This window comes from Leucoraja erinacea, chromosome 15, assembly GCF_028641065.1.
Source record: "Leucoraja erinacea ecotype New England chromosome 15, Leri_hhj_1, whole genome shotgun sequence".
In the NCBI taxonomy this organism is placed as follows: Eukaryota; Metazoa; Chordata; class Chondrichthyes; order Rajiformes; family Rajidae; genus Leucoraja; species Leucoraja erinaceus.
The window spans coordinates 41,837,701-41,955,320 of NC_073391.1; the positions used below are offsets into that span (position 1 = coordinate 41,837,701).

Genomic DNA, 117,620 nt, shown 5'->3' on the forward strand with positions numbered 1-117,620 from the left:
GTGCAGGAGGAGGCCATTCAGCCCTTCGAGCCAGCACCGCCATTCAATGTGATCATTTCAAGATCATGAAGGCTTCTGCGGACAGTGGTCATTGACAAATCCACATCTGACTTCTGAAGAGTGTTCCTGATCTGTCGGACAGATGTTTGGGGATTTTTCTTTATTATAGAGAGAATTCTTCTGTCATCAGCTGTGGAGGTCTTCCTTGGCCTGCCAGTCCCTTTGCGATTAGTAAGCTCACCAGTGCTCTCTTTCTTCATAATGATGGTCCAAACGGTTGATTTTGGTAAGCTTAAGGTTTGGCTGATGTCTCTAACAGTTTTATTCTTGGTTCTCAGTCTCATAATGGCTTCTTTGACTTTCATTGGCACAACTTTGGTCCTCATGTTGATAAACAGCAATAAAAGTTTCCAAAGGTGATGGAAAGACTGGCGGAAAGACTAGATGCTGAGAGCTCTCTTATACCTGCATTAAGAAGGCAATTAAACACACCTGAGCAATTACAAACACCTGTGAAGGCATGTGTCCCAAACATTATGGTGCCCTGAAATGGGGGGGTGGGGAACTATGTATAAACACAGCTGTAAAACCAAAACGTATAACAATGGCAGGTACACAAAAAAGCTGGAGAAACTCAGCGGGTGCAGCAGCATCTATGGAGCAAAGGAAATAGGCAACGTTTCGGGCCGAAACTTACAAAATTCTTAAGGGGTTGGACAGGCTAGATGCAGGAAGATTATTCCCGATGTTGGGGAAGTCCAGAACTAGGGGTCACAGTTTAAGGATAAGAGGGTAATCTTTTAGGACCGAGATGAGAAAATCATTTTTTACACAGAGAGTGGTGAATCTGTGGAATTCTCTGCCACAGAAGGTAGTTGAGGCCAGTTCATTGGCTATATTTAAGAGGGTTAGATGTGGCCCTTGTGGCTAAATGGATCAGGGGGTATGGAGAGAAGGCAGGGATGGGATACTGAGTTGGATGATCAGCCTTGATCATATCGAATGACGGTGCAGGATCGAAGGACCGAATGGCCTACTCCTGCACCAATTTTCTATGTTCTATGTTTCTAAACCCTTCTTCAGACGGGTTATACTTTGTTGTATAACAATGGCCTTTATTAAAATCTGACAAAGTGCACTTTAACCACATGTGATGTTTTCTATTACAAATCTCAAATTGTGGAGTACAGAGGCAAATAAATACATGGTGGGTCTTTGTCCTAAACATTATGGCGGGCACTGAAACTCAACGGGTCAGGCAGCATCTCTGGAGGAAAGGAATAGGTGACATTTCGGGTCGAGACCCTTCATCAGATTGGTGGGCTGAAGGGCCTGTTTCCACGCTGTATCTCTAAACTAGACCAATCTAACCTAATCTAGTCCCGAAACATCACCTATTCCTTTTCTCCAGAGATGCTGCCTGACCCTGCTGAGTTACTCCAGCCTTTTTTGTCCATCTTGGAAAGAAATTCAGGATGTTGATTAGCACAGGTAAGAACACTCGTTCTGTGCCAAATGGAACGGGAACCAGGAGATCAAGGTTAAGACAACCCCACCATGTATTTTTGAAAGGGACTGCCGGGCTCCCTCTGCAATAATTTGTGTCTAATCTTCGGTGTAAACCTTCTTCTGCGGTTCATTCCTTGCACACATACACCTAGCAGGCAGCTTGCCTTGCCGAGCAAAGGCTGCGGTGTGGGGAGATAGAGCGAGTTAAACTTTAACTCGACTGGATTGTTAAACAGTCGCCCAGTCGAACCTTTGGATTTGAGATACGGTGATTACAAAATAACATTGGTGACACGTCGCAAACTCACCATAATCAAGGAGGACTTTTCCGGGCACTGATCTCTGAAATCGCTCAGGAGGTAAAAAAAAAAAAATATTGCCACTTGCTCCCCTCGGCGAATTTGTTTATCGGTGATTTTTACTGTTTTGGCTGTTGCTGTTATGTTTTGTTGACGTTAAAATGTAAAGAAGGAACGCAGGTAAATTTTTGGCTGTGTGTGTGTGTGTGTGTAGTTTTGTTTGAAAGAACTACCTTGCGCCTAAAGCTGAGACTCAAAGCTCAGGTAAGCTGAGCTAAGGAGCAGAAGGGGATGGCGATGATAATTAAATATATTTAACTGGGACACCGAATAAAATTGGAGGTGCCAAGCCAGCAGAAACAGAAGTAGCGTTGATTTATTTGAAGAGGGGTAAAGACGATTTACATGTAGCCAGAACATATATAAGAGTTAAATATTTGAGTGCACCTCCACCCCAATTACCAAGGAAGTATATTTGAACCAACGCCTTAGAGGCCAATTGTGTGTTTTTTTTCCTCTCTCCCCGGCTGTTCAAATCCACAAGTGTATGGGCGATTGTGAAATCTCCTTGTCAGCTACCGTCCTTTACCGGTGTTGCATAATGGTCCACGCCACCATATGTTTTCTCAAGCCAGAGTCAACATGCCTGAACTCAGCCACCAGTGATCAGCACGACAAACAGATCTGGATATCTGGTGGGTTCAGGCAGTGGACAGTGGCTTCCCTACAGAGAGAGAGAGGGAGGAGGGGGAGAAGGAGAAAGAGAGGGGAGGAGAGGGGAGGAGAGGGGAGGAGAGGGGAGGAGAGGCGACCCTTCACAGCAGGTCTCGGAGAGAGTGCAAGGTTAGCAAGAACTAGGGGTCCTGCAAGTGAACCTGGCTGATGGTTGATCGTGGGGGACAGTGAACCTTCCTCTCCCACCTCTCTCTCCTTCCCTTTCCCAACCACCCTCTCATCTCTCTGCCCACCCTCTCTCTCACCCTCTCTCTCTCTCACTTCTCCGCTCCACTCCTCACCCTTTCCTCCTCCCCATGCTCCTTCCCCACCCTCTCCTCATATGATCATAGGTAATTGGAGCAGAATTAGGCCATTCGGCCCATCAAGTCTACTCCGCCATTCAATCATGGCTGATCTATTTCTCCCTCCCTAACCCCATTCTCCCCATAACCTCTGACACCCGTGCTTCCACTTCTTTCCCCCACCCTCTCTCACTCCCCATCCTCTCCTACTCGCTCCCCTCCTTCCCCCTTCCCTCCCAGCCCCTCTCCCACTTCTTTCCCTTCCTACCCTCTTTTCCCTCCCTCTTCATCCTCTTCTCTCTCACTCGCCACATTATTCTCCCCTCCCATTCCTCCCCTTTCCCTCCCCTTCCATACCTTCTCTTTTTCCCTCCCGTCACTCCCTTTCCCTCCCCTCCCTTCCCTCTCTTCATCTCCCTCCCCACCTTCTCCTTCTGTGTTCACTCCCTTTACCCTTCCCTCCCTCACACCCTCCCTCTCCTCTTCCCTCTCTCCTCAATCCCCACCCTCCCCTTTTCCTTCCCTCCCCACCTTCAACCCATCTCTTCCTTCACTCCCTTTCCTTCTGAATGTTGTAGTCGGCAGGGCAGTATTCTGCATATCGCCAACTTGGACAATTTTACATTTATGCCAAGCCAATTAACCTACAAACCTGTACGCCTTTGGAGTTTTGTTGAAAACCGAAGATCCCAGAGAAAACCCACGCAGGTCCCAGGGAGAACGTACAAACTCCGTACAGACAGCGCCCGTAGTCGGGATTGAACCCGGGTCTCTGGCGCTGCATTGTGCTGTAAGGCAGCAACTCTACCGCTGCACCACCGTGGCTGCCCGTCCTCTCCTCTCTCACTCCCCTCCACTCCCCTCCACAGCCTCTCCCTCCCCTCAGTCCTCACTCCTTCCCCCCCCTCCTCCCCTTTCCCTTCCTTCACCCTCCCCTCACTCCCTTTCCCTCACCTGCCTCCCCCTCCCCTTTACCTCCCCTCCACTCCTTGCCCTCGCCCTCCCCTCCCCCTCCCTCTCCCTCTCCCCCCTCCCCTCCCTCCCCCCCTCCCTCCTCCCTCCTCCCCCTCCTCCCCCTCCTCCCCCTCCCCCCCTCCTCCCCCCCCCCCCTACTCCCCCTCCCCCTCCCCCCCCCCCCTCCCCCCCTCTCCCCCTCCCCCCCCCCTCTCCCTCCCCCTCCCCCTCCTCCTCCCCCTTTTTTTTTTTCCTTTTTTCCTTTTTTTTTTTTTTTCTCTTTTTTTTTAATTTTTTTTTTTCCCCCCCCCCCCCCCCCTCCCCCACTGCACCCCTCCCCCTCCCCCTGCGACCCTCCATCTCTCTCTCCCGCCCCCCTCCAAGCGCAAGGGATGTCTGCCAGGCCCCTTCAGCCATCCTGTGCTCCTGTGATTTTAACCTGCTCCACAGGGCATTGCTGAGAGTGAAGGGGGAGGACTGAACCCTGGGCAATGGGTCAAGGTCCGGGGGGGGGGGGGCAGGGGTTGGCCCTGGTGGCAATCCCCGGCGGAGAGGTTAGCAAGGGTGGAGACATGTTAACGGGTGCTGACCGCTTCTCTGCACTCCATCTACCTTTACAGCTGCCTGCGTGCGACGTGTTTCACATAAATCCCTCCCGCCCCACTGACAGCAGGTAATTGCCACCTTCGACAAGAGTCCAGGAACAAAGGTGGCTGCTCAGTGCGGGGATTGGATTTTGATTTTAACCTGCTCTTTATTAGTACCACGGAGACATAAAACACAGCAACAGTTCCGCATGGGTAAAGGCCCCTTCAGCCAACACACAAAGTCTGTATCAAATACAATAGACAATAGGTGCAGGAGTAGGCCATTCGGCCCTTCGAGCCAGCATTGCCATTCAATATGATCATGGCAGATCATCCCCAATCAGTGCCCCGTTCATCCCCCGAATCACCTGACCGCTTTTTTTAAGAGCCCTATCTGGCTCTCTCTTGAAAGCATCCAGAGAACCCGCCTCCACTGCCCTCCGAGGCAGAGAATTCCACGCCAAATGAGTGCTGCCTGACCCGCTGAGCTACTCCAGCACTTGGTCATAGAGATACAGTGTGGAAACAGGCCCTTCAGCCAACAATGTCACAGCTACACTGGTCCCACTTGCTTGCACTTGGTCCACATCCCTCCAAACCTGCCTCATCCATGTACCTGCCTAACTGCTTCTTAAACGTTGGGATAGTCCCAGCCTCAACTACCTTCTCTGGCAGCTTCACCCCCACCACCCTTTGTGTGAATAAGTTACCCCTCGGATTCCTATTAAATCTTTTCCCTTCACCTTGAACCTATGTCCTCTGGTCCTCGAGTCCCTGACTCTGGGCAAGAGACTCTGTGCTTCTACCCGGTCTATTCATCTCATGATTTTATACACTCATGTACAATCATGACCTCATGATTGGTGACTTCTAAATGAATCCCTTCTGCCTGCATGTGATTCATCCCCCTCCACCTCCTTCCCTTCCCACCCGCTCCTCTCTCCCCTCCCTCCCCATCTCCCTTTGCCTCTCCCCCTTCCTCCTCCTTTCCCTCCCACTTCTTCCTCCCTCTCGCCCTCACACCTCCGTCTCTCCCTACCTCGTTCTCTTCCTCCTTCCCTCGCATCCCTCCTTCCCCGTCCCCCCCCCCCCCCCCCCTCCCATCCCTCACTCCCAGCCTCTGCCCCTCGCCTCCTCCCCTTCCCACCACGTCCTTACCCTTGCCCCTCCCCTTGCTCCGTGTGCCTGTTTGAAAGCCTCTCAAAAGACATTCATCTGCCTTCATCACCACTCGTGGCCGCATGTTCCAGGCACGCACCGCCCTCTGTGTGAAAAAACTTGAACTGTTCTTAGTGCAATGCTGTCACACTACAGCACAGGGACAGACCCCCGAGCCCACAATGTCCATGCCGAACATGATGCCTGGACAAACTAATCTTGTGTCATCCCAGTGATCACGTGGGTTTCCTCCGGGTGCTCCGGTTTCCGCCCACATTCGAACGACGTGCAGGCTGGTAGTTTAATTGTCTTCTGTACAATTGGCCCTAGTGTGTAGGGTGGGAACTAGAGTAGGGGCATCGCTGGTCGGCGTGGACTCGGTAGGCCTGTTCCCACGCTGTATCTCTACTCTTAACTAAACCGCGCACCACAACTTGGTTCTGCCTGACCGCGGGAGAAGAGATAAGACTTTTGCCTTCCATCACAGTGAGGAGGTGTTTGGAGATTCACTGTGATGGATGTTTGTGTGGAATTGTGTTAATTGTGTGTTTTGGGTTTTTTTTGTTGCTGTTATGACTGCAGGGAACAAAATTTTGTTCCAACCTTTGTTTGTTTGAATGACAATAAAGGCATTCTAACTGTCAGACCTCCAGCCGGAATGACAACCACCCCCAACTGCCCTCTATACTCTATGCGTAAGCTAGCTCTGAATCCAAACTATGAAATCACCGTGGTTCCTAAGCACCTTCATCTTGATCATCGACCATGTGGGACATTGTCAAATGCTTTACTAAAGTCCACATACACAACATCCACCACCCTACCTTCATCAATCACCTTCGTCACCTCCTCAAAAAAATCAAACAAGCTTGTAGGATGTGGCTTGCCCTGGACAAAGCCATGCCGACTGTTTCTAACTTGTTCAATCCCCTCCAAATTGAGAATTAATCCTATCCCTATCAATTTTCTCCAGTACCTTCACTGCCACTGACACGAGTCTCACTGGCCGATAGTTTCCTGAGTCGTCATTATTTTCCTTCTTGAAGAAAGACTGGCTACTCTCCCGATCTTCATGCACCTCCTGTGTATCAAATCACGAGGGGAATAGATCATGTTGTCGCACAGAGTCTCTTCACCAGAGTAGGGGAATCGAGGACCAGAGGACGTAGGTTTCAGGTGAGGGGGAGAAAAAGATTTAATAGGAACCTGAGGGTTAACTTGTTCACACACAAAGGGTGGTGGATGTAGGGAACAAGCCAGGGGAGGTATTTGAGGCAGGGACAATCCCAACATTTGAGAAACATTTAGAAAGACACATGGATAGGACAGGTTTAGAGGGATATGAGCCAAAAATAAGTGCAGTTGGGACATATTGGCTGGTGTGGGCAAGTTGTGTCGATGGACCTGTATCCATGCTGTGAGACTCTATGAATCTATGACCTCCGGGACCTCTACAGAGGATTCAAAGATTTATTTCAAAGCCCCTGCAATCTCCTGTCTTACTTCTCAATATCCTGGGATAAGAAATCTTCAGGCCCTGGGGACTTACCCACTCTTTAATAAATCTATCAAATGACTGTAACTTAATAGAATCACGACTAGAGTCTTATCATTGATAAGCAACTCTATTTTAAGCTAAATGTTGATAAGCTTGGAACTCCGCAGTATGGATGGAGATCTTTTGTGTCCTTTAAGTTGGAACAGTTACATCGGCGAGACCAGGCGCAGACTGGGCGATCGTTTCGCTGAACATCTTTGCTCAGTGAGTTTTGGCGTACGTGATATCCCGGTTGTCAAAAACATTATCTCCCCCTCCCATTCCCACACTGACCTTTCTTTCCTGGGCCCCCTCCATTGTCCGAGTGAGGCCCAGCACAAATTGGAGGAACAGCACCTCATATTTCACTTGGGCAGCTTCCAACCCAGTGATATGAATTTAAATGTCTCTAATAGTCTCTAACATCAAGTAACCCTTGCATCCTCTCTCTCTCTCTCTGTCCCTCCCCATCCTAGTTGTCGAACTAGTTTCACTGTTGTCCAGTTGAGTTTCACTGTCTGTATAACTCGTTATCACCTATCCCACAGCCAACAATGGACCATTGTGGGCTCCACCTTTTCTCGATCATCATTGCTTTTTGCATATCTTTCATTTGTTTGGTCTGTTTACCTTCTATATCTCTCGTTTCCCTTTGCCTGGTCTCTCAGTCTGAAGAAAGGCCTCGACCTGAAACGTCACCTATCCATGTTCTCCAGAGATGCTGCCTGACCCGCTGAGTTACTCCAGCGTTCTATCTTCAGGGTAAACCAGCATCCCACACAGTTATAACCTGGTTGCATTTCTCATAGAATATTTGGGATATTTATGCTGGATTGAGACAGGACATTCTCCACCGAATTCTCCTCCTCAAAATTGTAGAATCACTCCATTCGCCAGGTCAAAGCAAAGCACCAACTAAACTTGATGTGTCGATGGAGGCATTGGGCAGGGAATTGAGACTCGAGGCGGAAATCAATATTACACGCTGATTGGTACATTATCTGTCATAAATCTAGCAATCGGCTTCATGTCCATAAGTTGTAGGGGCAGAATTAGGCCATTCGGCCCATTTGGTCTACTCCGCCATTCAATCATGGATGAACTATCTTTCCCTCTCAACCCCATTCTCCTGTCTTCTTCCCATAACCTCTGACACCCATACTAATTAAGAATCTGGCAATCTTCACCTTAAAAATTCCCATTGACTTGCACTCCACAGCCTTCTGAGGCAATGAATTCCACAGATTCACCGCCCCCCGACTCAAGAAATTCCTCCTTGCCTCCTTTCTAAAGTTATGTCCTTTTTATTCTGAGGCTATGGACTCTGGTCCAGGACTCTCAAACTAGTGGAAACATCCTCCCCACATCCACTTTATCCAGGCCTTTCACTAGTCAGCAATTTGGGTCCTTTATCACCATCATCAACGCACCACACCTCCAGATTCGGGGACAGTTTCTTCCCAGCTGTTATCAGGCAACTGAACCATCCTATCAACAAACTGGGGAGCAGTCCTGAGCTACTATCTACCTCACTGGAGATCCTCGGACTATCTTTAATTGGACTTTACTGGACTTTATCATGAACTAAACATTATTCCCTTCATCATGCATCTTTACACCATGCATGGCTCGATTGTCATCATGTATTGTCTTTCCCCTGGCTGGTTAGCATGCAACAAAAAGTCTTTCACTGCACCTCAGCACACATGACAGTAAACTAAACTGGACTGGGTAACTGTGTCGGAAGGAACTGCAGATGCTGGTTTGTACCGAAGACAACCCCCACATCAGCCTGAAGAAGGGTCTCGACCCGAAACGTCCTTCACTCCATAGATGCTGCCTCACCCGCTGAGTCTCTCCAGCATTTTTGTCCACCTAAAACTGGAGTAACTCAGCTGGGTCAGGCAGCATCTCTGGAGAAAAAGAATTGGTGATGTTGAAGGGGGATCTCCACCCGAAACGTCAACTAATCCTTTTATCCAGAGATGCTGCCTGACCGGCTGAGTCACTCCAGATTTGTGTGTCAATCTCCAGAAGAAAGTATCTAAGAAAAGACCAAACCAGACCATGATCAAGGAAATGTAAAACGGTTCATTGTTGGCTGAGGGGAAGGTGACAACGAGGCATCTTTGTGTCTATGGGCTGGTTAACTGTCTGTTTCTGTGTGTTGTGCATCCTAAGCTGCTTGACGTTACTCAAAGGTACACAAAAATGCTGGAGAAACTCAGCGGGTGCAGCAGCATCTATGGAGCGAAGGAAATAGGCGACGTTTCGGGCCGAAACCCTTCTTCAGACTGATGGGGGGGTGGGGGGGAGAAGGAAGGAAAAAGGGAAGAGGTGGAGCCCGAGGGAGGGGAGATGGGAGGAGACAGCTCGAGGGTTAAGGAAGGGGAGGAGACAGCAAGGGCTAGCAAAACTGGGAGAATTCAACGTTCATGCCATCCGGACGCAAGCAACCCAGGCGGAATTTGAGGTGCTGTTCCTCCAATTTCCGGTGTTGCTCACTCTGGCAATGGAGGAGACCCAGGACAGAGAGGTCGGATTGGGAATGGGAGGGGGAGAAAGGGGACGTTACTCAATGTTTTAGCGACTACCTGTTCCTTACAGGTACCATTGCAGTTTAATAACAGCGAAATTGCAGAAACTTCGTAGAATTGTAACAAGACGTACTGAAACTTATATGTGTCATTTTAATTAAATACCTGTTGAATTTGGATTTGATTTCAGTGAGCACCTCTAATTATCCTGATTTATTGTGTTGATAATCACACAAAATGGAATCAAATCAAAAAAACGGGGACGGATTAACCGGAACTTTAAAAGAAGCAAGTTTACGTACTCTGATTCAGCAAACGGGATATAGTTTGGTCCAGGTGAGAGCTCAAAGACACGAGATCACAACCACTCACATTGATTTTAATCTTCATTAAATCAGATGGAAAATAGGAGATCATATCTGTTCTTGTTTGGTATTTTAATTATGGGAATTATTTGCTGCGATACAACTTTATGGAAGTAAAATAGTTTGAAAACTATGATTTAAGCTTTGTTTATCATTGATTATGATAATAGTTAACTGTTTCAATTATCATGTGTCATTTCTTGACCGTGGTGTGTGTCAAACCGCGAATTGAATTACTAATAATGCAAAGGATTAAAACCCAGCGCATATTTTCATAGTTATATGTTTGGCTATTTTTCTTTCCTTCACCCGTTAGTTAGTTCGTATGAGTGTGGAAACTTGCAAAGAACTTGCAGATGCTGGTTAATGCACAAAAGGCCACAAAGTGCTGGAGTAACTCAGCAGGTCAGGCAGCATCTCTGGCGAAGAAGGGTCTTGAGATGATACGATAGAACTTTATTTATCCCAAGGGGGGAAATTGGCCCGCCAACAGCCATAAAATAACACATGATACATGAAACGTGCAACGAGTGGAAAGGATTGGGGATGTGCAAAGATTGGGGAGTCAGTGTACCACATAACATAATGGAGAGGAGATAGGCTCGATCTCCTGTGGAAACTGTGCGCCTGGAACCATCCTGAAGGTGCTCCTCAGGTTGGCCCACGGAGGGGGTGAGCTGTATTGTCCTGACTCCGCAGTTTGAGGAGCATCCTCCCTTCCAAGACCACGTCCCATGAATCCAATTCCGCCCCCAGGACGGGAGCCAGCTTTCCTGATGAGTTTGTTGACTGTGCTCAGAAGATGTCTGGTAGAAGGAATGACTTCAAACGTTGTCCCAAACCTAAATCGACCTGAAACGTCGCCTATCCATGTTGTCTGACATGCTGAGTTACTCCAGCACTTCATGTCCTTTTAGCTTGTGTGACTGTGCATGTCGGGAATGATGTCCCTACCTAAATTATGTGTCTACCAAAAATAAATATATATTTATAAATCTCTCCGTAAATATCCTTACAATATATTGGCAGCTGTTGATGTAGTTCCCTTGTTTAGACCAAACTGAAGACTCAGCAAAAAAAACACAAGGTTCTTCGAATGTAGCTGCTAAAAATATATATACTAATGTATAAACTCCATCAATGAATGAGAAACAGCTACAAGGTGAAAGGATGTCCCTTGCATCAGATGGAATCTGGTCAGAGATCAGTATCTACCTGCTGCAAGATAAAACGGGGAGATCTTTGTTGTACTAGGTAGAGATCGGATATAGGGCAGCACGGTGGCGCAGCGGGAGAATTCCTGCCTTACAGCGCTTGCAGCGCCGGAGTCCTGGGTTCGATCCCGACTACGGGTACTGTCTGTACAGAGTTTGTACGATCTCCCTCGTGACTGCTTGGGTTTTCTCCGAGATTTTAGGTTTCATCCCACACTCCAAAGACGTACAAGTATATAGGCAAATTGGCTTGTTAAATGTGAAAACATTGTCCCTAGTGTGTATAAGATAGTGTTAATAATATCCGCTGGTCGGTGTGGACCCGGTGGGCTGAAGGGCCTGTTTCCACGCTGTATCTCTAAACTAACCTAAACTAAACTAAATGATCAAGACCAAAGTCCAGTTAAAAATTCATTTTTTTAGAATGCGAGTCAAAGGTCGTTCCTTTAGAAAGGAGATGAGGAGGAATTTCATTAGTCGGGGTGGGATGAATCTGTGGAATTCATTGCCACAGATGTCTGTGGAGGCCAAGTCATTGGGTATTTTTAAAGTATTGGGTATTGACAGATTCATGATTAGTAAGGGTGTCAGGGATTATGGGGAGAAGGCAGGAGAAAGGGGTGGAGAGTGTAAAATGGATCAGCCGTTATAGACACAATGGGCCGAATGATAAAATTGGAATTTGTCCCTCGACTGTGTAGGATAGTGTTAATGTGCGGGGATAGTTGGTCAGTCCGCACCAGCGATCTCCGCACACTAACACTAGTCCTACACACACTAAGGACAATTTGGTTCAGTTTAGTTTAGAGATACAGCACGGAAACAGGCCCTTTGACCCACCGTGTCCGCGCCGACCAGCGATCCCGCACATTAACACTATCCTACACCCACAAGGGACAATTTTTACATTTATCAAGCCATTTAACCTACAAACCTGTACGTCTTTGGAGTGTGGGAGGAAACCGAAGATATCGGAAAAAAACCCACGCAGGTCACGGGGAGAACGTACAAACCCCGTACAGACAATAACCTGTAATTAGGACCGAACCCGGGTCCGTGGCGCTGTAAGGCAGTAACTCTGCGTAAGGCAAAGCCCCAATTTCAAAATAGTCGGCCAGGACTTGAAGGTCTGGGCTATAGGGAGAGGTTGAGCAGGCTGGGACTCTATTCCTTGGAGCGCTGGAGGATGAGAGGAGATCTTATAGAGGTGTATAAAATCATGAGAGGAATAGATCGGGTAGAGTCTCTTCCCCAGTGTAGGTGAATCGAGGATCAAAGGACATAGGTTTAAGGTGAAGGGGAAAAGGTTTAATAGGAATCTTAGAGGTAACTTTTTCACACAAAGGCTGGTGGGTGTATGGAACAAGCTGCCAGAGGAGGTAGTTGAGGCTGGGTATATCCCAACGTTCAAGAAATAGTTAGACAGGTACATGGATAGGACAGGGTTTGGAGGGATATGGACAAAACGCAGGCAGGTGGGACTGGTGTAGCTGGGACATGTTGGGACGGTGTGGGTAAGTTGGGCCGAAGGGCCTGTTTCCACACTATATGACTATCACTATGACGATCCAGGTGAGCCCCAGGCTGCTGCAAGGCCTCCAGCCGTCACTGTTAGTATATACTATGCTATTATGTATAGCAAGTGTGGGACCAGTGTGGCTTCACAAAGCATTGAAGCAATGATCATAAAGGCCCAGCTTCAGTGACCAGGCCGTGTGATCCGGACAGATGAATCACGCATGTTCTATTCAAGAGAGAGTTAGATTTAGCCCTTAGGGCTAACGGAATCAAGGGATATGAGGAGAAAGCAGGAACGGGGTACTGATTTTGGATGATCAGCCATGATCATATCGAATGGCGGTGCTGGCACGAAGGGCCGAATGGCCTACTCCTGCACCTGTTTTCCATGTTTCTCTGCCTCGTCAACTCCTGTACGGGGTTCTGTCCCAGAGTCAAAGGAACACAGGGCGCCCACAGAGACGGCGGCCACAGCATCGAGGGGCAGCTTCAGCACACAGGCCGAGCCCCAAAAGAACCCGAAACGTCCGTGAGCATTGCCACTTTCATTTCACTGCACATCTCGTATGTGTATGTGACAAATAAACTTGACTTGACTTGACTTGACTTGAGTGATGGAGTCATACAGTGTGGAAACAGGCCCTTCGGCCCAACTTGCCCACACCCGCCAACATGTCCCAGCTACACCAGTCCCACCTTCCTGCACTTGGTCCATATCCCTGCAAACCCTGTCCTATCCATGTACCTGTCTAACTGTTTCTTGAACGTTGGGATAGACCGGGTCTCGACGACCTTGTTCCATACACCCGCCATTCTTTGTGTGAAAACCACTAGGAGGGCGACCAGCGGTTTCGAAGCGGACTCGTTAGCGCCGGAGACGGGAGGAAGGCGGTGGCCCTGATATCCCCCCCACAGTGCCCACCCCCTACAATGCCCATCCCACTGCTCCTGCATCGGACCCGAGAGCCACACTCGATCCCACAAGACACGAGAACGCACAACCATGCCATCGTCGGCTACGATCGGCCACCACCACCATTATGTACCGTATATCTGATCCGTTTGGATAGCGTGCAATGCCGCCTGACCCGTTGAGTTACTCCAGCCTTTTGTGTGTATCTTCGGTGTTTGCCAGCATCTGCCGTACCTGCCTATGCATAAATTAAGATTGTTCCGGGTAAGATCTGGCAGTATCAGTGGGAATAGGTTGCTAGAATAATTTAAAAAAGGATAAAAAGGTTCAGTATAGTTTAGTTCAGTTTAGAGATACAGCGCAGAAACAGGCCCTTCAGCCCACCGAGTCCGTGCCGACCAGCGATCGCCCGTTCACACACTAGTTTAGTTTAGAGATACAGCATGGAAACAGGCCCTTCGGCCCACTGAGTCCGCACTGACCAGCGATCTGCACACATTATCACTGTCCAGCACACATTAGGGATAATTTACCCTAAGAATCATGGAAACACAGAAACATAGAAAATAGGTACAGGAGTAAGCCATACAGCCTCTCGAGCCAGCACCGCCATGATCATGGCTGAAATCAGTTTCTCGTTCCTGCTCTCTCCGCATATCCTTTGATTCCGTTAGCCATAAGAGCTATACCTAACTCTCTCTTGAAAACGTCTTGAAAAACAAAGCTTTTCAGATATACAGGAAAGAACTGCAGGGAATGGGTGACGTTTCGGGTCGAGGCGCTTCTTCAGACTATTAGTGATGACTAGGGGCCCCGCAGCAGCCTGACCTGAAAACTTGACCTGCGTCCTATGAAATTTTCTCTCCACTAATCTAAATTGTCCATAATTCCCTAACTCATAATGAACTGCAAGAAGCAATGCCTTGTGTAACACTGTAATCCAATGGGATTAACGTACGGTCATCTTAGTTTGGAAAATGTAGTTTAAAATAAATCAAAGCCTGAAATAAATCAAAGATAGACACAAAAAGCTGGAGTAACTCAGCGACTCAAGCAGCATCTCCGGAGCGAAAGAATACGTTACATTTTGGGTTGAGACACTTCTTCAGACAGGATCTGGGTCAGGGTCTGACGAAGGGTCTCAAGCCGAAACGTCACCTATTCCTTTTGTGCAGGTCGGCACGGACTCGGTGGGCCGAAGGGCCTGTTTCCGCGCTGTATCTGCGCTAAACTAAGCTGAACAGGAGGCTGGGACTGGGATGTAGGCGACCAAGAGACACATGGGGGTGTATGAAGGAACTGCAGGTGCTGGTTTGCACCATAGACACAGAACGCTGGAGTAACTCAGCGGGTCAGGCAGCATCTCTGGAGAAAAGGAATAGGTGACGTTTTGGGTTGAGGCCCTTGTTCTGAAGAAGGGTCTCGACCTGAAACGTCGCCTATTCCTTTTCTCCAGAGATGCTGCCTGACCCGCTGAGTTACTCCAGCACTTTGTGTCTATCTTCAGAAACATATGGGGCTGGGAATGCAAGGCTAAATTGTAAAGAGGGGTAAGAACCAGTCAGGTGTGCATGCAATTTAGAATTTAGACTATAGAGATGCAGCGTGAAAGCAGGCCCTTCAGCCCGCTGAGGCAGCGCTGACCATCGATCACCCCGCACATTAATACTATCCTACACACTGGGGACAATTTGCAATTAACCTACAAACCTGCATGTCTTTGGAGTGTGGGACGAAAACAGAGCACCCGGAGAAAATCTTCATGGTCGCGGGGAGAATGTACAAACTCCGTACAGACAGCACCCGTAGTCAGGATCGAACCTGGGTCTCTGGCGCTGTAAGGCAGCGACTCTACCGCTGTGCTGCCATGCCACCCCTAGTGTACAGGAGTAAATCAAGGGTTAAAGCAGCATCCCTGGGGGACATGGACAGGCAATGTCACAGGTTGGGACCCTGACGATGGGTTCTGATCTGACACATAACCTATGCATGTCCCTCAGAGATGCTACACAATCCACAAAGTCACTCTTGCACCTTGTGTTTCAGTCATCTTAAGATAGTTAAGATAGCGGCACGGTGGCGCAGCGGTGAAGTTGCTGCCTTCCAACGCCAGAGACCCAGGTTCAATCCTGACTACGGATGCCGTCTGTATAGAGATTGTACATTCTCCCTGTGACTGTGTGGGTTTTCCCCGGGCACTCGGGATTCCTCCCACACTCCAAAGGCATACGGATTTGTAGGTTAATTGGCTTCAGTAAACTGTAACATGTCTCCAGTGTCTAGGATAGTGCTAATGTCGCTAGTCGGCATGGACTCGGAGGGGCCGAAGGGCCTATGTCCACACTGTATCTCTAAAGCCTAAATCTTATGAACTATCTTATTAACTTATTAAAGTAGTTAAGACAGTTACCTTTAATACGCAAACACCACGACATTATTCCTTTTTGGCACTAACAGTGAAAATAATCTACTCACAAATTATTTTAAATCAGCAGCAGTCAATATTATTCCCACCCTCCTGTTCAGAGCCCTGTACAAGGCAACAGATAAGGCAGTCTGCTTCCAACCATTTCAAATGCACACTGGAAATGGCACAGACCTTCTTTTCCTTGAAGGTCCTGACTACAGAATGAAACTGTGTGGGGTCAATGAGCACGATGGTGTTGATTCTGTTCCAAATATTATTCCATGTGCACACGTACACTTCTTGTGCAAGTCACATACCAGATGCCATATTGCCGAAGGCCGATGAGATTGGTTTAACTTGGCATCATGTTCGGCACGGATATTGTTGTTCCGAAGGGCCTGTTCGCGTGCTGTACTGCTCTATGTTGTATGTTGGTGCTGTGCATCAGAACTCGAGTGCAAAGGCGCTTACCGACAATTGTTATGTGAGGGATATTCTTGGAGGTGAATTAGCAACAGGTCTCAGTTTGCAATACACTAATATAGTGGGAGGGAGAGGGGGAGGGACTTTTAGGGGAGAACCAGAGGGGGGAAGGAAGATGCTTTACAGAGGGATTAAATTAGGGGGGAGGGAGTGAAGGAGAGGGGGTGCCATACAAAAGGGAGATTGAGGGGGGGGGGAGAAAAGGACACAGAACAGTGAGATAGTAGAAAGAAAGAATGGGGAGGGGTGGAGAGAGCAGAAAAACTGTGAGGGAAGGCAAAAAAGAAAAAAGGTTCTCCCCCTCATAGTCCACTCTGGTAAAGTCTATATGAATCTCTGGAACTCTCTGCCACAGCCGGTAAGAGGCAAATACACTAATATATTGGGGAGGATTTAAGAGGGAGTTAGATGTGGCACTTGTGGCTAAGGGGATCAGGGGGTATGGAGAGAGGGCAGGGATGGGATACTGAGTTGGATGATCAGCCATGATCATATTGAATGGCGGACGGTGCAGGCTCGAAGGGCTGAATGGCCTACTCCTGCACCTAATTTCTATGTTTCTATGTTTCTAAACCAAAGGGGTCGCAGGAAGAACATGCAAACTCCGCACAGACAGCACCTGAGATCAGGATGTGACGAGCTGAGAGGCAGCAGATATACCAGCTGTGCTGTGCCATCCTTTAGCACCATTGTTCGGGTTCGACCCTGGCTACGGGTGCTGTCTGTCCGGAGTCTGTACATTCTCCCCGAGACCTTGTGGGTTTTCCACGGGTTCTCTGGTTTCCTCCCACACTCCAAAGACAAACAGGTGTGTAGGTTAATTGACTTTGATAAATTGTACCTTTTTCCCAGTGTGTGTAGGATAGTTTTAGTGTACGGGGTGATCGTAATGAGTAGGTTAACCTATGATGAGTGTTTGTCGGCACTGGGCCTGTACTCGCTGGAGTTTAGAAGAATGAGGGGGGGGACCTCATTGAAACATACAGAATAGTGAAAGGCTTGGATAGTGTGGATGTGGAGAGGATCTTTCCACTTGTGGGAGAGTCTTGGACTGGAGGTCATAGCCTCAGAAATAAAGGATGTTTCTTTAGCAAAGAGATGGGGAGGAATTTATTTAGTCAGAGGGTGGTGAATCTGTGGAACTCATTGCCACTGAAGGCTGTGGAGGCCAAGTAAGTGGATATTTTTAAGGCAGAGATAGATAGATTCTTGATCAGAACGGATGTCAGGGGCCATGGGGAGAAGGCAGGAGAATGGGGTTGGGAGGGAGAGATAGATCAGCCACGATTGAATAGCAGAGTAGACAATGGGCCGAATGGCCTAATTCTACTCCTATCCCTTATGACCTTATGACGGTTGATCGGGCCAGAACCAGTGGGCCACAGGGCCTGTTTTCCCATTGTATCCCACAAAGTCTAAAGATCCCCCACTCCGAACATTCCTTGATTTCCCCTCTCCCGTCCGGAGATGGTGCAGAAGCTTGAAAGCACGCACCACTGATGCACGCATCAGGAACAGCTTTTTCCCTTTGTTTATCAGGCTTCTCAATGGTCCTCCCATAAGCCTAGGGTACTGTCGGATTCACCTCTCCCTCATTGCAGGCATTGTATTCTGTCTATGGAACTAGTGTACTACAATGTTGAAAACTATATTCTGCACTCTGTATCTTCTCCTTTGCTCTACCTATAACTTCTTCCCCTTGTGCATGAGTTTGACTTAATTGTATTACCCGAAGAGTGATCCCAACCCGAAACGTCTTGTATCTATATTCTCCAATGATGCTGCCTGACCTGCTGACTGAGTTACTCCAGTTATACTTCCTGAGAAGGCTTAGGAAATTTGGCATGTCCCCACCAACGCTCACCAACTTCTACAGATGCGCTGTAGAAAGCAATGTACCGGGATGCATCACAGCACGGTTTGGGCACAGCTCCATACATGACCCGCAAGATATTGCAGAGAGTTGCGGACGCAGGCCAGGCCATCGCATAAACTGACCTCCCTTGCATTGACTCAATTGCCACCTCACGCTGCCTCAGCAAGGCCAGCAGCATAATCGAGGACGAGTCGCAACCTGGCCTCTCCCTCTCCTCCCCTCTCCCAGCAAGCCGGACTGCTCGTGAATAAGATTTATTTTCATTTGTTATTCTATTTCTACCCCTGGCTGTCTTGTATGACTGACCTGGCCAGTGAATTTCACTACACCAATTGATGTATGTGACAATAAATGAACTTATACGTGAGGAGCAAGGGCTGGAGGGAAGGGTGCACCGGGGTCATTGCCACCAGCGCATTCAAGGTCGGCTGCAGGAGGAGGCCCCTGGGACACAAAGATGGCCGTGCGAGGAGAGGAGATGAGAGGAGAGGGACGTCAGTTAGCGGGAACTGCTCCAGTATATCGAGCGCGCGGACCGACCGGACTTTAGACTTTCAACAACGGCGCCAAAAACGGCAGAGCCGGCATGTGTAACGGATGCAAAGCGAATTTAACTGCGCAGCTTCACATGTGACAAATAGAGACCCATTGAACTGGATAGCGTGGATGTGGCGAGGATGTTTCCACTGGTGGGAGAGTCCAGGACCAGAGGCCACAGCCTCAGAATTAAAGGGCGCTCTTATAGAAAGGAGGTGAGGAGGAGCTTCTTTAGACAGAGGGTTGTTAATCCGTGGAACTCATTGCCACAGAGGGCTGTGGAGGCCAAGTCAGTGGATATTTTTAAGGCAGAGATAAATGGATTCTTGATCAGTATGGGTCTCGGGGGTTATGGGGAGAAGGCAGGAGAATGGGGTGAGGAGGGAAAGATAGATCAGCCATGATTGAATAGCGGAGTAGACTTGAAGGGCCGAATGGCCTGATTCTGCTCCTATCACTTATGAACCATGTTGCCGATGTTGTAGTTTGCTTTCCGACTGAAGCTGCCCATCAGGCTATTTTATTGCGATCAGGTTCGTCTTAATGTTTATTAAACTGTTTTATTTAATCGATTTATAGATGACCAACGTCTACCTTGTCTTTCCTTCATTGCAGGAAAATGGGCAAAGGAAATATGGAGGCCCCCCTCCTGACTGGGAGGGTCCATCGCCTGAGAGGGGCTGCGAGATTTTCATCGGGAAATTACCACGGGATCTTTATGAAGATGAACTTGTACCGGTTTTGGAAAAGGTAATGATTTCTACCTGTTTTTTTTTCATTTCAAGAAGTTAAATATACGTTAGGGCGGCACGGTGGCGCAGCGGTAGCGTTGCTGCCCACAGCACCAGAGACCCATCCTGGGTTCCATCCTAACTACGGGTGCTTGTCTGTACGTTCTCCCCGTGACCTGCGTGGGTTTTCCCCGAGATCTTCAGTTTCCTCCCACACTCCAAAGACGTGCATGTTTGTAGGTTGATTGGCTTGTTGTAAAATGTGAGAATTGTCCCATGGTGTTAATGTGTGGGGATCGCTGGACTGTGCCGACTCGGTGTGCCGAATGGCCTGTTCCCTCGCTGTATCTCTAATCTAAACAAGTAACCCAAGAAAAATGTATTTAGTTTAAGTTTAATAATGAATTAATTACAAACAGCACCTATCGTCAGGATCGAACCCAGGTCTCTGATTCAGATTCAGATTCAGATTCAATTTTAATTGTCATTGTCAGTGTACAGTACAGAGACAACAAAATGCATTTAGCAGATGACAGACTCAATGGAGGGGAGCGTGGAACCGGTGATGCGTTGGGCAATTTTCACCACCCTCTGCAATGCCTTCCGGTCGGAGACAGAGCAGTTGCCATACCATACTGTGATGCAGTTGGTAAGGATGCTCTCGATGGTGCAGCGGTAGAAGTTCACCAGGATCTGAGGAGACAGATGGACCTTCTTCAGTCTCCTCAGGAAGAAGAGATGCTGATGAGCCTTCTTGATCAGAGTAGAGGTATTGTGGGTCCAAGAGAGGTCATCGGAGATGTTGACTCCCAGGAACCTGAAGCTAGAAACACGTTCCACCTCCGTCCCGTTAATGTGGATGGGGGTGTGCGTGCCGCCTCTGGACTTCCTGAAGTCTACAATGAGCTCCTTGGTCTTCTTGGAGTTAAGGGCCAGGTTGTTGGTGCTGGTCTCAACCCGAAACGTCACCTATTACTTTTCTACAGCCTGTCCCGCTGGGTTGCTCCAGCATTTTGAGTCTATCTTTGATGTAAACCAGTAGTTCCTTCCCACACAAACTGAAAACCAGATCCTTTCAACATCCAGCCATCACAGTTTCACCTTGGCTTTGTAAATCTCAGTTAACTTTGTAATTAAGAACTTTGCTCATTGCTGCCCTGCATTGTTTGTCCACTGTGAGTGACTCCTCAAATAAATCTCTGTGCACATGTTCTCTATTTACACTCCCGGTACACAGTATTATGCAATTGTTCTTATCTTATTTGCCTTTGATGTGCCCCAGAGGTAAACTCCTCGCTAAGATTTCTCGATCCAAAATCTTTGTTGCTCTCCCTGTGGTAGAGGCCTGAATGCAACGCTTTTAAATTGCTAATGAGTCGTAGAAGCAGAATTAGGCCATTCGGCCCATTGAGTCCACTCCGCCATTCAATCATGGCTGACCTATCTTTCCTTCTCAACCCCATTCTCCCCATAACCCTTGACACCCTTACACCCCACCTTAAAAATATCCAATGACTTGGTCTCCACAGCCGTCTGTGGCAATGAATTCCACAGATTCACCACCCGCTGATTAAAGAAATTCCTCTTCGTCTCTTTTCTAAAGGTGGGTCCTTTAATTCTGAGGCTGTGCCCTTTGGCTCTCTAGCCTCTCCCACTAGTGGAAACATCCTCACTACATCCACTCTATCCAGGCCTTTCATTATACAGTAAGTTTCAATGAGGTGTCCCCTCATCCTTCTAAACCCCAGCGAGTACAGGCCCAGCCATCAAACGTGACTCGCGTATTAACCCAATCATCCCCAGGATCTTTCTCATGAACCTCCCCTGGACCCTCTCCACCGCCAGCACATCCCTCCTCAGGAATGAGTCCCAATGGATAATATACAAGGCTCTAATGGATGAATGGAAAAATCCTAGTGGCAACATGCGGGAAACCACATTCAGTGCCTCTCCTCACTGAACCACACCCATGACAATTAGCCTCTACTCACTTGAGCAAATGCTAATTCTTGACAGCAAGTGCCCTTAAGTTCATAATAGTCATCATCATCATCGTTGAAAACATTAGCGACGCAGTGGTGCTGGTTTCCAAAACGGTGACGGACGCACCACACATCTCTGTCCTCCAGTTCCTGCGGACTTCCGCCGCTGGAAGTATAGGATTTTGCTGTGTGTGTGTGTGCTTTATCATCATTCCTTACAATGCTATGTACGACAGTGATCGCAACTTCTACTGAAGTGTGGATGGCCGTTGGCTCGCTAGAAGCTCATCCGCCCTTTGACAGGTCTTGTTTTTGGTCCTGCTGGGGGTCCACACCTGGCAAACCAGGTGGGGGAGACGGTTTAGTCGCCGACTATCCGACCATGGAGCAGGTAGCACGGGATTACATGGTACCCGTGGCGGGGGGGAACTCCCCCCCCCCCGACCTGACCTGAATAATAGCGAGCCTTATGCAATGATTTTATCAAAGGCAGAGCTGCAGTGTTGGACTAAACTAAATTTACTCACCAAACCTTCACATCGAACGTAACCCAACAGCCGACTTAAACAGAGGAATATCGTTACAGGGTTACGTTGAATCGGAAATCTAGGCCCACCGAATCTCCCTGTTGCTGACTATTTTAACTCCCCCTCCCATTCCCACACTGACCTTTCTGTCCTGGGCCTCCTCCACTGTCAGAGTGAGTTCACATGCAAACTGGAGGAGCAGCACCTCGTATTCCATAACCCATCAGTATGAACGTTGAATGAACTCCAATTTAAGGTCATTTTCCCCCTCCCTCTCCGCTCCACCCCACTGTATTAGTTGGTGAGGATCTGTGCAAGACGTCGAACTTTCCAGTTAATTGTATCTCATTTTGTTTATCTTGCCTCCGTGAACTAGAAAACACATGCTTTTTATTCCCTGAAGATAGACACAGAATGCTGGAGTAACTCAGCGGGCCAGGCAGCATCTCTGATGAGAAGGAATGGGTGACATTTCGGCTAAGACCCTTCGTCAAGATATGTCTCGACCCGAAACGTCACCCATTCCTTCTCCCCAGAGAGGCTGCCTGGCCCGCTGAGTTACTCCAGCATTTTGTGTTTATCTTCGGTTCAAACCAGCGTCTGCAGTTCCTTCCGACTGCATTTTGTTCCTCATTGTTTACTTGTCTCTTCACCCAGATTGGAAAAATATACGAATTACGCATGATGATGGACTTTAATGGCAACAATAGAGGATATGCTTTCGTCCTGTTTACCAATCGGCAGGAAGCCAGGAATGCAATTAAACAACTCAATAATTATGAAATAAGGTTAGTTAACGGCACGGTGGAGAAACACACGTGTGGTTTCAGAATGTACCTTGCATGCGCCACCAGACTCAGGAACAGCTTTGTCCCCTCTGTTATCAGGCTTCTGTCCTATCCATGTACCTGTCCAAACGTTTCTTAAACGTTGCGATACTCCCTGCCTCAACTACCTCCTCCGGCAGCTCGTTCCATACACCCACCACCCTTTAGTGTGAAAATGTTACCCCTCCGGTTCCTATTAAATCTTTCCACCCCCTCACCTTACACCTATGTCCCCTCCACCTTGATTTCCCCCGCTCTGGGCAAGAGACCCTGTGTATTTACTCAATCTATTCCTCAACTCCAGAGTCTGAAGAAGGGTCCCGAACTGAAATGTTACAAATCCATGCCCTCTACAGATACTGCCTGGCCTGCTGAGTTCCTCCAGCGCTTTTCTTTTTGTGTTTTCCCCCAGGTTACAGCACCTGCAGTTCCTTGTTTGTTCACAAGTTATGGGAGTAGAATTGGGCCATTCGGCCCATCGAGTCTACGCCGCTGTTCAATCATGGCTGATCTCTGCCTCCTAATCCCATCTCCCACACCGACCAGCGATCCCCGCACGCTAACACTAGTCCTACGCACACTAGGGGCAGCTGTACATTTTATAGCAAGCCAATTAACCTACGAACCCGTATGTCTACACACCGACAGGAACGGCCGCCTCTTGGGCGTTTGCGCGAGCGTGGACAACTGCCGCCTGTTTGTCGGGGGCATCCCCAAAACCAAGCGGCGGGATGAAATCCTGGCTGAAATGAAGAAGGTGACAGAGGGGGTGATGGACGTCATCGTCTACCCCAGCGCGGCGGACAAGGCCAAGAACAGGGGCTTCGCCTTCGTGGAGTACGACAGTCATCGAGCTGCGGCGATGGCCAGGAGAAAACTACTGCCAGGTTTGGAAACATTTCGTTCAGTTTCTCGTTTTGGACACACAAGGGACATTTTTTACATTTACGCCAAAGCCAATTAACCTACAAACCTGTACGTCTTTGGGGTGCGGGAGGAAGCCGAAGATCTCGGAGGAAACCCACGCGGGTCACGGGGAGAACGTGCAAACTCCGTACAGACAGCACCCATAGTCGGAATTGAACCCGGGTCTCCGGCGCTGCAAAGCAGCAACTCTACCGTTGCGCCACCGTGCCGCCCTTGCATGTTTTTGCCCGTTGCCCAATGCATGCTTTTGAATAGGACAGCAGGAGGCTCCTCCATTGTCAGAGTTGGGGCTAAACGCAAATTGGAGGAACAGCATCTCATATTTCACTTGGGCAGCTTATCTGTGGAGAATGGAGGCAGATTAGATTAATTTATCTAGGCATCACGTTCGGCCCAGTCATGGTAGGCCAAAGGGCCTGTTCCTGTTTGATGGGCCGAATGGCCTAATTCGACTCCTACACCTAATGACCTTAATTGCACACGGCCCAGTATTTCAACGCAATGTCTTCTTTTTCATGTTTAGCAAATTGACAAATGTTCTTTTTTTGTTAATTTAGGAAGGATTCAGTTGTGGGGACATCCAATAGCTGTGGATTGGGCTGAGCCCGAGGTGGAGGTGGATGAAGAAACAATGTCATCAGTCAAAATTTTATACGTACGTAATCTTATGCTTCCAACCAGCGAAGAAACTATTGAGACAGAATTTAATCGCGTCAAACCAGGTAAGACCTGTAAAAGTCAACACATTTTGTCTGAACTCTGGCTGATTGTAGGGTTAAAGGTTGTACGGCACCAACTAGACAGGATTGTGAAGACCGCCAGCAGGATTATTGGTGCTCCACTCCCCTTCCTGCTGGACATATACAGGAAGAGATGTATCAGCAGAGCCATCTCCATCATCAAAGACCCCTACCACCCATCGCATGACATTTTCTCCATCCTGCCATCTGGGAAGAGGTACAGGAGCATTAGCTGCAAAACCAGCAGGATGCTCCTCAGCTTCTTCCCACAGGCTATAAGACTGCTAAATGGACTTTGCCCCCTGCCAAGTATCGCGCACAAACCCCCAACCTGGACACACTGCAGCAGAGCCACTGTTGTGCCGCTGCCGATCGGAACGCCTGTTGAATGTTTAGTAAAGTGTTAAATTTGTTCATGATACATGTATTTTTTATTTCTATTTATTTTTAATGCACACTGAATCGACACTGGTTGAGCAACGTTTTTTTGTTTCCTCTGGGTATGCGAATACTCAGGAAATGACAATAAAGATATACAATACAATACAATACAAGATGAGGGGTTACTAGTGATTTGTTTCAATGGGGCCATTCGAGCCTATGTGAACAGGGTGGCACGCTGGTACAGCGGTAGAGTTGCTGCCTTATAGCGCTTGCAGCGCCAGAGACCCGGGTTCAATCCCGACACCGGGTGCTGCCTGTACGGAGTTTGCACGTCATCCTCGTGATTGTTCCCCATGCAGGAAAAATATTCCCGATGTTGGGGGAAGTCCAGAACCAGGGGTCACAGTTTAAGTATAAGGGGTCAGTCCAATTAGGACTGAGATGAGGAAAAACGTTTTCACCCAGAGATTCAGATTCAGATTCAGATTCAATTTTAATTGTCATTGTCAGTGTACAGTACAGAGACAACGAAATGCATTGTTGTGAATCTGGAATTCTCTGCCACAGAAGGCAGTGGAGGCCAATTCGCTGGATGTTTTCAACAGAGAGTTTGATTTAGTTTAATGGGGCTAACGGAATCAATGGATATGGGGAGGGGTACTAATTCTGGTTGATCAGCTTTGATCATATTGAAAGGCGGTGCTGGTTTGAAGGGCCGAGTGGCCTACTCCTGCACCTATTTCCTATATTTCTAAGCAGATTCAATGTTTCAGGGGCAGCACGGTTGCGCAGCGGTAGAGTTGCTGCCTCACAGCGCCAGAGACCTCGGGTTCGATCCCGACTACGGGTGCTGTCTGTACGGAGTTTGTACGTTCTCCCCGTGGCCTGCGTGGGTTTTCTCCGAGATCTTCTGTTTCCTCCCACACTACAAAGACGGGCGGGTTCGTAGGTTAATTGGCCTGGTGCAAGTGTGAATTGCCCCGAGTGTGTGCAGGATAGTGTTAGTGTGCGGGGATCGCCGGTCGGCACGGGCTCGGTGGGCCGAAGGGCCTGTCTCTGCGCTGCGTCTCCAAACTAAATGGTGCTCTTAAATTTTGATTTCAGGCACAGTAGAAAGAGTGAAGAAAATCCGAGATTATGCGTTTGTTCACTTTGTAACTCGAGACGATGCAGTAAATGCCATGAACGTGATGAATGGAAAGGTATTGATGGAATTTCTATTAACTAAAACACACTCTCACAGAGTCATAGAGCCATATAGTGTGGAAAGAGGCCCTTCAGCCCAAATTGCCCATGCTGACCAAGTTGCCCCATCTGCTCTAGTCCCACCTCCCTGCATTTGGCCCATATCCCTCGAAACATTTCCTGTCCATGTATCTTCCACAAATGTATTTTAAATGTTGTTATTGCACTTGCCTCAGCTACCTCCACTGGCAGCTTGGTCCTGAAACCCTCCCTGTGAATAAGCCCCTCGAGTCCTGGCAACAACCTCGTCAATCTTCTCTGTACCCTTTCCAGCTTGACAACATCTTTCCCAAGATGGACACAAAAATGCTGCTGTAACTCTGCAGGTCAGGCAGCATCTCTGGAGAAAAGGAATAGGTGACGTTTCAGATCGAGACCCATCTTCATCAGACATTGTTCCCATAACATGCTGCCCAAAACTGGACACAATACTCTAAGTGTAGCCTCAGCAACGCCTGACCTAACTGCAATCTGACCTCCCAACTTTTAGAAGGGTCTCGACGTGAAAGGTCACCTGTTCCTTTTCTCCGGGGATGCTGCCTGTCCCGCTGAGTTACTCCAGCATTTTGGGCCCGTCTTCTACGCTCAACAGCGTAGGTAGGAACTGCAGGTGGTGGATTTAAACCGAAGATCGACGCAAAAAGCTGGGACATGCAGCATCTCTGGAGAGAAGGAATGGGTGACGTTTCGGGTCAAGACCCTTCGACTTCCCGTGACTCTCAGCCTGAAGGAGGGTCTCGACCGGAAACGTCACCCATTCCTACTCGCCGGAGATACTGGCTGTCTCTCCGAGTTACTCCGCCATTTTGTGTCCACCTTCCATGCTCAATACCCTGACTGATGAAGACCTAGGGGCCGAGAGGGTCACGGCTACCTAGGACGCCACTGTGGGGGAAATCCTTTAAAACATAGAAACATAGAAATTAGCAGGAGAACATTTTTTCAGCCTGCACAGATGATCATGGTGATCATCCAACTCAGTATCCCGTACCTGCCTTCTCTCCATACCCCCTGATAGTTGAGGCCAGTTCATCTAACTCCCTCTTAAATATAGCCAATGAACTGGCCTCAACTACCCTCTGTGGCAGAGAGTTCCAGAGATTCACCACTCTCTGCGTGAACAAAGTTCTTCTCATCTCGGTTTTAAAGGATTTCCCCTTTATCCTTAAGCTGTGACCCCTTGTCCTGGACTTCCCTAACATCGGGAACAATCTTCCTGCATTAAGCCTGTCCAACCCCTTAAGAATTTTGTAAGTTTCTATAAGATCCCCTCTCAATCTTCTAAATTCTAGAGAGTATAAACCAGTCTATCCAGTCTTTCTTCATAAGACAGTCCTGACATCCCAGGAATCAGTCTGGTGAACCGTCTCTGCACTCCCTCTATGGCAATAATGTCCTTCCTGTTAATACTGTTTGATAACGTGTGTTTTCTGTCTACTGTCTCCCACAAGGTGCTGGATGGTTCCCCGATCGAGGTGACACTGGCCAAGCCTGTGGACAAGGACAGCTATGTGCGTTACACCCGCGGAACCGGAGGTCGAGGGGCAATGCTGCAGGGAGAGTACACCTACGCTTTGGGTCACGTGTACGACCCAGCAGCGGCCTACCTTGGAGCCCCCGTTTTCTACGCACCCCAGGCTTACGCCACCATCCCCAACCTGCGGTTTGCCAATAAAGGACATCTTAGTGGGGGGGGGATGATGCGGGCCCCTTCCGTCAGAGGTAACTCTCTCCCCCTCTGCCCTCTCTCTCAGTGGTTGTATCCCCCCCCCTTCACCAGAGTGGGAATGGCAGGCACCATTACAGCACTCATTTTCGATATGGGTTCCCCGATAAACGGCCACCAGCTATAATCTGAATGGGCGGCAGAAATTCCCATTCGGGTTCTGAGGCCGGGTGACGGAGGAGGATAAAGAACTATTTGTTTAAGGAGGAACTGCAGATGCTGGAAAATCGAAGGTACATAAAAAAGCTGGAGAAACTCAGCGGGTGCAGCAGCATCTATGGAGCGAAGGAAAAAGGCAACGTTTCGTCCCGAAACGTTGCCTTTTTCCTTCGCTCCATAGATGCTGCTGCACCCACTGAGTTTCTCCAGCTTTTTTGTGTACCGAGGATAAAGAACTGTTCAGTTTAGTTTTAGGTTAGCGATACAGCGTGGAAACAGGCCCTTTGGCCCACCCAGTCCACGCCGACCAGCGATCCCCGCACATTAACACTATCCTACAGGCACTAGGGAACAATTTACACTTGTACCAAGTATACAAACCCAAGCCGATTTACCTACAAGCCTGTACGTTTTTTTGGAGTGTGGGAGGAAACCGAAGATCTCGGAGAAAACCCACGCAGGTCACGGGGAGAACGTACAAACTCCGTACAGACAAGCACCCGTAGTCAGGATCGAACCCGGCTCTCTGGCGCTGCAAGGCAGCAACACCACCGCTGCACCACCGTGCCGCTGTTGACGGAGTGAAAGGGTTGCGTGTTTCAGTTTGAAAGAGCTGTGAAGACAGCGCGGTGTCCCAGCGGGCACAGCTGCTGCCCCACAACGCCAGAGACACGGGTTCGATCCTGACCTCAGGTGCTGTCCGCGTGGGGTCTGCACGTTCTCCCTGTGACCTGCGTGGGTTTCCTCCGGGTGCTCCGGTTTCACCCCACATTCGTGCAGGTCTGTGTAGGGTGATTGTCCTCTGTACGTTGCCCCTAATGGATTGCGAGTGGGTGAGAAAGTGGGATAACATGGAACTGGTGTGAACAGTGATGGATGGTCGGTATGGAATCAGTGGGCCGAAGGGCCTGTTACCATGCTATATCTCTGAACTAAACTGAATTGGCTTGCAATCCTGAGGGAGTCATACAGTCAGCGTGGAACCAGGCCCTTCAGCCCACCTTGCCCACACCGACCAACATGCCCCTTATATACAAATCCCACCTACCTGCAGTTGGCCCATATCCTTATAAACCCACCCTATCCATGTCCCTGTTTAATTTGTTTTAAATATTATGATGGTATTTAAACATTGTGATATATTATTTCTACCTTTTGACAAATAATATTTTTTAAAAATCAGATTCTATATGAATATCTGTTATTATATTTTTGCAGAGAGTTTTCATTTTAGAAGAACGACAGACTAAATGGCAATAGACGTTCAGAAAAATATAACAGGCCTTGTCGACATATATGAACCCCTTCAGATTGTTATTCCACAGCAGTTGATAATATAGTGGTTGACCTACAAATATTGAATGCCCTTAAAAACAGGGAGTGATTGAACTGTGTGTGTGGGCGTGTACGCACCCACATATATCCGGCACGGTGGCGCAGCGGTAGAGTTGCTGTCTTACAGCACCGGAGACCCGGGTTCGATCCCGGCTACGGGTGCTGCCTTTACGGAGTTTGCAGGTTCACTCTGCGACCTGCGCGAGTTTCCTCCGAGATCTCCGGTTTCCTCCCACACTCCAAAGACGTGCAGGTTTGTCGGTTAATTGGCTTGTTGTGTGTGCAAATTGCCCCTAGTGTGTGTAGGATAGTGTTAGTGTGCGGGGATCGCTGGTCGGCGCAGCACTCGATGCATTTTTCCACGCTGTATCTCTAAATTAAGCTAAACTAAACTAAAAAGAGGATGGAAAAATGAAAAGTTCATATTTTGTGACTATTTGAATGTTTTAAGACCACTCAGTATAAGCTAGGGGACCACGTCCCTACACCCCACTCCCCCGTAATGGAGTGATGAGAAACCAGCGCAGTTCTGGGACAGTGAAGTCTTTGACTTATGCAATAGGCGAGAGACAAGACCGATTTAAAATAGCTCGCTTTCCACCTCCACAATCATGTTTTCTGTGGACGGGCTGCGATAGAGAACTTACTTACCATGTAGCTGGATGCCTTCTCCTCGTGGCACCGTTTATTGGTGTACTAAGACAATAGACAATAGGTACAGGAGTCGGCCATTCAAGCCAGCACTGCCATTCAATGTAATCATGGCTGATCATCCACAATCAGTACCCCGTTCCAGCCTTTTCCCCATATTCCCTGACTCCACTATCTTTAAAAGCTCTATCTAACTCTCTCTTGAAAGCATCCGGAGAACCGGCCTCCACCGCCTTCTGAGGCAGAGAATTCCACAGACTCACAACTCTCTGTGTGAAAATGTTTTTCCTCATCACCATTCTAAATGGCTCGCCCCTTATTCTTAAACTGTGGCTCCTGGTTCTGGACTCCCTCAACATCGGGAACCTGTTTCCTGCCTTTAGCGTGTCCAAACCCTGAATAATCTTATATGTCTCAATACGAATCCCTCTCATCCTTCTAAACTCCAGAATGTACAAGCCCAGCCACTCCATTCTATCAACATATGACAAACCCACCATCCCGGGAATTAACCTGGTGAACCTATGCTGCACTCCTTCAATAGCAAGAATTTGAGGAAGGGTATAGAAACATAGAAAATAGGTGCAGGAGTAGGCCATTCGGCCCTTCGAGCCTGCACCGCCATTCATTATGATCATGGCTGATCATCCAACTCAGTATCCTGTACCTGCGTTCTCTCCATACCCCCTGATCCCTTTAGCCACAAGGGCCACATCTAAAGGCAGGTACAGGATATTGAGTTGGATGAATAGCGTTGCAGGCTCGATGGGCCGAATGGCCTACTCCTGCACCTATTTTCTATGTTTCTATGTCCTTCCTCAAATTTGGAGACCAAAACTGCACACAATACTCCAGGTGTGGTCTCACTAGGGCCCTGTACAACTGCAGAAGGCAGTATATCAAACCAGGTCACTCAACACGATTGGCATGCAACAATTTTCCAGCTTTAGGATCAATTACAGTATAATTCTCCGAAGTATTTGTGCTGTCGTTAAAAATTCATCTTCTCGGGATGCATTTTGTATCCATTGGGATGCATTTTGTAAAATGAAGGAAACAAATCTGTGGGAAATGGAACGAGTTACAAATTTGCACATTTTCAGGGAAGGGAGGGATATGGATGATATGCAGGAAATCACAGTTTGTCTCGGCATCGTGAGCAGAGTAGACAATGTGGGCCGAAGGGCCTGTTCCTGTGCTGTACTGTTCTGCATAGTTTAGTTTAGGTTTGTGACACAGCGTGGAAACAGGTCCTTTGACCCACTGAGTCCACACCGACCAGCGATCACCCGTACACTAGTTCTATCCTACACACTAGGGACAATTTACAGAAGCCGATTAAACAACAAGCCTGCACGTCTTTATAGAGTGGGAGGAAACCAGAGCACCCGGACAAAACCCACACAGACACAGGGAAAAAGTACAAACTCTGCACAGACAGCACCCGTAGTCAGGATCGAACCCGGGTCTCTGGCGCCACAAGGCAGCAACTCTACTGCTGCACCACCGTGTCGGCCTACAGTTAGACAGCGTACACCCTTCCCCTCTCCCTCCCTGCTTCCCCCACCTGCTATGTGCCTGGGGAATGCCATGTTCTATGTTTTACACTCTATGGCAAGTCAATTAATGTAAAAGATCTCTCAATGAGTGGAATATCTTAAAGCTGCTTCAATGGTGCAGGAAACCACATGGAGAATTTTACATTTTCCCTTTAGTCTATGAATTTATCAAGTGTATGTGAAATAAAACATAAAACAAGACTTCCAATGAGGTAGAATTTCTGCAAGCCTGTTTATGCTTCAAAACCAAATAGTGAAAGGCTTGGATAGAGTGGATGTGGAGAGGATGTTTCCACTCGTGGGAGAGTCTTAGACTATAGGTCATATCCTCAGAATTAAAGGACGCTCCTTAAGGAAGGAGATGAGAAGGAATTCCGTTGGTCAGAGGGCGGTGAATCTGTGGAATTCATTGCCTCTGAAGGTTGTGGAGGGTGTCAATGGATATTTTTAAAGCAGAGATATAAAGATTCTTGATTAGTACGGGTGTCAGGGCTTATGGGGAGAAGGCAGGAGAATGGGGTTGGGAGGGAAAGATAGATCAGCCATGGTGGAGTAGATGATGGGCCGAATGGCCTAATTCTGCTCCTATCACTTATGACTTCCTGACAGGGAGCAAAATAATGTGTTGCTAAAATTGCTGATTTTAAAGAAAGGTGTTGATTTATAACTTAGTAAAATTCTATTGAAATATGTACGGTATTTTATTGGGGAACCGGCTAATACATGAGAGATACTGTAACAAACCAATCGTACTTTGGGATTATATGTTTAAAAGCATGTTACGGATACCAAGCCGGTTAATTCTTCTTCACAAATTCAACGTGAAAATCAGCGCCCAAGAAGAAATTGCAAATTTGGTCAAAATATTGGTCAGAATCGCGTTGTTCTGCTTTTGAATGTTTTCTGTGTTCAATAAGGAAATAACAAAGCAAAATCATATCTTAATCTATGCATGTTTTAAATAAATGTTTCACCGAGTACTTTGAAAGATGAGCTGATTGGGAGAAAAAAACATCTTAAATTCTTTGGCACATGGAGTTGATGTGCTGTTTACAAAAATATCACAAGCATTTGCCTCAAGGTCTCCTCCCTCGCCCACACACCTCTTTCCCAATGATTACTCTTCAGCTTGTGTGGAAACAGGCCCTTCGGCCCATCTTGCCCATACCGGACAACAAGTCCCAGCTACACTGGTCCCATCTGCCACAGTTTGGTCCATATCCCTCCAAACATGTCCTATCCATGTACCTAACTGTTTCTTAAACGTTGGGATAGTCCCAGCCTCAACTACCTCCTCTGGCAGCTTGTTCCATACACCCACCACCCTCTGTGCGGAAAACGTTACCGCTCAGATTCCTATTAAATCTTTTCCCCTTCACCTTCAACCATGTCCTCTGGTCCTCGATTCCCCTACTCTGGGCAAGAGGACTCGTGCATCTACCCGATCTATTCCTCTCATGATTTTTATACACCTCAATAAGATCACCCTTCATCCTCCTGCGCCCCAAGGAATAGAGACCCAGCTCAACCTCTCCCTATAGCTCAGACCTTCGAGCCCTGGCAACATCCTTGTAAATCTTCTCTGTACTCTTTCCAGCTTGACAACATATATTCCTATAACATGGTGCCTATAACACGGGTCCCAGCTCTGAATGCGGCCTCACCAGTGTCTTATACAACTGCAACATGACCTCCCAACTTAGTTTTAAAAGAAACTCCCTAATCTCCGCATTGTGCATGACCAAGAGAACTGTTTAACATGAGGCGGGCACAGTGGTGCAGCTGGTAGAGCCACTGACTCACAGCGCCAGAGACCTCGGGTGCTGCCCATGCAGAGTTTGCACGTCCTCCCCGTGTGGGTTATTACTCCAGGTGCTCCCGTTTCCTCCCACTAGCCAAAGACGTGCGTGTTTCTAGGTCAATTGGCTTCTGTAAAACTGCTCCTATTGTGTTGGGAGTGGATGAGAAAGTAGGGTAACATAGAACTAGTGTGAGTGGGTGACAGGTGGTTGGCGTGGACTATATGGGTCGAACGGCCTGTTTCCATGCTGTGTCTCTAAACCTCGGAGTCACAGTCACACAATGCGGAAACAGGCCCTTTGGCCCAACTTGCCCACAGCGACCAAGGTGCCCCATCTAGACTAGGCCCTCGTGCCCGTGTTCGGCCCATATCCCTCTCAACCGTTATCGTTCCTGCCTCACCTGCCTCCTCTGGCAGCACATTCCATTTACCCACTCCCCTCTGTGTGAAACAATTGCCCCTCAGATTCCCATTCATTCTTTCCCCTCGTGTTCATTTCCATTCTGCCAAGATGCACAACAAAATGGCGCCTCTTGCACACGGGCTCAGTAGACTATTTCTGTACACTTGCCAATTGGGGATATCCTTGTGTATGGGAATGCTGTACTGGACTGTGTGAAAGAAAAGGATCTCACTGTGCGTTTACACACTGTGAAAGCACGGTAGAACCATTGCACATATCAATGGGGCAGCATGGTAGAGTTGCTGCCTTTCCGACCCGGGTTCGATCCTGACGACGGGTGCTGCCTGCACTGGGTTAGTACGTTCTCCCTGTGACCTGCGTGGGGTTTCTCTGGTTTCTTCCCACACTCCAAAGACGTGCGGGTTTGCAGGTTAATTGGCTTCGGTAAAGTTGTAAATTGTCCCTCATGCGTGTAAGGATAGTGTTAATGTACGGGGTGATGTGCTGGTCGGCGCAGACTCAGTGGGCCGAAGGGCCTGTTTCCGTGCTGTATCTCTGTAAGTGTTGCAAATTAGATGTTGATAGGATAGTTCAGACTGACTAATGAAATTCCTCCTCATCTCCCTTCTAAAGGTACGTCCTTTTATTCTGAGGCTATGGCCTCTGGTCTTAGACACTCCCACTAGTGGAAACATCCTCTCCACATCCACTCTTTCTAGGCTTTTCACTATTCTGTAAGTTTCAATGAGGTCTCCCCTCATCTTTATAAACTCCAGTGAGTGCAGGCCCTGTGCCTTCAAACGCTCATCAGGTGTTTGTTTAGTTTAGTTCAGAGATACAGCGCAGAAACAGGCCCTTCGGCCTACCGAATCTGCACCGACCAGCGATCCCCACACATTAACACTAGCCCACACACACACACACACTGGGGACAATGTACAATTTTACCAGGCCAATTAACCTACAAATCCTGTACTCCTTTGGAGTGTGGGAGAAAACCGAAGATCTCGGAGAAAACCCACGCGGTCATGGGGAGAACGTACAAACTCCGTACAGACCGGCAGCCGTAGTCGGGATTGAACCTGGGTATCTGGGGCTGTAAGGCACCAACTCTACCGCTGCGCCACGGGTGTGCAGGAAAGTGCTAGTGTACGGGCTGATCGCTGGTCGGCACGGACACGTGGAAAAATAGGTGCAGGAGTTGGCCAGTTGGCCCTTCGAGCCAAGCACAACCATCCAATTTGACCATGGCTGATCATCTAAAATCAGTACCCCGTTCCTGTCTGCTCCCCATATTCCTTGATTCCTTTAGCCCAGAGAGCTAAATCTCTGTACGACACAGCGGGGCCGAAGGGCCTGTTTCCGATTCGCACCTCAAGGAGCGTACAGTCTGATCATGATTCGGTGCACGAACGCCATCTTTCAACCAGCTCGGTGACCAACATGAAACCTCCTCATTTTCACGGACGAGAATCAAGGTGATTTCTGGTGATTCAGTTTTGATGCCTTCTTGCATTCCTAGAAATTTACATGAATGTACCTGTAGGGGCTGCAGGAATTAGAGGGCTAGGAGGCCGTGGTTATTTGGCTTATACGGGTATTGGACGTGGTTATGCAGGTTACCACGTGAAAGTGGACAAGAGACAAGAGGACAAACTTTATGACCTCTTGCCCGGAATGGAGCTCACCCCAACCAACCCAGTCACACTAAAAACCCAAGGACTCAAGCACCCGTCTCAGGTAAGGAGATTTTCACCAGTTTCCGGGGCAAAACATATTTACGCACGTTCGTTCGATTGAGGGGGATAAAAAAAAAAAACTGACGGGTGGTCGAAACGAAACATTGTGTCTCACTGCAGGTCTTGGAAGATATTTGTCAAAAAAACAGCTGGGGGCAACCCATTTACCAGCTCCATTCTGCAATTGGACCTGATCAAAGGCAGCTTTTTGTGCACAAGATCACCATTCCTGCTCTCGCGAATCAGTACACAAACATGTAGGTTCTAGTTTTTAATGTTACCTTGTGCTATCTTTCGACAAGTTTTTTGTTTCTCTCCCTTGTGACCCCCCCAGCTTGTCGGAATTGCAGGCGCTGGTTTGGACCCGTCTGAAGAAGGGTCTCGACCCCCCGAAACGTCACCCATCCCTTCTCTCCAGAGATGCCGCCCGTCCCGCTGTGTTGCTCCAGCATTTTGTGCCCAGCTTGTTCGTAAGGTCACAAGGAGTAGGAGTAGAATTCAGCCATTCGGCCCATCAAGTCTACTCCGCCATTTAACCATGGTTGATCTATCTCTCCATCCTAACCCCATTCTCCTGCCTTCTCCCCACAACCCTGACACCCGTACTAATCAAGAATCTATCTATCTCTGCCTTAAAAATATCCACTCACTTGACCTCCACAGCCGTCTGTGGCAAAGAATTTCACAGATTCACCACCCTCCGACTAAAGAAATTCCTCCTCATCTCTTTCCGAAAGGAACGTCCTTTAATTCTGAGGCTGTGCCCTCTGGTCCTAGACTCTTCCTCTAGTGGAGACATCCTCCACAACCTTCTATGGGAAAGAATTCCACAGATTCACCACCCTCTGACTTAATGAGTTTGATGCAGTGTCTACCCGATCTGACGGGTTGCATTGGACTGCGTGTTTTGCAAGAGATGAAGGAGTGAAGATTCAGACGTGAACCTCATGTTGTTTCCTGCAGCCAACCCTTCACACCGCCCAAACTCTGCACGTCCGTGGACGAAGCCAAAAGCTACGCGGCAGAGCACGTTCTGCAGATCCTGGGTCTGCAGACAGAGGGCGCCGAGCCGCCAACTCCGGCTTTCACAGGTATGTATGTGGAGGTCGGTGTGGACAACAAAAGGGATGAGTAGATCGGGTAGATGCACGGGAGTCGGGTCGAGTCCCTTCTTCACACTGAGAGTCGGGGTTGACGGGGGGTGGGAGATGGCAACCTTCACGTGGTCCGCCCTGTTTCGATGAATGCAATCAACCTGGCGTGCACAATCAAATAAGATCCAATAGAACAAGTTGTCCTACAACTTTAGGCTGTGCACGCCACACGCAAGAAGAAGAAGAAGATGATGAAGGGTTGAGGGAAACCAGAGATATGGAAGGGTAAAATACTGGATAGACTCGGCTTGTACTCGCTAGAATTTAGAAGATTGAGGGGAGGATCTTATAGAAACTTTCAAAATTCTTAAGGGGTTGGACAGGCTAGATGCAGGAAGATTGTTCCCGATGTTGGGGAAGTCCAGAACAAGGGGTCACAGCTTAAGGATAAGGGGGAAAACCTTTAAAACCGAGATGAGGAGAGCAGTTTTCACACAGAGAGCGGTGAATCTGTGGAACTCTCTGCCACAGAGGGTAGTTAAGACCAGTTCATTGGCTATATTTAAGAGGGAGTTAGATGTGGCCCCTGTGGCTAAAGGGATCAGGGGGTTTGGAGAGAAGGCAGGTACAGGATACTGAGTTGGATGATCAGCCATGATCATATTGAATGGCGGTGCAGGCTCGAAGGGCCGAATGGCCTACTCCTGCACCTATTTTCTATGTAAGGTGTGAAAACGACAGATCAAAGCAGACGACGATCAAGAAAATGTACAATGATTCATTGTTGGCGGAGGGGAAGGTGACAACGAGGTGTACAAACAGTAAAATTAATCAGGAGGACAGCGACACTAGTCGGAGAACTAGGGTGGGGGGGTGCGAGAGAGAGGGAAAACAAGGGTGACGAAATTAGAGAAATCAATATAATCATTCCGCTGCAAACGGCGAGCTGATCAAGCGAAATATGAGGTGCTGTTCCTCCATTGTTCATGTTAATGTTGGGCAGAATCATGTAATCAAGGATGGACAGCGTGGGCCGAAGGGCCTGTTCCTCTGTTGTACTGTGTAGGGAGGAACTGCAGATGCTGGTTTAAACCGAAGATCGACACAAAAAAGGCGGAGTCACTCAGCAGGACAGGCAGCATCTCCAGAGAGAAGGAATGGGTGACGATTGGTCAATGAAGGCTTCGGGTGAAGAAAGGTCTCGACCACAAACGCCACCTGTTCTGTTCCTCCAGAGATGTTCATCATCATCATCATCATCATCCTTTATTGTCATCTTGCAAGGCAACAGTTGGACAGTGCAAAATGAGAAAACGTTTCCCAGGGAATACCGGAGCATCACACATAAAAACATTTCACGCATAAAATAAAAACGATAGAAAACAATCCAGTTCCTGATAAAACAGTACGAATAGTTTTAAACAAAGTGCAGGTAAAAACAGCAACATTAAAAATACGTTAAAAAGTCATAAAATGTCCAGTGCAGCTGATTTGAGTGGCCTGAGCCAGTGCCAGAGTTATTACTCGGTGCCAGTTATGAAATTGTCAGTGCAAAAGCAGCAGAATCAGATGGAGTGACTGTTTAGTAGCCTCTGACCCGCTGGGTTACTCCAGGTTCTTTGTGTCTAACTTCGGTTTACACCAGCATCTGCAGTCCCTACCGACACAAACTGAGCCATGTTCCATGTTCTGCGTTCGTACGGTCGATCTGGTGGGTGATGACCTCTTCCTCTGGGTGTGCCTGGCTCCTGCTTGGCTTATTCATCATCTGATCTTTCCCCCCCCCCGTCCCCCGTTCCCTTGTTACGCTGCAGGATACGCTCTGACCAGCACCACCGCTGCGCTGGCCGCCACGCAGCTGAAACAAGCCGTCGCCCTGGGGCAGGACCTTGCCACCTACGCCACGTACGATGCCTACCCAGCCTTCGCTGTGCCCACCCGCGGCGATACCTACGGAGCTTTCTGAGACGACGTGGACTCTGAGCAGCAACATGGCCGACACACGTTAATAGTGCCTGCGCCAACGCCGATTTTAAACTCGAAACATAGAAACATAGAAAATAGGTGCAGGAGTAGGCCATTCAGCCCATCCAGCCAGCACCGCCATTCAATATAATCATGGCTAATCATCCAGCATCTGTACCCTTTCTCCCCATATCCCTTGCTTCCATTAGCCCGAAGAGCTAAATCTAACTCTCTTGAATGCATCCAGTGGATTGGCCTCCACTGCCTTCTGTACCAGAGAATCCCACAGATTCACAACTCTCTGGGTGAAAAACCTTTTTTTCTCAGTCCTAAATGGCCTCCCCCTTATTCTTAAACTGTGGCCCCTGGTTCTGGACTCCCCCCCGGGGAACAATTTTCCCCGCATCAAGCCTGTCCAATCACTTAAGAATTTTGTATGTTTCTATGAGGTCGCCTCTCATCCTTCTAACAGCCAATTGCTTATAACTTATAGCCAAACATAGGAGTAGATGAACAGTGATTCTAATCATCGAGTGTGGGAGTGTGATTTCAATAATAGCTAGAATCTAATTTGATTGTGTATGCCTCGCCAGCTATTATTATATATGTATATACATATACATTAAGGATGTATCTTAAGTTAAGAGAACTTTTAAAATGAAGCAAAAAAAAAATAGCTATATAGCCCTTTAATATTTTTATATTTCTCAGGTATAATTTGGCCGTTATGTTTACAATGTACTTCATGCTTATGCCATACAGGATACTTGGATATTGGAAGAATATTTTTTTTAAAGCGTTTTGTGTAAGATGTGTGCAACTATTCAGTTAAAAGAATTATCCAATATTTAGTTTAGTTTACCGAGTCCACACACAAGATTAGTTGTTCAGCCAGAGCTCAGCACACTTCTCAGCATCTGCATACAACGGTGTCTTGTCTTGTCGCTTCTTGTGCGTGGTGGTGGTGGAAAGATTGGTGGAACCAGGGGCCGCGAGGTGAACGCTCTTTCCTTGACCCTCGTTTAGTTTAGTTTAAAGATACAGCACGAAAACAGGCCCTTCGGCCCACAGGAACGAACCCGAGTCTCTGGCGCTGTGAGGCAGCAACTCTACCGCTGCGCCACCATGCAAAAAAAATGTTGGATCCTGTATTTACTGATGGAGTTCATGTTTACTAAATTTCAACACATCTTTTAGGCTGCCTTGTGCCAAGAGGGAACCTCAGCCAAGGTTGAGTCTAACGACAGTGCCAAACAAAATACTACTGACATAAGTAGATAAGTAGATGCCACGCAAAACATTTCTATGTCCAAGTATAAAGTGAGTTATACCTTTCTGGCATAAATAACAGGGAGAAATAGTTCTTTTTAAAAAAAATAGCTTCAACATACAGCTGCTGTGTATTATTATCTAAATCAATTTGAGACTGAAGTCGAGTTTTGTTCAATATTGGCCGCCTTAGCATTTTAAAGATAGCTAGTTCCTTTCTTCTATGTAGGGTAGAACTGCAGATGCTGCTTTAAACTGAAGACAGACACAAAAGTCTGGAGTAACTCAACAGTTCAGGCATCATCACTGGAGAAAAGGAATAGGTGACGTTTCGGGTTGGGACCCTTCCTCGGACTGAGAGTCAGGGGAGAGGGGAACGAACCAGAGATTGTAGACAGTACTTAGGAGAAATTAATGGAAGGTGTAAAAAAAGCAACGATAATCAAGGAAATGTTGCTTTGGTCATTTTTTTTTCTTTTTCGTTTGGAACAAAACGATTGTGTTTAGAAGAGCATTAACAGTGTACTTGAGCTCGATAAGATATTCCACGGAAGGTGTCAAAGCGGAAAAACAGCTGTAACAGTATTAAAAGGCGCCCCTGTGCGCTCAAAAAACTATTTTTGTATCAGTTGTCAAAATATCAATGTTTGTACAGAACGTAATATTTTCTTTCAGATATTGAAATGGTCATTAAGAAAATTTACCGATCATTAAAGAGGCTGTTATCATTGGAAAATTGCTTCGTAATAAATATAGACAAAATCAGCACCACAGAAATATTGCTTAGTAATAAATATAGACAAAATCGGCACCACAGAATTATAACAATGCTACTTTATGTCAGTTTAAGTTATAAAAGGAATATTGTGAAGCCATAGAGTGTTTACTTGCATTTTAATTCCTCTTTGTCCAGTTGCCATCAAAGTGATATAAACCTGTGTCTCAAATGATACCACATTTTTGGGGGGATCTATCAGTGACTGTGACACATTTAATTAAAGGTATCTTCATTATTAACTGTGTTTTTGATCTTTTCTTTGCACAAATACACATGATTAGTTAGGTTCCAAATGAGAACAGTGGATGTTGATTGCATTCTCACCATAGTTCGTAAGTGAGGGGAGCAGAAATAGGCCATTCGGCCCATCAAGTCTACTCTTAACACACACTTAACACAATTTTTACACAAACATCCATCACAATGAATCTCCAACACCTTCGTTTGACAATAAAGGGCATTCTATTCTAATATAATATGCAACATATTCGGATTGCAGTAATAGTGAAATGTCAAGACGTACATTTTATAAAAACACACACAAAAGCACACACACACACAAAATGTTGCACGGTTAAGGCAAATAAATGTGTTCCCAGCTGAAGGGCAGCTAAGAGTCAGCCACATTACAAAGATTAGTTGCATGCAGGATGGAGCAGGTAACGACAGAATAAATCCTTCCCCAAAGAACAAGAGTCACAATGAACTGCAGATGCTGGTTAACAAAAAAATACACAGTGCTGGAGTGACTAAGCGGGCCGGGCAGCATCTCTGGAGCACATAGATAGGTGACTTTTCAGTCGGGACCCTTCTTCAGACTGACACTTCAGTTTGTTAAGTGTGGGAAGGAACTGCAGATGCCGGTTTAAATCGAAGGTAGACACAAAAAGCTGGAGTAACTCAGCGACACAGGCAGCATCTCTGGAGAGAAGGAATGGGTGACATTTCGTGTCGAGACCTTTCCTCAGGCCTGAAACGTCACCCATTCCTTCTCTCCAGTGATGCTGCTTGTCCGGCTAAGTTACTACAGCTTTTTGTGTCTGAATTCAGTTTATGATGCGATTTTCCTTTTCCCCTCTTACAAAGTACGAGGCAGTGTGGCTATGGTCTCTGGAAATGCTGCCTGACCCGTTGAGTTAGTTTGGTTTATTATTGTCACATGCACTGAGGTACGGGGGAAAAGCACGTTTTTGTTACGTGCTATCATGTCGGTGAATAGACTACACACGATTACAATCAAACCATCCACAGTGTACAGCCACAGGGTAAAGGGTATCATGTTTAGCTGGTGAAAGGACGCTTCAGTTGCCTGGGAAGAAACAGTCCCTGAATCTGGAACGTTACTCCTGCACTTTGCATTTTTGCCCCCGTCCCACTTAGGAAACCTGAACGGAAACCTCTGGAGACTTTGCGCTCCACCCATGGTTTCCGTGCGGTTCCCGGAGGTTTTTGTCAGTCTTCCTACATGCTTCCACTAGCTGCAACCTCCGGCAACCACCTGCAACCTCTGGGAGCCACACGGAAACCTTAGGGCGCAAAGTCTCCAGAGGTTTCCGCTCAGGTTTCCTAAGTGGGACAGGGGCATAATGAACCAGATTAGTTTTTAACATCGATGCAGTGACATCATAGTTATCATAGTTACCATATAAACATAGAAAATAGGTGCAGGAGTAGGCCATTCGGCCCTTCGAGCCTGCACCGCCATTCAATATGATCATGGCTGATCATCCAACTCAGTATCCCATCCCTGCCCATCTCCAATACCCCCTGATCCCTTTAGCCACAAGGGCCACAGCTAAGTCCCTCTTAAATATAGCCAATGAACTGGCCTCAACTACCTTCTGCGGCAGAGAATTCCACAGATTCACCGCTCTCTGTGTAAAAAATGATTTCCTCATCTCGGTCCTAAAATACTTCCCTGTTATCCTTAAACTGTGACCCCTAGTTCTGGACTTCCCCAACATCGGGAATAATCTTCCTGCATCTAGCCTGTCCAACCCCTTAAGAATTTTGTAAGTTTCTATAAGGTCTATCCTAACAGGTACTAGATTTTTATTACAAATTGATTTTATTACATTTTCAAAACCTTCCTCAGATGAGAGTCAAACATGTTCCTGGATCAATAGTCCAGAGGACGGAAAAACACAGTTAACCTTCCAAATCGCTGACCTTTCAATGTTTAAATACACTTTGACTCTACTTCTCTTCTTTGCTCCAGTTTTATTGATCCCTTGCTTGAGAAATACTTGGTTGTGCTATTATTGAGTAGATCAAAGTTATGGCTTCAGTCCGGGGAGCTGGAAAGGGTACAGAGAATGTGCAAGAAAGAACTGCAGATGCTGGTTTCAATCGGAGGTAGACGCAAATTGCTGGAGCAACCCAGGGTCGAGACCCTTCCTCAGACAGGAGGGCACAGAGAAGATATACAAGGACTTTGCCAGGACTAGAGGGTCTGAGCAATGGGAGGGGAGAGGTTGAGTAGGTAGGGACTATTCCCCAGAGGGCAGGAGAACGAGGGGTAATCTTACATAGCTGTATAAAATCACTACACAATAGATTGTGTTAATGCGCAGTCTCTTGCCCAGAGTAGATGAATCGAGGACCAGATGACATAGGTTTAAGGTGAAGGGAAATCATTTTAGTAGGAATTTGAGGGGTAACTTTTTTACACAATGGGTGATAGGTGCATGGAACAAACTGCCAGAGGAGGTAGTTGAGGCAGGGACTATCCCAACGTTTAAGATGCAGTTGGGCAGGTACATGGGTTGGACAGGTTTGGAGGGATGTGGACCAAATGCGGGCAGGTGGGACTAGTGCAGCTGGGACATGTTGGCTAGTGTAGGCAGGTTAGGCTGAAAGGCCTGTCCCCCCCCCCCCCCCCCCACCCCCCCCCCCCCCCCCCCCCCCCCCCCCCCCCCCCCCCCCCCCCCCGCTGTATCATTCTACAGTATCCCTCTCATCCTGAAACTGACTCTTCATTATAACCCGAAAATTGCCACAGGTTGAATTAGAATGTTTCCAATATTAATATCCTAAACTCAGGATTTGGCCCTGGACCTCATTCATCCTTATTTGAGGGCGGCACAGTGGCGTAACGGTAGAGTTGCTGCCTTCCCGCGCCAGAGAGCCGGGTTCGATTCTGACAACGGGTGCTGTGACCATGTGGGTTCTCTCCGGGTGCTCTGGTTTCCTCCTATTTTCCAAAGACGTACAGGTTTGTAGGATAATTGGCTTCTGTTAAAATTGTAAATTGTCTCTAGCGTGTAGGATTGTGCTAGTGTACGGGATGATTGTGGGTCGGAATGGAATCAGTGGGTCGAAGGGCCTGTTTCCGCGCTGTATCTTAAAAGTCTAAAGTCACTCACAATTCTGGGAAGATATATTTATTTATTGTGATTATTCGCAAGGATAATTTGAGACGATATCTTGTCTGTGTTATACAAAATTTCAAGCATTTTATAAATGCCACAGTTCTTCATCCAATCAGCATCTTTTCAATTAATCTAATTTGCAATGTTTTGTTAGCGTTATCACGTAATTTATTTTACATTTATCCGATCGAGGGGAGTGAGTTGATCTTCAGGAATCTCCCGTTCCTGTTCTGCTGCTCCTGTCACCGAAGATTATTTCTATCCCAGAAAATGGCAGCACGGTGACACAGCGGTAGAGTTGCTGCCTCACAGCGCCAGAGACCCGGGTTCGATCCCGACTATGGGTGCTGTCTGTACGGAGTTTGTAAATCTCCCCGTGATCCACGTAGGTTTTCTCCGCCTTCCTCCCACACTCCAAAGACGTACAGGTTTGTAAGTTAATTGGCTTGGTGTAATTGTAAACTGTATTGTACATTACTGCACCACAGAGAGCATATTAACGTATGGCATCTCTGTGTGGTATCTCAGCTGCACGGAGGCGGAGAGGAGAGCTCTTCAGCACGTCGTCCACAGAGTGCAGAAGATTAATGGGACACCGCTCCCAGCCTCGGAGGGCATCTACCACACACACACGGTGCCTCAGGAAGGCCGTCAGCATCCATAAAGACTCCTCACACCCTTGTAATAGTCTGTTCGAACTACTTCCCTCCGGCAGACGTTACAAGGCCTTCTACGCCCGCACCTCCAGACTCAGGAACAGCTTCTTTCCCAGAGCTATAGCGGCTCTGAACCGGCCTTGCTTAGTGCCCCCCACACCCCCTGGACTGTCTCCCTCAGATGGTCACGTCACACAGACACATCTGCACCATGCTCTTGCGGTATATAAATCTAAATTTTATTAGTTATTTAAGTTTTGACATCAGATGGAAGCTGCAAACCCAAATCTCGTTGCGCTTATGTGCAATGACAATAAAATATATTATTATTATTATTATTATTATTATTAATTTGTCTCCACTGTGCGTAGGGTAGCGTGAGTGTACGGGGATCGCTGGTCGGCGCGGACCCAGAGGGCTGAAGGGTGTGTTTCCGCTGCGGTATCTCTAAACTAAACTAAACTAAACTAAACTAAACGACATCCAAAAGCAAATAATCTAAATAGGCAGAATTATATATTAATTGACTGTCCTCCCACACTGTAATCAAGGGGCTTTGAAAAATCTTCTGCGATTTAAACGATTTTGTGATTCAGGAACTTCAACTTGTCACTTGGAAGGTTGTGGAGGAGCCGTTATAAGGATTGAAGATTGGCTTTAGAAATTGTAAGGTCTTAAAATGACCAAAATGGCGGATTCTGTATGTTCCAATCTCCACGGAATACGGGATGTGCCAGGACACCGTGACATTGCTGTGACCTCTTGGACCTTTGTTCCAGTACAACCTCAAAATAAAAACAAACAACAGTTAGAAATTGCAAATATGATCGATTCTTCCAAGTCCTGCCTTCACCTGCCGCCGTGAACCGTTCAACATGGGTTTGGTTTAGTTTAGTTTAGAGACACAGCGCGAAAAAGGCCCTTCGGCCCACCGGGTCCGCGCCGACCAGCGATCCCCGCACATTAACACCACCCTACACCCACTAGGAACAAAATATTTTGCATTTACCAAGCCAATTAACCTACAAACCTGTACGTCTTTGGTGTGTGGGAGGAAACCGAAGATCCCGGAGAAAGCCCACGCAGGTCACGGGGAGAACATGCAAACTCCGTACAGATAGAACTCGTAGTCGGGATTGAACCGGGGTCTCGGGTGCTGCATTCGCTGGAAGGCAGCAACTCTACCGCCGCGCCACTGTGATCGCCCCTCCCCCCCCCACCCCCACCCAGACCCCGTGGTCTCGAGATGGAAGATCAAACACTGAGGAGCTCAAGGAGCCATTCACTTGGTGGATTGGGAATCCTTGGACTTCCTTACCCTCTTTGGTGGTGAATCTGTGGAACTCATTGCCACAGAGGGCTGTGGAGGCCAAGTCAGTGGATATTTTTAATGCAGAGATAGACAAATTCTTGATTAAAACGGGTGTCAAGGGTTATGGGGAGAAGGCAGGAACATGGGATCAGGAGACAGAGATCAGCCATGATTGAATGGCGTAGACCCGATGGGCCGAATGGCCTAATTCTACCCCTATAACGTGTGAATGTGAACACAATAACAATGCACTTTCTATCATGGAGTAGAGCCTCTCCACCACTAGAGGCAGCACTGCTGCAAGACTGATTGATTGCGTATGGTAGTTGAATACTATAAATAAGTAATGCACTGTTTTAGAAGTTAATCAATAAGAAGATGCATTGACTTATTCTTGAGTCCTAATGGACTTAAAATACAAATGACTGGCACAGCAAATATTATTTCCATTTCGAACAAATACATTTTTGATCTATTTAAGGGAAAAAGCTGCTAATACCTGAGGTTGCAGTTAGAACAGACAGCACAGGAACAGGCCATTCAGCCCACAATATCTCTGCTGAACATGATACCGAATTATACTAATCTCAGCCTGCACCTGATCCATATCCCTCCATTCTCTGCATATCCTTTAACATCAAGGAGCTCGCTCTCAGGAGAGACCGAGTCGGGAGCTCCAAAACCGCACAACATTCGACTATTGAATGCAACATCTCCAAGTTTGCGGATGACACGAAGCTGGGGGGCAGTGTTAGCTGTGAGGAGGATGCTAGGAGGCTGCAAGGTGACTTGGATAGGCTGGGTGAGTGGGCAAATGCATGGCAGATGCAGTATAATGTGGATAAATGTGAGGTTATCCACTTTGGTGGCAAAAACAGGAAAGTAGGTTATTATCTGAATGGTGGCCGATTAGAAAAGGGGGAGATGCAACGAGACCTGGGTGTCATGGTACACCAGTCATTAAAAGTAGGCATGCAGGTGCAGCAGGCAGTGAAGAAGGCGAATTAGCATTCATAGCAAAAGGATTTGAGTATAGGAGCAGGGAGGTTCTACTGCAGTTGTACAGGGTCTTGGTGAGACCACACCTGTAGTATTGCGTACAGTTTTGGTCTCCTAATCTGAGGAAAGAAATTCTTGCCATAGAGGGAGTACAGAGAAGGTTCACCAGACTGATTCCTGGGATGTCAGGACTTTCATATGAAGAAAGACTGGATAGACTCGGTTTGTACGCGCTAGAATTTAGAAGATTGAGGGGGGATCTTATAGAAACTTACAAAATCCTTAAGGGGTTGGACAGGCTTGATGCAGGAAGATTGGTCCCGATGTTGGGGAAGTCCAGAACAAGGGGTCACAGTTTAAGGATAAGGGGGAAATCTTTTAGGACCGAGATGAGGAAAACCTTTTTCACACAGAGAGTGGTGAATCTCTGGAACTCTCTGCCGCAGAAGGTAGTTGAGGCCAGTTCATTGGCTATATTTAAGAGGGAGTTAGATGTGGCCCTTGTGGCTAAAGGGATCAGGGGGTATGGAGAAAAGGCAGGAACAGGATACTGAGTTGGATGATCAGCCATGATCATATTGAATGGCGGTGCAGGCTCGAAGGGCCGAATGGCCTACTCCTGCACCTAATTTTCTATGTTTCTATGTTTCTATTCCCGATCCCGGGGTAGATCGCCCGGCGCACGGGAGCTGAAATCCCCCCCACCAATGCAGGAGCTTGATCGCCCAGACGGGGTGGCCCGCCATGCCTACGTAAAAGTCTTAAATGATACACTATTGTATCGACCTCCACCACCTCCCCTGGCAGAGAGTTCCAGGCACCCACCGCCCTCGGTGTAAATATGATTGGTGTCGAGGCAACAACCTTTCTCTCAACATCAGCGGGACAAAGGAGATTGCGGTCGACTTCAGGAAGTGAAGCGGTGCACATACCCCGGTTTGCATTGATGGCACCAAAGTAGAAATTATTGAACGCTTCCTACGTTGATTGAAACTTCCTGGGAGTCAAAACCACCACCAACTTCTCCTGGACCATCCACGTTGAAGAACAGCCAGGAAAGCACACCCTCGCCTCTACTTCCTTAGAAGGCTTAGGAGGTTTGGCATGACCCCAATAAGATCATCTCTGACCCCTTTCACCATTCAGGAAGTCCAGAGGCGGCACGCACACCCCCATCCACATTAACGGGACGGAGGTGGAACGTGTTTCTAGCTTCAGGTTCCTGGGTGTTAACATCTCCGATGACCTCTCTTGGACCCACAATACCTCTACTCTGATCAAGAAGGCTCACCAGCGTCTCTTCTTCCTGAGGAGACTTATGAAGGTCCATCTGTCTCCTCAGATCCTGGTGAACTTCTACCGCTGCACCATCGAGAGCATCCTTACCAACTGCATCACAGTATGGTATGGCAACTGCTCTGTCTCCGATCAGAAGGCATTGCAGAGGGTGGTGAAAATTGCCCAACGCATCACCGATTCCTCGCTCCCCTCCATTGAGTCTGTCCAAAGCAAGCGCTGTCTGCGGAGGGCGCTCAGCATCGCCAAGGACTGCTCTCACCCCAACCATGGACTGTTTACCCTCCTACCATCCGGGAGGCGCTACAGGTCTCTCCGTTGCCGGACCAGCAGGTCCAGGAACAGCTTCTTCCCGGTGGCTGTCACTCTACTCAACAACGTACCTCAGCCTCCCTTTGATCTGGTATTCGGTTGGTTCACATGCTTGATCAATGGTGTTTTATCATTAATGTTTTATTATTATTATTAATGTTTAGTGTTTTCCCGAGTCATTCGTAACTGTTACTGTATGTCATGTTGTTACTTGTGGGCGGAGCACCAAGGCAAATTCCTTGTATGTGAATACTTGGCCAATAAACTTACTTACTTACTCTCACCATCTTCTACAGATGCGCTGTGGAAAAGCATTTTATCGGGATGCATCACAGCACAGTTTGGGAACGGCGCCATCCCAAGGCCGCAGGAAATTGAAGAGAATTGTGGACGTAGCCGGACCATCACACAAACCAACCTCCCTTCCATTGACCCCATTCACACCTCACGCTGCCTCGGCAAGGCCAGCAGCATCATCAAGGACAAGTCGCACATTGGCCACTCCCTCTTCTCCCCTCTCCCATCAGGCAAGAGGTACGGAAGTGTGAAAACGCACACCTTCAGATTCAGGGACAACCTCTTCCCTGCTGTTTTACTGGCAATTGAACAATTCTACCAACAACTAGTTTTCTCCGAGATCTTCGGTTTCCTCTTACACTCCAAAAGTACATGTCCAGGTGTGGTACGGTACAGTGGAGGGTTCTACCCGAGCCAGGCCTGGTGTGTGCCCGGGTGTTAAATACGCCCTGTCTGTCCCTAGTTTGTGTGTAGGGTAGTATCCTCAATAAGGATTTAATGTGCTGGGATCATGTTTGGACGATGGTGGTGCGCATCTCAGTGTACCGAAGGGCCTGAATTTATCTGTAAAAAAAAAAAAAAACTAAACTATAAAAATGGACTCTTAACATGTTTTAACAACTGCGCCTGTTTATCTCTAAACTTAACTATAAAAATGACTCTAACATTTTTAACAACTGTGAACTAGAAGGGTACGAGAACACACAGTGGCGTGGCGGAAGAACCGCTGTCTCACTGCGCCTGAGGCCCAGGTTCGATCCTGACCGCGGGTGCAGGGCATAATATGCCATTGAGTCATAGAGTGATACAGTGCGGAAACAGGCCTTTCGGCCCAACTCTCCCACACCGGCCAACAATGTCCCAGCTACCCTAGTCCCACTTGCCTGCGCTTGGTCTATAACCCTCCAATCTGTCCTATTCATGTACCTGTCCAACTGTTTCTTAAATGATGGGATAGTCCCAGACTCAACTGTATCCTCTGGCAGCTTGTTCCATACACCCACCACCCTCTGTGTGAAAAAGTTACCCCTCGGATTCCTATTCAATCTTTTCCCCTTCACCTTGAACCTCTGTCCTCTGCTCCTCGATTCACCTACTCTGGGCAAGAGACTCTGTGCATCTACGCGATCTATTCTTCTCATGATTTTATACACCTCGATAAAATCTCCCCTCATCCTCCTGCTCTCCAAGGAATAGAGACCCAGCCTACTCAACCCCTCGCTATAGCTCAGACCCTCTAGTCCTGGCAACATCCTCATAAGTCTTTCCCGAACCCCTTCAAGCTTGACAACATTTTTCCTATAACATGGTGCCACCGACAATAAAAGACTTACCGTGTGTCCCAGGAGGCATCATTGTACCGTACTGCCCATCTGCCAGCCACATGGTCAGATTTCTCGACTGTCAGAAATGTTCCACCAGCCTAAAGCGGACGTGGGATAACGCAAATGTATATCAAAATTAAGGAAACTTATCAGTAAACGTAGCAGCAAAGAACTTAGATTTAGCTCTTAAGGCTAACGGAATCAAGGGATATGGGGGGGAAAAGCAGGAACGGGGTACTGATTGTGGATGATCAGCCATGATCATATTGAATAGCAGTGCTGGCTCGAAGGGCTGAAGGGCCTACTCCTCCACCTATTTTCTATGTATCTACATTTCTATGAACTGCTGATGCTGGTTAATGCACAAAAGGACACAAAGTCTGTAGGAGGGAACCGCAGATGCTGGTTTAAACTGAAGATAGACACGAAAAGCTGGAGTAACTCGGCGGGACAGGCAGCATCTGTGGAAAGAAGGAATGGGTGACGTTTCCGGTCTGAAGAAAGGTCTCGACACGAAACGTCACCCATTCCCCTTCTCTCCAAAGGACACCAAGTGCTGGAGTAACTCAGCAAGACAGGCAGCATCTCTGGAGAACATCAGTCGGTGACGTTTTGGGGTCGAGACCCTCCGTCAGACTTCATAAACTTGTCTGAGCGAATAAATGTAATTGGGCAACAGTTTGACGGTTGTATCTAAATGACATTGGAATTCCAATCATTCATATTGCCGTTCCTCATCATCTCCAATGTCTTTCATACTCTGTCTGTCAACTGAAGGCTGATCCACTAATCTGTGTCCAAAATGTCGCCTGTCCATTACTCCAGCCACTGAGTTCCTCCAGCGCTTTGTGCTTTTCTGAAGATTCCAGCATCTGCAGTTCCTTGTGTCCCCGACAATCTGTCTCCGTATCCCACTTATACAGATGCGCGGTAGAAAGCATTTTTCTCGGGATGCATCACAGCGCGGTTTGGGAACGGCTCCATCCAGGACCGCAAGAAATTGCCACGAATTGCGGACGCAGCCCAGACCATCGCGCATACCAACGTCCCTTCCATTGACTACATTTATACCTCACGCTGCCTCGGCAAGGCCAGCAGCATAATCGCACCCTGGCCACTCCCTCTTCCCCCCTTCTCCCATCAGGCAAACGTGTGAAAACGCACACCTCCAGATTCAGGGACAGTTTCTTCCCAGCTGTTATCAGGCAACTGAACCATCCCACCACAACCAGAGAGCAGTGTTGAACTATTATCTACCTCTGTGATGACCATCGGACTATCCTTGATCAGACTTTGCTGACATTACGTTATTCCCTTATCATGTATCTTTACGCTGTAAATTGATTAATTATAATGACGTATTGTCTTTCTGCTGACTGGTTAGCACGCAACAAAAAGCTTTTCACTGTACCTCGGTACAGGTGACAATAAACTAAACTGAAAATGAAACTCTTCTCCACTGTCTAATATATTGGTCATAGTTGGTAATTTAATGCACTTTATCGCTAAACCTAATCAATGATTCACAAGCGGTTACCTGAATCAGAGGGATTCAGAGCTATACCATTGTTCACCAGACTGATTCCTGGGATGTCAGGACTGTCTTATGAAGAAAGACTGGATAGACTTGGTTTATACTCTCTAGAATTTAGGAGATTGAGAGGGGATCTTATAGAAACTTACAAAATTCTTAAGGGGTTGGACAGGCTAGATGCAGGAAGATTGTTCCTGATGTTAGGGAAGTCCAGGACAAGGGGTCACAGCTTAAGGATAAGGGGGAAATCCTTTAAAACCGAGATGAGGAGAAACTTTTTTCACACAGAGAGTGGTGAATCTCTGGAACTCTCTGCCACAGAGGGTAGTTGAGGCCAGTTCATTGGTTATATTTAAGAGGGAGTTAGATGTGGCCCTTGTGGCTAAAGGGATCAGAGGGTATGGAGAGAAGGCAGGTACGGGATACTGAGTTGGTTGATCAGCCATGATCATATTGAATGGCGGTGCAGGCTCGAAGGGCCGAATGGCCTACTCCTGCACCTAATTTCTATGTTTCTATGTTTCTATACGCTGTAAATGGATTAATTATAATGACGTATTGTCTTTCTGCTGACTGGTTAGCACGCAACAAAAAGCTTTTCACTGTACCTCGGTACAGGTGACAATAAACTAAACTGAAAATGAAACTCTTCTCCACTGTCTAATATATTGGTCATAGTTGGTAATTTAACGCACTTTATCGCTAAACCTAATCAATGATTCACAAGCGGTTACCTGAATCAGAGGGATTCAGAGCTATACCATAGTCTTTCTGTTGCCGATTTGTCCAAACAGGTCTGTAGGTGCTAAAGAGCTCTCTGGCCTAATCCATATCCCAAAGATGTGGGGGTTGGTACGTTAATTTCAGTTTAGACACACCGCGTGGAGACAGGCCCTTCAGCCCACCGGATCCATACTGGCCATTGATCACCCTTTTGCACCAGTTCCACGTTGTCCCAGTTTTGTCTTCACGCCCTACACATTGGGGGGAATTTACAGAGGGGCCATTTAACCCACACACCCGCACGCCTTTGGGATGTGGGAGGAAACCGGAGCACCTGGAGGAAACCCACGCGGTCAATGAGCACACGCAACACGGACAGCGCCCGAGGTCAGGATTGAAGCAGAGGACTTTAGAACAGCGAGGCAACAGTTTTACACTTTGGAGATAGAACGTGGAAACAGGCCCTTCGGCCCAAAGAGTCCGTGCCAACAAACAATTACCCCGTACACTAGCACTATCTACACACCGGGGACTATTTACACTTTACAGAAGCCAATTAACCTACAAACCTGTACGTCTTTGGGAGTGTGGGAGGAAACCGGATCACCCGGAGAAAATTCCCAAAGGGTCAAATTTCATGCTATACCTTTCAATCTATCAATTCAAACAATAACTTTTTTCCTTCACCATCACCACCTGGTTAAGTGACGTACCATGAAACCAACCGAGTTCCTGGGATTGCCGCTAATAAAAGTCACTTCTGCAATATCTCCCTACAACAAATAGAGAGGTGGAAAGATAGTTAAACATTGCATCGAGAGCACACGGGTTTTACAAGGCAATTCTTGCAATATTTCCCCCCAAAATTGTTGGCACTTTGGTCAGTAATTTCAAGACTGAGCCGCTTGTTAAAACCAGAAGCATGGATCAACATTGCTGGCTTACCGGCTTGTACGCAGCATGTGCATCTATAACTACATCACCAAACGTTGTGTTCTTCGGCTTCTTATCAACGGGGTTAGGAAGCAGCAAGGAGATCAGCTTCTTGTCCGGGAAATTGGGTGGTTCGGGGCCTTTGGGCAACTGATCAACAGAATTCTAGAGCATTGGAAAATGGATACATGTTACCTTGCTTTCTCCTCTCTCTGTCCCTCCCTTATCCAAGTTCTCCGACCAGTTTCACTGTCCTTCTGATTAATTTTCCTGATCGGATGCCACCTCATCTCCTTCCCCGCAGCTAGCAATGAGCCATTCCACATTCCCTTAACATCTTCTGCTTTGATCTGTCATTTTCACACCTTACCCCTCCACATGTCTGGACTCCCTCTCCCCTGACTCTCAGTCTGAAGAAGCTATTGTAACAGCTATTCTAACTGTATATATCAAAGAGTATATCAACTCTAAACTAAACTAAGACTTCTGTATGAAATAGTTTAGTTCAGAGATACAGCGCGGTAACGGGCCCTGCGACCCACCAGGTCCGCGCCGACCAGCGATGCCCGCACATTAACGCTATCCTACACACACCAAGGGACAATTTTTACATTTATTATGCCAATTGACCTACAAACCTGTGCGGCTTTGGAGTGTGGGAGGAAACCGAAGATTTCAGAGGAAAGCCACGAGATATAACCATATAACCATATAACAATTACAGCACGGAAACAGGCCATCTCGACCCTTCTAGTCCATGCCGAACACGTATTCTCCCCTAGTCCCATACACATGCGCTCAGACCATAACCCTCCATATCTTTCCCGTCCATATAACTATCCAATTTATTTTTAAATGATAAAAACGAACCTGCCTCCACCACCTTCACTGGAAGCTCATTCCACACAGCCACCACTCTCTGAGTAAAGAAGTTCCCCCTCATGTTACCCCTAAACTTCTGTCCCTTAATTCTCAAGTCATGTCCCCTTGTTTGAATCTTCCCTATTCAGTCAAAGGGAAAAGCTATGTCCACATCAACTCTGTCTATCCCTCTCATCATTTTAAAGACCCCCCTTAGCCTTCTGCGCTCCAAAGAATAAAACCCTAACTTGTTCAACCTTTCTCTGTAACTTAGTTGCTGAAACCCAGGCAACATCCTAGTAACGGGGAGAACGTGCAAACCCCGTACAGACAGCACCTGTCGTTGGGATGGAACCGGAGTTTCGGGAGCTGAATGCGCTGTAAGGCAGCAACACTACCGCTGCGCCACTCTGCCGCCATTAGAACCTATAGTGGAAACTAAAGCTCTTGAAAGAGACTGAAGCGAACTTATTTGAGTGACAGTTTTACCTCATTGCAGGTTTAGCCTGGAGAAATTAGCTCCTGAGAGGGAACGCAATAAGCTTCAATACTGACCTCAGCTATGGCCTTAGCCAAGCCTCTGAACGACTGTATGTAAGCGGAGAGAGTGTGGGGACCGTATATGGTTGATGCCGCTTCATAGCGTTGAACCTGGGGGAGAAACAAGCGTGATTGTGTAATGGTGACACTCAAATTACCAAAGAGCAGATCATCAAAACAAAAAATCATCACACAAACCAACCTCCCTTCCATTGACTCCATCTACACCTCACGCTGCCTCGGCAAGGCCAGCAGCATCATCAAGGATGAGTCGCACCCCGGCCACTCCCTCTTCCCCCCTCTCCCATCGGGCAAAAGGTACAGAAGTGTGAAGACGCACACCTCCAGATTCAGGGACAGTTTCTTCCCAGCTGTTATCAGGCAACTGAACCATCCTATCACAACCAGAGAGCAGTGTTGAACGACTATCTACCTCTTTGGTGACCCTCGGGACTATCCTTGATCGGACTTTACTGGTTTTACCTTGCGCTAAACGTTATTCCCTTATCATGTATTTATTCACTGTCAATGGCTCGAACTGCAGCTGCTTGTGAACACTGAAGATGGACGCAAAATGCTGGAGTAACTCATCAGGGCAGGCAGCATCTCTGGAGTGAAGGAATGGGTGGCGTTTCGGGTCAAGACCACTCCTCAGACTATACATACTGTAAATACAATCAAGTCAACCTCAAATACAAGACACAGTGCATAGGGGAAGGCTGTAGAGAGTTAATGGCAAATTGTAAGTTATCGGGTAAAGAGATTTAATAAAAGACTGTGTACGAAGGATCTTCAGATGCTGGTTTACACAGAAGATAACACACAAACTGCTGGAGTAACTCAGCAGGACTAGCAGCATCTCTGGAGAAGAAGGAATGGGTCACCCAATCCTCTCTGGTGAAGAGTGTAACAGCTATAAGGTAACGCCAGCGATTCATTTATCGAAGAGACTTGCGCAATCTAATTATAACATGGTTTAGTTTAGTGTAGATATACAGAGTGGAAACGGGCCCATTGGCCCACCCAGTCCATGCCGACCTAGATCAAACTAGTTCTATCTTATCCCACTGTCTCATCCACTCCCTACACATTAGGGGGTAATTTACAGAGGGCCAATTAACCTACAAACCCGCACGTCTGTGGGATGGGGAGGAAACGGAGCACCCGGAGGAAGCTCGTGCGATCGCACGGAGAACGTGCAAACTCCACACGGACAGCAGCCGAAGTCAGGGTCGAACCCGGGTCTCCGGCGCTGTGAGGCAGCAGCTCTACCAGCTGCACCACCGTGCTGCCCTCGTGACATGAGCTAAACAGTTCTCTTGATCATAGACAATGATTCAATTCAATGATTCATTCTCGTCACATTTCCATATAACAATTACAGCACAGAAACAGGCCATCTCGGCCCTACAAGTCCGTGCCGAACAACTTTTTACCCTTAGTCCCACCTGCCTGCACTCATACCATAACCCTCCATTCCCTTCTCATCCATATGCCTATCCAATTTATTTTTAAATGATACCAACGAACCTGCCGCCACCACTTCCACTGGAAGCTCATTCCACACCGCTACCACTCTCTGAGTAAAGAAGTTTCCCCTCATGTTACCCCTAAACATCTGTCCCTTAATTCTGAAGTCATGTCCTCTTGTTTGAATCTTCCCTATTCTCAAAGGGAAAAGCTTGTCCACATCAACTCTATCCCTCTCATCATTTTAAAGACCTCTATCAAATCCCCCCTTAACCTTCTGCACTCCAGAGAATAAAGACCTAACTTATTCAACCTATCTCTGTAACTTAGTTGTTGAAACCCAGGCAACATTCTAGTAAATCTCCTCTGTACTCTCTCTATTTTGTTCACATCCTTCCTATAATTGGGCGACCAAAATTGTACACCATACTCCAGATTTGGTCTCACCAATGCCTTGTACAATTTTAACATTACATCCCAGCTTCTATACTCAATGCTCTGATTTATAAAGGCTAGCATACCAAAAGCTTTCTTTACCACCCTATCTATATGAGATTCCACCTTCAAGGAACTATGCACGGTTATTCCCAGATCCCTCTGTTCAACTGTATTCTTCAATTCCCTACCATTTACCATGTACGTCCTATTTTGATTTGTCCTGCCAAGGTGTAGCACCTCACATTTATCAGCATTAAACTCCATCTGCCATCTTTCAGCCCATTTTTCCAAATGGCCTAAATCACTCTGTAGACTTTGGAAATCCTCTTCATGTACCTAGGTGGCGTCAAACAAAATCGCCATGTTTCTAGCGTCGATAAATTTACAAAATTACAGTCATGTTGGTCGTTCTTAGTTCTCGGGGGAGAACTCTTTAATGAGTTTCTTTAAAAGTTACTTATTAAGGCAGCACGGTGGCCCAGCGGTAAAGCTGCTGCCTTACGGTGCTTACAGCGCCGGAGACCCAGGTTCGATCCCGACTGCGGGTGCCGTCTGTACAGAGTTTGTACGTTCTCCCTGTGACCTGCGTGGGTTTTCTCTGACATCTTCGGTTTCCTCCCACACTCCAAAGACGTACATGGTTGTAGGTTAATTGGCTTGGTGGAATTGTAAATTGTCTCTAGTGTGTGTAGGATAGTGTTAGTGTGCGGGGATCGCTGGTCGGCGTAGACTCGGTGGGCCGAAGGGCCTGTTTACACACTCTATATCTCAACTAAACTAAAGTAATAAATAGTCATTCATAAAAAGGCACATTTCACATTTGAGAACAGTGCCAATCATTACATAGCAGGAGGAGTGAGATCAGATCACATCAAGGCATTAGCCTCAAGTCCTCTCCGCCAAGGCCTTGAAGTGTGAATTCACAGATATCCTGCCAGATATTCTTGGTGAAGTCTGTCAGTTTCTGGTGTGGCCACCAGGTGGAGCTCTGTGCTCACCAATCCCTCCTGTGATAGACACAATATCCTGGAGCAACTCAGCGAGTCAGGCAGCATCTCTGGAGAGAAGGAATAGGTGACATTTCAGGCCTAGACCCTTCTTCAGACTTCAGGGTCTGAACCAGGGTCTTGACCCGGAACTTCAACTATTCCTTCTCTCCAGCGATGTTGCCTGACCCGCTAAGCTACTCCAGCATATTGTGTCTATCTTCAGTGTAAACCAGAATCTAAAGATCCTTCTAATACATTTGAACTTCCACAGCAAATACTTTGCCAAGGGAAGCTTTATGAAACCACCTAAAGGCACAACATTAGCCAAAGCCAACTGATACAAAACAAATACAGCTGAAAGGAGCGCTGAGAAGATTTACAAAGATGTTTTAAGTTCCGGTGATAGGTGCAGAATTAAGCCATTCGGCCCATCAAGTCTACACTGCCATTCAATCATGGCTGATCTATCTCTACCTCTTAACCCCATTCTCCTGCCTTCTCCGCATAAACCTGACACCCGTGCTAATTAAGAATCTATCTCAGTCTTAAAAATATCCATTGACTTGGCCTCCCCTGCCTTCTGTGGCAATGAATTCCACAGATTCACCAGCCTCTGACTAAAGAAATTCCTTCTCATCTCCCTCCTAAAAGAACATCTTTTAATTCTGGGGCTACAGTATGTCCTCTAGTTCTTGACTCTCCCACATCCTCTCCACATCTACTCTATCCAGGCCTTTCACTATTCGGCAAGTTTCAATGAGGTTCCCCCCCCTCATCCTTCTAAACTCCAGCGAGTACAGGCCCAGTGTCATCAAACGCTCATCGACTGCTAACCCACTCATTCCTCAAAACCCACTGGTCCATATGCAGGCACAAGGCACCGTGCAAAGTGTGTCGAGGCCCCCTAGTCACTGCTCCCATAGTTACCATCAGTGTATGAACAGATTGTGCAAGTCTCTTCAGCAAATGAATCACTGAAAGTAACTCAAAAACTCACTGCTAACTAACTCCTAACAAAATCCCTTCACCCAATAACTTGCATCCACCCTTTGAAGTATGATTCACCACTTAAGATCCTCTAGCCTTCCCCTCTGTGCTATCTATTGTATTAGAGTTTGACTTTCCCCAAAAAGAACCCACATGATAATATGTTACATGCTTCAGCAGGTCTTGAACCAAGGTTGCTAGGTGACGATGCTGGGCTATGCTATCAGATAAGGGCAGGCAAAGATGTATCAAGGTCAAGGGCCGTGTAAAGTTCACTTCGTAGACTCAAGGAACCATAGTGGTCTTTTTAGTTTAGAGATACAGCACAAAAATAGGCCCTTCGACTCACCGAGTCCGCACCGACCAGTGACAATTTACAATTTCACCGAAGCCTATTAGCCTACAAAGCTGCACGTCTTTGGAGTGTGGGAGGGAACCGAAGATCCCGGAGAAAACCCACACGTCACTATGACAACGTACAACCTCCGTACAGACAACAGCCGTGGTCAGGAGAAAGAAGAGGGGCCATCGAGATCATATTGAATAGTTGTGTTACTTTGACGGGGAATTTCACCGGCACCAAGTACACGTGGCAGTAATAAACCTTAACCTAAAGGGTGGCGCGGTAACACAGCGATAGAGCTACTGCCTTACAGCGCCAGAGACCCGGGTTCCATCCTGATCGTGCTGTCTGTACGGAGTTTGTACGTTCTCCTTGTGACCTGCGTGGGTTTTCTCCGAGATCTTCGGTTTCCTCCCACACAAAAGATGTACAGGTTTGTAGGTTAATTGGCTTGGGTAAAATTGTAAATTGTCATTCGGGAGGTGTAAGGACATAAGGTCATAAGTGACAGGAGCAGAATTACGCCATTCGGCCCATCTAGTCCACTCCGACATTCATCATCTCTCTCCTAACCCCATTCTCCTGCCTTTTCCCCCATAAACCCTTGACACCTGTACTAATCAAGAATCTATCTATCTCCGCCTTAAAAATATTAACTGACGGCCTCCACATCCTTCTGTGGCAAAGAATTCCACAGGTTCACCACCCTCTGATTAAAGAAACTCCACCTCATCTCCATTCTAAAGGAACGTCCTTTCATTCTGGGGCAATGTCCTCCGGTCCTAGACCCTCCCACTAGTGGAAACATCCTCTCCATGTCCACTCCATCCAAGCCTTTCATTTGGATACACTACCTTTAACAGGGTGGTGTTAATGTGTGGGGATCGCTGGTCGGCACGGACTCGGTGGGCCGAAGGGCCTGTTTCCGCACTGTATCCATCCTTAAACTAAACTAAACTATACTAAACATAAAACTTCATCCTGGCATGAATGACTGGGTGGGATTGTGTGTAAAGCCTTGCCTTCAACAGTGCAATGAGGTTGGGTGGAACACGTCATAGCAGTGGATCCACTGTATCTGTGAACTCTTGAAAACTTGGCTCTTTAAAGTAAAAAAAATAATTTCTGGAATTAGTCATGGATCCAAATCCAGCTGGAAAATCCAGTGCATTAGCAGCTCCACCTTTAAGAAGACTGCTGACAACGGAATTTTGGCAGCTGGTGAACAGATTGCAGGGAGTATTTTGAGCCGCTATACCCTTAAGACTGTTTTGCAGAACATCATGTAACATTCCTTCAACAATTTCTACAAAAACACGAACAAAAAGGAAAAGTATTAGCAGAGGAGCAGAAATTGGTCCTGTGCCCTCTGACTTGCTCCATCAATTCTGGAGTTTTAGTTCATTGTCACAAGTATCGAGGCATAGTGAAAAGCTTTTGTTGTGTGCTAACCAGTCAGCGGAAAGACAACACACGGCCACATGGATGCCAGAGGAGGTAGTTGAGGCAGGTACTATAACTGCATTTAAAATACACTTGGACAGGCACATGGATAGGAAAAGATGAGAGGGAAATGTCCTAATTTGAGGACGGACATCCTTGTGATTGAGGCAGTGCAGAGTAGGTTCACGAGATGGATCCCTGGGATGGCGGGCCTGTCATATGAAGAAAGATTGAAAAAACTAGGCTTGTATTCACTGGAGTTTAGAAGGATGAGGGGATATCTTATAGAAACATATACAATTATAAAAGTGTTTAAGAAGGAACTGCAGATGCTGGAAAATTGAAGGTACACAAAAAAGCTGGAGAAACTCAGCGGGTGCAGCAGCATCTATGGAGCGAAGGAAATAGGCAACGTTTCGGGCCGAACCCCTTCTAGGGGTTCGGCCCGAAACGTTGCCTATTTCTTCGCTCCATAGATGCTGCTGCACCCGCTGAGTTTCTCCAGTTTTTTTGTGTACCTACAATTATAAAAGGACTGGACAAGCTAGATGCAGGAAAAATGTCCCCAATGTTGGGCGAGTCCAGAACCAGGGGCCACAGTCTTAGAATAAAGGGGAGGTCATTTAAGACAGAGGTGAGAAAAAACTTTTTCACCCAGAGAGTTGTGAATGTATGGAATTCCCAGCCACAGAGGGCAGTGGAGTCCAAATCACTGGATGGATTTAAGAGAGAGTTAGATAGAGCTCTAGGGGCTAGTGAAGTCAAGGGGTATGGGGAGAAGGCAGGCACAGGTTATTGATAGGGGACGATCAGCCATGACCACAATGAATGGCGGTGCTGGCTCGAAGAGCCGAATGGCCTCCTCCTGCACCTATTTTCTATGTTTCTATGAATTGAGCCAAATGTGATCGGATAGGTCTAGTGTAGATAGGAAGATCGACACAAAGAGCTGGAGTAAGTCCGTGGGTCAAGCAGCATCTCTGGATAGAAGGAATGGGATAAACTACAGATGGTTGGTTAGCTAAAAATTTGAAAATTCAATGTTCATACAATTGAATTTTAAGCTACCCATGTGAGGTGCTGTTCCTCCAGTTTGCATATGGGCCTCACTCTGGCAATGGAAGAGGCCCAGGACAGATAGGTCTGTACAGGAACGGGAAGGGGAGTCAAAATGATTTGCAATCGGGAGATCCAGTAGAATAATTCAGATCTGCCAACAAGTTAAAGAAGACTGAAAGGTAAATGAAAATTGACAAAATCGCAGAATTCCATTGATACCAATTGCATTATAAAGGGGCTGTCCCACTTGGGCAACCTAATTGGTGAGTTTAGAAGAGTTTACAAAAATGACATGTTGAAGACCTCCTTCGACTATGTAGAAGACCTCTTTCCACCTCCTTCGACTATGTTGAAGACTAGCTTCAACTAGCTATGACTAGCTATAACTGGCTACGACTAACTTCGGGAAAATTGGACACCGAATAGCGGAGAGTGAAGACAACCTCCTTCGATCTCCTTCACCCTCCCTTCGACTATGCTGAAGACTGTTTACGACTACCTTCGACTACCCTCGATTACGTACAACTAACATGCCGACCTACTGCAACCTACTACAAATAAACTTGCGAATAAAAAAAGTATCAATTTTTTTCCATGGCAACATTTTTTTACTCGCTGGCATTTTTTAACATTTTGAAAAAAACGCCGCGACCTAGCTGAGGCCGCGAGTACGCAGAGACCACTGTCGAGCATGACGGAGAGTTACAAAGACCTCCTACGATCTCGTGTCGACCATGCTGTGAGTACGAGTCGAGGGCAAACTCGCGGATTAGGTCGCCCAAGTGGTACAGGCACTTAATGTATCATCATATCTATTAATAATCTATCATGTGAGATATGAAGTCTTTAATTACCTGGTATTCTTCATAAGTGGTGATATAATGTGTGTACACGTTACATAGGCCAGCAACCACCACATCGAAGTCTTTCAAAGATCCACTGGATTCAAGCTCCTGGGATGGAAAAAGATCGGCATTTGAAATAAAAGTTATTAATGCAATATTTTCACACCCAAATACGGATATGAAAATCTACTAATCATTAGTGTTGTTGCAGGCAATATCAATGATAGGTAATATTGTCAGATAATGTTACATGTAAGTTTTAGTTTAGGTTTTGAGCAGCGTGACAAAACAGGCCCTTCGGCCCACCGAGCCCGTGGTGATCAGCATTTCCTGCACGCTAACATTATCCTATACACACACACACACGGGACGATTTACAATTATACCAAGCCAATTAGTTCCGTTTTAGTTTATTGTCATGTGTACCATGTGTACCGTGAACAGCTTTTGTGCTTCTTTGACGTATGGGAGGAAACCTGAGCTCCCAGAGAAAACCCACAAGCAGACAAGAGTCAGGAGAGTTTTATTGTCACGTGTCCCAGATAGGATAATGAAATTCTTGCTTGCTGCAGCACAACAGAATATGTAAACATATTACAAAACGGAAGAAAAAAGTTCAGTGTGTCTATAGACCGTATATACACAGTAAATAAACAGATATAGTGCAAATAATAATAATAGACTGTTATTGTTCAGAGCTTATTTGATATTGCAGCTTCGACGGCGGTGTAGATGCTGGGACACCTACAAGGAGCGGGCGATGCCTTGCCGGGTCGCCTTGCGGTAAGCTCTGGGGCACTGTTACCGCCGACAGCACCGCAGAGCCTGGGATCCGAGATCGCCAGAGTCGGAGGTTCGGCCGGCGCGGCCTGTGAACTTTGGTCGTTGCAGTCTTCGCGTCGGGAAGCGGCCGCTTCAGTCCAGGCCGCTGATGGATGTTCACCGACGCCGATGATCCAGCTTCACGGCAAGAGGGCCTGAAGACACCGCCGCTGGCTGAGGAGGCCAGATATAGGCCCCGACCTCGGGTGGACTATGAGGGGGAGAACTGGTTATTTTTGGTGCCTTCCCTCACAGTGAATTCTGCTGTGGGGGGACGTTTCATGTTGATTTCTATAGTGTACTGTTTCTGTGTCTTTTTTCTTATTCTCTTTTTTCTCTTTTTTTGATTTGTATGGATTTATTGCATTGATCTGTTCAATTAATTTAATCAATCTCTGTAAAGCACTTTGGTTCAAATACTGGTTTTGTTGAAAAGTGCTATATAAATAAATAAATATTATTATTATTATTATTATTGTGTTTAATAGTCTGATGGCTGTGGGGAAGTAGCTGTTCCTGAACCTGGATGTTACAGATTTCAGGCTCCTGTACCTTCTTCCTGATGGCAGTGTTGAAATGAGTATGTGACCAGGATGGTGTGGGTCTTTGATGATGTTGGTTGCCTTTTTGAGGCAGCGACTTCACTAGATCCCTTCGACGATGGGGAGGTCAGTGATGGACTGGGCAGTGTTTACTACTTTTTCCGCTCCTGGGCGCACAAGTTGCCGAACCAAGCCACGATGCAACCAGTCACATTGCTCTCTACTGTGCACCTGTAGAAGTTCGAGAGAATCCTCCTTGACATCCCGACTCTCCGTAATCTTCTCAGGAAGTAGAGGCGCTGATGTGCCTTCTTTATAATTGGAATCAGTGTGCTGGGACCAGGAAAGATCTTCGGAAATGCGCACGCCCAGGAATTTGAAGTCTTTGACCCTTTCCACCCACCATAAGAAGCAGCCGTGGTCAGGATCAAACCCGGGTGTCTGGCACTGCAAGGCAGCAACTCTACCGCTGCGCCACCGTGCCACCCCAAGAAGATTTTAAATTCATTTCAAGGGCATCTTTGGCAGGGCCAGCACCTATTGTCCATTGCTAATACAGGTGCACAACCTTTTATCCGAAGATCCAAATAACGAAAACCTCCGAATAGCGGAAGGATTTTTTCAGTCCTTGAAGAAAGGTCCTTGAAAACGTTCACCGAGGGCGGCCCGCAGAGGTGACAGCGGAACCTCCGGTCGGTCCTCGAAGAAAGGGGAACTAAATCCCCATTCATAAAAGAGAAGGTGAGGGTATATTGCGCGGGAGGGTTAATAATTGACAATATGCTGCTGTCTGCCCGCTGAGTTAAAAAGTTCCCACGGTAGACTCACGATACACAGTGTATCGTGAGTCTTGCGTGGGAACTTTTTAACTCAGCGGGCAGGGAGCAGCAGATTGTCGCTCCCTTCAGTTTCACCCCACCTACACCCCTCTGCTTCCCGGCCATGTGTGTGACCCCTTCCAGTCACCGGAGACGTCAGGACCAACGGGACACCGACCCCCAGGCCCACTGCAAGCACGGAGATCCCAGAGATCCACAGCCAGCAGCAGCCCAGCCCCGTTCCAACTCCAGGCTAGCGGGAGACATCAGGACCACCAGAAGCCGCTCCCCGATGGGCCGCTACGGTGACAAGTGGCAGTTGGCCCACAGCCCGAGCTGGGCCCCCTCATCGGGACACCGACCCCCAGGCCCACTGCAAGCACGGAGATCCCAGATCAGCAACTCCAGCCCAGCCCCGCTCCAACTCCAGAGGAACACGCTCCCCGTAGGGGCAGAAGCTGATGGTGTGCAAGGTACGTCTTGTTCTTGGGGTCGCGCAGCTCGGGCTGTGGGCGAACTGCCACTTGTCGCCGTAGCGGCCCATCGGGGAGCAGATTCCTCTGGAGTTGGAGGGGGAGGGGGGTATTGTGCTGTTTGATCGCCCCCTGCTATCCCAGGGACAGGGAGACAGGACGTTCACCGAGGGCGGCCCGCAGAGGTGACAGCGGAACCTCCGGTCGGTCCTCGACGAAAGGGGAACTAAATCCCCATTCATAAAAGAGAAGGTGAGGGTACATTGTGCGGGAGAGTAGGAATCCCAAGACAAAGTTGAGTGAGCGTTCACCGAGGGTGGCCCGCAGAGGTGACAGCGGAACCTCCGGTCGGTCCTGGAAGAAAGGGGAACTAAATCCCCTTCATAAAAGAGAAGTGGAGGGTATATTGCCCGGGAGGGTATATCGCCTACCTGGAAGAAACCGGACATTTTTTCCAGGATGTCGTCTGCACACCAAAGCTCACGTTTGGCGCCAAACGCATGTCGCCTCTGCTGCACACGGATATAAGAGTGTGAAAATGTCGCCTTAGGCCGCCTAAGGGCATGTAGCCCCGCTAGGGTGACATGAGTGCGGGAGGTGATTCAATGCTGCGGTCACATTTACAGGAATTCATTCAACACACTGCATTTCATACAGACATTTATTCTGCAAGAAAAAACTACATTGAAGACTCAAACACGCGACCGAGGAACTGCCGGGATCAAGGCGCAAACTCGCGACCTTGCGGATATGAGCCGAGCACTCTACCACTGAGCCAGCCATTAAAATCTACGCTAAAAAATTTCCATTCCGAAGGCCGACAAATTCCGAATTACGAAAAGTGTCTGGTCCCAAGGCTGTCGGATAAAAGGTTGTGCACCTGTACCCACAAGAGGATTTGTTTGTGCTGCCATCTCGAAGCACTTCAGTCCATTCAGTGAAGGGTCTGTGTTGGGATTTACATTGAAGGAACAGCAAAGGTTTTCTAAGACCAAATGGTGATCAAATCCACACTGGAACAAATTAATCCATGCAGTGAAATAGAGAACTGCAGATGCTGGCTTACACCAAAGATAGACACAAAGTGCTGGAGTAACTCAGCGGGTCACGCAGCATCTCTGGAGAACATGGAAAGGTGTGTTTCTGTTCGGGACCCTTCTTCAGACTTCAGACCTTCTCGAATCTGAAGAACGGTCCCGACCCGAAACGTCAGCCATCTTTTTTCTCCCGAAATGCTGCCTGACCCGCTGAGTTGCACCAGCGCTTTGTGTCTGCTGTGGTATTATGCAATAATAGTGTAAGGCTGAGCAGAGGGGCACTAGGACCCTGTGTGCCAGAAGCCAGGCTCCAGTAACCGGATGTGCCTGGAACCCAGGGTGTGGGCAGTTAGAGAGAGGCCTGGGCTTACACGAGGCTGTTGCAGTTGCTGCTGTTATTGTACAGATTAAAGGTATACTCTGTTTACGTCGTGGTACGAGCCTTATTACAAGCATAACTCGACATGGTGCCAGAACTGGGAGACTTGTAAGCAAGAAAATAAATAAAGAAGAAGAGGACGGTGTATCGTTTTGGCGGGAAATAGGAGACGAGCTGGCAGATATGGCGCAACCTACACCAACTGCTACGTTCACAATACAACCTCCAGAGCCATTCGATTTTACCAAGCCTCAAGAATGGGAGCGTTGGATCAGGAGATTCGACCGCTTCAGGCTTGCAAGCAATTTAAACGCGACGTCGGCAGAAAACCAGGTGAACACGTTAGTGTATTGCATGGGCGATGAAGCAGATGATGTGCTAAAGGGGCTAACGCTAACTGCAGATGAGAGGAGGGTGTACACGGATGTCAAGGCAGGCTTTGATGCATTTTTTGTGCCTAAAAAGAATGTTATCTATGAAAGAGCCAAGTTCAATCAGCGTGTGCAACTGCCAGGAGAAACGGTGGATTCCTTCATCACTGCTCTATACGATTAGCCGAACACTGCAAATATGGACAGTTACAGAACGAGCTGATCCGCGACAGGTTAGTGGTCGGGCTGAGAAACGTCTCATTGTCCGAAAAGCTACAGCTAGACAGAGACCTAACCCTTGAAACTGCTATAACAAAGACAAGGCAGTCTGAAGAAGTTAGACGACAGCGGTTTGACTTAAGAGGAGAAAATAGCGGTGCTAGCAAGTGCTCAAATGTTGATGCTGTGCATGCTAAAAGCTACAGAAAACCCAAATTTCCCTCAAAGCCTCAGCCACAAGCACAAACACCAGGCAAAAATAAATTTAATACACAGCCACAGCCAGGTTCAAAGGCCTGCTATAGATGTGGAAAAATGCCCTCGCATGGAAAATTGGAATGCCCTGCTAAAGATGCTGCGTGTCACAACTGTGGCAAAAAGGGACATTATGGCAAAGTGTGCAGAAACGGTGCTAAATCTCTCAATGCTGTCACTACAGAGGAAGAAGAGAGCTTTTTCCTGGGATCCGTGGATGCTGGAAAAGACCCATGGACGGTGCAGCTACAAGTGAGACAAAAAAAAGTGTGCTTTAAAATAGATACTGGTGCTGATGTCACCGCCATGCCAGTGGAGGTGTACCATGACATTACAGGGGGGCATGATGTGAAGTGCCTGGCAGTGTCGACACGCCCATTGTTGGGGCCAGGGGGCAATGCACTCTCTGTCCTGGGCGTAGCCAGAGAAACACTGCGCAGAGGCAACAAGACAGCCATAGAGGACATTTATGTAGTAAAAGACCTCCACACTGCACTGTTGGGAAGACCTGCCATAGAAAGGCTTCAGCTTGTGTGCAGGGTTGACGGCATCACCTTGGAATCTGTGAGACAACAATATCCGAAGCTGTGTAGCGGCTTGGGTCTTGTTCGGAGGCCATACTCAATTAAATTGAAGCCAGAGGCTGTGCCCTTCTCTCTCCACACGCCACGCAGAGTCCCTCTGCCGCTTATGGGAAAAGTGAAGGAGGAGATAGACCGTATGGAGAAGATGGGCGTAATCACCAAGATTGAGGAGCCGACTGATTGGTGTGCCGGGATGGTGGTGGTGCCGAAAAAAACAGGTGATGTTCGCATTTGTGTGGACTTCACAATGATGAATGGATCAGTATGCAGAGAAAAGTTTATCCTACCTTCTGTCGAGCACACTCTGGGCATGCTAGCTGGGGCAACAGTATTCAGCAAATTAGATGCCAACATGGGCTTTTGGCAAGTACCATTGACAAAAGAGTCTGCCAAATACACCACCTTCATCACGCCTTTTGGGCGCTACTATTTTAACCGTCTACCCTTTGGCATAGCATCAGCCCCCGAGCACTTTCAAAGGATGATGATGACAGAAGTGACCGGTGGCCTGGAGGGGGTACTGTGTCATATGGATGACATCCTGGTCTGGGGACAGACGCAGGAGGAGCATGATGTGCGGCTACATGCGGTGCTAGAGAAGGCACAAAAGGCCGGCATTACGCTCAACATGGACAAATGTGAGCTCACACGCCACACAGTCAGATTCCTGGGTCATGTAATTTCAGCAGATGGAGTGAAGCCAGATCCAGAGAAGACGAGAGCAGTACAAGAGATGGATGCACCCAAAAATGTCAGCGAACTCAGGAGTTTTCTGGGCATGGTCAATCAGCTGGGCCGCTTCTTGCCTAACCTGGCTGAAAAAGGCAAAGTCCTATCAACACACAATGCACCTCGCTCTTATATCGTCCAGGTGCCTCAGGGCACACTGGGGAGGAACCGGCAGCACTTGGTGCCGCTGCAGACCAACAGTGAGGTAGTCGACGCGGATGAGCCACCGGTGGGAGAAGAGCCAGCTCCACCAGACCCAGCTCCACCAGTGACAGCATCACCCAGCGGAGAGGGCCCCACCACAGAGACTGTGCGGACTAGGTGTGGGAGAGAGGTTAGAAAGCCGCAGAGACTTGATTTGTGATTTATTGATCTGTTTTCTACAATAAAGAAAAAGAGAGAGTGAAATGTGATGTGAAAATGTTCTGTAAACCTGTTACATTTACCTGAAACCTGAAAGAATAGTTCACAGTATGGTAACGTGTAAGTTATTTTATTTCTATTTTGCATGCTTAGATCAGGGACAGGTCTTCCAGCAAAAGGGCAGAATAAACCCCTTAAGGCCTGCAGAGACAAAGGTAGTCCACCCTTTGTTCTCAAAGAAAGGGAGATGTGGTATTATGCAATAATAGTGTAAGACTGAGCAGAGGGGCACTAGGACCCTGTGTGCCAGAAGCCAGGCTCCAGTAACCGGATGTGCCTGGAACCCAGGGTGTGGGCAGTTAGAGAGAGGCCTGGGCTTACACGAGGCTGTTGCAGTTGCTGCTGTTATTGTACAGATTAAAGATATACTCTGTTTACGTCGTGGTACGAGCCTTATTACAAGCATAACTCGACATCTGCCAAAATGATTCATTTTGAATTTGGCCATCATCGCTCAAAACATTTCTGTGGAGGCAGTTTGTACAATTTACATTATGGGCTTCAATGTGGACATTGGCCATATTCAAACATATGAGGCGCGTTTGAAGGCTGTGGGCCTGTACTCCTTGGGAGTTTAGGATGAGGAGGGGGACCTCATTGAAACCTATCGGATAATGAAAGGCCCTGGATAGAGTGGATGTAGAAAGAATGTTTGCAGTAATGGGATAGTCTAGAACAGGAGGGCGCAGTCTCAGGATAAGAGGACGTACCTTCAAAATGGAGATGAGGAGGAATATATTTAGCCAGAGGGTGGTGAATCTGTGGGAGATCGGCAGGTTCTTGAAGAGGAAGGGCATGGAAGTTTACGTGGAGAAGGCAGGAGAGTGGGGTTGAGAGGGGAAAATAGATCAACCATGATTAGCTAGCGGAGTAGACATGATGGGATGAACGGCACTCTCTCGCAGTATTGGATAGAGCTGTTCCCAAACCTGGCTCTGATTATGTCAAAAGTGATAGGAGTAGACTTAGGCCATTCGGCCCATCAACTCTACTCCGCGCATTCAATCATGGCTGATCTATCTCTCCCTCCAAACCCCCATTTTCCTGCCTTCTCCCCATAACCTCTGACAACTGTTCTAATCAAGAACCTATCTTTCTCTGCCTTAAATATATCCACTGACTTGGCCTCCACAGCCTTCTGTGGCAAAGAATTCCACGGATTCACCACCCTCTGACTAAAGAAATTTCTCCTCATCTCCTTCCTAAAAGAACATCCTTTAACTTGGATGGCCTCTGGTCCTTGCCTCTCCAACGAGTGGAAACACCCTCTCCACATCCACTCTGTCCAAGCCTTTCACTATTCTGTATGGTTTCAATGAAACATACCCTCTCATTCTTCCAAACTCCAGCGAGTCGAAGCCCAGTGCCGACAAATGCTCATCATATGCTAACCCACTCATAACTGGGATCATTCTCGTAAACCTCCTCTGGGACCTCTCCAGAGCCAGCACATCCTTCCTCAGATATGGGACACAAGATTGCTCACAATAATGTACCATACAGTGCAGCAGACTCTGTGTAAATATAGCTTGAGCAAAATTATCTAATCAGTACTTGTGGAAATACTTGAAAACTGTAAGTTTGCAACAAGAAAGTAGAAACATGCTGGGACAATTAGTGGGCACGTTATTTTATTTAAAGAAAATGATTTATTCTTGTTTAAATCTTAACAAATCCTCGTTTGTCAGCAGGCAAGGTTTGCTGCTGCAAGGAATTACAGACTGTTCCATGTATGTTTTTGTAACCTTGTCGGTGCTAGAAACATGGCGACTCTTTGTGTATTGCCAAGGTGAGGTCTGCTGTATGATTTTACCGGGTTGTACGCAAAAACAAATCATTTCACTGCACCTAGACAATAAAATGTCATTGAGTCATTGAAATTTGAACTTTAGATGCAGCTTACGGGCATTTTACACAATAGTTATGTGTGTGACTCATGAGGGAGTTCCTACATGGAGGCCAGGAATGAGCTCCGAGGTGGAGACCACAGTGGTGGAGCTCCGAGGTGGAGACCACAGTGGTGGAGCTCCAAGGTGGAGACCACGGTGGTGGAGCTCCAAGGTGAGACCACGGTGGGTGGAGCTCCGAGGTGGAGACCATGGTGGGGGAGCTCCAAGGTGGAGACCACGGTGGGGGAGCTCCAGGTGGTGGGGGAGCTCCAAGGTGGAGACCACGGTGGGGGAGCTCCAAGGTGGAGACCACGGTGGGTGGAGCTCCAAGGTGAGACCACGGTGGTGGAGCTCCAAGGTGAGACAACGGTGGTGGAGCTCCAAGGTGAGACCACGGTGGGTGGAGCTCAGAGGTGGAGACCACGGTGGGGGAGCTCCAAGGTGGAGACCACGGTGGGTGGAGCTCCAAGGTGAGACCATGGTGGGTGGAGCTCCGAGATGGAGACCACGGTGGGGGAGCTCCAAGGTGGAGACCACGGTGGGGGGAGCTCCAAGGTGGAGACCACGGTGGGTGGAGCTCCAAGGTGAGACCATGGTGGGTGGAGCTCCGAGGTGGGGACCATAGGGGAGCATCCACAAGAACAGCTGACTGGTTTGTGGAAACGGATGCATGGGAGGGCAGAAATGCACTATAACCGAGACCTATAGAGATGCACAATTCAGATATAAAGAATTGGGCTGAAAGAATAGCTTACGTGAGGGTGAGTTTACCCAAGTCACCTGTCATGTAGGTCGGGGAGAGCCTGCCATTTATATCACATTGCTAGTTGTCAAATCTCCCTCTGCTAAAGTTGTTTCGCAAGCTGTTGTATTTGCGACATTAAAACAGCGGCTACAACTTTTAAAGTATCCCTGTGATTCCCAAGGTTACAAGGGGAGTTATACAAGCCTCTTACTCTCTCACAGTAATTGATATTTAGCGATGAGAACAGTTTGAAGGTTTTATGGTTTATTCAGCACTCAAGATTTTAATAGGGCTGTTTCGGGTGGCAATAAAAATTAATTTATGGCGTATCAAAGAGATATCTGGGCTGCAGTGAGCTGCGTTTTGCACTGTTTGAACTGGAGGTTTTTACAGAACCAATAAACCAGGTTTCAGGGCACCAAGCTGGTTGGGGAGTTTACAGTTTACTACATACTTCAGTGATACAGCGCGGAAACAGGCCTTTCAGCCCACAGAGCCCGCGCTGGCCAGCGATCACCCCGTACATTAATGCCCCTGTCCCACTTAGGAAACCTGAACGGAAAACTCTGGAGACTTTGCGCGCCACCCAAGGTTTCCGTGCGGTTCCCGGAGGTTTTTGTCAGTCTCCCTACCTGCTTCCACTACCTGCAACCTCCGGCAACCACCTGCAATCTCCGGGAACCACTCAGAAATCTTGGGTGGGGCGCAAAGTCTCCAGAGATTTCCGTTCCGGTTTCCTAAGTGGGACAGGGGCATAACACTATCGTGCACACTCGGGACAGGTTCTTCCCAGCTGTTATCAGGCATCGGAACCATCCTACCACAACCAGAGAGCAGTGCTGAACTACTATCCACCTCTTTGATGAAACTCCTTGGTTGAACGTTGCTGGCTTTTACTCTGGGTAAAAGACACTGTGCATCTACCCGATTGTAAACACCTCTACACGATCGCCCCTCATCCTCCTGCGCTCCAAGGAATAGAGTCCCAACCTGCTCAACCTCCCCTTATGCCTCTGGCCCTCGAGTCCTGACAACATCCTCGTAAACCATCTCTGTGCCCTTTCCAGCGCGCCAACATCGTCTGGCTGTGATGGGCGAATTCGGTACTGCCCATTAATCAGCCTCAATGTCCTTTTAAATAATGTTCATCCACCAGGAAAACAGGGAGCTCATTACAGCATCACGCTCCGCTCAACGCATCTGAAGTATCTCACGTAAATTCAGCACAAAAGAATCAACTTACACGCTTCACCGTTTCTCTCAGTCTTCTTCCAGACATCGTCCTAGGTGGGGAAAAGGTCAGAAGGAAAGAATTGGATAGTTTAACAACTTGTTTCCCGAACCAGTTCGAAGAAGGGTCTCAACACCAAATGTCACCCATTCCTTCTCTCCAGAGATGCAGCCTGTCTCGCTGAGTTACTCCAGCATTGCTTATTTTACATTTTATCTCAGTTTGCTTTCTTGTATCGTTCCCCCAGCCAAAGATGATCTATTCTATTTTTTCTTGATCTCCATTCCCTTTCTCCTGTTTTCACACCTTACACTTCCTTATCTATGTATCTCCCTTCCCCGCCTGACGTCAGTCTGAAGAAGGTTCTCAACCCGAAACGTTGCCCATTCCTTCTCTCCAGAGATGCTGTCTGTCCCGCTGAGTCACTCCAGCATTTTGTGTCCATCTTACCTCTAAATATTTCCAATCCATATACCCGTCTAAATGTCTTCTAAATGTTGTTATAGGGGCGGTACAGTGACACAGCGGTAGAGTTGCCACCTAACAGGTAACGAGATCCGGGTTCGATCCTGACCATGGGCACTGTCTGTATGGAGTTTTTACCTTTCCCCCCTGATCGGCTCGGTGTTGGGGCCGCAACTGTTTACCATATATGCAGGAAAAATGTTCCCAATGTTGGGCGAGTCCAGAACCAGGGGCCACAGTCTTCGAACAAAGGGGAGGTCATTTAAGACTGAGGTGAGAATAAACCTTTTCACCCAGAGAGTTGTGAATTTATGGAATTCCCTGTCACAGAGGGCAGTGGAGGCCAAGTCACTGGATGGATTTAAGAGAGAGTTAGATAGGGCTCTAGGGGCTAGTGGAGTCAAGGGATATGGGGAGAAGGCAGGCACGGGTTATTGATAGGGGACGATCAGCCATGATCATAATGAATGGTGGTGCTGGCTCAAAGGGCCGAATGGCCTCCTCCTGCACCTATTTTCTGTGTTTCTATCTGCGTGGGTTTTCTCCAGGTGCCGTTCATCATGAAGATCTTACCCTGGTTTGGCTTTCCTAATTACAACAGCTCACACTTATCTGCATTAAATTCCATGAGCCATTCCCCAGCCCACCTGTCCAGCTGATCAAGGTCCTACTGTAATTTTTGATAACCATTTTCACTGTCACTTGATACCACCCACTTTAGTGTCACCCACTTACTTACAAATCACGCCTTGCATATTCTCATCTAAATCATTGATATAAACCACAAACAACAATGGGCCCAGCCCCGATCCCTGAGACACACCACTAGTCATAAGGTCATCCGTGATGGGAGTAGAATTACGCCTTTCGGCCCATCGAGTCTACTCCACCATTCAATCATGGCTGATCTATCTCTCCCTCCAAACCCCATTCCCTCGCCTTCTCCCCATAACCTCTGACACCTGCACTAATTAAGACAAGTCACCTCCCACCACCTGCTCTGCTTTCCTCCATGTAGCCAATCTGGATCCAGTTGGCTAGCTCTCCTTGAATCCCATACAAGCAAACTCTCCACAGCAGCCTACCATGCAGAACCTGATCAAAGGCCTTGATGAAGTCTCTATGGCCAACATCTATCACTTTGTTCTCTTGAACCATCTTATTTGATCTGAGCCCCATTCTCCTGCCTTCTCCCCATAACCCCTGACACCCGTACTAATCAAGAATCTATCTATCTCTGCCTTAAAAATATCCACTGACATGGCCACCACAGCCTTCCGTGGCAATGAATTTTACGGATTCACCATCCTCCGAGTAAAGAAATTCCTCTTCATCTCCTACCGAAAGGAACGTCCTTTCGGTAGGAGATGAATGAATGGCTTAATTCTACTCTTATCACCTATATGATCTTACGGTTTTCAGTTTGAACATTAAGTGGGTTACAGGCATGAGAGTAAAGTTTGGGAATTTTTAAAAATCTATTATCTCAACGAGAAATTGGACCGCAGCTGAATCGATGACGTCCAATAGTTCTGGGGTAAACTCACGTGAACTCTCCGGGAACAGCAACTATCGCCAACATGCCGATGGTGAGAATTTGCACGTCCACAATTTCCGGGTGCCAAGGGACTGGTTTAGTCATCTGGAAGGAAAAAGACACACCACTCAAAACACTACCGACTCCCCTCCTCGATCGAAAACATCGCCCATTCCTTCTCTCCAGGGATGCCGCCTGTCCCGCTGAGTTACTCCAGCATTCTGTGTCTTATCTTTGGTGTAAAACAGCATATCAAACATCTCAAAATACACAAAATGCTGGAGTAACACAGCGGGTCAGGCAGCATCTCTGTAGAAAAGGAATAGGCGACGTTTTGGGTCGAGACCCTTCTTCATTGAAACATAGAAACATAGAAATTAGGTGCAGGAGTAGGCCATTCGGCCCTTCGAGCCTGCACCGCCATTCAATATGATCATGGCTGATCATCTAACTCAGTATCCCGTACCTGCCTTCTCTCCATACCCTCTGATCCCCTTAGCCACAAGGGCCACATCTAACTCCCTCTTAAATATAGCCAATGAACTGGCCTCAACTACCCTCTGTGGCAGAGAGTTCCAGACATTCACCACTCTCTGTGTGAAAAAAGTTCTTCTCATCTCGGTTTTAAAGGATTTCCCCCTTATCCTTAAGCTGTGACCCCTTGTCCTGGACTTCCCTAACATCGGGAACAATCTTCCTGCATCTAGCCTGTCCAACCCCTTAAGAATTTTTGTAAGTTTCTATAAGATCCCCTCTCAATCTCCTAAATTCTAGAGAGTATAAACCAAGTCTATCCAGTCTTTCTTCATAAGACAGTCCTGACATCCCAGGAATCAGTCTGGTGAACATTCAGACTGAGAGTCAGGGGAGGGAAAGGGAAATGGTGAAAGGAAACAAGAGATATAGATGTTCAGAGGTAATAGACAAATGAATGAATTATATGAAAAAGAAGTAGCAATGATTAAGGACACAGACCATTGTTAGCTGTGGTCTAAGTGAAAACGACTTACAGACAATGAGACTCAACAAGGGGGGGGGAGATTGCAACCTTCACGTGGTCCACCCTGTTTCGACAAATGCAATCAACCCGGCGTGCACAAACAGACGATCAAACAGAACAAGTTGTCCTACAACTTTAGGCTGTGCACTCCATATGCAAGAAGAAGAAGAAGACTCATTAAGACGACTTTGAAGCTCATACGAGTTGGTAGGGGAGGAATGGAGAGAGAGGGGATGGAAGGGTTACTTGAAGTTAGAGAAATTAATATTCATACTGCTGGGTTGTAAGCTACCCAAGTGAAATATGAGGTCTTGTTCCTCCAATTTGATATCGACACAAAATACACAAGGTTCCAGGACAAGGGGTCACAGCTTAAGGATAAGGGGGAAATCTTTTAAAACCGAGATGAGAAGAACTTTTTTCACGCAGAGAGTGGTGAATCTCTGGAACTCTCTGCCACAGAGGGTAGTTGAGGCCAGTTCATTGGCTATATTTAAGAGGGAGTTAGATGTGGCCCTTGTGGCTAAGGGGATCAGGGGGTATGGAGAGAAGGCAGGTACGGGATACTGAGTTGGATGATCAGCCATGATCATATTGAATGGCGGTGCAGGCTCGAAGGGCCGAATGGCCTACTCCTGCACCTAATTTCTAAGTTTCTATGTGAGGTTGTGGTTATGTGTAGGAAGGAACGGCAGGTGCTAGTTTACACTAAAGATAGACTCATAATGTTGGAGAAACTCAGGAGATAGGGCTAAGAGAAATGGGCCAGTTCACGCCTGGAACAGGGATTGCTCGACGTAGCTCCGGAGATGCTGCCTGACCCTCTGAGTTACTCACCGCACAATGTTTGCCTATTCTACGATGTGGTTATACTGTGTTAACTCTGGAAAGCAAGACTCCCACTTACCTCGCCTGTGTTGAAAAGTATTGGTTTGGGGAGGTGACAATCTTGCGTTTCATTGGAGGGTTTTCCCAGTAGCACGTCACGGATGGAATCCCAAAATGGATCCCCTTCGACCGTTCCTGCAAGGGCAAAACATCACATGGGGTGGGTCTGAAGGCAGCATTTATTTTAGATATACAGAATGAAAACAGGCCCTTCGTGGCCAAACAGCCCACCCCAGCATATTAACCCTATCCGACACACCCTAGGGACCATTTACAGAAGCCAATTAACCTACAATTCCGCAAGTCTTTGGAATGTGGGCGGAAACCGGAAGATCCGAAATAAACCCACACAGTCACAGGGAGAATGCACAAACTTTGTACAGACAGCTGTCAGGATTGAACCCGGGTCTCTGGCGCTGGTCTTGGCTAATCTGCCGCTGCGCCACCGTGTCATCTCTAAACCCACTTTTAGTTTAATTTGGAGAAACAGCATGGAAGCAGACCCTTTGGCCACACCGACCATCGATCACCCGTTTACATAGTTCCATGGTATCACACTTTCTCCTCCACTCCCTACACATTAGGGGCAATTTTACAAGAGGCCAACTAACCTACTGACCCACGTGTCTCATGGGATGTGGGAGGAAACCGGAGCACCCAGAGGAAATGGTCAACATGGTCAGAAGGGAGGACTGTCAAACTCCACACAGTCAGCACCTGTGGCCAGTTTCGAACCCGGGTCTCCTGCGCTAAGAGGCAGCAACGTTGCCATTTGCGTTACTGTGCTACCAATATCCAAGATTGGTGCTTTTTTCCACGATATAGACGCAAAACGCTGGAACAACTCAGCAGGTTAGACAGCGTCTCTGGAGAAAAGGAATGGGTGATGTTGCGGGTCGGGACCCTTCGTCTGCGGAGGGGTCTCGACCCCAAACGTAACCCATTCCTTTTCTCAATAGATGCTGAGTTACTCCGGCATTTTGTGTCTATCTTCGGTTTAAAGCAGCATCTGCAGTTCCGTCCTACCTAATTTATTTTTTAGTGGGCTTGCATTCTCTTACCTTGCATATTAGACTTACCCTGTGTAAAATTAAAAGCACCCACTCCATCAGTTGTACCAGCAGCGAAGCTGTAGCCAAGGGCAGGTTTACAAGTGTGACCCTGTAAAAATTGAAAGCCCATGAATAGTGTTTATGGCTCAATAATCACAGGCAGTGTTTGATGGCACTGGGCCTCGACTCGCTGGAGTTTAGATGGATGAGGGGCGACCTCATTGAAATTTACCAAATAGTGAAAGGCTTTAGAAAGGGTGGATGTGGAGAGGATGTTTCCACTGGTGGGAGAGTCCAGGACCAGAGGTCATAGTCTCAGAAATAAAGGACTTCCCTTTAGGAAGGAGATGAGGAGGAATGTCTTTAGTCAGAAGATGGTGAATCCGTGGAATTCCTTGCCACAAACGACTGTGGAGGCCAAGTCAATGGATATTTTTAAGGCAGAGATAGATAGATTCTTGATCAGTACGGGTGTCAGGAGTTCTGGGGTGAAGGCAGGAGAATGGGGTTAGGAGGGAGAGAGAGATCAGCCACGATTGAATTGCGGAATAAACTTGATGGGCCGAATGGCCTAATTCTGCTCCTAGCACATGACCTTATGACTCACTGTTTCCAAAAACACATTAGAAAATCATGCTGTTTTGCAAATAAAAAGTCAGAAAGATGGAGTTAGGCAACGGGTCAGGCAGCATCTCTGGAGGAAAAGAATAGCTGACATTTGTGGTCGAGGTTATAGTTCAGACTGGTGTCTGTTCATTAGTCTGAAGGGTCTCGACCCAAAACATCATCTATTCCTTCTCTCCAGAGATGCTGCCTGGCCCGCTGAGTTACTCCAGCAATTTGTGCCTGGAAAATTGAAAGCCCGTGAATAGTGCTTATGGCTCTACAATCTCAGACTTACCGCATCCAAAAGCATGTAAATATTCATTAGCATTACGTACGACTTGGAATAATCCAGACAAACCGTTACATAGAAATAGTTATATAGCTTCGAGCCAGCACCGCCATTCAATATGATCATGGCTGATCATCTAAAATCAGCACCCCGTTCCTGTTTTCTCCCCATATCCCTTGATTCCGTTAGCCCGAAGAGCTAAATCTATCTCTCTCTTGAATACATCCAGTGCGTTGGCCTCCACTGCCTTCTGTGGGAGAGAATTCCACAGAAACAGGCCCTACGGCCGACCAAGTCCTCACTGACAAGGATCAACCCTTACACTAACTCAATCCTACAGACTAGGGACAAATTAACCAAAGCCAATTAACCTACAAACCTGAGGTACACAAAAATGCTGGAGAAACTCAGCGGGTGCAGCAGCATCTATGGAGTGAAGGAAATAGGCCTATTTCCTTCGCTCCATTGATGCTGCTGCACCCGCTGAGTTTCTCCAGCATTTTTGTGTACCTTCGATTTTCCAGCACCTGCAGTTCCTTCTTAAACACAACCTACAAACCTGCAGGCCTTTAGAAACATAGAAACATAGAAATTAGGTGCAGGAGTAGGCCATTCGGCCCTTCGAGCCTGCACCGCCATTCAATATGATCATGGCTGATCATCCAACTCAGTATCCCGTACCTGCCTTCTCTCCATACCCTCTGATCCCCTTAGCCACAAGGGCCACATCTAACTCCCTCTTAAATATAGCCAATGAACTGGCCTCAACTACCCTCTGTGGCAGAGAGTTCCAGAGATTCACCACTCTCTGTGTGAAAAAAGTTCTTCTCATCTCGGTTTTAAAGGATTTCCCCCTTATCCTCAAGCTGTGACCCCCTTGTCCTGGACTTCCCCAACATCGGGAACAATCTTTGGAATGTGGGAGGAAACTGGAGCAGCGGGAGAAAATCTACGCAGGCCACGGGGAGAACGTATAAAACTCCGTCCACACAAGCTGCCCTCTTAATCATCTTTCCCCTGGAAAAATATCCAGATGTAATTTCCCTCTCATTCCAGCCTTGTACACTATAAACCATAATCACCCTGGCTTGCCTTTTTAAGAGAACTTTATTTTTAGCTTAATGTCCCTGGGTGAGTTATTCCACTGTGTAAAACAGAGTGATGAGCAATCAGAATTCGATTCATTTGGCCCAGACACAATCGCTTTCAACATAACGCATAGATCACGGAACTGAACACAAAATGAACAGGCCATTCGGCCCACAATAGTTGTGTCAAGCATGATGCCAAGTTAAACTGATCTTATGTTTAAGAAGGAACTGCAGATGCTGGAAAATCGAAGGTACACAAAAAAGCTGGAGAAACTCAGCGGGTGCAGCAGCATCTACGGAGCGAAGGAAATAGGCAACTCGTCGGGCCGGTTTCGGCCCGAAATGTTGCCTATTTCCTTCGCTCCATAGATGCTGCTGCACCCGTTGAGTTTCTCCAGCTTTTTTGTGTACCTTAAACTGATCTTATTTGTCTGCGCATGATCCACGCCCCTCTCTCCTGTGGCCTTCCCTGTACCCATCTAAAAGCCTCTTCAAAGCCACTATTGTATCTGAATTTTATTTAAGTTTAGTTTAGTTTAGAGATACAGTGTGAAAACAGACCCTTCGGCCCATGCCGACCAGCCACCGGCCGAGTTTTACCTGACAGTAGTCTTGAAGCATCACTTACTGGCAACATGCATTTCATTCGGACAAATAACGTTCCTTTAGAAAGGAGATGAGGTAAAATGTCTTTAGTCAGAGGGTGGTGAATCTGTGGAATTCATTGCCACAGAAGGCTGTGGAGGCCAAGACAATGGATATTTTTAAGACGGAGATTGACAGATTCTTGGTTAGTATGGGTGTCAGGGGTTATGGAGAGAAGGCAGAAGAACGGGGCTGAATGGCCTAATTTTACTCCAAGAACCTTATGAGATATGTGGATAGGATAGGTTTGGAGAAATTTGGGCCAAACATGGGCAAATGGGACAAGATCAGATGGGGCATATTGGCCGGCATGGACGAGATGGGCCGAAGGGCCTGTTTCCATGCTGCATAACTCTGTGACCAATCGAGGTCACATAAGGGATAGGAATAGAATTAGGCCATCAAGTCTACTCCGCCATTCAATCATGGCTGATCTATCTCTCCCTCCTAACCGCATTCTCCTGCCTTCTGCCCATAACCTCTGACACCCGTACTAATCAAGAACCTATCTATCTCTGCCTTAAAAATTTCCACTGGCTTGGCCACCACAGATTCACCACCCTCTGACTGAAGAAATTTCTCCTCATCTCTATCCTAAAGGAACATCCTTTAATTCTGAGGCTGTGACCTCCAGTCCTAGACTCTCCCAATTTCGCAATGAATAAAGGCAGTCATGCACAATGGGAAGAAAGAAAGAAGATAGACACTAAAAGCTGGAGTAATTCAGCGGGTCAGGCAGCATCTCCGGAGAACAGGAAATAGGTGCTGTTTCGGGTCGAGACCCTTCTTCAGACACGAGAGGTCACCTATGCCTAATCTCCAGAGATGCTGCCTGTCCTACTGAGTTACTCCAGCTTTTCTTGTCTATCTTCAGTTTAAACCAGCATCTGCAGCTCCTTCCTACACAGAAAGAAAGAAAGTGTTTCTTCACATGAGCTATTGAGCCTGGTACCCACTTTATGCGTGGAATTGAACTGAATCGTAACATCAGTCATGTTAACCCATTGATGTGCAAAGTTGATGGGGCCTTTGATTTCTCTCGTGGCTGTTCTGGATAACTCCTGAAAAAGAAAAACATATCAAAATCAACCACATGAATTCCAGAATCAAATCAACATCAATCCATTACATTAATCCAAGTACATTTGTACATTTTTAATTTAGTTCACAAAACACAAAAAGTTGGAGTGACTCAGGCATCATCTCTGGAGAGAAGGAATGGGTGACAGAAACATCGAAATATAGAAAATAGGTGCAGGAGGAGGCCATTCCGCCCTTCGATTCATTGCGATCGTGGCTGATCGTCCCCTATCAATAACCCGTGCCTGCCTTCTCCCCATATCTCTTGATTCCGCTAGCCCTTAGAGCTCTATCTAACTCTCTCTTAAATCCATCCAGTGACTTGGCCTCAACTACCCTCTGTGGCAGGGAATTCCACAAATAACGTTCCCGGTCGAGACCCTTCTTCAGTTCTTCAGCTTTTTGTGTCTATCTTCAGTTTAAACCAGCATCTGCAGTTCCTTACTGCACATTTGGTTTAGTTTAGTTTAGAGCTACAGCGAGGAAACAGGCTTTTCGGCCCACCCCAGTCCGCACCGACCAGCGACACCCGCACATTAACACTACTGTATCCTAAACACACTAGGGACAATTACAAACAACCGAAGATTCAGAGAAAACCCCAAGGCAATTAACCTACAAACCAATATACGTCTTTATTTGGAAGTGTGGGATTCAAACAAAATGTTGTTTCTGCAGTCATAACACGAAGAACCAAGACACTCAGACAAAACATCCTCGCATCTCCTCCTCGCTGTGTCATGGGGAGAATGTAGAGTCAAAAACTCTGTGCTGTCCCGCGGCCATTAATGCCGCACCCGTGGTCGGGATCGAACTTGGTCTTGGTGCCTGGCGCTGCAAGTCCCGCAGCAACTCTACGCGCTGCCCCGCCACCGTGCCGACCCCCCATACATAATTTCATGCATAAAGCGGTTTTTCAGCATACCCGCGGGCTCCCGGTGTTCCTGTTGCAGACCTGCGGTAAGCCATCCGAAAACAGCGCCGCCACACCGCTCCTCCTGAACAGAACTCGGCCAAGAATGGTGATGCCAAGGTAAACTGGAGCCCCAGGTCGTTTGCTGGAAACTTCATCTCCTCGGAGACCCCACATTACTAAACAGCTTACACACGTTTAGAGATCATCATAAACTGCGCTAAACTACATTCAAACACAACGACATGACTTCTGAGGACAACGTTCGCGCTTTTCGGGAATGCTTGGCGCTGCAAGGCAGCAACTTTTATTACATAATTCTTTTTTCAATTTTGGACATAAAACAGTGCCACACAGGAACAGGCCAAGAATGATGCCAAGGTAAACTAATTTAAACTCATCTCCTCTGAACATTACTAAACTGCTTACACACGTTTAGAGATCTCATAAACTGTGCTACACTGTCCACAACGACATGTTGTTCTGTGACGTTAGCTTTTCTGAATGAATGGATTTTATTCAATTCTTTTCTTCCATTTTACATAAGGTCATGGCAGCTTTGTAACATTCAGCCCCTGAGACTTTAGACTTTAGAAATAGAACAGGCCTTTCGGCCCACTGGGTCCGCATCAACCAGCGATCACCCTGAACACACGAACAGTCCAACGCACTAGGGACAAAGTTACAATTTTTACCAAAGCCAATTAACCTACAAACCCTGTCCGTCTTTGGAGCCAGAAAATAGACCGAAACAAACCAATTGATTTTTATACAATGAACTGCTGGGGTCCAGGCATAGAGCTTTGTTTGTAGTTCCTCCCAGTGATTAGAGTTCAGAGTTACAGAATGGAAATAGGCCTTTCAGCCTAGCGAGGCCCCACTCACCATCATACGTTCACAAGTTATTGGAGCAGAACTAGGTCAAGTCTACTGCGCCATTCAATCATGGCTGATCTATCTTTCCCTCTCAACCCCATTCTGCTGCCTTCTCCCCATAATACCTGACACCCTTACTAATAGAGAATCTGCCAATCTCCGCCTTAAAAATATCCATTGACTTGGCCTCCACAGCTGTCTGTGGCAATGAATTCCACAGGTTCACCACCCTCGGACTAAATTATTCCTAATCTCCTTTCTAAAGGTACATCCTGTTATTTGAGGCTATGACCGCTGGTCCTGGACTCTCCCATTAGTGGAAACATCCGCTCCACATCCACTCTATCCAAGCCTTTCACATCAATCAAAGATAGACACATAGTAACCAAACATCTCTGGAGGAAATGGATAGGTGACGTTTCTAGTCGCCTATCCTAATCCTTTTCCAGATCACCCGTTCACACTAATGCTATGTTATCCCACTTCCATAACCACTCCCTGCACATTAGGGCCAATTCACGCAAACTGACCTACAAATCCGCATGTCTTTGGGACTTGGGAGGAAACCGGAGCACCTGAAGGAAACCCACGTGGTCACAGGGTGGACGTGCAAACACCCCAAACACACAGACAGCACCCAAGGTCAGGATCGAAGCTGGGTCTCTGGCACGTGGCTCCATTCTCCTCCCCCTTAGCTTTGACAAACAGTGCTGAGGGTTTGGCTTGATGTTACACTGAAGCGGACAGGCCCCAATGTCAAGGAACTTAACCCACCTTTGCCTTGTTGTAGATGCTGCGGCCAATAATCGCAGTGCTGTCAAACATATCTCTCCCAGGGCCAGATGACATACACATCGAAGGCTGTGAAGTAACAGGGAACAAATGTACAAAGTTCACATAAATAACATGTTTAAAGACACAGTTCAAAAACAGGCCATTCGGCCCACCTACTCCATGCTGACCACTGATCACCTGATCACACTAGTTCTATATTAACTATGTGCCATTATATTTCATGTGCCACTTAAAGTAACATGGAGATGTTTAGTTTAGAGAAACAAGCCCAAGTCCACCGCCAACCATCGACCACCCAGTCACACAAGTTATCCCACCTTTGTGCCCGCTCCCTACACATTAGGGGCAATTATTTACTTGAGGCCAATTAATCCACAAACTCGCACGTCTTTGGGATGTGGAAGGACATCGGAGAAAACGCACGCGGTCACAGGGATAGCGTGCAAACTCCGTACACACAGCAGCCGTAGTCAGGAGGGGTTGGGGGACCAATTGTTATTTGCTAACAGTGTTTCGATATCCACTGAGGTATCATGCTATATTAAAAGCTGTACCACATTAAGATGAAGAAGGGTTTCGGCCCGAAATGTTGCCTATCTCCTTCGCTCCATAGATGCTGCTGCACCCGCTGAGTTTCTCCAGCATTTTTGTGTACCCACATGAAGATCAGTTGTAAGCCCGAGGTCAGGATCGAACCTGGGACTCTGGCGCTGTGACGCTGGTTGGTGCCCGGCGATCCCTGCCCAATAACATTACCTGACACACACTGGGGACAATTTTACATTTGTATACCAAGCCGATTAACCTACAAACCTGTACGTCTTTGGCGTGCGGGAGGAAACCGAGGATGGCGGAGGAAACACACGGGGAGAACGTACAAACTCCGTACAGACAGCGCCCTTGGTCAGGATCGAACCCGGGTCTCTGGCGCTGTGAGGCAGCAATTCTACCGCTGCGCCACCGTGCCGCCCGATCCAACTTACCCCGCCGATGGGACAGGTGCTGTCAGGATTGTCGCACGATTCGCCAGTGTTGACACAGTGGGGGCCCTGGGTGTTTGAGGAAACGTCCCCCAGGTTGGAAGAAGCAAAAGCTGCCACAAAAGGTCCCTGCGAATGTAAACACCAAAACAAGTTCAGATTCAGTTTAGTTTATTGTCACGTGTATCGAGGTACAGTGAAAAGCTTTCTGTTGCGTGCTAACCAGTCAGCAGAAAGACAACACACAATTACAATTGAAAATAGACACAAAAAGCTTGACTAACTCAGCAGGGCAGGCAGCATCTCTGGAGAGAAGGAATGGGTGACATTTCGGAAAATTTCAGACAGAAGAAGGGTCTCGACCTGAAATGTCACCCATTCCCTTGCTCCGGAGATGCTGCCTGCCCCACTGAGTTACTCCAGCTTCTTGTGTCCATCTTCGGTTTAAACCAGAATCTGCAGTTCCTTCCTTCATCATGATTATATTTAATCCATTACCGTGTATAGGTACATGATAAGGGAATAACGTTTAGTGCAAGGCAAAGTCAGCAAAGTCCGATCAAGGATAGTCCGATGGTCATCACAGAGGTAGATAGTAGTTCAGCATCGCTCTCTGGTTGTGGTGGGATGATTCAGTTGCCTGATATGAGCTGGGAAGAAACTGTCCCTGAATTTGGTGGGAGGCGTTTTCACACTTCTATACCTTTCGCCTGACGGGAGAGGGGAGAAGAGGGAGTGGCCAGGGTGCGACTCGTCCTTGATTACGCTGCTGGCCTTGCCGAGGCAGCGCGAGGTGTAAATGGAGTCAATAGAAAGGAGGTTGGTTTGTGTGATGGTCTGGGCTGCGTCCACAATTCACTGTAATTTCTTGCCATCCTGGATAGAGCCGTTCCCAAACCATGCCGCCGTGATGCATCCCGATAAAACGCTTTCTGTGGTGCATCTGTAGAAGTTGGTGAGAGTTGTAGGGGACAAGCCACTGGCTGAAATAATTAACCGACTGTTTCCGACTGAACATTGCAGATCAAATTGTTCACGTCCCCAAAGAGAAATGAAAATAAAAATCAGTAACGGAGGACATAATTTATATTCAACTCACTGAATTATTCATTGGCTTACATTAATATCATGTACATAATTTATGCTTCGCCTGTTAATATTTTACAGTATAGAGGAAGGGATAATTAAATTTGCATATCATATTAAGGCTGGAGTTGAAGCAAAGGACTATGTCAGAGTCTGCGGCAATCTTTGTGACAGGAATGGAGAAGTAGGGTCAATGTGAGTCAGTTGCAAATGTTATTTTGCTGCAATTTAACTCCACTGTGACCTGTGAAGCCAATTAACCACCACCCTGTGTGTTTACTGGTCCCTCCTCTCCCCCTTCTCACAGCCTTTAGACTTTAGATTTTAGAGATGCAGCGCAGAAACAGGCCCTTCGGCCCACTGAGGCCGTGCCGACCAGCGATCACCCCGTACACCAGCTCTATCCTACACACTCGGGACAATTTACAATTTGCAGAAGCCAATTAACCGACAAGCCTGTACGTCTTTGAAGTGTGGGAGGAAACCGGAGCACCCGGGGAAAACTCCCACGCGGTCTCAGGGAGAACGTACAGATTGTATACAGGGAGGACCGGTGGTCGGGATCGAACCCGTGTCTCTGGCGTTGAGACGCAGAAACTCTGCCGCTGCGCCACCGTGCCGCCACAGGACGTCCAGGTCTGTTGGGGATGATAATGGGGCCTGTCCCACTTGGAGATTTTTTTTGGCCACTGCCGGCATCACCGACTGACATATCAGGGTCGCCAAAAGATTTTGAACATTTCAAAATCCAGTGGCGACGAAAAAATGTTGCAACAATGTTGCCGCGCGTCAATGCGTCATCACGCCGCGTCACGCCGCGATTTTTTCGGTGACCTGATACGTCAGTCGACGATGCCGACAGTCGCCGAAAAAAAATCGCCAAGTGGGACAGGCCCTTTCTTCACACAGTGGTGGTCCTGCCTTGGTAGGTGGGCCTAGATTTTATGCTGAAATCTCAGGAGTAGGACTTGATCCCAAAACCTCCGAGCTACAGCTGATAGTGCCCCTCTCTCTCTCTCTCTCTCTCCCCTTCTCTCTAACTCTCTCTCTCTCTGGTATTCAGACCAGAAGACAACTTCCAATGTAAAAACAAGGAACCGCAGAAGCTGGTTTCCAAAAACAGACAGAAAATGCTGGAGTAACAAAATAGGTGGCACAATGGCGGAGTTGGACGAGCTGTTGCCTCACAGTGTCAGTGACCCAAATTTCATGAAGGATTTCAGTCTGAAATCTAAAGCAGGGTTCCAACCCGAAATGTCACCTGGTTACTGGAAGTAAAGAGGTGGGTCAGGCAGCATCACTGGACGACACAGACAGCTGACGTTTTGGGTCGGGACCCTTCTTCAGACTGCACTGCAAACCTTCACCAAGCCAGTTTTAAGCAACTGTGCAGCCTGTTCTATTAGCATTCACGATTCCATCTCGTAAGGATGTGGTTCAGGCTTCAGCTCAAGCACATAATCCAGGGGAAGTGCTTCAGTGCATGAACGGGAATGTGCAGCATAGATATGAGTTCAGTTAACTTTAGTTCATCATCTCGTGTGCCGAGGTACAGTGAAAGGCTTTTTGTCCCGACTACGGGCGCTGTCTGTTTTTAACTCCGCTGTGACCTGTGAAGCCAATTAACCACCACCCTGTGTGTTTACTGGTCCCTCCTCTCGCCCTTCTCACAGCCTATAGACTTTAGATTTTAGAGATGCAGCGCAGAAACAGGCCCTTCGGCCCACTGAGGCTGTGCCGACCAGCGATCACCCCGTACACTAGCTCTATCCTACACTCGGGACAATTTACAATTTGCAGAAGCCAATTAACCGACAAACCTGTACGTCTTTGAAGTGTGGGAGGAAACCGGAGCACCCGGGGAAAACGCCCACGCAGTCTGAAATCTTCGGTTTCCTCCCACACTCCAAAGACGTACAGGTTTTGTTGGTTAACTGGCTTGGTATAAGTGTAAATTGTCCCTAGTGTATGTAGGGCAGCGTTAATGTGCGGGGATCGCTGGTCGGCGCGGACTCGGTGGGCCGAAGGGCCTGTTTCTGATCTGTAACTTTAAACGGAACCAAAGAAGACAATACATGATTGCAATTGATCCATTTACAGTGTATAGATACAACCTCTTGTTGCATTGACTTCTTCCCTGTGAGATTAGAAGTCCAACTGCTCCGATAAATGTATATTAAAATAATCTTGCTGGAATTCAAAGAGCAATTGAATCTTGTGATGTGTGGAAAGGAACTGCAGATGCTGGTTTATACCGAACATAGACACAAAGTGCTGGAGTAACTCAATAGGTCAGGCGGCATCTCTCTGGTGGAAAAGGATGGGTGACGTGATGGAGGGTCCCGACCCGAAACATCAACCATCCTTTTTCTCCACAGATGCCGCCTGACCCGCTGAATCACTCTGGCACTCTGTGTGAATCTCGTGAAGCCTGGGCAACAATTCATCCCACAACCAGCACTTTCACATTTAAAGAAGGATCCCGACCTGAAACGTCGCCTATCTGTCTTCTCCAGGGACACTGCCTGGCCCGCTGAGTCACTCCAGCACTCTGTATCTTTTTTAACTTCCAATGGAAAGTTTCCCCTCTGGCAAAAACTTAAGAGGATTGACGCTCTCTTGGAATACTGACCTTCCCGGGTAAAAAGCCTGCATTCTTCTCCTGCTCAAAGAGGTATGAAGCATATCCCATGTTGTCACTGCTCACCAGATGGTTAGTGTTGTTCATGCTGACTGGGTGAACAGCAAACCAGCTACAAGTCAGAAAATAGAAAGAGGTAATGGTCAAAATCGTTAATGACTCTTCATTGCTACCTTGAAGTCTTAGTTTAGAGATACAGTTTGGGAACAGGTCCTTAGACCCACCGAGTCCGCGCCGACCAGCGATCCCCGCACACTACCATTATCCTACACACACTGGGGACAATTTACATTCAAACCAAGCCAATTAACCTACGGACCTGCACGTCTTTGGAGTGTGGGAGGAAACCGAAGATCTCGGAGAAAACCCACACGAGTCACGGGGAGAGTGCACAGTCAAGCGCCCGCAGTCAGGATCGAACCCGGGTCCCTGGCGCTGTGAGGCAGCAACTCTACCGCTGCGCCACCGTGTCCAGAATTCCAACTGAGTTTTGAAAGGTAAAAATGCATCATTAGTCTGGTCTCTTCCAGATATTTTCCCAAAGTCTGAGGACGGCACAGTGGCGCATCTGGCAGTGCTGTTTCTTTACAGAGACCCAGGTTCGATGGGATTGTCAGCTGCCCGAGCGGAAGATGAAGAAATCCAGTACCTGAGTGTCCCGATGCCTTGCCCATCCAGATCCACCATTTTGAGAAGGACTAATTCTTGGTCTGTATTTGATTTGTACCTAAATGAACAACAGTGTTAAAATATGCAACAACAGCAACATTTCAATTCGCTGTCAGGCGGCCAGTAATTTAAAAAACCCACTTCATTCCGAATCTTTCTCTGGCGATAAACATGACAAAAGGTTTTTTTTACCATCCATCTTATGATCTGCTAGTCATTGACAGTTCATTCGTGTGAACATTGAATCTCAAAGCAGTTGATTACCACTTTAATAGAGTCAAACATCTTTACCACCCAGTGGGTAGATACAAAAAGCTGGAGTAACTCAGCGGGACAGGCAGCATCTTCGGAGAGCAGGAATGTGTGACGTTTCGGGTTGAGACCCTTCTTCAGACTGGTCAGGCAACCCTTTGGCATGAATATCGATTTCTCTAACTTCAAACAACCCTTGCATCCCCTCTCTCTCCATCCCTCCCCCACCCAAGATGTACCAGCTTCAAAGTCAGCTTGTAGAGTCTCGTTGTCTGTATCTCGTTTTCACCTAGAACACAGCTAACAATGGCCTGTTTCCTTTATCATCGCTACTTGTTTGCATATCTGTCATTCATTTGGTCTGTGGAGGAAGGAACTGCAGATTCTGGTTAAACCAAAGATAGACACAAAAAGCTGGAGTAACTCCAGCGGGACAGGCAGCACCTCTGGAAAGTAGGAATGGGTGACATTTCGGGTCGAGACCCTTCTGCAGACTGATGTCAGGGGAGACTGAGATACATAGATAAGCAAGTGCAAGGTGTGAGAACAGGACAATGGGAATGGAGATCAAGGAACATGTAGATAGATCATTGTTGGCTGGGAGAAGGTAACAACAAAGAAAACTGAGATAAAATGTAGTCGGAGGCAATAAGACTGGTCGGAGAACTGGGAAGGGGGAGGGATGGAGAGAGAGGGAAAGCAAGGGCAACTTGACATTAGAGAAGTTGATATTCATACCGCTGGGGTGTAAGCTGCCCAAGCAAAATAAGAAGTGCTGTTCTATATCCCTGTCCCCCGAATCTCAGTCTAAAGAAGAGTCTCGTCCCGAAACGTCATATATTCCTTTTCTCCAGAGATGCTGTCTGACCCGCTGAGTTATTCCAGCTTTTTATGTCTTTTCTCATAATTAATGCTCCACTCCTGAAGATTAAAGTTACTGTAAGGATGCCTTAATGCCAGAGAAAAGAAAAACATACTAAAGTGAGCTTGGAACGCACTAGCTGAAAAAAGTATTCCCGTGACATTGAAGCAATGGCTATGAAAAAACACCTATGCCTTTATTCCTCAGAAGGCTGAGGAAGTTTGGCATGTCCCCAACGACTCTCACCAACTTCAACAGATGCGCCGCAGAGAGCATTTTATCGGGATGCATCCCAGCTTGGTTTGGGAACAAGCTCCATCCCAGACCGCAAGAAATTGCAGGGAATTGTGGACGCAGCCCAGACCATCACGCAAACCAACCTCCCTTCCGTTGACTCCATCTACACTTCACGCTGCCTCGTCAAGGCCAGCAGCATAATAGAAACATAGAAACATAGAAAATAGCTACAGGAGTAGGCCATTCGGCCCTTCGAGCCTGCACCACCATTCAATATGATCATGGCTGATCATCCAACTCAGTATCCCTTACCTGCCTTCTCTCCATACCCCCTGATCCCTTTAGTCACAAGGGCCACATCTAACTCCCTCTTAAATATAGCCAATGAACTGGCCTCAACTACCCTCTGTGGCAGAGAGTTCCAGAGATTCACCACTTTCTGGGTGAAAAATGTTTTCCTCATCTCGGTCCTAAAAGATTTTCCCCTTATCCTTAAACTGTGACCCCTTGTTCTGGACTTCCCCAACATCGGGAACAATCTTCCTGCATCTAGCCTGTCCAACCCCTTAAGAATTTTGTATGTTTCTATAAGATCCCCCCCCCTCAATCTTCTAAACTCTAGCGAGTACAAGCCGAGTCTATCCAGTCTTTCTTCATATGAAAGTCCTGCCATCCCAGGACCAAGGACCATCCTCACCCCGGTCACTCCCACTTCTCCCCTCTCCCATCAGGCAGGAGGTACAGACGTGTGAAAACGCACACCGCCAGATTCAGGGACAGCTTCTTCCCAAATGGTCACCACGCAACAAAAGCTTTTCACTGTACCTCGCTACACGTGACAATAAACACAACACAACTGAACTAAATGCCAGCAATTCTAAGCCAGTGGTGTCCCCCAGTTAGCAATTATGCAAAAAGACAACACCCAGCCAATGACGGTTAGTGGTGGCACAGTGGCTAAACCGGTGGATCTGCTGCTTCACAGCGCCAGAGACCCTGGTTCGATCCCGACCTCGGCTGCTGTCTGTGTGGAGTTTGCACGTTCTCCCTGTGACCGCGTGGGTTTCCTCCAGTTTTCTCCCACATTCCAAAGACGTGCGGGTTTGTACGTGAATTGGCCTCGGTACATTGACCCTTGTACAGTGTGTAGGGAGTGGATGAGAAAGGGGAATACATGGTACTGGTGTGAATCGATGGTCAGCATGGAATTGGTGGGCCGAAGGGCCTGTTTCCATGCGGTATCACCAAATGCTAAACATTAAGATTAGGAAATCTTACACAGATTTCATTAACTTTTGAGTACTGGTAAGATATTGAGATCGTTGTGCAAACTATGTATCAACTCACTAGATGGAGCCAGAATAACACTGAACATTGTGAGAGATATCTCTCTCTCAGAGACAAACAAATACTGAAAGTAGAAAGAAAACTCATTCTGTATATTATGATGGAGGCGTAAGTATTTTTACTTTTCGAGATACAGCATGGAAACAGGCTATTCGGCCCATCGAGTCTGCACCGACCAGCCATCACACGTGCACTAGTTCTATCCTACACGCTAGGAACAATTTACAGAAGGCAATTAACCTGCAAACCCGCATTTCTTTGGGATGTGGGAGAAACCGGAGCACCCTGGAGAAAACCCTGGAAAAAGGTTGAATAAGTTAGGTCTTTATGCTCAGGAGCGCAGAAGATTAAGGGGGGACTTGATAGAGGTCTTTAAAATGATGAGAGGGATAGACAGAGTTGATGTGGACAAGCTTTTCCCTTTGAGAATAGGGAAGATTCAAACAAGAGGACATGACTTCAGAATTAAGGGACAGAAGTTTAGGGGTAACATGAGGGGGAACTTCTTTACTCAGAGAGTGGTGGCGGTGTGGAATGAGCTTCCAGTGGAAGTGGTGGCGGCAGGTTCGTTGGTATAATTTAAAAATAAATTGGATAGGCACATGGATGAGAAGGGAATGGAGGGTTATGGTATGAGTGCAGGCAGGCGGGACTAAGGGAAAAAAGTTGTTCGGCACGGACTTGTAGGGCCGAGATGGCCTGTTTCCGTGCTGTAATTGTTATATGTTATAAAACCCACGCGGTCACAGGGAGAATGTGCAAACTCCACACAGACAGCGCCGGTAGCCAGGATCGAGCCCGGGTGTCTGACGCTGCAAGGCAGCAACTCTCCCGCTGCGCCACCGTGCCGCTACGATACATGTGGGGCTTTAAGTTTTAGTTTTGGAGATACAGCGCGGAAAGTCCACGCCGACCAGCGGTCCCAGGACATTAACACGACTCTACACACACTGGGGCCAATTCACATTTCTACCAAGCACATTCACCTAAAAACCTGTACATCTTTGGAGTGTGGGAGGAAATCGAAGATCTTGGATGAAATCCACACAGTCACAGGCACTCACGTAAGGACATTCTTAAAATATCTCCTATACAGTATTCACACAAACATAGAAAATAGGTGCAGGAGTAGGCCATTCGGCCCTTCCAGCCTGCACCGCCAGTCAATATGATCATGGCTGATCACCCAACTCAGTATCCTGTACCTGCCTTCTCTCCATGCCCCCCGGATCCCTTTAGCCACAAGGGCCACATCTCTCTTAAATATAGCCAATGAACTGGCCTCAACTACCTTCTGTGGCAGAGAGTTCCAGAGATTCAAAGCGCGGTGGTTGTATGGAATGAGCTGCCAGAGGAGGTGGTGGAGGCAGGGACTATCGCAATGTTTACGAAACAATTAGACAGATACATGGATAGGACAGGTTAGGAGGGATATGGGCCAAACGCAGGCAGGTGGGACTAGTGTCGCTGGGACAAGTTAGGCTGAAGGACCTGTTTCCACGCTGTATGACTCTATAAAATTGAATTGCATGTATGCCGAGGTGCATTATCCTCAAATACCTGTGGACATTATTTTAAAGGGTGCACGTATAAACCATGGTGAAGCTGATTCCTTGGCCGAATGCTTCAGATCCCATTTAGTACCTGGCTCGTTCTTCTTTCGGGTTCTGCAGGTAAGAGTATGGACTCCTGTTTATGTTGCTGCCTTCGACTTCACCCTTGTTCACAAGTATCTTTCCCGGCTTCATGTTCTTGTGAGCGATATCAATGCTCTGTCGAGAGAGGAACGCCCAGACATAAAGCAGCTCTACATTGTGAAAGTAAAATAATGCCCATGTCTTGGTTTAAATTAGGAGGGACTTCTGGTATTTAGGCCCAACAGCAGTGAAAGACAGGCAATACATTTCCAAGTCAGGATGGCATGAGACTTGGAGACAAATGTGCAAATGCTAGTGGTTCCATGCATCTACTGCCATGTTCTGGGCAGATTGCAAGTTTGGAAGGTGTTATAGAAACATAGAAAATAGGTGCAGGAGTAGGCCATTCGGCCCTTCGAGACAGCACCGCCATTTAATATGATCATGGCTGATCATCCAAAATCAGTACCCCTTTTCCTGCTTTTTTCCACATAATAGACATGGTTTAAACGATAGACATTTGAGGAAACATAGAAACATAGAAAATAGAAATTAGGTGCAGGAGTAGGCCAGTCGGCCCTTCGAGCCTGCACTGCCATTCAATATGATCATGAAAGTGTCCAGAGCACCTGGGAAAGGAAGATTGTTTCTTGCAATGAGTTAATTGCAATTAAAACACAAAGTACTTGTGCTATAACACCAGGGTCAGTGCTCAACCAAACGTAAAGTGCTATCTAAATTGATTATACCAACTTATGCTAGGGATGAAAGGTGAAACTCATGCTAGGGATCAGAGGGTATGGAGAGAAGGCAGGTACGGGATACTGCGTTGGATGATCAGCCATGATCATATTGAATGGCGGTGCAGGCTCGAAGGGCCGAATGGCCTACTCCTGCACCTAATTTCTATGTTTCTATGAAACCTAACTCCATATGCAATAATCAGCTGCCTACATGTCAACAAGCATATTAACCCAAAAAAGTAGTCAAAAATGCTGGAGACCCTCAGCGGGTGAGGCAGCATCCATGGAGCGAAGGAAATAGGCAACGTTTCGGGCCGAATCCCAGAAGGGACTCACGCGGTCACAGGGAGAACGTGCAAACGTACAGACTGCACCCGTAGTCAAGATCGAACAAGGGCTCTCTGCCGCTGGTGAGGCAGCATCTATGGAGCGAAGGAAATAGGCAACGTTTTGGGCCGAATCCCGGAAGGGATTCGGCCCGAAACTTTGCCTATTTCCTTCGCTCCATAGATGCTGCCTCACCCGCTGAGTTTCTCTAGCATTTTTGCCTACCTTCGATTAGCCAGCTAATTCACTTTGAGAAGAGATATAAAAGAAGATGCCAATTATTACCTCAGAGAAAACAAAACTGCACTTGGAAAATAAGTTCCTCATATATAATTTCATCAGAACTAATGTAAAAACTTTTTATGGGGTCAAAAATAATGGCAATTTTATTCAGTTTTACCTCATTTGTAATGGGAATAGGGATTAGCACGGAAAAAAAGTAGTTACATAACAAGTCGTCTCCATTTACCGTGAAGCTAAATGAGAGCTATACATTCTTCCATTATCCAAGAAGACTTTTTTTTCCCAATTTACTCCCATCATTTTTCTGCGTGGTAATAGTGATGGATGATTAGGGAAAGATTCTATTAAAGATATACCAGACTGCATTCTTTTTTTTATGGATTTCTGATATTTGAAATGCTATTGTCTCAAGTATAATAGCTGGAGGTTTGATCCTTGGCCATTAGTGCTAAATGCAAAATATTGCAGGTTCAGCATCTTGTAGTCTGCCTTGGGAGAATTATTCCACAGAGGTCAGTGACATAAATTTCACAGGCACAGCAGAGCACTCATCGGCAACTTGAGTCTCTTGCCGGGGAATCGAGGACCAGGGGACGTAGGTTTAAGGTGAAGGGGAAAAGATTGAATAGGAATCAGAGGGGCAACCTTTTCCACACAAAGGGTGGTGGGCGTATGTGACAAGCTGCCAGAGGAGGGAGTTGAGGCAGGGACTATCCCAACATTTAAGAAACAGTTAGACAGGTACAGGTACCCAGAGAGTGGTAGCTGTGTGGAATGAGCTTCCAGTGAAGGTGGTGGAGGCAGGTTCGTTTTTATCATTTAAAAATAAATTGGATAGTTATATGGATGGGAAGGGAATGGAAGGTTATGGTCTGAGCGCAGGTATATGGGACTAGGGGAGATCATGTGTTCGGCACGGACTAGAAGGGTCGAGATGGCCTGTTTCCGTGCTGTAATTGTTATATGGTTATATGGTGGTATATGGTTACATGAATAGGATAGGTTTGGAGGGATTATTGACCAAATGCTGGCAGGTAGGACCATTTTAGCTGGGACGTGTTTGCCAGTGTGGGCAAGTTGGGCTGAAGGGCCTGTTTCCACACTGTATCACTCTATACCGCATGTTTAATGTTAATGATAGAGGTTGAAATTCTAGGGAAGATAGGCTCAAAAAACTGGTGTAACTCAGCGGGTCAGACAGCATCTCTGGAGAAAAGGAATAGGTTGCGTTTCGGGTCTATTCCTATTCCTTTTCCCCAGAGATGCTGTCTGACCTGCTGAGTTTTTGTGTCTATCCTCGGTTTAAAGCAGCAGCTGCAGTTCCTTCCTACATATATTGAATTTCTAGAGGAGTGATTTAAAAAGTGAAAAGCTGCTACACTCATTAATTGCAGAGCTATCTAAAAGGGGACATAGACCCCAAGGAACTGCAGATGTTAGTCCACCTATAAAAGGCGCAGAGTGCTGGAGTAACTCAGCGGGCCAGGCCGCATCTCGGGAGAAAAGGGAGAGGTGAACATTTGGGTCGAGACTCTTCGTCATAGTTAGAGACAGGGATAGCTGGATGTGGAGAGGATGTATCCACTGGTGGGAGAGTCTAGGGCTAGAGGTCATAGCCTCAGTATTAAAGAATGTAATTTTAGGAGGGAGATGAGGAGAAATATCTTTAGTCAGAGGGTGGTGAATCTGTGGAATTCTTTGCCACAGAAGGCTGTGGAGGCCAAGTCAGTTGATATTTTTAAGGCAGAGATAAATAGATTCTTGATTAGTACGGGTGTCACAGAGGAGAATGGGGTTAGGAGGGAGAGATTGAATGGCGGAGTAGACTTGATGGGCCAAATGGCCTAATTCCACTCCTATCCCTTATGACCTAGGGAGGGGAAACTAGGTATGGTAAGGTACAGAACAATCAGAACTGCATCAATGACTCTGGAATGGTGGAGCCCACAACGGTCCATTGTTGGTTGGGGACGAGGTGGCAATCTAAACGGGGGACGGAGACACAAGGAACTGCAGATGTTGGTCCGCCAAAAATGTGCTAGAGTAACTCACCGGGTCATGTAGCCTCCCCAGGAGAACATCTATAGACGACCATTGTGGTCAGGACCATTTCAAACACCCACCTCCCCTTTCCTTCCTTCATCCCCCTCCCCTGAGGTGCTGACATTGCACCTATCTCTCCCCTCCCGACCTGGGTTCGATCCCGACTACAGTTGCCATCTGCATGGGTTTTGTACTTTCTCCCTGTGACCTGCGTGGGTTTTCTCCGGGTGCTCCTGTTTCCACCCACATTCCAAAGGTGCACAAGACATTTAGGTTAATTTTTTCTTCGGTGAATATTGTAAGTTGTCCCTAGCGTGCAGGAAAGTGCTCGTGTGCAGGGCGATCGCGAGTCAGCGCGGACTCGATGGAAATGTGGAAACTCCACAAAGACAGCACGAGGTCGTGATTCGGTCTCCGACGCTGTGAGGCAGCAGCTCTACCAGCCGTGCTACTGTGCCGTCAAATGCAGTATTTGGGGTAAAAATTGCTGCCTCGTTAAAATGGTTTTCTGCGAAGTTGAAAAATATGTATATGTTCAAACATTTCTGGTGGCCCCAGAATCGTTCAATTTCTGACTAAGGACTGGAGATACAAATCCCCTTGAGCCTAGGTGTTAAGGCACTGAGTTTACTCCCCCTCTGCTCTTCCCTCATAATCGAACAAATGGTGGAACAGGTTTGAAATGTACAGAATATTGAAAGGTTTGGATAGAGTGGATGTGGAGAGAATGCTTCTAGCAGTGGGGGAATCTAGGACTAGAGGTCCCAGTCTCAGAATTAACGGGACGTTCTTTTAGGACGGAGATGTGATGAAAGAATGGATCGACTGGGGCTTATATTCACTGGAATTTAGAAGGATGAGAGGGTATCTTATCGAAACATATTAAAATTCTTAAGGGATTGGACAGGCTAGATGCAGGAAAGATGTTTCCGATGTTGGGGGAGTCCAGAACCAGGGGTCACAGTCTTAGAATAAAGGGGAGGTCATTTAGGACTGAGATGAGGAAAAACTTTTCACCCAGAGATTTGTGAATCTGTGGAATTCTCTGCCAAGGAGGCCAATTCACTGGATGTTTTCAAGAGAGTTAGATATAAGGTTCTACGGAATCAAGGAATATGGGGAGGAAGCAGGAACGGGGTACTGATTTTGGATGATCAGCCATGATCATATTGAATGGGCAGTGCTGGCTCAAAGGGCCGAAGGGCCTACTCCTGCACCTATTTTCTATGTTTCTATATAATACGCTGCTCTGTCCTCCAACCCGACATTCCCTGCAATCCTCTTCTTCAGCTTCGAGTTTATTTAGTTTAGTTTAGTTTAGAGATACAGCGTGGAAACAGGTCCTTCGGCCCACCGAGTCAGTGCCGACCAGCGATGCCCACACACTAGCACTTTCCTACACATTAGGGCCAATTTAACATTATTACCCAAGCCAATTGACCTACAAACCCGAACGTCTTTGGAGTGAGTGAGGAAACCGGAGCAACCGGGGAAAACCCACGCGGTCACGGGGAGAACGCACAAACTCCGTACAGACAGCGCCCGAGGCCAGGATGGAGCACGGGTCTCTACCGCTGCAGCACCATGCCGCTCTTGTTGACTAGAAGCTCTGGAAAGGGGTTAGGACATAATTGGAGAGATGCCATCAAATGTGGCATTTTAAAGAGGACTCGACGATGGAGCTTCACACTTGCTATTTATCTCACTAAGATTCATAGCAATGGTGTGTTACCCAGCACTTTCAAGTCTCTATTGATCTAATTGGTTTATTTTGACATGGTTTATTATTTGGTTCGTAGTTGCACCTAGTGAAGGATACATTTTGTTCATTGATATTTGCATTAATCATAAGTATAAAGTTTATTATAGTTTAGTTTTGAGATACAGAGCGGAAACAGGCCCTTCTGCCCACCAGGTCCACACCGACCAGCGATCCCCGCACATTGTCCAGGGGGTGCGGCCAATCCCGACCTCATCGGGACTTCCGCGGCCGATCAGCGGGTGGAATTTGCTCCCTGAGCCCGGGGCTCTGGAACTCCGGCCTGGCCAGAGCAGGTAGATCCGATCCCATAGCCAACTTACGAGGCCGACTTTGCGGGCCGGTATCCCGGCTCCTCGCGGGACTAGGCGGACCGTTCCGCTGCTCCTCTCGGAGGCCTTGACCTCCGTTGGTCTGGCAAAAACGGGTGCTGAAAAATCACTGGTGGATCTGTATCACAATAATGGTTGAATGAATGCTCATTAACATGCATTGAGAGTGTGTTGGAAGACAGTCTGACCTTTACAATACCATTGATTAGGGCGTTAATAGATGGTTTGATGTAGCCTTTGCTGGTGATGAGGCAGAGTGTATACTGAAAATATCCCGCAGGTCCAGAATGGGTGTGGGTCCCACTCAAAACAACGTTGTCTTGTCTGTAAAGGCTTCCGTACTTTCTCTTCAGTAATTTCATAACCTAAAAGACCCAATAGCATTAGCCATACATCACATAAACACTAATTGCTAAATCTTAGCTAAAGGCAAAATATCGTGGGATACACAAAGTTGATTGTTTCTTTTACTTACAGCTTTCTGTAACTACACTGATATGAAACCATGCACCATTAAAGTCAAAGAACAAGAAGCAAATGCTGTTAAAGGGATAAACTACATAAACTGAGAATTTTAGTTTAGTTTAGTTTAGAGCCAGCGCAGAAAAAAGCCCTTCGGCCCACCAAGTCCGCCTCGACCAGCGATTCTGCACATTAACACTATCCCACACACACACACACACACACAAGGGACAATTTACATGTATACCAAGCCAATTAGCCTACAAACCTGTACGTCTTTGGAGTGTGGGAGGAAGCCGAAGATCTCTGAGAAAACCCGCGCGGTCGTGGGGAGAATGTCAACCCCATTCTCCTGCCTTCTCCCCATAACCCCTGACACACTCGGACAAATCAAGAATCTGTTGACCTCTGCTTTAAAAATACCCAATGACTTGGCCTCCACAGCCTCCGTGGCAATGAATTCCATAGATTCACCACCTCGTTCAAAGTGCAACCAATGTCAGTCCATAGTTCATAGTTTAGTTAGTGTTGGTGTAGTCTTCAGGAGACTACTGGACGTTGGGAAGAAACTAGTATTGAACCTGGAGCTCATGGTTTTTAGACTCCTAAACCTTTTGCCCAGATGGTAGGAGTGAAATGTGAGCGTGGCCAGGGTGGTGTGGATCTCTGGTGATGCTGGCTGCATCATCATCAATGTAAAGAGGGAGTTAGATGTGGCATTTGTGGCTAAAGGTATCAGAGGGTATGGAGAGAAGGCAGGTACAGGATACCGAGTTGGATGATCAGCCATGATCACATTGAATGGCGGTGCAGGTTTGAAGGGCCGAATGGCCTACTCCTGCACCTATTTTCTATGTTTCTATGTTTCTATGTAAAGTGCAGGAGGAACTCAGCGGGTCAGGCAGCATCTGCAGGGGGAATGGACAGGTGACGTTTCAGGTTGGGACCCGTCTCCAGACTTGTGGTGGATGTTGATCAGTAACCTGCCCCCCGAGATGGAGAGAGAGATGGGAAGGATCAGAGATGGACTGTGCGAGAATCAGAGTAACGTGGAAAATGATAGCAAAAGCAACAAAATGTTTGAGACCAACAGCGATACAGGAAACAGGATCAATACAGTCATCAATGGACTGGAGAAGAATTAAAAAGGATCAGCTTAGGACCAAAACATTGTTCCCACAAAGAGATTCTCATGGCTAAACGTTTTAGTTTAGTTTAGTTTAAATATACAGCATGGAAACAGGCCAATTAACCTACAAATCTGCATGTCTTTGGAGGGTCACTATTTGGCCAATGACAATATATCTTTTTTAATTATCAAAAACATGCTGTAATTATGTGTAGAAGGGTCTACAGATGCTGGTTTAAACCGAAGGCAGACACAAAAAGTTGGAGTAACTCAGCAGGACAGGCAGCATCTCTGGAGAGAAGGAATGGGTGACATTTCGGGTCGAGACACATCTTCAGGAGGGCCTCGTACTGTAATTATGTTCTGCAGGGACAATGTGGGCCGAAGGGCCTGTCCCGGTGCTGCACTGTTCTATAAGCGCATGGAATAATATCTAATAAACTGACGTTGGAGATGAAAATGAAAGTGAAATCAGTTGGAGCTACAAAAGCAGTGAAAGGTCATGCCACGGGACACAAGTCTTGCACAGAACCCACAGGTTAATGATTAGTCATTTACAAGTTATGATTTTGATATGATAACCGGATATCGACTGCACAGTCTTCTTCTTCTTGCGTATGGCGTGCATAGCCTAAAGTTGTAGGCCAACTCGTTCTATTTGATCTTAATTGCATGTGTTCTGTGGTTTATTCATGATCATTAACAATCCTCCGACATACAGATGGCACTATTAAAATTTGCACAATTTTTAACATGTCTGAGGCATGCACTTTGGAATCTTTATTCATTGTGCGAGAAACCAAAAAAAACCCACGTTCTCTGCACCTATAACATGAAACTTGCAGTTTAATCTCACTCCAGCTTCATGTGCAGAGATCATCTCACCGTTTTAATTTTTAGCTTTACACATGCAACGTGGACACAGGCCCTTCGGCCCACCGAGTCGGTGCCAACTGGCGATCACCCCGTACACAAGCACTATCCTACACACACTAGGGACAATTTACAGAAGCCAATTAACCTACAAACCTCCACGTCATTGATTTTCAGGGCTCACGAACTGCAATTGGATTCAAAGGAGACCATATAAAACCATATAACCATATAACAATTACAGCACGGAAACAGGCCATCTCGACCCTTCTAGTCCGTGCCGAACACATAATCTCCCCTAGTCCCATATACCTGCGCTCAGACCATAACCCTCCATCCCCTTCCCATCCATATAACTATCAAAGAGACGACAGCAAAAAGAATGAAAATATTTAAGATTTTAAAAGTTTAGTTTAGAGATACAGCGTGGGAAAGTACACTTCGGCCCACTGAGTCCACACCGACCAACAATCACCCGTACACTAGGGACAATTTACAGAAGCCAATTAACCTACAAACCTGCTCATCTTTTGGATAATAGGAAATGTGGTCGGTAATCGGTAAACTTATCTTCTTTTCCTACAGATGTTGCCTGACCTGCGGAGTGTTTTCTTTTAGCATTTCCTACTTCCATTTCAGAAATAAAACATCTGAGATAATTAACCCAATCCGCTTTCCAGTACAATATAATGACGTGATCAAAGACTTCAGCCTGATGTGGGCTGAAAATTGGTCCTTGGTCTCGATTTGCACAATCACAGAAGAAACCAACTATCCATCCATTGCAGATAGAAACAAAGTCACTCCAGCGTTCTGTGTCTATCTTTCTATCTTCCCTTTAAGAATTGTCGAACAGTGGGATTATAGAATAACTTCAACATGGGGATGGGTACAGGAGTTGGTGCCTACCTCCAGTCTGAGCTTCTGAGATACCATTGCAATGTCAGTGCTGACAAAGACCACTCTCTTTGAAGTGCTGGGGTCTGCTACGATAAACGCTCGACTGTAGAGTCGGGTGTGGAGTCCTGCAGCAGTCTGGTCTGGATTAGCATAACCCATCTACAGATACGCAAAAAAAAAAAAAAAAAGCATTTACAGGTTAGAAAGAAGAAGCCACTCTCCCAATCTCACATTAATATTACACTTCATTAGTGCCTGATGGGTATTATCCATTACAACTAAAGTGCAAAGAAAATGATCGTTACTTATTTTCCCATTCCTAATGCAATGAATTAGAGACATTTTAATCATGGTTGATAAACATTTATACAATTTTAGAAAAATGTAAGAAATAGGAATCAGATTAGTTTAGTTTACAGATACAGTGCGGAAACAGGCCCTTCGACGCTCCAACCAGCGATCCCCACATAATAACACTACCCTACAATTTACATTTATACCAAGCCAGTTAACCTACAAACCCCTGTATGTCTTTCGGGTGTGGGAGCAAACCTAAGATCTCGGAGAAAACCCACGCTGATCACGGGGAGAAGGAACAAACTGCGTACAAACAACACCCGTAGTCAGGATGGAATCCGTGTCTCTGGCACAGTAAGGGAGCACCAGTACCGCTGCACCACACGGCCACCCTTAGATCACTTTAAACCCACTCCGGATTATTCTACCTCAACTGCCACATCCTTTCATTTAAATCAAAAATTATATTTAATTCAAAAATAATTATATTAATAATCAATTTAATTCAAAGCTATATCAGTCTTAGCTTTGAAATAAATGTACATAATGATTTGAGTACCATCTTTCTACCACAGTGAAAGGCTTGGATGGGGTGGATGTGGGGAGGTTGTTTCCACTAGTGGGAGAGATAGAGCAGCCATGTTTGAATGGTGCAGTAGACTCAATGGGCCAAATGGCCCAATTCTGCTCCTATCACCTTGTGAATTAGAAATATCCCTAATATGATTTAAACTTGGCCGAGATCAAACAAAAAACAAAATCTGGAAAAAAAAAACATTGGGTTGCTCCAGCATTTTGTGTTTATCTTCAACACAGAGTTTGCAAAATAGCAAGGAGCAATAAATTTAGCACTGCCTTGGTAATGCTGACAGACTTTTGCCAATCGATGCAGCCAACCCTCACTTCTTGTGGCAGCTGGAGAATTCCTGTATGAATTATTAGGATATTTTCTTCATAGGACTGGTGTGTAGTTAATAGAGCAGTAACACTATAGCTCCCACCACCCAGATTACTCTATATTTGAGAACCACAGGAGGACCTAGCGTGTATCCATAAAGATACATATGTAGGAAGGAACGGGAGACGCTGGTTTAAACAGAAGAGAGACACAAAAAGCTGGAGTAACTCAGCGGGACTGGCAGCATCTCTGGAGAAAAGCAATCGGTGACCTTTTCGTTCGAGACCTTACTTCAGTCTGAAGGTGTGTGTGTGTGTGTGTATCCATGCAAATAAATCAGTAAAAGCTACAGATACTGTTCACACATAGTATAATATTTTGCTTCAGTCGAGGCCAAGAATGCATTCTCTATTCCTACAGAACGTTAAACAAAAGCTCTCTGGACTAATGGAATCAATTCCAGGCTCTGTCCCTCAGGCCATGGCAGTGTGACCCTCAAATAGACTCAAGTTTAACCAGGCTTGAAAGGATTAAATTATTAAAACAGAATGCATAACATAGAGGGGCGCTTGAACTTGGACTTTTAAAATGGTAAAAGGATCTCTCTCCGCCCCTCCCCCACCCTGGTCGTCGTGCCAGTTCAGAGAATCGGAATGGAAACAGGCCCTTCGGCCCAGCGAGTCCGTGCCGACCACCTGCCAATCGTGCCGACCACGGAGAATGGAGCAGCTGGGCTGGAGTTTAGAAGGATGAGAGGATATCTCATTGAAACATATAAGATTGCTAAGGGCTTGGACACACTAGAGGCAGGAAACATGTTCCCGATGTTGGGGGAGTCCAGAACCAGGGGCCACAGTTTAAGAATAAGGGGTAAGCCATTTAGAGCGGAGATGAGGAAACACTTTTTCTCACAGAGAGTGGCGAGTCTGTGGAATTCTCTGCCTCAGGTGGAGGCAGGTTCTCTGGATACTTTCAAGAGAGAGCTAGATAGGGCTCTTAAAAATAGCGGAGTCAGGGGGTATGGGGAGATGGCAGGATTGGGGTACTGATTGGGGATGATGAGCCATGATCACCTTGAATGGTGGTCCTGTTTCCGTTCTATACCTCTCAACTAAACTAAAATTATTGGATCCTTTTACCATTATATAAATCCAAATTTGCCCGCCCCTCTGTATTATGTAACGCATTTATCCCATTTGTACGTACACCCCCTACACATTAAAGTTTTACAGAGGCCACTTAACCTGTAATCACGCACACCTTTGGGATATGGGAGGAAACTGGAGCGCCCGGAGGAAGCCCAGGTGGTCACGGGGAGAACATGCTAACTCCACATAGGCAGCACCCGAGGTCAGGGTCGAACCCGGGCCGCTGGCGTTGTGAGGCAGCAGCTCTTCCAGCCCATGTATAAAAAGTAAGGGTAAACATTTCCTCGTGGATGGAAGGGCGAGTCGTAAATCATAAGTGATAGGAGTAGAATTAGGCCATTCGGCCCATCAAGTCTACTCCGTCATTCAATCATGCCTGATCTATCTCTACGTCCTAACCCCATTCTCCCCATAACCTCTGACCCCGGTACCAATCAAGAAATGACGCATCTTGATATGACGCACGGCATTTTAAATCATAAAAAACACACTGGCAAAATAAAAACTAAAACAATAGGCATCTGTGCAAACAAACTATCATACCAAAGGGAGGTTAGCAATTGGACCAGTGCAGTCAGCCCGCCCAACACCAATCTGATAATAGTACGATCGCTCTTCAGGTGGTGTTGAATCTGAAACAGAAGATGTGGGATAGTCATCCATGTCATGGAGGAATGTGTAGGAAGGAACTGCAGATGAAGGGTCTCGACCCAAAATGTCACCTACTCCTTCTCTCCAGAGATGCTGCCTGACCCGCTGAGTTACTCCAGCATTTTGTGTCTATCATCCATAATTGCAGCTGCTTCCCCTCTTTCTTCCCTTTCTGGCTAAAGCCCTCCCTCCACCACCTCCAGTTTAAATTCCATTTGGAATATTTTGGAGGGCCAATTTGTGACCCAACTACAAAGACAAATGTATACAGCAATTTGTTCTTCCCCCGCACAATTAAAGCATGGAATAACCTCCACCCAACTATAGTTACCCAACCAGATGCAACTAAATTTAAAGTAGCTCTTTCTTCCCAATAACCCTTTGTGGCTTAAGCCCTCCCTTCACCACCTCCAGTTTAAATTCCATTTGGAATATTTTGGAGGACCAAGAAACCAAGAACTTCACATTCATCATCATTGTTGAAAACATCAACGGGCACGGTGCCTTGCAACGCTATGTACGACAGCGATCGTAACTTCTACCGAAGTTTGGATGGCCGTAGGTTCGCTAGGAGCTCATCTGCCCTTTGACAGGTCTTGTTATTGGTCCTGCTGGGGGTCCTCAGCCCGCGGTCCTCATCTGGCAAACCAGGTGGGGGAGACTGTTTAGTCACTGACTATCCGACCAAGGAGCAGGTAGCACGGGATTACATGGTACCCGTGGCGGGGGGGAACGCCCCCCAACCTGACCTGATTTTACATTGCCCCGCCAATACCTTACAATCTTAAACCTTAAAAAAAAAAAAAAATTTTTAATTAAAAAATTTAATTTTAAATAAATAAATAAATAAATTGGATAGGCATATGGATTAGAAGGGAATGGAGGGTTATGGTATGAGTGCAGGCAGGTGGGACTAAGGGGAAAAAAAGTTGTTCGGTACGGACTTGTAGGGCCGAGATGGCCTGTTTCCGTGCTGTAATTGTTATATGGTTATAATCTTTTAATTTAAAGATCGACACAAAATGCTGGAGTAACTTAATAGACAAACCAGAATTATTTACTAGAATATGGTCTACATTTATAGATTATTACTTGAAGGGGTAGACTGGACCGGCGCAGAGGCCGAACTGAAACCTGAATCTAGGACTAGATGAATCGTTATGATCTATGACCTAAGGACGTATCTCCTAAGTTGTAATATTGATAGTTTATCCTACTTTTCTAATTTATTTTTTTCTTTATTTTTCCTAATCTATAAATATAAATAAATAATTAGCGGCAATGTTAATATGTAACCGATAAAGGAGGATCCCAGTTACTTTGGTAACTGCGTCCTTGGAATCCTGGATATTTAATATGTAACCGTTAAACAAAGTCTGTATTGTGCAAAGTTGATATGCAGATGCCTCTAATAAAAATTTATATTTAAAAAAAAATAAATAAATAAAAATTCTGGAGTAACTCACGCGGTTCAGGCAGCATCTCTGGAGGAAATGGAATGGATAGGTGACATTTCGGGTCGTGTCCCTTCTTCAGACTTTCTTCGGTCTGAAGAAGGGTCACGACGCGAAACATCACCAGATATGCTGCCTGACCCGGTGAGTTTCGCCAGATAGACTTTGATATAAAACCAGCATCTGCTGATCCTTAATCAATCTTTTGAATTATGTCATTGCAGAGTTGCAAACACAAGTTGCACACAATGAGAAAATATTAAGCAAATACCCAAGCCTTTAAAGACCACAGCATTTAGAATCGGATTTGCTATTCCTGGCTAAAAGCTCTAGCACTTCGGGCATCGCAGTGGAGTTGCTGTCTCACAATACCGGAGACCCGGGTTTGATACTGAGCACGGATGCTGTATGTGTGGAGTTTGCATGTTCGCCCTTTTACCACGTGTATTGCATCCTCCTACATTCCAAAGACGTGCGGGTTTGTCGGTTAATTGGCTTCTGCACCTTTCTGTGCACGGCTGGTCTCTGGTCGGTGGGCTGAAGGGTCTGTTTCCATGCTGTATCTAAACTACACTAAACTAAAAGCCTTGCCATTACTGCAAAACTTATTCAAAAAAGACAAGTTATTCCGTAGACAAGGAAATAAAGTGTTGGAGTAACTCAGAGGGTCAGGCCGAGGAGGGGTTTGAAACTTGCGATGTGTTTAAAAGCTATTATTAATGCATGTTAAGTTTAATTTAGTTTCGAGATAGAACCCGAAAACAGGCCATTCGGCCCACCGAGTTCACGTTGACCATCAATCCCCGTACATTTGTCTTTTCAAGAGAGAGCTAGATATGGCTCTTAAAGGGATATGGGGAGAAGGCAGGAACGGGGTATTGATTGGGGATGATCAGCCATGATCACATTGAATGGCGGTGCTGGCTCGAACGGCCAATAGGCCTACTTCTGCACCTAGAGTCTATTGTCTATGTTAGCACTATCCTACACACACTAGGGACAATTGACAATCTTTACCAAAGCCAATTAACCTACAAAGCACCCGGGGAAAACCTATGCAGGTCAAGTGGAGAACGTACAAACTCCGTGCAGACAGCACCCGCAGTTAGGATCGAACCCGGGTCTCTGGCGCTGTATGGCAGCAACTCTACCGCTGTGCCACCGTGCTGCATATGTTAGTAGGTCCTTTATAAGTTTGTGACCAATGCGTGAACTTCCTGTCGTCTGAAGAAGGGTTTCGGCCCGAACTTTTGCCTATTTCCTTCGCTCCATAGATGCTGCTGCACCCGCTGAGTTTCTCCAGCATTTTTGTGTACCTTCGATTTTCCAGCATCTGCAGTTCCTTATTAAAAACTTCCTGCTGTTTCAGTTTAGTTTATTGTCACGTGTACAGTGAAAAGCTTTGTCGGGTGAATGGCGTTGTATGGAGGTCTGTAAACTGAAGATGTCAACCTACCTATTCAGGATTGCCACTTATTTTTCTTTTATTTTAAAGGAGAAGCAGTGTGGTGCATGTGTGTTGGTCCTTGGCTCTTGTATACCGCTGGGTTGATGTGCAACTGTTATTTTAAGTTGGGTGTGGTGATTATTCCCTTCAGTGTGTGGTTAACCTAACAATTTTGTATGCGCCCATGCCTCATTCAGAGACTCTACTGTGGCCATGAAGGAGGGTTCTTTTGAAGCTGCCAGTGAGTGCACGATACACCCTTCTGCAGCAGTGCTGGTAAAACCCAAGTCTCCACAATGAAAAGCAGTTACGTTAATCCGAGCTGCTTCAGAAGGCATAGATTATGTGGGTTAAGATGTGGTCTGTGCTTACAGCACGCAAGTGTCATTCACAGAAAGTAACTGTGGCTTGGAGGTAAGCTGTGTTACTATTGCAAATACACTGATCAGAACGTGCATTTGGCTCATGTTAAAAAGACCTGAACAAACATTACACACAGAGAAGCACTGGAGGTCAGGATTAAGGTCACGGATCCAAAGATGGCTTTGTAGGGGGCGCGGAGCACATTTACCAGAATACTGCCTAGATTTGAAGGACACACATCATCCTACGATATCTTCGCCACCTCCATCGCGATCCCACCACTAGTCACATCTTCCCACCTCCACCCCTTTCCACCCTCCGCAGAGACCGTTCCCTCCGTAACTCCCTGGCTAGCGTCCCTTCCCACCCAAACCATCCCCTCCCCAGGTACCTTCCCCAGCAACCGCAGGAGATACAACACCTGTCCCTATACCTCCTCCCTCGACTCTGTCCAGTACCCCGACAATCCTTTCAGGTGAGGCAGAGGTTCACTTGCACCTCCTCCAAACTCATCTACTGTATCCATTGTTCAAGATGTGGACTCTTATACATCGGCAAGACCAAACGTAGACTGGGCGATGGTTTCGCTGAACACCTTCGCACAGTCCGCCTGGACCTACCTGATCTCTCGGTTGCCAAAAACTTTCATTCCCCTTCCCATTCCCACACTGATCTTTCTTTCCTCGGCCCCCATTGTCAGAGTGGGGCTAAACACAAATTGGAGGAACTACATCTCGTATTTCGCTTGGGCAGCTTACAGCCCAGAGGTATAAATATCGAGGAGATTTCGCAGTAGTCAGAGCGAGGGCCTGAAGAAGGGTCTCAACCCGAAACGTCACCCATTCCTTCTCTCCAGAGGTGCTGCTTGTCCCCCTGTGTTACTCCAGCATTTTGTGTCTACCTTCGGTATAAATATTGATTTTTCTAAATTCAAGTAACTGCTGCATTCCCTTTCTCTCCCTCCCTCCCCCACCCAGCACCAGCTTCTTGTTCTCACCTAGCAAACAGCTAACAGTGGCCTGTTTCCTCTATCATTGCTACCTTTGTGTAAATATTTCATTCATTTGTTCTCTATCTCTCTCTCTCTCTACATCACTGTCTATATCTCTCGTCTTCCTTTCCCCCCCTACCCTCGCTCTGAAGAAGGGTCTCGACCTGAAACGTCACCCATGCCTTGCCTCAAGAGATGCTGCCTGTCCCGCTGAGTTACTCCAGCATTTTGTGTCTACCTCTGGACTGGAAGGTATTAGCTCCAAGGAGAAGTTGGACAGACTTGGATTGTTTTCTCTGGATCAACAGAGGCTGAGGGGAGACCTGACAGAAATATATAAAACAACAAGAAGCATAGTTAGGGTAGAGAGTCAGAACCTTTCTTCAACAGTGAACATGTCAAAGAATAGAGGGCAAAGATTTTAGGTGAGAGGGGGAAGTTTAGTGGAGATGTGCAGGGTAAGTTTTTTTTACAGCGAGACTAGTGGGGGGGCCTGGAATGCACTACTGGTGTAGGTGGTGGTGTAGGCAGATATGGTTATAAAGAGGTTTTAGATAGGCATGTGGATATGCAGGGATAGGGATAAAGGGCCTGTCCCACGAGCATTCGACTGCATGCGGCAAGCGCGACCAAACCGGAAGCGGGGGCCGCGCGGAGGTAGAGTGATCCCGTACGAGTTGACGAGAAGTTAGAGCGAAGTCTGCGGGAAGTTTGCGCTAGGCGTACGCCGTCAAAATTCCGTTGCCGCTCAAAATTTTTGAACAGTGTCAGTTTTTCGGAGCCCTGCGCGATGTCGGGATCAGCTCCGTACAATTCCATACGGCTCCAGCGATCGAAGTGGGACCGGCCCCGCGAGGCCGTACGGCTCAAGCGACCACGTTAGGTCGCGCTTGCCGCATGCAGTCGCATGCTGGTGGGACAGGCCCTTAACATGCAGGCAGAGGAAATTAGTTTAACTTGGTGTCATGTTCAACACGGAAACTGTGGGCTGAAACGCCCATTCCTGTGCAGTATTGTTCATGTTCTATTTAACACATCTTAACACAGATCAAACAGTGGCCTCATTTACCTGAGTGGCGAAATGTAAAACACTGCAAGATGCTGTTCATACATGAGAAGCTGTTTGTACAAAGATTCAATTAAACATCTCCACAAACAAGTTGAATCATGCTCAGAGATTTATTTTGGCTGATGCTTTGAGTACATTGACCAACCTGTACCAAGCAACACAAAAGTGGATCATTTCAGAATCAACAATTTCTGAAAGACTTGGGTCCAGTCTCAATGCACTCTTTATTTTATTTTTTTAATTACGCAATATAGTGTTAAGGGGAGAAGCCAAATGTGTAAGAAGTAAAGATAGATACAAATTGCTGGAGTAACTCAACGGGTGAAGCATCATCCCTAGAGAACATGGGTGGTTATTACAGTATATTATGGTTAGTTTAGTTTAGAGATGGAGAGTGGAATCAGGCTTTCGTCCCACCGAGTCCGTGCCGACCAGCGATCACCCGTACACTAGTTCTATCTCACATAACAGGGACAAATTGTAGAAACCAATTAAACTCCCAACTCACACGTCATTGGAATGTTGGAGAAAACCCACAGGGTGAGCTTACAAACTCCGTATAGACAGCACCCACAGTCAGGATCAAACCTGTGTTTCTGGTGCTGTGAAGCAGCAACTATACCACTGTGCCACCCAATTATATTATCGTATGTTATATTATTATATAATATGTTATTATATATTATTTTATTATATTGTTGAATAGGATTATTGCATAAGGGGCGGCATGATGGTGCAGCAGTAGGGTTGCTGCCTTACAGCGCCAGAGATCCGAGTTTGATCCTGACTACGGGTGTTGTTTGTACGTTCTTCCCATGACCGCATAGGTTTTTCTCCAAGATCTTCGGTTTCCTCCCACACTCCAAATACTTACAGGTTTGTAGGTTAATTGGCTTGGTATAAATGTAAAATTGTCCCTAGTATGTGTAGGATAGTGTTAATGTGTGGGGATCGCTGGCCGGTGTTTACTCAGTGTGCCAAAGGCCCTGTTTCTGCGCTGTATCCCTGAACTAAACTAAAGTAACATTGTTTTGGAACAAAAAAAAATTTGGTTTTCGCACCACACCTCAAGTGTGATATTTTACACCTGCCACCACCCCACAACACATCCACCACACACTTGGAAGTGGAGAGGATGTTGCCATTAGTGGGAGAGTCTAGAACTAGAGGTCATAGCCTCAGAATTAAAGGATGTTCTTTTCGGAAGGAGATGAGGAGGCATCTCTTTAGTCAGAGGGTGAGCCTGAATCTGTGGAATTCTTTGTCACAGAAGGCTGTGGAGGCCGTCAGTTAATGTTTTTAAGGCAGAGATAGATAGATTCTTGATTAGTACAGCTGTCAGAGGTTATGGGGAGATTGCAGGAGATTGGGGTTTGGAGGGAGAGATAGATCAGCCATGATTGAATGGTTGAGCAGACTCGATGGGCCGAATGGCCTAATTCTACTCCTATCACTTCTGACCTTTTGACTTACCCTCCTCTGCTCTTGATATTTCTATGGTGAAGAAAACGGCAATGATGGTCACAGCCACTGCCGTCATGAGGACAAACAGGATGGTGCAACCTATTCCCAAGGGTGAAACGTTTTTACAGCCCATTTTGTAGATCCAGTCTGAAGTGAAATAAAAGTCAGTAACAAATTAGTCATCTAATCCACCCATAAGGTGCATTAGAACATTACACCAGCAATGGCCATGTTCAATAGTTCATTTCTACTCTGTTGCCACATGTACCTAAGTACAGTAACATTATTTTTTTGCATACAGTTCAGTGACAATCGTACAATACATTAGGCACAATCATAATCTGTATAAGAGTGTAGTTTAGTCGATCACACTGAGTCTGTACACAAGAGTCGCCATGTTTTAGGCATCTTGAACCCATTCAAGTTTTTTTTTAATGTTATGTGCGTGCGTGTGTGTGTGTGTGTCAAGTGCATTGTGGAAACGGATAACAACATTTTAATTTGATCATTGCTTGATTGGGCAGTTTTGATCTTTCCAGGACTCGCCATCTGCGATTAATTGAATAAAAGCTCCTTATTGAGGATAAACAAAAATTACAGTGAAAGCGTCACTGTGGGACTCCCACTGCAGATGACGGTGGTTTGAGGTGACCAGAAATCATCCCGTACCCTAGCTCTATCCTACACACTCGGAACAATTTACAGAAGCCAATTAACCAACAAACCTGTGCATCTTTGGAGTGTGGGAGGAAACTGGAGCACCCATGGTCACAGGGAGAACATGCATACACTATACAGACAGCGCCCGTAGTCAGGATCGAACCCGGTTTCTGGCGCTCTGCTACAGCAACGCTATCGCTGCGTCACAGTGCCGCCGGGTGCTGTCTGTACGGAGTTTGCACATTCTCCCTGTGAAGGCATGGGTTTTCTCCAGGAGCTCCAGTTTCATCCCAGAAAGACCTGTTTCCATGCTATATCTCTAAACTAAACTAAAGGTTTATGCCAACTGTCAGATCGTTCACTTCAATCCCCCCCCTTTAACTATTCTTTCATCCACGCTGTATTTCTTAACTAAATCTCTAAATGAGTGATATTCTTTTTAAGTCAGGATCCACCCAGTAGTTCAAGCAGTTCTAAATTTGTTATCCCGTGCCTGCTATCATTGAGTCATAGTCTTACGGGGAAGAAAGGGGCCCTTCAGCCAACACCGGCCAACATATCCCATCTACACTAGTCCCACCTACCTGCATTTGGCCCATATTCCATTAACTTGGCCTATCCATATACCTGTCTAAATGTTTCTTAAACGTTGCGATTGTACCTGCCTCGACGACCTCCTCTGCCAGTTCGTTCCACACCCACCACCCAAAGTTCTTATTTTGTCAGAGACGTTTACATTCTCATGAACTCGGCAAACGTTCAACTGACTGAAATGTGCATCCCAGAATTTTGTTCCATGGCAACAAGACTCAAATCATGTCATTAAATGAAAAATGTATCTTAATCAGATGCACAGGCAGACTTGAAATAAACAACAGGAACAATCTTTGAAATCTGTGGCATGACGCAGGCAAATCAAACACATAATTGCATATCGTCTTCATAAAACCACTGCTGAAAATCTCTGGGGTTGTGTAATTTATAGCCATTAACATCAACGCAATTTAGAAATCCCCAAGTTAAAAAGATGCTGAACTCTGGTTTAGAAAATTGATTTGAGTTCAAAATGTCACGCTATAATCCTGCAAACAGGTCAGGCAACCATTTATTAAGAAACACAATAACCGTTCATTTGACAATTATCTTCCCACGACTTTCAACGGTCGGCTTATATTCAGTCAGAATCACTTGAAGATGGTAATAAAGCACAGCAGCTGTACACGACCACAACAGAATCACCGCGTTTAATCAATAGTAATCTTACCTTAACCATGAACCATTTACTTCAGCAGCAAGAATCCACTGTGTCAATGTTTACGGGCTGGGTGATTGTTTCCAACGTGGCAACTGTACATTGCCCCGAATCTGATTAGTCTTTAGTAACAAGAGCACAATTAGAGGCTAACAGCAGATAACACAGCTGGTTTTCAACTCTGAAGAGAAAACGATTGCCCATTGTATCTTCCAAATTACAGGGCAAAAATTAACTTCAACAAAAAAAAAAAAAATCAAATGTGCATACATTGAAACACTGAGCTCTTTCTGACCTAAAACTGGTTAAATGAGAACAAAAACCAAATAATTAATGAATTTCCAAATGCGTTGTTTATTAATTTGTTAATTTTTAACCACACAGGTTATTTTGATACCATAAATCAGATAAGGTGTGGTATAATCAGCTTGATAAAAGAGAGTACAATGTTGCTGATGTCTGTGTTATTGCCCTATGGGTAAAGGTGGTACAGCTTCAGTGAATGAGTGTATGTAGAGCTGCACTAACATTGAAGAAGTCGTCATTGCCCTAAACAGTAAAACCTCACAACAACTGACCACTGGGGAGGGGTATGGTGTCCTTTATCGCTGATTGTCAGCTATAACCGAGTGAAGGGGGGTAAAGTTTAATCCAAGGCTGTGCGGGAAGAAACGCCGCTTTGGAGGGGGTGGGAAAATTCAACAAGTGAGCATTCACAGGCCAGGGAGCCATGGGACCCTGGGCCCCACACACTGCCGGTACTCACGCCACCGTCACGCTGTTCGCTCTCTCCGCTCCCGTGATCGGAATCTCCCGCCATTTGGCACCAGCGGTAGAGTTGCTGCCTCACAGTTCTAGAGAACCGGTTCGATCCTGACTACAGGGGTTGACTGTGTGGAGTTTGTACATTCTCCCTGTGGCCCCGTGGGCTTTCTCCAGGTGCTCTGGTTTTCTCCTACATTCTGAAGATGTGCAGTTCTGTAGGTTAATTAGCTTCTATAAATTGCCCCTATTGTGTTAGATGCAAAACTGAGATAACATGGAACTAGAGTATAGGTGATAGAAACATAGAAAATAGGTGCAGGAGTAGGTCATTTTGGCCCTTCGAGCCTGCACCGCCATTCGATATGATCATGGCTGATCATCCAACTCAGTATCCAGTACCTGCCTCTCTCCATACCCCCTGATCCCTTTAGCCACAAGGGCCACATCTAACTCCCTCTTAAATATAGCCAATCAACTACCTTCTGTGGCAGAGAATTCCACAGATTCACCACTCTTCTGTGTGAAAAATGTTTTTCTCATCTCGGTCCTAAAAGACTTCCCTCTTATCCTTAAGCTGTGACCCCTAGTTCTGGACTTCCCCAACATCTGGAATAATCTTCCTGCATCTAGCCTGTCCAACCCCTTAAGAATTTTGTAAGTTTCTATAAGACCCCCCCGGATCTTATAGAAACGTGATGGATAGTTAGTATGCACTCAGTGGGCTGAATGGCCTATTGCCGCACTGTCTCTAAACTAAAACAAATATTTAAAGACTCTCTCTCTCACCCCGAGCAAATAACCACCTCAAAAGACAAATATAAAGGAAATGTCTGCCTTGCTTTAGTCATGGATGAGCAAGTTTGTCAGCCATCACTAAATAATCACCAGTAAACACAAGCAAAGTTGATTCAAAAATAAAGCTATAAAAATTTCCACTCTTATCAAGAGTCCATCAGGTTGTATAAAACTTTGTATTCTGGTCTTCAATATAATCATTCAGATGATGCAAAGTCCAAAGCTACCTGATCATGAATTATAGTTTCATATCTACACAATTAACTTAGCAACACTTTGAAAAGTGAAATATTCCTCACATCATTGTCCATACAGACATTGAAAATAAAAATTCACCCAGAAAGTATCAGGTGACTCGCTAAGGCTATTATCAGGAATGTGCAATTTATTTCCCTTTTCTAATCCATTTTGTGCGCAAGGAAGTTTATTTTACAAAACGCCCTATACAATCAAATATTTGGACCCTAGCTTCTCGTTTAAATACCAGCTACAATACCTCAATGTCAACATGGCGAGTGTACATAGTGCCTCTTTGAAATACTTTGAGTATTGTATGCAAACCAAGAATTTCACTGTGTCTACATGTACTGTACATGTGATAATAACGTATCATTGAAACATTAAATTAAAAGTTACTGTCACAGAGGAATCTAAAATAGGATTTAAAACTGAACATTTCCACGCATTTTGGACATCTCCAATGCAATCCGGCTATTAAAAATAACATGTAAATAATAGTAACAAGTAAAATAAACACTGCCAATTCACCATGGGGGGGGGGGGGGGGGGGGGGGGAGAATGCTTAATTTATATTTCAAAATATCTTAGATTAATTACCCAAACTCATCTTAACTTCAGCTACAGCACCAACCGTCCTAAATCACTTACTTTGCAAGAAAAGTCCAAAGTCCTAGCTCATTGTTCAAATATGCCTGTGGGTGTCATAACTCATTCCAGTTCCAAACGTATTCATCTAGTTACACTGTAGTAGAGTATTGAGCATTGCAAAATATACACTATTTTTTGACAAACTACATTAAATATTTGAGTTGTGTCAAATGTGTTGAGGGAGCAGCGAAATGATTCCTTTGGTGGTGGCACATTGGGGCAGCGACAGCGCTAGAGACCCGGGTTTAATCCTGACTATGGGTGCTGTTTGTCTGGAGTTTGTACATTCTTCCTGAGACGACGTGGGTTTTATCCGGCTGCTCCGGTTTCCTCCCACACTCCAAAATCATGCAGGTTTGTAGTTTAATTGGCTTTAAAACATGAAAATTGACCCTAGTGTGTAAATGAGTGGTAGAATAGTGTGAAATATTTAAAATGGCATTCATGTAGCATTAGTATTGATAGATGACTGGTGGTTGATGTGAATTCAATGTGCAAAAGGGCCAACTAACTAATTATGAAAGGCATAAATAGGGTAGACAGTTAGAACCTACTCCCCGAGATGGAAATATGAAATCGTTGTGGGCATACGTTTAAGGTGTGAAGGGCAACGTTTGAAAGGGATGTGCTGTGCAAGTTTTTATTTTTACACAGACGGTGGAACAGAGTGTCTGGAACGCACTGCTAGGTGTGTTGATGGAGACAGATACGATA

At 46.8% G+C, this 117,620-nt stretch overlaps 2 protein-coding genes across 3 annotated transcripts; one reads left to right on the plus strand and one right to left on the minus strand.

The window, feature by feature from the left end:
- The first annotated feature begins 1,656 nt into the window (after nucleotides 1-1,656).
- Nucleotides 1,657-40,994, plus strand: a1cf (apobec1 complementation factor). Its single transcript, XM_055647257.1, has 12 exons — nucleotides 1,657-1,868; nucleotides 9,791-9,936; nucleotides 19,529-19,663; nucleotides 22,811-22,941; nucleotides 23,629-23,867; nucleotides 24,465-24,629; nucleotides 26,136-26,233; nucleotides 27,728-27,998; nucleotides 35,433-35,650; nucleotides 35,770-35,906; nucleotides 36,613-36,740; nucleotides 38,558-40,994. Exons 2-12 carry the CDS (start codon nucleotides 9,838-9,840, stop codon nucleotides 38,707-38,709), a joined length of 1,773 nt encoding a protein of 590 aa, XP_055503232.1. The 5' UTR covers nucleotides 1,657-1,868; nucleotides 9,791-9,837; the 3' UTR covers nucleotides 38,710-40,994.
- Nucleotides 40,995-45,247: 4,253 nt separating this feature from the next.
- asah2 (N-acylsphingosine amidohydrolase 2) lies at nucleotides 45,248-114,747 on the minus strand. 2 transcript variants are annotated; one of them, XM_055647250.1, is made up of 21 exons: nucleotides 114,471-114,747; nucleotides 112,556-112,693; nucleotides 105,651-105,739; nucleotides 102,774-102,923; nucleotides 99,589-99,765; nucleotides 93,961-94,088; nucleotides 89,599-89,676; nucleotides 88,941-89,061; nucleotides 85,226-85,351; nucleotides 84,222-84,308; nucleotides 81,535-81,639; nucleotides 77,975-78,056; nucleotides 76,915-77,030; nucleotides 75,018-75,112; nucleotides 73,018-73,057; nucleotides 62,498-62,596; nucleotides 54,930-55,025; nucleotides 53,526-53,678; nucleotides 53,294-53,353; nucleotides 50,333-50,421; nucleotides 45,248-45,567 (listed from the first exon to the last, which is right to left on the minus strand). In XM_055647250.1, exons 2-21 carry the CDS (start codon nucleotides 112,677-112,679, stop codon nucleotides 45,384-45,386), a joined length of 2,199 nt encoding a protein of 732 aa, XP_055503225.1. In that variant the 5' UTR covers nucleotides 112,680-112,693; nucleotides 114,471-114,747; the 3' UTR covers nucleotides 45,248-45,383. The 2 variants fall into 2 exon arrangements, with proteins under 2 accessions (XP_055503225.1, XP_055503224.1); XM_055647249.1 differs by having other exon boundaries at nucleotides 112,556-114,747.
- Between the last annotated feature and the right edge of the window lie 2,873 nt (nucleotides 114,748-117,620).

What these genes read in the sequence shown, in the direction of transcription:
- a1cf (XM_055647257.1), top strand. Translation starts at nt 9,838, where the DNA reads ATGGAATCAAATCAAAAAAACGGGGACGGATTAACCGGAACTTTAAAA. An exon ending in GCGGGCCCCTTCCGTCAGAG is followed by an intron (nt 27,999 to 35,432) that starts GTAACTCTCTCC and finishes TTGCATTCCTAG; the next exon opens with AAATTTACATGAATGTACCT. An exon ending in GCCAACTCCGGCTTTCACAG is followed by an intron (nt 36,741 to 38,557) that starts GTATGTATGTGG and finishes GTTACGCTGCAG; the next exon opens with GATACGCTCTGACCAGCACC.
- asah2 (XM_055647250.1), bottom strand. Translation starts at nt 112,679, where the DNA reads ATGGGCTGTAAAAACGTTTCACCCTTGGGAATAGGTTGCACCATCCTG. An exon ending in CAATTGCTAACCTCCCTTTG is followed by an intron (nt 102,924 to 105,650) that starts GTATGATAGTTT and finishes GCGTATCTGTAG; the next exon opens with ATGGGTTATGCTAATCCAGA. An exon ending in TGAGAGAAACGGTGAAGCGT is followed by an intron (nt 62,597 to 73,017) that starts GTAAGTTGATTC and finishes TTTCCATCCCAG; the next exon opens with GAGCTTGAATCCAGTGGATC.